The sequence below is a fragment of the Streptopelia decaocto genome (genome assembly GCF_964273445.1).
Source record: "Streptopelia decaocto genome assembly, chromosome: 6".
Taxonomy (NCBI): domain Eukaryota; kingdom Metazoa; phylum Chordata; class Aves; order Columbiformes; family Columbidae; genus Streptopelia; species Streptopelia decaocto.
The window spans coordinates 31,638,582-31,758,563 of NC_138660.1; the positions used below are offsets into that span (position 1 = coordinate 31,638,582).

At 45.8% G+C, this 119,982-nt stretch overlaps 1 protein-coding gene across 6 annotated transcripts; it reads right to left on the minus strand.

Moving 5' to 3' along the window:
• Nucleotides 1–10,066: 10,066 nt before the first annotated feature.
• On the minus strand, nt 10,067–68,766 carry KLF7 (KLF transcription factor 7). Of its 6 annotated transcripts, none has more exons than XR_014184285.1 (6): nt 68,368–68,766; nt 39,245–39,857; nt 23,826–23,949; nt 16,710–16,995; nt 15,874–15,958; nt 10,067–14,502 (listed from the first exon to the last, which is right to left on the minus strand). XR_014184285.1 is itself a non-coding variant. In XM_082055144.1 (4 exons), exons 1-4 carry the CDS (start codon nt 68,467–68,469, stop codon nt 16,944–16,946), a joined length of 891 nt encoding a protein of 296 aa, XP_081911270.1. In that variant the 5' UTR covers nt 68,470–68,766; the 3' UTR covers nt 10,067–16,943. The 6 variants fall into 6 exon arrangements, 2 of the variants coding, with proteins under 2 accessions (XP_081911270.1, XP_081911271.1); XR_014184287.1 differs by having other exon boundaries at nt 14,488–14,502; nt 16,718–16,995; XR_014184284.1 differs by having other exon boundaries at nt 10,067–15,958; nt 16,718–16,995.
• Between the last annotated feature and the right edge of the window lie 51,216 nt (nt 68,767–119,982).

Below are 119,982 nucleotides of genomic sequence, written 5' to 3' on the forward strand. Positions count from 1 at the left end.
TTCTCTGTGAGCCTGAGGTCTAAGCATATGTAAGACCAAACCTGTTTTTTTAATTGATGTTTGTCTTGTATAAATGAACTACTTAACTATGTTTTTGAAAACCATGAATGAGCACCAAGGAGCCTTGCAAAGAGCAAGTAAAACAGAACAGAAGAGGAAAAAAGAAAACTGTCATGCAAAACTTTATCCTTCCTAAGGCTCCAGGACATCTTTTGAATAGCACCCTGATTTTATGTGTTTGTGACCATGGCAAAAAACATTCCCACTTGTTGCAAACGTGGAAATACGTTGCCAAGACTTCAAAAATCATTTAATAAAGAGTTCTCATGCTTTAATCAGACATTTAGAGCCTGCGTGTGTTGCTTGTAAAGCCAATGCAATGATTCTGGTTTTCACGGAAATATGATCCAGCCCTAAGGTTGGCAGCAGTTCCGATTTTGGGAACAAAATTCTAGGAATGTGATTCCTGAACTGGAGGATCTCAGGCTGGGTGTATTTTGCTTGAAATACTTGCAAGGGGTCTGGTCACTTCCTTAAAGACAATCTCATGTGCTTTTAAGGGTTACTCACGAAGGTTCATTCTATCACAAGGTTTCCAGCTTGATAATCCATAGGATACATAAAACCTGAAGAATATTGCTTGATAGCCACACTCGTGACAGTAAAAACCACTCATCCATTTAAAACTCCCTGATTAAATAGACAGCCCCCTAGTACAAAGAAGTAAAAATCAGGAGGGGGGGTTAATTAATGATTTTTTTGGGTGCTATTACCATTATTTTTCTTCCTGATTCCTTTTTCTTTACTTCAAAGAAATATTCATCCTCCTAGAATCAACAGGACAAGGATTCACAACAGATTAGCCCAGAGGCGACTCTGATTCACTTTCACTGCTAAGACAAAACTTTCGCTGATCCCAGTGAATTTGACCCTGGCATACGCATTTGTAGTCGACTTGTCAGAGCTCAGCTTTGCTGCCCACTCAGTGCGATCCACACCAAGCACCTGTGTACTCAGGACCCAGCGTGAGAAGTGGGAGTTACAGAAAACCTCTTCTGAACTACTTCAGTTTAATTTGGATATTCGTGGGATTCACTAGGGAGCCGGCAAGACTAACCTAGCTGTGGAATAAAAATATTGGTTTGGTTGGTTGGTTTTGGTGTTATTTTGGTTTGGGCTTGTTTGTATTGTTATGGTTTTGGGGGGTTGGTTTGTTTGGGTTTTTTTTTCCACTTTTGCATGCGATTTAGAGGCTCAGTACAAAGACTTGTACACATGTTTGACCTAAACCTCTGTGGATTCATTGATTTCGGCATGTCTAAGGTAAAGCAGCTCACGGATGCTTCAAGGCACTCTGGTCTATCATCTGTACAATGGCGTGGGAGTCTTCTGCATATATCCAGAGCAGCAAGAGAACAGCTGGATTATTGCTATAACAGTTCAGTGGGAGGGAGATTTAAAGGGGAACAGCAGAAGGAATGATATCACGGCAAATATTTCACTGTAATATTAGGGTGTGAGGCAAGAGGGTAGGGAAGCAGGCATCAGATAATCGAGTCTTTAAAATGGACTCTATGTGATTTGTGATCACTGTGAGTTACTCAGCATAAAACTCCTTCCTCAGCCTAAGACTCCAAGTATCCTCACTCGCAGCTCTATGGCTTGTTCATTCGTTTCTCTGTTTGATTTTGTATTTTTAATAAGAAAATTCCTCCTTTCCAATTTTAATGCTGGCACGCTACTCTTCAGTATGCTTCTTACCCAGAGGAGGTTATGCTGTGGTCCCTTTTATTTACTCCTAATATATAGTTGCTCCTTGTCAACCATTAATAGATAAATATTTTACTATCTGGTTTTCTTCACCTACTAAAATCTTATCTATATAGATCCAATGTTGTCTTGCAGCTGCAGAGTTCCCTTCCTCCCCTCCTTCTGTGACCTGACCTGTCCTTGGTCTACAGATTATAGTACGTATTACAACAAGGCATTGATTTTTGACACTCCCTCATTCTTCAGAAATACCCATTACGTCAAGTTCTCCTTCCCCTGCCATACACTCTGCTTTCACCTGGTATTATTTTTAAGCTTTTTTTTAAAAGACATTGATAGCATCTTCTTTTTGGCCACCTACCTATATTCAAACAACCCCCCTGCCTCACTGCTTGTTTCAGGATATACCGCCATGATTTCAGGTTGATCCTGCCTGATCCTGCGTGGTGCAATGAGATCAGCGCTGTGTGCCTGGAAACCCCTTTCCATAATTTGATCAGGGCTACATTTTCCCTTGGAAATGCTCTCTCTTTATCATCAAGACATTTCAAAGCTCACTTCTCTTCTTTTGAAAGCAGTGGGACAGCTGATTTTTTTTCCTAGCAATTTTTTCCTGTCACAAAAATGATAATGAAAAACAATTTCTACTTGGAATTTTTTTTCAGCTGTTCCATTACTGATCTTTCCATCGGCTCACTGGAAACTGTGAGAGAGGGTTTGATTCTTTTCTGTGGAAAGAACATGGGAAAACCTTGTAAGGCTTTCTGTAGAAAAAGAACAATTTCTCTTTTATCCACCATTTTGCTCGCAATTCTGTATAACGTTTCTTTGAAAAATACGTGTCCCAGTATCCTTTTAAATTTCTTCATTCTATTCTGCTGCTGAAAAGGCTGCAGATGGAAGGGGGGGGAACTAGGAACTCCCAGTGTCAATCAGCTCTATTCATTCGATGGCTGTATTTATTAGTTTCATTAAAAACATATTGAACAGCGCCGGTTCCTCATCTCTGCACGCCTACGCGATCCCGAATGCCTCGCCGTCCCCCTGTCAGTTAGTGCTCTATCCTGAGGCCTCTCTCAGCTTGAAATTCCACATGAAACTCGAATCCAAGAGAATATCACATGGTTTTAGGTCTTGCTGGAAAGATTTCACACAGCGTGATGCGTGGGGAGGGGGCTGGGGGTTGGATGAGAAAAAAGCAGCGGTCGAGGTGGACTGATAATTAAAACAAAAAAAATTAAAAACAAAATAAACTGAAAGAAAAAGTCGATGTAAAGCTATTGTTACAGCCACTTGGTAATCTGTGACATGAACATATGTGTAACATCTGACCAGAGTATTAGTCATAAACTACGGGTTTGTAGGAAATATAGCACACTGGGCTGTCATCATGCAACAGCGCAGTTCTTAGAGGAGACTGTTAATTTGCCACATTATTAATGCTGAGCATGGACTAGTCCCCTGCAGAAAATGTTACGCTCTCTATATGCCTCCTCCTGCTCTTATTAAAATCAGAACTTTGCAGCAGAACAGAACCATGGCAGGAATCTGCTCCTTTTGGGGCCAAAAGAACGGGTGCAAACAGAAATATTATAATGAGGTTGGTTGTCTTTTAGCACCTTTTTTTTTTAAAAAATCTATTTTATTGTATGGCAAAATAAGTTTGGCATGAATCAAAAAATCTCCATACTCAGGACTGAGAATTAAGGTTGCAACCTAAACTCTATTTAAGTTGAAAACTTGCCTAGCAGCTTAAAAGGTCCTTACATCAGACACCAGGCTAGGGTTAGCTTTTCAGAAGAAGGAATTTATTCCTGTATTCAGCCTGGAAGACTGATCCATAAAAACCTGTCTGCTCAGACACACACTGGGACTTAACATCTTCCTCTCTTTGGAGATGACCTCTTTCCAAAAACAGAGTGACTAACTGCTACCTAATATTCTCGTTTCCTTTTTCCTCCTCTATATATCTGTGGACCATGAACCTTAACATCTGCAATCTCCAAGAAAGGAAGAGACTGGATTATGTACTGATGCTCTCAAGCGCTCTTAAAGATGTACAGCATACCTTTTCCACATCTATCTGCAAAAAAATCCTCTTGCTACCAAACAAATAATATTCGTAGCAGTTACATCCCTGCCTTGAAACGTTTGATCCCCACAGTCACTCTTGTCAAGGAATTCTTAGTTTCACCGCCAGTTTCTACATGAGAGTAAAGGTGCACTAGCATCACAAAGTATGTACAGTATCACATCAGTATGGCCTCAGCCCAGACTCAAATATATATGTTCCCTTACATTTACATGTCTTTGTGTGAAAAGAAACAAGGGGAGGAAACCTACGGTCACACAGCACTTTTCACGTACTGTATTTGAATATCATGGTGTTGCCACTGTCACTTCACGGTTTGGTAGCCAATGAAGGAGAAGTCGGTGTTTAATAGGGTATAACTTGATTGAAGGTGCTATGAACCAGGAACAACACGATGTTATAACAGATTTGCGGACAGGTGAGACCAGGGGAGTCTGCCCGGGGCCTCTGTCTCTTTGCAATCTGATGATCTCACTCCTGCGGGTACTCCTGCCTGGTAGAGGAATGCTATCATTCCTTGTTTAGGGAGTTGCTGGGAGGCTAAAGCCTCCCAATACCAATATTTAGGCATTGAATTCCAACTCTGAGTTTGGACCAAAGTGACAGGTTTACAGTATTACAGGAGTATCTTGTTTGGCAGACAAGGCATCTTAACACTATAGTACACTCAGAAGAGCTTTGTTCCTCTCCTCCTCTCACATCACCAGACAACAGGTAGAAGAATGTTCTTAAGGATTGTATTATAGTACCACCACGAAGCTTAGAAGGGAACATAAGAACCTGAACATCCCTAAACATATATGCATCTACACATATATAAATATATACGTATATGTGTGGGACAACACACAAAGCAGCAGTCACGCTGATGGCGATTATGTGTTCGCGATGACAGCTGCCAGCACACAAAATAGATGTCGGTCTGGTTCTTAATAGACGTGTATCCACCTCCACAGCTGGCGATGCCTGGCACAACTAATCACAGAATCCCAGAATCACAGAATGTTAGGGATTGGAAGGGACCCCGAAAGATCATCTAGTCCAATCCCCTTCTAACTAAAGGGAGTTAGAATCAATAAGCCTTGAATTTAAGCGGTGCAGAGACTGTTCTAGTCCTCCATTTCAAACAGCTCTTCAGGGTCAGAAATGAGTCACATGGCATGTGAAGGAAGAATCATAAACATCCTCGATTTATCTAGTATTTTCACCATCCATAGTTTTTCCCCAAACAAAGCAAAACCAAAACAATAATGAGCAGAAAGTAATTTTGGCATCAGATGCTTCTTGTTTTCAGTCCCATTGCACTGTAAGATAATTAGCACCATAATCAGACAAATGAATTATGGAGCTGTCTGAGGGTCATATCCTTCTCCTGGAATAATGGATTTTTCTGAAACTAATTATAAATTCTTTTCCGAAAAATCAACACACAGAATAATGAAGTCACTCTCTGTCTTAGAGAAAACTGATTGTTGCACTTACAACAAATGGCTACAGTTACATGGATTTGGTTTTGACACCTAATTTGGTGTCAAAGTAAACTCAAGTCCTCTGCAGACGAGGCTGTAAATTCCTACATCTGGATTTAGCACAGAATTCTGTAATAACAAATGATACTTCACACCATCCTCCTTGGGCTTGGCAAAAATCCTCTCCCCACTACTTATTGCTAATGTTTGAACCTCTGTTAAGTGGACCATCTCCACACTTCTCAGAGATGACGATCTGTATCTGAGGCTTTCCATTCCGTGCTACAGCTTGTGAAACGCATTTACGTTACACTCTGGCAGCTCTTGCTGATTCCCAGAGTGTTAGTGATTGTCCTGACTATGAGGGCTGTGCCCTCGTTCCTCTTCCAAATTACCTTCTTTGTAGCATCTCTTTCTGCATCATCAGCTAGCCACAGTACTTCAGAGTCACAGGAAAGAGGTGGAAAGAATCATATATTTTAGGGATCAAAATATTCACCTCAGAAGGCAAAGATTCTCATCACTTAAGTTTAGGAACATGTATTTATTCTGCAGCTTTCTGTCAAAAGGGTAACAAGCTTTTGTTGTAGAAAAGTTTGTATCTCTCTAAGATCCTTCCTAGATATCCCAAAATACTTTTAAAATGGTATCACTCAACCATACTTCTCTCTACTTACAGGGTTAAGTAAAGTTGGTTGGTACTGGTTGTACCGGTTAGAACTGGTAGTACTGGTCCCAGATTTGCTAATATCAACTAGACTGGATCCTGAGGGGCAAAGTGCCTTTTGATTACCTCAGTAAATTAGAAATATTAGATAGGAGCTGTGGACCAGAAAGCATTTGCCTGGATTAGGACTCTGTCTTCCAGTCCACACTCTATATCATTTGGGGAATTCAAGTTGAATTTCAGATACAATGATTCTGTTCCACCTGTTTGAGATGATTTTGGTAATTTTGCACCCCCAAAAATTCCAGGGGAAATCCAGTGGATAGAAGTAAATTTGACTGAGGTCAGAAAAGCCTCAAAAGCTCTGAAATTTTAAACTCGAGACCAGGTAGGTACAGCACAGCTTCATCTTGCTTGGTTTTAGTGCCTCTCCATCACTGAACATTAACCAGGCAAAGAGAGGCAAATAATCTGAAACCAAGCACAGGGGTACATAAGGAAGGGCCTCTAAAAATGGGATATGTTCTACAGTTTCAGACAAAAGGGCTGCAGAAAACTGAAGTCAATGGACAAGCCATATACACGGAAGGCCCCTAGAAGCAATAGTTCCAATAACCCTCATCAGCTCTCAGCACCACAGAGGAACACAATGAGGCCCACAAGCCGTCAGTCAGGAGATGTGGTTTGTGACTGGGCTTCTGGAAAGACTGCCAGCCAGGTGGTCAGAAACTGTTAATGAAAAACTGTTTATTTCATATAAAAAACTGACTGACATATTTTAAAAGAATAATTAAGCCCAGACTATTAAAAATATTTGTAAAAACAGGCAAACTTTGCTTGACTTTTCAGACATAGTTTGCACATGATGCGTTTGCATCAGATGAGCTCAATAGGATGGTCATGTGCAGTCTCACCCTAGAAGTGAAGAAATTCTTCTTTTCTTTCCTTAGAGAATTCCACCCCCTGGAAGTGCGAGTTGCCCAAGGTGCGTGGCTGTGTGCTACCTGAACAATTTCAGAGGGAAGGACTTCTTTCACAGTATCTTTTTCCCCTAGCCTCCTGCCCAGGGTAGTGTCTGACAGCTATTCCTGCAGACTAATAACCTAAGGGGAAGTGTATGACAGTAAAGCATCGTATTTTCTGAAAGTTCCTGGTTATGTGTTTATCTGTAATTGATAATCCTCCCTCCAATTCATACCAGCTGAATACAGGGCAAAGTTTCCTTCAAGAAGGATGTTCCAGAGGTCTCTGGAAGTCCCTCTCTCAGGTGGAGAGCAAAGGACTAAATTACACTAGGAGGGTCTTTGTCTAGACATACAGACATATAATTGTCAGAAAGCTCAAGGTCAGTGAGACGCTAAAAGCTTCAAGAGGTTTTCAAGGAAGAGAGAAAGTGAAGGAACCTGGACCTTGTATTTAGAAGATAAACACTATAAAGTAAAAATTCTATTGGCAGCTAGAATTCTGTGTCATACACAACTCCATTCATACCTACATCATACTTCAATCTACAACAAAGAGATCTTTTTTTTCTGCCTTGTAATTTCACGGTAGGATTGCAAAAACAGTATGACAACTGACTGCCCCACTCACGCTAAGAAAGACACCAAGATATCACTGCTACACTGAAGGAGCCAGAGCAATGTGCTTTTGATAATTTGGAACACAAGCCCAAAATTTTGACCAGTGCTGAGCCCTTTTCCAGTGCTCAAGAGCTATATATACCCAAACACTACTAATTATGCCCATCATCAAACACCTGGTACAACCTGGGTGACCAGAGCAGCCATGGGCATCACTGGGACTTTTTTCTTCCAACTCACCAGGTGGCTTTCCAGAAACGCTTGACATCACCTCAGATCCTTTTGCATCCAGCTCATCCCTGGAGTAAGTCCCTTCTGGATATGTCTCTCTTCATTAGCTACAGAGGGAGTATAAATGAGTAGGTTAGAATGGTCATCTGGCTTCTAGATGCAGATGTCAGGAGGGAAATCCTACCCTCTGTCTGATATAAACAATCCTAACAATCCCAACAAGGCGAGTGAGTCCTGTTGTCCCAGAAATACGAACAAGTTTGTGTCAGATGAGCCTCACAGGGTGTCCATGTGCAGTGCTCATTCATGTTGCTGCAGTGTGCGAGCACAAGGCAGCAAAAACCTAAAGGGATAAGGGCCTGACTTGAAAAACTAATTTCATTTTATGCCACGACACTGCAAAGTAATTGTGCTCAGAATGACTGTTTTTACTGCCTAAATGCATTTTTAGTACTTGAGCATCCAGGTGGATTCAATTGCACTCGCAATTTTGCAGACGTTAAAGGGAAGGAGAACAACAGCACAGTCCTGAGACAGGCTGCTCAGGAGCCTCCAAGTCTAGTCCTGTTTTGATCACTGACCGATAAATGTTTCCAAAGTAAAGCATGGAAAATGCAGTGCAAGTGTTCTCTGTCATCTTTTACAAAAATAACACCGGCTAAAATCTTCAACCAGTGTAATATGTCAGATAACAGAGGTCACTGGCTCCAACAGAAGCAGGATTACAAGCTAGATGGAAAGCTGGTCGGCTTTTAGGAATAAGAACTTCCTTCTTGAGCATCTTTCCCAAAAGCAATATGCGATAGGGTATGAATAGGAGCTACACTTAACTGCTATAAAATACATTACAACCAAATAAATTATTTAAATCAAAAATGTAATTCTGATAAGCTAAAGCGTACTTAGAAGTTTAGAGAACCACGGCCTTAACTGATATTCAAAAGCCATTTCACTGTTCACACAAGTTTTCATAAAGAAATGATATACAAGGCACGCTGAACACTCTCGGGCCAAACACATTCTACTGTTTATTACACATATTACATTCTTAAATAAAAATGCGTCACATAACATTTTTGCATAGATATCTTACAATATACCAATTTAAAAAAGAATTATGAAACAGACCAGTAACAAAAATAAATTTTTTCTTCATTAATAATTTTGTAACATTAACATACCACCATCATATAATACAAATAATATTTTTAAATCTTAAGACTTTTTGTACAGCAAAAAAACTGACAAAGTAATATATTTATATATATATATATAAAAAGCTTAAAAAAAATAAAATGTCAAAAAAAGGCAGAACTGAGGGCTACAAGATTGGGTACTTCTGTGATATATTAGAAATACCAGAGTAGGCCTGAGAGAACGTGACCGAGGGCATTTCCAAAATGCACTTATCAGACACATCTGGTAAAAGAAAAATTATAGTGCAAAATGAAAGTCCTTCAAGCAATGTTGTGTTGGTTTTTTTTTTTGTTGTTTTTTTGTTTTTAATAGGGAGCATTCATACTTTGTTGTTGTTGTTGTTGTTGTTGCTTAAAAAATCCCCCGAACAAAAATCGAATGTGTATTAGAGAACAAGAAAGGTTTCAAAGTACAAGAAAGAAAACAGGCCACTTTGCAAAGCAAACAAACCAAAAATAAATAAACCAGCCTGCATTGTTATTTTTTCAACTAGATGTGCAGACATGCTAAACTAAGGCCTTGTTTCTAATAGAAAAGCTGTCACAGTTGATATGCAGTGAATTCAAAATAGGTACTTGGATTGGTGCAAGAACCTTCCTGTAGAGGTATCTTAATTGGTTGAAGCATTTCTTAACACTCTAGCTGAACTGCATAGGATGCCAACGCAAACTCAGTCCAGGCAATCGAGTCATAGGTACGGCTGCAAAGTGATTTTGACTGATTATTTTAACATAGGGCAGCTTCCCTGGTAGAGACACGGCCTTGGTAACAAAGTAGTGTTTAAAGCAGTGTTTTGATGTACTTCCAGAATCCAACAGGCCTGGGGTTTAAAATACAGAGCAACGGGTAAAATGGATGTTGCAAAATATAAAGATCAGCCCTTCAGCCATCAGGCCTTCCAGGGACTGCGTGGTAGCTTTTCGTTTCCCCAACAGCCCAACAATAAAGGCTAAAATTGTCACCTTTCTGTCCATTCTAGCTCACTTTTAGTGTGTACATGCTAAGCCCTCCTCCCACTCCCTTCCCACCTCCCCTCCCCATCCCCAAATTTGCAGCCTACTCATTCACAGTACACAGCAACATGTATTTCCCAGCATCGTCGAAAACTTGCCTACAGAAGCTGACATGATTCCTAAAATGCGGTGGCAACAGCAAGTGCCCTCCCTAAATCAAAGCAATAGGCACGGTTGGCTACTACAAACTGTGAGTCAGTAGCTCAGTCTCCTCTTCTGTGTAGGTATATATGGTATATACTGGTGTCCAGCCACTCCCACACAGAGACAGCGTGGAGAACCTGTTTTCTGGCAGTATATAGACGTTAGGACCAAAGCACTTAAAAAAAAAATCATCAAAGCTTTCGTTTTGAAAACCGCAAAGAGTTCCAACTTTAATTATTACACCAAAAATGCCATTAACAAGCATCAAGGAAAACTATAAAAACCCTGTTTGAAAAATGACACCTGCATTTGGAAGTTTTCAGGTAGGGAAACGCATTCTTGAGGTGATAAAGGCAGCCTACCTCCTGTCTCCACATTATTAGGTATATAATTTATATATACAACTACATCATTATATATATAACTTATATAGTACATCTTGGACTTCTTCCTCTAAGAGAGGAGGAAAGTCTCGGCTTTACAAGACAGATCTTAGTACCTGGTAGGCCAGATCTTACTGTTTTTACAATGCTAAATCTTGTCACTGAAGTCAGTGTAGAGCTGTGGAGGGGAAAGACTGCAGTAGTCATCCCTAAACTATTGATAAAAAGAGACACAAATGTGACAAAAGGAAGAATATTCAAGCTTGATCTGGAAATGATCATTCAAGAAGGTGTAGATTTAATGCTAATGAAAGACAGGGCAGACTTGTCAATGATTAGTTGTAGTATCTTAGGAGAAAATACTTTTCATTTATTCAAGACAGAGTTAAATAGAGTTATTGTCATTGTTTTTGTTCTTGGCATGTAGGGATCTTTGCAAGTGCAATTATATCTGAAATCAGCAAAAAGTACTTTAAAAGAGCGTTGGGTTAGAGGCGTCACCCAGAATGTGAAAGCTTGAAAACAGTCTTACTGGATGGTATGATGGGATGTGCCAAGTCCTGAATGAAATCAAGAATAAAAGCCCTTGAGCCACTGGGTGCTGGCCTGGTAACATTACTTACAACATTTTCGTCTTTTTAATTTTTTTTAAAGATTTTGACACGCATTAAGGGAACAGGCAAAGAAAAGGAACACTTAAGCAAGTTGGATTTTCATCAGTTTTGTCAAAAGCACCGATTATGACATCTTTTGTACACAGATAAACTACGTTAAAAAGGAGCAACCTTTGTGTTAGAGACAGCTAAAAAGCCCAAATTGTCTAGGGCCAGGTAAAAATGAGGGAGAAAGCCTGATTCTGCAGATATCAGACAGATCACAGGTATGATATGCTCAATCACTGCAACTATCATATTGATCAGCTGCAACTTAGCCATACACCCTAGTGATTAGTTTTCTTTTTTCTCCTCAGGTTAAAACAGTTCAAAAAGCAAGGACCTGGGGGCTCCTCTTGCATTCAGGTTCTTCTTCCCCATCTGTGTTTGGTCAGTGCTTTCCATGTATTAAGCAAAAATGTGCTAGCCTAAAAAAAACAGTAAACCCAATTCCAAAAAGTCTTAGGAAAATAAGAACAAATGGAAAAAAAGAATCTTCACCTTTGTAGAAATATATGTTGGCTTGGATTTCAGGTCCTGGAAATCATAGTCTTCCAGACTAGCAAACTTCTCTCCATAATATTTGGTTGGTCCCTGTAGCTGTAACACATCTCCTGGTATGACATTGCTTCAAACTGGTTTGCTAAGGGTTTGGGTTTCGTTTTTAAGATTTCCTCCTCTCCAAGTCTCTCTCATGAAGAAGCCTTATAAAATTTAATAAGGATGAAACTATCAGAGTTTGAGAGAAACCCTACAGTCTGTTCCACCAGCACAAGACTGGAAAGAACTAGAACCAGTTCACATTTAATGAGTGAGAGCTCTGAAATGAATCATAGAAACACAGAAAAATTAATGTTGGAAGGTACCTCTAGAAGTCACCTAATTCAACCCCTGGTTAAAAACACAGTTTAGTTAGAATGGACTGCTCAAGGCCTTGTCCAAGACATCAAAAGAATTTGGGATTTCAGTCTGTCCTCTCTTTTCTTCATTTGCCAATTTATCCAGGTAACACAATTTTCTAGACTGAGTACTGGCTATTGAAAAAGCACAACTCTGGGATAATGAAAAACACTCTGGACTTTGGAATCCTCTCTTCTGTTAGACCGATCTTTATAAAATACATGTGGTATTTTAGGTTGCGCTTTATCTCCTGAGGGGAAAACCAAACAGAACAAAGATGCACTGAAGTGTTGTTTTGGACTACAAAGTGACTGAAATACAGCATCATGTGTCTTCGTACAGAATATAGTATGAGTGAAACAATATATTTTTTTAGTTTAAGGTAAACCAGCAATGATTATGTTGAGAAAACAGAATTTTGCTTGCCAGGTCTCAAGCCAGCCATATGGAAAGCATATTTCTATAAGCATATTTTTATACAGAGATTCAACAAACCTCATTAGAAAAATCTTGATACTGGCATTTCCTAAATGAACCTCACCATGGAGTATAGCTTGTCTCAATTAGATAATGGGAAAATCTAGAATAAACAAATTATATCAACAATGTAACGTGCAGAGTACCCCTTGATCTGGAATTTTGGTCTCCTGGTTACAAGAAAAGTATTGACACGTTGGAGTCAGCCTAGCAGAGAGTCACCATGGAAATCAGGTTCTGGAACACATGATGGATGAAGAGAGGCTGAGAGACAGGTTTCAGTCTTAGGAAGAGAAGGGCAAGGGTAGATCTTATTGCTATCTATAAATTTCTAAGAGGGTGCAGAGAAGAAGCCAGACTCTTCTTGGAGGTGTGTAGCGGAAGAGGCAACGAAAACAAGTTGGAACATGGAAAACTCCTACTTGTCACACGGATTTTAAACATTTTTATTTTTACTGTAAAGGTGGCCAAATATTGGACCAGCTTGCACAGAGAGGTTGTAGAATTTTCATCCCTGGGGATATTTAAAACTCAGCTGGATATGGCCCTGAGCAACCAACTCTAGATAGAGGTTGGCCAAACTGGCTCTGGAGGTGCCTTCCCACCTGCATGATTCTATGATTGAGTGCTCTGCTCCAAAATATTATTTAGCTATTCACAAAACCTCATATTTGCTTTAGATGCTTTCTCTACATACACTATTTTGTGAGACTTCTGTCTCAATTTGTTCTCATCCTATAGTTTTGTCATCTTGGAAACCACAATCTGACTTTTTTATAATGGCTCCTCTTTTGCAAATACGCATAAATCTGGCATGAAGGAAACACAGTTAAGCTTCTCCTTTCTACAGCTGCATCACTCAGTCCTCAACTTTTAGCAAATCATCTATTTATGGGTTCGCTTCCAAGAAGCTTTACGGAGAGGATTAGCCTTTCCTCATTGGCCTGTTTCTACTCATAGTTTACAAAGAGAAGACAACTGTACAACTTTAGCAAGGAGACACAGGCCCAAACAGCTATTACAGATTATACAAGTTTGAAGTGCACAGCTTAAAATATCTGTGAAGACACAAAACTGGGCATTGTAAACAACAATCCTGGAATGTGTCACTAATTATGCCTTTCCAAGACGGAGCTTTCTTCTACAAAACACCAGTGATGGTTCAAAATTTCAGCAATGACTAAGACACTTGCATATGAGCACCCTAAAATTGAAGTCCAGAGATTGAGTACACCATGTATATAGTTGAAAAATATCTCCATTTACAATAGAAGAGATAGTCGCAAAGCTCAAAATTTGGCTTTAGAGTTCAAGACCTGCTACAGAGAGAGCCTGAGAAATCTGAAATCTGGTTCAGTCTCTTATCCCCCTTTTCTTTTACGTTTTTTAGGCTGCTTGTATCCACAACTTAGTTGTAGGCCTGCCTCTAGAACAACATAATCAGACATCTCAGCACGTTTTTTTCCATGGGGACCTTGTTCCGCCATATTTAAATAAGATGTCAACAAGACCATAAATAACAACTGGAAGTAAATAAACAGTCTTGCTTGGGTTTTTTTCCTATTTTAAATAGAGTCCAATATTTAAACTGTCATTTAATAATTAAGGTTTGTAGACTGCTCATAGCACGTCTAAAGGCAGGTGTGTTCAGAGGTCAAAGGAGGATATTTATGCAGGTTCACAGCCAATGAATATGATAGTGGGGGGTTTGAGAGAACACACTTTAGGACACTACAGTAATGAAATTCTAGGACTCTCTTACCTTTTTTTTTTTTTTAATCTAATGCACTGACTGGATCCTCTACAGTTTCACACAGCTGAGGTTTCAGTTCCCATTAGACATCTGGCAGGATGCTCTATATATTCCAACACAAATTGGATTCTAGGGCCCTCAGTCCCAGTGGAACAGCTGGGTGGAATGGCCTTTACAAGTATGCAAATACAGAAGTAGAGAAATACGAGATTGTCAGCAAGCAGTGCTCCATAATTTTAAATGCATACATATATATATATAAGCATATATATATACACATATAGAGTAGGGTTAGTTTTAAATCTTTGGAATAAACTCAATATTCGTTCTCTCTCTCTTTCTCTCTGTCTTTCTTTCTTTCACTCTCCCTCTTGATCTCTCTCATGCTCTTATCACGAATGTTACATCATTGTCCCTAAAAGATGGTTAGATTTTGGTCCATATTTCATACCATATGGGCCAGACATCGTATTTCCCCCCTGTACCCAAAGTGTTCAGTTGACAGTCACAGTGTTTTGTGAAAACTGTGAGGAAAAACATCATCTTTTGAGTAAATTCAATCTCTCACTGGAACCAAAGGTTGCAAAAAGCTGAGAATTCAAGTGCCAAGGATCCCGGTGGCAGCTCTTAAACATCTATCGAGTTTCTTGTTTGTTACTTTTCCCCTAAGAGTACAGTTTTTCCCTCCCAAAATATAAATTAAGGGAAATATTTAACAGTCAATGAGTCAAAACAGTCAAAGAAGGGCAGTTGGCTAATACAGTATAAAAAAGCAGCAATCATTTGTGGACCACGCGCCATTTTGTTTCATTTCTAGACACATCTTGTAGGGATGGTCCCAGAATATACAAAATATACAACCTAATGACCACCTGCCTGCTTGTATAGGCCATTTTTATGGTCCTAAATGCAGTCTTTGGAGTCAGGGCCAGTGCCAAATAGTTTCAAATGCAAGTTATGGTAAGATAAATTTTTTTTGTTTGTTTTTCTTTTGTAATGAAGACTTTAATCCACTTTGAGCCAACGAAATCAAATTATCAATAGGACTGAAGGGTAAGCATGAGACCTCCACTTCTCCTGGATGGTTCATAGAGTGGGCCCAAATGGACCTCTAGGTTAGCAATACTTTAGACCAATCATTTGGAAAAGCCTCAATGCTGTATGGAAAATCCAACCCTTCCTTTACCGTTCATACTGTTACATTTTTTCATACAGGAGTGGGCTACAGCATCAACTTGATGAATGGAAAAGGAGGACTTTGATAATTTCTTTAAAAGGCTAAAGCTGAATGAAGCCATCGTACTTGGAAGAAGTTCTCGATTTCCCACTCAGAGACTGGAGTAGGATTTTTGGCTTTGTTTTCTTTTGTTTTGTTTTTGTGTGTAAGATGCTCAACAAACATTAGCTTTAAATTAAAACGTCTGCAGGTGCTCTTTACACAAACAAAAGTCTAATGTTTTAAATTGGTTAATAGAAGAACAGTAAGAAAAAGCAACATAATTCATCTCTAAGTCACTGTGGGTCGTGGCTAACGTGCTCACATGATGTGGAAGGAATCCTGTAGTCATGCCTGTGTGGCCAGTCCCAGACCGATATCCAGGTGAAGACAAGGAGTTCTGAAGATCACTTGTTCGTGGAGAAAAGAGAAAAAATGTTTGAGCTTCCAAATAAGCTTTTAAAGGTTTTTGTTCAACAAATAAACAAGAAGTCCTAGCTATGGCAATAAGGTGAGGCCTACAGAGATATTAGGTGCTGTTTCCCAGGGCTTTATCCCTTGGCCACTTGGCCATCATGGCAGCAGCTTCCAGAGTCCCTAGTGCATATGTTGTGCAATAGCCAAAACAAAAATTAAAATTAAAATGACCAACAAAAATATAGTCCTCTGTGAAGTCTACATAAACTCAGGCCAAAAAAAGGGTATTTGTGTCACAAGTGTCACTCCACAGTCTACTGCCATTAAGGCCACTGGTATTGACTTAAAAGGATCTCAATAGCTCAGTTCTAGGAAGAAGAACCAACATCAAGACAGGTCAAAGTGTCTGTGAGAAGTCTGATGCACTGAACATTAGGGATTCTCAGACAAAGGACAAATGAACCAAGAGGTTAATTTTGGCTACCAAACTGGGATTTGGTTTTCTAGGTCATTTTTTTCCCCCCATCTATTTAAAAATAAAGTTAGTGCTACAAATATGCAACTTCAAGACGATTTATTCTCCTATTGAGTTGCACTGAGAAGCGAGTTAAATAAGCCCCTCTTCCTGCCATCCACCTGCAGGGAAACCTCCTCCATTTTCTTTGATTTCCACTGGCAAAAACAGGAAACAAATCCGAGAGGGACGAAGTACTGTAAGCAATTGTTCCTTCTCATTTACTTCACCTCTATACCATTTCCTCGCCTGCATCTTCTCCCATCCAGCTGGGGCAAGGCATAAAGAACCGATGTACGTATTGAAGTATAATTAGGTGCCTGACGGTGTGAGCGTGTGGTCTCTGTACAGAGGATTACACGTGATCGAGTTCTCTTCTGCAAGGCAGCGCATTGTAACTTGAGTTCCACTTTCAACTCACAACACTGAGCTCAGGTGACATCCATGGCAAGGTGACTGATATTTTAGATGTGTCTCTTCATGTGGAGGGCAAGGTGATCAGACCTGGAGAAACACCTGCAAAATAAAGTAAGTAGGAAATGAAATAAGTACAGGATTTGGAAAAGCCAGTTTCCTGCTCCTTCCTCCTTATATACAGGAGGAAATATATATCCATGTTTAAAGACATTCCTTAGGTTATCCGTGGATCGCCACCAAACCCTGTGCAATTGACCTCTGTGACCACAGATGGCCAACTATCCTGGCTCCTGGGCAGCTAAATAGACCTCTCTTTTCTCTGTTCCTCTCCCTCCTTTTTCTTTCACTTCTTTCATCAGGGAAGAGTGCTCATCTATGCACCTATAGCATAAAATAATATATTTAGTATAAGTGTGTGTATGCATATAAAAAGAATAAATAAACCAAGTCAGTTTTGCTCAAGTACTCAGCAACACCTGCTGAAAAAACCTCCAGCTTTCCCAAGTGCCCAGACCTGCAACAAGCACTGAATTATGATGGCAGTTTTGAAAGCTGAATTCTCATTTCTAACTGCAGACTGGAAGGAAAGCTGGTTCAGAGTTTGGAGGTTGACAATCCATCAGGCTACATATCTCTCCCTTTCTCTCTGCTGGGAATTTGGGTGGTAATATGTGGCTGTTGATGAACGCTATCTCCCTGAAGGGTGTTGAGAGAAGATAAGGTATTCTGCCTATTTTGTAAGAGTGAAAATTGAGAGACAGAGAAGGCAAGGAAATTGTAAATCACACAAGAAGTGTAGTAAAACCAGAAAAAAATATGCCAGGACTTCAGCTTTCAACTTGTGTTCTTTATCCACAAAGGCATTTTAATCCATCTCATAAGAATATGCAATGTTTTGACATACTGAACATGTAGATTGATGCTGATGAGATGGACTTAGAGCGGCAGCCCTAGAGAACTAGTAGAGTTTTAAGGCTGGTCTAAACACGCAGTTAATTGAGAATAAGGTAGGGCAGGAATTTGAAATGAAGCATCTATTCTTGATTAACTTCCTCTCTAAAGGCTTATGAGTGACTTCTTCTGAAATAACTTAAGACATTTGGGAAGTGGGCTAAGATACTCAGAATAAAATACAGGAGAAGAGCAATGCCACAAAGAGTTAATCAGGAATCACTATTCTAGAACAGCTGCTTCGTGGTAGACGTGCTGCAGGGCGCCCACAGCAGCAGGAACAGTGCCAAATTCAGGCACTTCACACCACCAAGATATTGTCAGAGTGATCAGAGGAAAAAGTTCTCAGGAGGACAAGTGCTTTTCTTCCTTGTCATGCAATATAAGCCCCATTTTATCAAGACTGCCAGTAAGCAAGAATAGTTTTTTTGACTTTATACCCATTTGAAATGGGATTGAAACCATCAACTCATTTCACACCCACCATCACGGTGTCATTAAAGACACGTATGGCACCAGAGAGCAAACTGCACCCCAAAGCCCTGAAATGGAGTCAGAGCAGCAGGACTCAGACACTCTCAGAAATTAAACTTCTACTAGATATTTCAAGTTGAGCACTAAAAACCAGAAGGTTTCCAAGTCCTCTGCAAATCTTGGCTTGCCTTCTTTCCACCCCAGGCCATAAGACACTGGCTTATTTATTTTTACTAATAGCAAAAAACATACATTCTAAATATCATACAAAAACCCGCTTTTGAGTAAACTGGTTTATTGCCTCCCAGAGCACCATGTAAAGCTACTTCCAGAACTGACCTGCCTGGAATGTCTTTTCACTGCCCCACAGATTTAGAGTATAAAAGAGCCACCAATATGGGTCTCAAGAATATCCAAATGGCTTATTGTGAGAATCTGGATAGCTCATATGTGGTTACTGAATGTATTTCCTACAAAAAGCTGTAGTTGAGTATTTTGTATTTTTCAGAAAGAAGGTAAAAGAATGACTTGAACTACTCAGAAAAAAAAGCCAAAAAGCAAAGATAAAAAAAAGAACAATCTAAACATACAGAGGATAAATACTCTAAGCAGAGAAAGGCTGAGAACTATAAAAATTAAGAGGTTTTATATAGTTAGGGGATCTTTGCAGTATTCCCCTGCATAAGCAATCCAGCTGCATCTACATGCAGAGATGAGTGATTGAAAGGTGCATTTTTAAGACAAAGAAACTTCATAATAAGACAAGTTCTGCAAGAAGAGCTAGATACTCATCTTTTGTGGATGTACAGAGCTCTGCTCAAGTAAGCTCTTCTCTGCTGGTTTGTAGCAGTTTACAAGGGGGTTAATACCTTCAGAGCGGCAAAAATTAAGAAGATAAGACTGCAAAATAGGATGGAGGCTGCATTCCTCCAAGCTTCTATGTGAAGCACAGCAAGACAATGGACACTCGGCTTTCAACACCGCAGGCTCAGTGCAGCTCGAATTTTCTAGCCCTAGGGTGCCAAAATACCCCCTTGGACCAACATCTCTCTCGTCACTCTAAACTGAGAAAGCAGCATCAGCTGGCTACAAGGGCTGCCAAAACAAAACAACAGCTTGAGTGGCTGCCAAAAAGACACGCACCAGCTGGCACTTCTGCCTAGGATTAGTCTTAAGACCACCACCCAGGCTTTTTCTCTCTGATTGTCCCTATTATAGATACAACCCAGCAAGAAGTATGCTGAGTCACAGTACAGCAAGATCTGTTAAAAATATGGATTCAATACATTGTTTTACATCAATAACCACAGTATTAGCATCTAGTGTATTTTTCAGCCCTAGAATAGTTTTATAGCTAATAAAATGGTATCATATTCGCTAATTTGTAGCTAATAAAATGGTACAATACTAATTCCTCACATTTTCCTGCTGACTAATTTGGTTAGTTCTGTCTCTTGGTAAGGCTGGTGGACGTGGACATTTATTTTCAACACTAAAACAGTCCCCACAAAATTGTGCAGCTAAATCACAGTGTCAGGAAAAGCTATTGATCAGTGGACACTATTTTTTTCTTCCCCTCTGGAACTAGAGGCAGTGGTGGAAGAGGCTCCACAGGGTAAGTTGTCAAGGGAAACTCCTTTCTTGAGAAATTAATAAACAGCAGCTTGCTGGTCTCTAGTCCTGCCCATGAGACAAGACCTTGCTCCACACCTCTGGCTTTACACCTCTACCAGCTCTGCACATTGTACGTGGGCCCATCACAGTCTTCTCCATCACCCCTCCCCAAGCCCAGCTCTTCCTAGAAAGGACTGTTTATGCTACAATAGGATGCCCTAATTCTGAGAGTCAAACAGTGATGTGTGAAACACAAATTCCTTGCTCCCAAACATGATTCCTTCCTTTCTGTTTTTGCTCTGTCTCCTTAGCAACACAGTACTGCTCGGCACTGAAGCCTCTGCAAGAGGAAGAGGGAAGGTGACTATGATAAGAGAATATATTGCTCAGCCATCTTTCTTACCAGCTGTGGATTCTCCACTGTGGGATGTGTTTGTTCCAGCTAAGTGTGCTCTTAGCTTCACATCAAAAAGGAAACCTCGCGCACGCACACACACAAATATATACGCCAAGAGTGTGGCACTAAGCTGCTATCTCCTAACATATATTTAGGCAGAACAAGCGAGTATCACTACCCTGTCATCCTCTTCCCCTTGGAGTGCTGAGGGCTTGCACTGCCTGAGGAACATAACCCTACCCTGCGTTTCTGAAAAGTACAATTCCTGGGGAACCACAGAATACCAGCTTGGAAGGGACCACAAGGATCATCTGGTCCCACCTTTCTTGGCAAAAGCACTGCTAATAACCAGCATACCCCTGGTCTCTGAAAGGCAATGGGGACTTGGACGCTGCATTCTGCACCACTTCAGCTGATTCTCCTTTGTCCCCTGCTGCCACCAAACCACACAACATTTGCAGTACATATGGTGCTACTCAAACCAGCGGTAGTTTGCCAGCTATAACTAACAATGTGATCTGTGGGCTGCATGGTGTTGGGATATGGCTGGCACAGCAGGAGAAGAGAAATATGCCTTCTTATCTCTTTTGATTTAAAATTGACCTGTACACAGAGGACATTAATACCCCTTTGATGTCTGCCAGAAGGTCAGAAATACAAACGCATCTGAAAACAGTCTGGGAAGGGAATCGCAGGCAGACTGTGTGCACAACATTCCTCTTCTTTGTTATCTGAATGACCACTTCCATGCTGTGATTGCCAAGGTATGGCCTTCACCTCTGAACAACAACAGGCACATGCTTTGTGCTACAGTGGCATTGCTAAAAGACCTCCAAAAGGCTCCTTAAAGTTTAGCAAACCAGGATGTCTGAGAGGGTGACCACAGCTCCTGTCAATAATGGTGGGTGCAATCAAGGCTGGCAGTTCAAACAGAGAGAAGCTGTTCTGCAGCTGGGAACCCTGGCTCAGGAAGGGGCATCTTTAACATTATAAGCCTGCCTAAATAGATAAGGACAGATTTAGGCACATGTTTCAGTGCTTGCTTGAGGTGATATCTGCAATAGGTGGTAGGAGAGAGATTTGACAAAGAGAAAAGAAGGAAAAATAATGGTATGGCAGAGTGGCCCAAAAGAAGAACAGGCACTGTCACTCTACAGGCTTGCAACAATTGACTGGGAGAGTAAAGACAAATCTGTCTCCTACCACCACACACAGATGGTATGTGCATGGAATGTGACAGTGCACAATCCCCGGTACTCTTAACTTATTAATAAATATTTTTCCTTCATCTACAGATTCAAGTGAAGAGCAGAAAACACATTAGATGATTGCAGGAATCTTTCTCTTGACTGCAGTGACTGCGTTGGCTGCCAAAGAAAAAAACCTGGGTAGGAAGGGATAATATGTAGAGGGAGAAGAATGAATACTTAACAAAAGGCTGAAAGAGACCGAGAAGTTGAAAATACTGAGTGTATTTCCTTAGATCTCTGCTAAAAATATTGTCTGTCCTGACACAGAAACCCTGCGGCTTTCTGTGTATGTGTGGGGGGGTGTGTGTGTTTGTGGGAACAGGATGGTCAGTTTATTCTTCAGAGGAGAGAAAAGAGAAGGGCAATGCCTCATATTTAAAACGGAAAACATAACTGTTCTCCTTCACAGAGATGCTTATACAAAAGCACAACTCCAAGGTCCCTACTTGGCTTATCCTGTCCCTCATTCTGAGCAAACAAAAGATAATCCGGGGCTAAAACAAAAGACAATCCAAGAGGAAGCCCTCGGTGGGGGAAGGGGGATGGGAAGGAGGGAGACAAGGAGAGAGGAGCACTTAAGGAGATGAAGCTCTTGGAAAGGCAGGATGTGAAAATGATCTAATTTCCCTCCCATAAAAGGATGGGGTCCCTTGTTTATGTCCCACACATCCTCTCTCCACGCATGTTTGCTGCTGGTCTGCTGTACCCAGAGGCTTCCTAGAGCCTTTATTGTATTACAAAACGTCTCCTTATCAGAGCAGAGAACCTTAGTGCTGCATTAAAAAGATGGGTAATTTTCTTAAGCCTCTTTTAAAAATATATATAAATAGGATTAGCTGGATAACATGTTCAGATGCAAGCACATTATTTGATTACTCAATAGTGGATCCAGGTTTCACCCAGGGCACTGCCAATCTCAGCTGGGGGGGTGGCAAGGGGGAGAAGTGCTCATTGTTCCATCCTGTCAATGCTGTCAAGAGTCATTACAGGGCTTTTGCTCCACCTCGATTTCTTATCAATTGGGACTGGGGATGCGGGGCAGGGTTTTCTTCTCGTTTTTTTTTTTTCTAAATTCAACACAGCTTTCAAAAGCGCCCAGCACCAAGCAAGGATGACCAGATTTTTCAGACGAGCTCATCATTCATTTGAGCAGCTAAAGCAGTGAGGACTGCAAGAAGGAATCGGTGGTGAGCGGCAGCAGTGGTGGCTCTCGCTAGGAGCTGCTGGGTGCTCAGCTTGTTGTTTTTGCATTTTCTTATGATATAGTTCTATAGGTGGTTTGTTCCTTACAAGCTTACCAGGCAAAACCAGCCCCTCATTTCTGAGTGCCCAGAGAAGGCTCTGAGCACCTGTCAGGCTTTTAAATCTGGGTGCATACAGAATGATGATGCAGAGTATTTCCCACATTAAATAGATGTCAAGGGTGAGATTTAAAACTGTGGGACAAGAGTCACTAATTAGCAGCAATATGTAGAGATCACTGATCCTACACAAAACAGCCCCACAAACTTGAATTGTCAGATGTGCCCAAATCGCTCCTATGCTTTTGAAAATGAAGGCCTTTGCTTGTCTTTCACTGACTTTTGCATCTGGGGAAGCAGGGAGCCCTGGACTCAGTGGTAAGAGAAGACAATAATCATAGAGAAATTAAGTACTTTCCTCCTAGGAGTTTCCTATAGATTTGTGGCACAACAGCCACACACACTCTCCACCCCGGTGTTGTATACCCAGATATTTGCGAGGCCCATTGGTTTTGTGAGGCCACCCTGTCAAAATACGGGCAGTCAGTAGCAATGCTTGGGGTAGCCCTTGAAGTGGAGCAAATAGAGGCTGCTCTGCCTTTTTGAGAGCACTCACAGGACCAGGAGACAGAAAGCTGAGATGCTTTGTCGAGCGGTCCATCACTGAAGTGGTCCAGGGCCCTCTGGATGTCTTCTCTGCTTTAAGAGTGTTAACAAGAGCTGCCGTACAGACTGCATCCTGTGCCCACGACAGGCTTCAGTCAGACCTACACGTGATGCCACGTCTCTGTGTGCTATGGGATTAGAAGTATTGCAGCTCTGCCAGCCCAGAGGACAGGGGCAGAGCGCAGGGTCCCTCCTCGGTTCGGGGACGGAGGCAGTGGGACAGGAGACCAGAAGGGGCCTCTGCTGGGAGCCAGGGCTCTTGTCTGGGGGAGCTGGAGGCTCCCAGCTACTCACAACTGCATGTTGCTCGAACACGGTGTTAGGAGGCTGCATTACCTGTCACAATGGTTGCATTTAAAGGGCTTTGCACCCGTGTGCTTTCTGTAATGCCTCGTGAGCTCGTCACTCCGTGCAAAACGCCACTCGCACCCTTCCCACGAGCACTTGTAAGGCTTCTCACCTGCAGAGGGGAGGAGAGAACAGTCAGCGTGGCAGCACGATTACTGAGCACTCAACTTGCAAGCCCTGTGTCCTCCCACTTCACCTCTGTCCCGCTTGGGCAGGTTAGCCCGTCACACAATTCATGGCCAGAGTGGGATGAAAACAACTTAGGGCTTGTGACACATTGTACGGAGGATGGGTCCAGCCCAAACTTTACCGCTGCTAAAATTCCTGTACAACCTTATTTCCCATTTCTAACAGAGCCAGTCAACTACTCTTCAAAGAAGCCCTCAGAACATCCCCAGATGCTTGTTCTGTGGTGTGGCTGGACGTTGATTTTCAGTCAGCTTTTCAGTTCACTCTGCCCTTGCCAGATTAATTACTGTGGTACCTGTCAGTGGCTGTACTAACAACTGAACTCACTGCAGGTGTGCACCAGAGTGACCAGCACCTCTGCATTGCATGCCTTACCCCTGGTCATTCAGGCTTTTCGCACTACACCTTTATGAGCTGTTATTCTGTCCCAAAATATCGACCATACACTGAAGGGAGTGAAACGGTGTAGTGATAAAACAGGAGAGATTCTGGTCTGCTGTGTTCATGTCTACCTGTTTTCTCATGCAACCTGGGCTTTGTGGGTCAAACTCTTCCGTGGTGTAACATCCCTGGAGTCATTAACACCTTCTGATGAAGAATTCCAAGGTCTCATGCCTTCCCTTTTCTTATTCAGTGCACATATATTTGTGTCCATGCAAATTTATCATCTCCCTCCAGAACAAATGCTCTAGCGCATCTCCTCCTATAGAAACCCCATGTCACTTTTCCTCACACTGTCAGTACCGTATGGATGCATTAGAAGACAGGGGAGCTGAGATAAAACACAGACAAGAAATTACTTTTACTACCAAGCTTCTAAGCTGGCAATTATAAACAGAGAAGGGATTATTATTTATTTATTTGATCTTAAAACTGCTAAGAAGGTGATCTTAAAAAACCCAGCCCTGATGAAACTGAAGTTGCAGTCTGTACAACCTCTCTATGCCAATCACGTGAAACAATCACTTGGCCACACAGACAAATTTCTCAGCGCAGAGACACAGATTTCTATATTTAGCATGTCTACTCAGCAAGTAAAGGAGTGAGATCTGATTATGGAAGACCTTCGTATTTCAAGATGACAAACTGGAGAAGCCAGAAGAGCTAGAAAAGTGAAGAGGGCAAGAGAATTGCACCAAAATACATGGAAAAAAAGCTTCTCTTTAGTGAGTGAGTTTCTGCAGACTTCTTATGCACAGCCAGCTCTGTTCACAGTGGTCATCTGCCCTGCAGAGAAAAGCAGAGTAGGCTGAGACATAAACTGGAGCTGAGCCATTTTACTGCCCTCTGAGAAGTTTCTTTGGCTCGGTAGCTCAATTAAAGGATTCATTGGGGTGAAGCAATGAAGTGGGGGCAGCAGCTGGCAAGACTTCGCCAAAATATCCATTTGTTTCTCAGTTCCCAAATGCAGAAAAGCCAGTCTGGATGTCTCTGTTGTGTGCCACAGTCGACCATGAGAAAATGCCCAATAGGACAAAGGACTGAGCCAACAATAACACCACCCCACTTAGATTGTGCCCGTTGGTCATCTCTGCAGACTTGCCTTTTGTTCTTTTTTTTCTTTCAATAGGATTTCTTTGGGGCTGGCGGTGGGGAAGGCAAGAAATTTCTTGTTAGTGAGCCAAGTGCTGGTGTCTTGTTTCTGTGCTGGTTACTCATCTGTAATTCAAACACTGTCACCATTGCTGACCCCAGACACCAGAGCTCTCCCCCAGCAGCCCTTGACATCCTACCTGGCATTCTGCATCTGCTCCCCGCTTCTCAGAGAAAAGGGATTTCCCCCAGCCCTGCTCATGTCTATGATGGCACGCCGGTTCTGCCTGAACAGTCCCTGTATTATTTTTGAAAGCTGCCAGTAAACAAGCCTCGACGATAACTCAGCTTCCTCGGTTCTCTGACGCTCTCTAGTGCCTACCTTAGAGTAGACAAACCGCCTCGCAGAGTATGTTTGCTACACTCGCTGCCAAGCAGCTGCAGAAGACGACTGACTGCTCAGCGCAATCTGGCAGGTACAGCCAGTGTGAAGGATACAGTCACCTACAGAGCACAAGGGTGAAGGAGAAACTTCCTGGGCTTTCTTTGAAACAAGGGCTATTAGGGCTGAAGCTGAGTTTGGCTTGTTAACGTTTGCCAAGAGCTTTGAAAATGTACAGTGCTATATGCAGGTTACAAGAGACAGAAATGCCAAGCATGATTACTGGTAAAGCCATGGGATGCCACGTATCTCTGTTCCTTGCTGCAGGGGCTCCTCTTTCAAGCATTCCTGGTCTGGCTTTACACAGCCCTGAGCTGAATTTTGTTTTCAGATGCTTTTCCTCTGTAACCCAAACCCGTTTCACTAAATGTCAGACAGTACCTCTTTGTGCTCCAGGCAGCACACTGGCATACAGTGCTCCGCATGGCACGGTGACCTTTAAAGCCACGTCAGACAGCTCCTTGACCCAGAGACCTCAAAGAAGTTGGATTTCCTGCCCTCCTGCAGCTACACAAAAACAGGAGAGGGCAGGAGAGAGACCTCAGTACCTCTGCACATGAAGACTGAGAACAAACTGCTTCTTTAATGGCTGCTTTCACCTTACTCGAAGCCGAAAGCACATCTTGCCAAGGTGTGCATATGTAGAAACACAGGGATGGGGAAGAAATGGGAGGGTCCTCCCAGCTCACTCCTGGCAATGGCAGGGAGAAGAAATGGGAAGGATCCTTTCCACGTGCCACGCGGCTCTTCTGTTGTTGCAGGGGATTAGCAGGAATCAAAAGATAGATGGTGAAATGCTCCTCTGCTGAGAGCAATGACAAACCTCCCACTCACTTCTACAGGGCTAGGCTCTCTCTCTTTTTAACAAATTAATTATGAGCTTCAAAATCCAATTAAAAATGGGAACATCACGGAGCTGTGCCACACTGACTTTTTTTGAGGCTCTAATTCCTTAAAATTAATAACCGCACTTAAAACTTGTGCCTGGGAGCCCCTCCCAGGAAGGAGGCTCTGCTCCTTAAGTCACCTTAAGTCCAACACAAGGATCTGTACAGCACTTAAACAAATCCATAGATCCACATTTATACAAATGCACTCAATGGAGAAGCCAAGGTATATCCAAAAGGAAGATGATACCCAGATACGCAGCTGTTAAACACTCAGCTGTTTCAGTTCAGAACGTGCTCCACACCATGGGGCTGGTTCAGCTGTCACACATCCACAAATGCACCTGGGAAGGGCAGGCAGCCACCAATGCAGATTTTGGGCTTCCTCCCGAAAGCCAAAAATTTATCGTTTGAAAATACGTAAGAGTCAAGCACACAATCCCAACAACACTGCTGCAGTAAACACGCATTAGGCTCCCAGCAAAACACGATTGACAGAGCTGGGCTGGTTCTATGCTGGAGACACAGCACTGGTCCTGGGGGCTTCTCAAAATCTAGAGCCCCCCTGTCCTTGCCACCTACATCCCGCAGGCACTCTCGGGGTCCTGGGTCTTTTGTCTGAGGAGTAAGGCAGGTTTGCTTACAGACCTCACAGCGGCTGTTTCAACAGAGACACATCAGGTTAGATGATGCAGAGGTACGGAACCAAGATCAGCTGAGGACACTGGCAAGACCACAAAACTACGGTGCACAATGGACGCTGTGCCTATTATACATTAAGATGTATAATCTTAATAGATATATGCAGTATTTATTGCCAACCCCAAGGGTTGAAAAGTCGTAGTCCCACAGAAATAATGAGATTTTAAAGAAGAAAACAATAAAATTTAGAGATCATTTGCCTTCTGCTTTGCAGATAACCTAGAGCCACAATTTTAAACTTCACTTTGCAGCCCTGCAGGCTCGAAACATTTATTACAAAACACAGAGAAAGCAGTTTGCTCTCTATTCCATGGATTTCAAGAGCGGGGACTTTAAGGAGAAAACCCTCAAGATTTTGGGATGTGCATGAGAAGACCTCATGAGTTGACAACGCTGCGGTGTGAAATCCTGGCTCCATCAAAGTCATTGGAAAAATGCCCATTAAGGCTTGAGTTTCACCCTGTATCTTTACAGAATTAAAAGCAAACAAAGATATTATGATTATCCATCTGCATCTATCTCCTTATCCGTCCCCTGCACCCCATCTTAAACACCACAGCACAAACAGCTGTTGATTACAGTGCACTTAGTAAAACAATCAAGTAGTTTAAGCCCCTAGTCCCGCAATGAACTTCAGCAAGACAGACCAGCCCTAAAAAGGACGGTGTAGAATCGCAGTCAGAATCCTTGCTGGCATCTCTCCGTGCTAAAAAAGTGAGGAAAAAAACTGAAATCCTGCCTTTGTGTATATTTTGAAGGTCATTTAACTAAGACATTTGATGTACTATGTTTTAAGAGCTTCTTAATACCATATCATGTTAACTAGACAAAACTAGCATGCGAAAGAATCTTTAAGAAAACAACAGAGACACCCCCTGAAAAATCACCATGTGTTCTAATCCACCATGAATTATTTGCATGTAGTTTCAGGATTTAAAAAAAAAAAAAAAATAGGAAAGAAACACAAAACATTTCCTTCCTTTTTAAATCTGTGATTTAAAAACTATTCAAAACGAAACTAGTTCTAAAAGCCTCAGTGTCTAAAAATATGTATTGAAAGACAGCTTTAGCTCCGCTTGCTCCAAGACTGGTGTTCCTGGAGAACCAGACAAGCTGCAAATTACAACTGAAAAAGGTATTAAATCCAAGATTTCTCGCCTGGATTTCTCCCATAAAGCTCTGGGGGCCCAAGAAATGTGTGAAGAATCAAGTAGTCTCACTGGCTTTTTAAAGAGAGCATTTTAATAACTTTTCCTTGCCACCCTTTCTGAGAAATCCTTTTGGGACCTGCTGTTCCTGGTGACTAGGACTGGACCGTCACGGAGGTGTCACCATGGGACGACCCAAAGCATCATTGGGAGGCTGGTGCCTACGGGGATGTCGTCAGCGCAGCCACAAGTCGCTCAGAAATGCCAGAAGCTGGTGGGGTTTTTGATGAGAAGCAGCCCCCCCAGATCGCCTTGCAGAGAAACACCAGGCAGGCTTTCGTATTTGCTTTGCATTTTATGACGAAAGCCTGCCACAGCACAATGGGACGCTTAATGTGGAACATCACATTAACAATATTTTATATTTATGTAGCACTCTTCATCTCCAAGGGTCCCTGAGAGCTTTACAAGCTACATACATGGCATACCAATGAAGCCGAGCCATAATTCTTCTAATTAGCTGAACATCAGCACGTGGCGTAACAGAAAAACGTTACTGGTCACCCTCTTCCTATGGAAAGAGTTACGTGATATTTAATAGAAACATGTTGAAGGACATTCAGTTTTAAGGACTCCTGGAAAAATGACATCACCTAAGCAGACAGGTCTCCTTCCCACCTGTGCTGTCCTCCCTCATTACACACACACGCTCCATCAAACACGAGACGCAGAAGAGGAGCAGCCCAAGACCTGCTGCATGTTAAATATTCCCATTTTCACACCAGGTTCAGCACGTTACCATCACACGGCTCAGGCAGAAAAGCTCGTGGGCAGCTGCGGTTCAGCGCACAACATCACCCCCTTTTTAAGATTAATAAGTTCATTTCTTCAGCAGAAAAAGAAAAGCAAGCTATTCAATACACACATCCTCTGGAGATCAATGCTAACATCTAAGCATATGTGCCTGCAACCCATCAACCAGTAAAACTAATTACAAAAATCAATTTCAGATACTTTTCCGAGCCTTTCATTCCTCAATATACTCCTAATTGATTTTTGTTGGAGAATAGAAAGCCTAATTATTATTTTTATTATTACAAAGGCATGCAAGGGGGGGCAGTGGCCAGTATTTAAGTAGCTCACCAATGCTTTCTGTCCAAAAAAGAGAAGAAAGAAAAAAAAGGGCATTTTATTCACGGTTCTGCCACCTGCTGGAAAGATGGAAAAGCCTTTGAAAAGGTGACAAAGCGCAAGAGAAAAGCTGGCAGGAGACAGGATGGGGCAGAAGAGGAATGTGAGAGGATTGTGAAACACACAATGTGAGAAGGTTTTACCTATTTTTAGCTGGGCAGGGATGATCAAGTGTAAAAGCGCCACATTTCCATGAACAAGGTACAGCTCCTTTCATCCAAAAAGGTCAGCAGTGCCCTCATAGAGAGATGGCTCTGATCATGTATTTATTAGAGATGGGTGAAAAGAGGTTAAGGACCAGACCCGATGTGCAATCAGTCTTTCTACAAACTTCAAAGCTCTGGATTAATCCCTAAGGGCCTTGCCAAAGCTCGTCTACCAAGCCAGCAGCAGCGTTCAGCGTGTGGCCACCGAACGCGTGAAAAGAAACGATGTTTTGCAGCATTATGTCTTACACGTGCGCCTACCACACATCCACAAAGCCCACTTGCCCAGCTGAGAAGCAACATTCAAAGAAATGGAAATTCTCTGTTTTCTGCTCAACGGGACGCATTTAACGAATGCCTGTCGCCATAGAAGGTGAGCAGGAACGCCTTGCTTTATCTTAGCAGCTCCATGCATCATGAACGATAAAGCTTTTGAAACACTGCTCTGCTTTCAGACCCCTTTTCTCCAAAGGAAGCTCCTGGCTGGCGGGGACAAGGGCTGGGGGACAGACACCGGCGCCAGCCCGGGTGTGCAACCCGCGCTTCTGCTCCATTAATTGCCGGCGCATCCTCCTGCAGCCCCAGGCCCTGGGGACAGCAGCAGAGCGGCACCCGGCAGCAACACCGCCAGCAAAACTACCCAATTAAGCCTCCCGAATATACATTTCAGGGGAGGAAGATTTTAAAAAAAAGAAGGATGGGGTTGCTTGGCAACGGGAGGGCAGAAGCAGCTGTGCAGCAGGTCGGGCTGGTACCCGGGCTGGCCCATTAGCGCCCTGCATCGCCTGCATCTCGTGCCGGGGTCTCCTGGTAACAGCTCGCGCACGTTCCCCTCCTCTCCGCCTGTTTCTCCCCATCACGCCAAGCGTTGCTGTTTGCCCCAATTACACATTCTCCGCTGCTTCAAGCTGCCATTACTTCGGTCCCCAGAGGAGCAGCAAGAACTTTAACAAAAAAAAAAAAAATCTCCTCTAATAAGGGCTTTTAGTTTCAGATTCAGTGAGTGTCTGCAAAGATGCAAGGCAAGGTAGCAGCGGCAGAAGGAACAGATGAAAAAGGAGAAAAACGCAGTGGTTCGCTGGGTCAGATTTTTCCAGGACCCTGAAAAATATTTTTGCCTTTGTCTTCGGTGAATTATCCCAGAGGGTGTACAATGAAGACAGCCCTTTGTGGGACGTGGCGCGTATTTCCATAATCCGGAGTGGTGTATAGAAGATGTGCTCTTTGGACAGCCATGTTTTAGGCCATGAGTTTCTGAGAAATTCCAAGCAAAATATAAGACACATGTATCAGTGACTAGAACTGATAAAAAACAAAACAGCCCTAAGAGGAATACACACCCCTGTTTCCAAATGCTAACATTTGAAATTGTTTTGCTCCATATTTTTGCTAATGAATGTGGAGTTTTACTTATTCAAACTACTACAATGCTGTTGTTTTTCACCATTTACGTGTTACTTCATTTTCTCCCTTTTGTCACTCAAAAACTGGAGAAAGATGAAAAAAAAAACAACAAACAAACAAAAAACATATTGGCAAAGACAGCACAGGAATAAAACACAAGGGCAAAACAAAATACATCAGCTGTCCTTAGCTCTAAGGGACGGACAAGCACCAGTTGGAAACTGGGTAACGTGTAACTAAAGAAGGGCACAAAGGTACCATGCAACTCCATTGCTGGGTGACGCTGCATCTTCAGGGAGAACATTTTAAAAATCAAAGGGATTTTCTGCATGAAACACATTTCCTAACACACATTCAAAACCAAACAAAGCCGAGAAAAAGAATCACCTCTGGGATTCTATGGGTTTTGCAAGGAACTAATGATAAAATTGAATCACTTGTACCACGCTCATATGAAAGTCATTTTGCAACAGATTATAGCTTAGCCCATTCAAGTTAGTTTTTACCCAGATATTCACAGATAGAAGTCTTCTACTCAAAGACTGTTTTCCAGGACATAGGCCAGGATTTTAGCTAAACTTGTTGCACTGAGGACAGCTCTTTTCTCCCTGCCCCTCCACAACATACATGCCACATTCTCCTAAAAAATAAATATTTTTCCTCCTGCTTCTAAAATAACAAACAGCAACCACACTGGAAAAAGACCAAATGTAGAAAATCTCGCTCTGAAGAAGGAAAAGCTTTGCAAAGTTTCAAGTGACCAACGAGATGATGTCCAAATGGAAGTTTATGCAAAATTAACCATCATACAGTTCCGTGCAGTTACATATTGAACAAAAGTAGATGCAGATGTGCACGCCTGTATGTTTATGACATTCATTTCCAAGAACTAATACAAGCTTCTAGTGCACTAATGATCACTTATGGTCATCATAAAAAGCCAGAATGACATTGCAAAATTGTCCAACTAATCTATTAAGTTCTCTCTGTCGGTGGCAAGAGACCAGACGTACAGGAGGAAGGAATAAATCCCTGCTAAGCCTCTGAACATGCACTGCCATACAGTGAAGACACCTTTCTTATAGACCTCAGCCGGGGGGGATCAACTTTTATCTTGAAACACATGCTTGTCACGGTTAACTTCACTAGCACGCCTGCAAATGTTTTTTCAATTATCAGTTTTTGCAGCCCCAGCTTTCAGTCCCAGGTTTGGAAGGACAGACACCTTCAGAAACAAATCTGCCCAATGCCGTTTGGGTGGGCACTTGGGGACTGCTGGGAATGTGAAATGGCCTGCAACGTTTTAAAGGTTTTTAATTCTTACTAAGCCGCCTTATTATGTATAAAGCTGACCTATGGAAAGATTTTGGTTCTGCAGTGCCACGAAGGTTTTGGACACTCAGAGACCTGTGGATAAGACAGGTCCTGGGCAGTATTTTGTCCTGGCCTTTCCAAAATGGCTGCACTAGTCTTTAAACTGCCCTCACTTGACGTCCTTGTCTCTCATTCATTTCAATGCAGTGCTTTACCATTCACTGCTTGGCACGTGGTAACCAACTGGCTTTTGAGAGTGGTGTTAGACAGCTGTTTTCTGAAGGCACAAATACACATTTTCCTAAACTCCGGCAAAACAGAAAGAGGCAATTTTATTCATTAAATCCACCCTGTACTTTCTGCATTACATGTTTGCCCTTTAACTATCTTTAAGTACATTTATTTCAGCCATTATTCCTAGCGCTAATGCAGGCCTGGCTAGTCCCCATACCCGCGGCTGGGCTGTGCTGTATGGTGGGCACCACCTTCACCATGGTGTCCATGGTTTTATTTGGGACCACATTACCCTTGCCAGGAGCCTGGACATTATATTTAGGTCGGCTGTATTTAGGTCAGCTTCCAGAAAGCCTTGAAGTTCATCTGCTTCCTGTCTGCTGGTGCGCAGGTTTGCAGGACCGTGTCTGCTCTGGATTGGGAGATGTCCATCCAGGCTCCCGGCTGCTTGTCCAGATGTGACCCAGGCTCAAATGCCCAAACTGTGCTTAGGAAGAGCCTAACATGGCACCTGCTTTTGAGAGGAGAGGTAGCGCATTTGGCTTTTCCTGCCCAGAGGACTCCAGCCCTCCCTGCCTGCTCAGCCCCTTCTTGTCCAGACAGCCCACCTTAGCCTAAACCGGCATCACTGAGCGCCTATCTCTGATTCAGGCCTGGCGTGAGCTTAAATACTTCACAAGTGCGAGAGCTTTGGACAAACGCACAACACAATCACAGCTTCTCATTGTTAACATGCCATTTGTATCCAGTGTGGGACAGCGGCAACACAAAGGGAAATAGGCAGAAGACAAGTTGTGGATTTTTTCCTCGAGTGTTTCTCTGCAATCCCTGTCATTCAGCCCCTCACCGGGTGCCTCACAGGGGCTGGGGGTAGACTGGTATAAAGAAAACACTAGATGACAAACTAGAGATGGCTCCTGCCTGCCATGATGCTTGGAGGTGCCTGCAGTCTCCCTCTGCAGCTGCTGAACAGACAGAAACCACTTTCCAGGCCTCCCTTGTGCCAAAAATCATCTTGTATGGCAAATAATACCCATCTACATTTTCAAACCCAAGCAGTGAGACTGTCCTGTGCCATTGATCTGGCAAATGATGGAGCAGAAGCACGGGGCTGAGAATTCAGGTATAAGCAACTAAGCAATGGATGAACACCAATGTTTTAATGTTTTAAATGGTAAGGGCTGCTTTTGGCAGGGCCCGTCCTCCTGCCGCCTGGGAGGTTCACAAAGCTCGTTTCCTTAGTCTAAACTCTGGCTGTAATAACCAAGCAAAGCTCTGGCCCTCCACAGTGAAATCACAACACTCCCCTCCAAACTTGCCAAATGGCTAAAAGGCTTCAAAACCATAAAGTTTTAAAGAGCTCACGATCAGGCTGGGCTTATTTTAATCAGCTTAGATAAACGCTTTTTATGTTTTTACCCAAGAAATGTCAAAAACCACCAATCTCACAACAAAACATGTATTTCAAATTTGGCGATGCTACTGCACCCCAAACAAATCCAGCCCTCAATGAAGGTTTTCCTCGCACCCCCCTCCTTCCTCAGTTCCCTTGCTCTCATTTCCAGTGACAAATTTGCCTGTTGCTTCAGCTGCTGCCATAGGAGCTTCAGCACCCTCCATGTCCCTCCGTGTCCCCTCACCAGGATGCAGCCCTGAGAGAGCTGGGGACTCGCTATGAAGCTGCGCGTCTCTGTACAGCAAAACATCTTGGGCTTTGGCTTTCGTTTCTCCTGTGCTACCTACACTGTTCTCCCAAACGCATTTCCCTAAGTCATTATTCAAAATCTTGCATCCTGCAGAATTAGTGCTGTGCTTGGCTATTTGCTTTTTCTTTCTCTTCATTTGCTTTCCGTTCACGGGTGCTACCACACTAACACAACACAGCAATGCAGCTTGCCATTCATGTGGTATCACTGACACAGATCGTCTTACTTGCTCTTTTTTGCCTTTACTTTGTATTAATTGTCCTTATCTATCATCCAGCCTACTATCTCCATTTTGGTCTTTTACAATCATTTCCAAATTCTGTACCTTTCGTCTTCTATCTCCAACATTTTGGGAAAGCTCTTCTCTGTTGTTTTAAATCCCATCTCAAAAGCCTTCCTGTTCATTAATGCTCTTTCTAATACTCTTGTGTCTCTCGTCTTTTTCTTGCAAATGTAGTAATTTGTTTTCCTGCAGGGCGGATTTGTTTGTTTTTGTTGATCTCACCCAGCACTTTGGATCAAAGAACTATGTAATTTAAAATAAGATGTTCTGACAATGTGAAACAAACTCCACTTAAATAAGTGCTATCTTAAGATCACATGTAGATTCATAACATCTATTTACACGAGTATTTCCCACTTGTTTTAGGTTTCAGAAACCTAAATATAGATGCGAGGTGCCCAGCTGCTGTTTCTCAGACTTGAGCTTAGGTTATATCAGATCCTGGTTTTAGGTGGATTAAGAAAAAAGCCCAAAACCTTCTGATTCTTATAAAATGCAAACCCCAGCAGAATCCCCTAAGGGTCATTTTTTTATCACTATTCTAATCTTAAGGATTTCCTGGTCAGTTTATATGTGATGCTTTATCTCTGGCCAGAAAGCACCCAGGCCATCTCATACCTTCCTCTGTACATTAGGGAAAGGAAGGCTGATACTAATGGTTTTGTCAGGAGATAGAAATCTCCTCCAGAGGTCTTTGATCTGGGAGACACGGCAATGTCCCATGACTAATTTTTCTATAGGTCACAGGCCAGCTCAGCTCACCCTTAAAACTTATTCACATCCAGACACTCAGCAGCAATGTCCTGTTTTCTAATTTAGGGAGTACTGATGACTATACATGGTTTTTGGCTCACTTTAACTCCATTCCTTTCCACCCTCCATTACACTGGCAATTCATCTCCATGCATGTGTGAACGCTGGACAAAAATTTCTGTCTCTCAAAAGAGACAAAATGTCATTGTTTGCCCTGATGTCTGCTCCATGAATAAGTGTAGAGAGAATGCGCCAGGGCTGGATTACCGTGCTAGTCCTGGTAGCTCCTTCTTTAGTTGTTTTTACCTTACCCTCACGTTGGCAGCATGGTCTTTCCAAACCTACAGCTCACCTTTTCCTCCTGTTTACAGGTCCAGCCGATATTTATCCCAAGTGGCTTTTTTGCTGCCCTCTGGCAGTCAGTCCCACCACTGCTCTTAGCTCCTTTTCACACCCCTCACTTTAAGATGCCACAGCTTACTTTGAATTCAATCAAATATTTTCATTTCCCTTTCCATCCAGACAATGTTTTTCCCTTTCCCTTCCAGATTAAATTCTCTCCCACACAGATGATTGTTTTTCCCTCTCCAAAGGTCATCCAGAAGGTGGTTTCATAACCAGTTCAACCATTGATGGGCCTTACAGCACTGTCCTTATTGTCTTAGAGATTAAAATGTGGGAGAGTAACAAGAGAAGCTTGTACAGCACCAAGTGCCATGTAGGGTCTGACCGTCTCTGGCTCCCCAGAGAAGTAAAGCCCTAAGATAGGCTCCAGTTTAACAAGCTGCTATCAGTCTGTATTGCCTCCAGCCCAGCCTGGCTCATCGCGCAGCAGCGAGGAACGCCAGCCAGCATCTGTCTGGTCAGCCTTACATATGAACAAAAGGAATGCAGCCTCCTTCTGCCGCCTTCCACCCCTAAGCTCCCCAGCCCCTGGTTTTCTTGTTTTCACGCACTGCAGTAAATCTCTTTGATCCAGCGAGTGGACTTTGCACATGCAAGTTGGGTGACCAGCCCGCATCTGCCTCCCGGCCTGTGAACCCCACACTGAGAGCTCTTTGTCTGTCAGGGCACTCAACATCCTTTTACACAGAGCCCGCACTGGCAGATAGTTCTTGCATGACATACTAACAAGCCACCAGCCAAAGGAAAATATCTCACAATCATTTCAGACCCTCTGGCTCAGCCGCTGACTAAGCCAAGTGGCTACCAGCCATTGGCACTGCTGGGTGCATTCGCAACCCACAGCGCACTCAGCTCACGGTGTGAAAAAAACAAAGCACTAGTGGAGAAAAGGGCTCCCTGTCCCCAGCCCTGAAGGCGCACATGGAAAAGGAGGCAGCCCTGCCGTTTATAATTGAGTCCCAAATTTCCATAGCTATTCCTCTCTGTCCCTCTCTTTTAGCAGAGGCAGAAGCTCCCTGCAGGGAAACCCCACTGCAGAGGTCAGCATTAACAGATTTAATGTCTTGATTGTATCAGATCTGATTTAAGGCATCCAACAGTCAGTGATTTTTAAGGGAACAGAGCACTTAAGCAGGTTAAGGGGTCTGAATGACTCTGTTCTCTGGACTCAAATAACCTAGTTAGATAAGTCTATCACACCCCTTCCCTTGATTCACTCAGATTGCACCCAAGATGTACACGTTCAAAGGTACTTAGACAATCTGCTTTCCAGTGGCATCATGGACAGTCTAAGGCTGGTCAACAGAAGTATCACAGGGCCATCATGAAATGTTTCTTGTCAAAGATTAATTGTAAATCAAGTTTTCACACACTGATGTTAGCGAAGGGAAAGGTTTTGACCTCAGATACAAAATTCAACCAGGGTGAGTTTGAAACAACCTTGCAAAAGCTTGCAAGATTTTGACTCCAAAGTGTGGAGGTATCGGAAGAGTAGTACTTTTTGCAAGTGCTCTCTCAGGACTCCTTGTCCACATCCCCACCTACTGGGTGACAAAACCAGAAAAACGGCACAAGTTCACCCACCAATTCCAGCTCAAGTAGGATCACAGGGGTCACACCTGGACAGACAAGCCCACTGCGTCCACAACTCTCAAGTTCTGCACTGGTGACTTCAAGGGAGCCCCACTGCTGGCTGGAGGAGCCTCCTGACCACCTTGCTGCAGATTTTAAAACAACTGCACTACTTTCACTGGCTTTCAAATCACTGCATCACAAGTGAGGTCACTCCTGGCAAGGTGGCTATCCCCAGTAAAAGCACTAGAAAGCCCATATAAAAAGATCAAAACTAATGCCTTTTATGTCTTAATACGATTTACACTTCAGACCATGTAACTTTTACGGGGCTGCCTAGTATTTGATGGATGCAGCTCTCTTAACAACCCACACATTCATTTGATTTACTGCACTGGTCCAACATGTTATTTTCTACCTTGCAAGAACAACCTTGCTTCTAGGAATCTGCCTGCATGATAAGATCGTGAATTAAATGTGCAGTTATCGTAAGAGACCACACATTTTACAGTAAAATTGAGAAAACTGATTACAGCAATCCCTCTGGAAACAAGAATAATCACATGATAAGACAGTGCTAATGGCAATTTATCATCTCTCATCACATGTGAAGCTTAGAACAAAGCAGCAACGTAAGCAAACCACACAGCTATTACTGCCGATGAATATCAGCCGAAGAGCTACCGGGACTATGAACAACTGACAGGAGAGTGGGGATCCCAAACAGCCAAACCTAAGCCAATTCAGTAGGCTTCAAGCAGCTTACACAGTGGAGCTTATATGCAACATTAGTAAATATTACACAGAATATCAGCCTGACATCTTTCCATATATCCTATCCCCTCTCTACCAATGCTACTCCATTCAAGCTCCATGTCATTTTTTCATTTGTTCTCACTGTATTTTATCTCAAGGGTACGTGTAACTGTGTACCTACAAATCTGCATCTACACACATGCTCTCTCATGCACGCATTATTACTAAATCACATATCTCAGATCTGAAATACATTTCTCTCTTTCCCCCATACAAAAGGCAACAAAAACCTACCCATGCTATTTTCTATTTAAAGCAATTAACGCTTGACTAAAATTAACATTTTTAAAGTTGTCTTGGGGAAGTGAGTGCCAAAAACCCAAACTGGCATGCCCAGAATTTTAACATGAATGATACATTTACATCCCTTAGGCATCCTAAAATTACTCTGCATCAAGCCCCAGAAGACAAATGAAACCCCAACAAGTTAATGACAGTGAACTCCTCTGTTCTATTGAATAATGTGTACATTTGCTGGCCTACCATATTTTTCCACTGCCCTGTTTCATAGGAGCTTGGACTTTCAGAAGAGATTTTTTTGCTTTTCTAAATGAGAACAAAAGGAGATGGTTACGGTTAGGTGTCAGGAGGACAAGACGAGAGAAGCGTCCTACACAAGTACCTGTATGAGTCCTCTGGTGAGCCTTTAAGTGGGAGCTCTTTGTATAAACCTTGCGGCACCCATTAAATTGACAGCGATGAACTCTCTTCTTGTTTTCTGGGGATGCTTCTGCCCCTGTACCTCCTTGTTCACTGTCACTCTGCCCACTTTTTATCGTCCCCGCAGTCGCTGTTGCTACACCCACTTTCACGGAGCTGAGTGAAGTTTTCTTGGCCACCAGTTTCAACGTCACCGTGCCATCCACTGCTGAGAGAGTCTGTGAGGTTTTTACGAGGTGGCGGCTGAGCTCCGGAGAGGAAGGGGGTGTTAATGAGGTTACTGCATTGAGTTGGGCCTGGTTGACGGCTGTGTAGCCTTCAGTGGAAGAGCTGGTGGACTGCAAGCTGAGACACGTCTCAGACAGCAGCTTGTCCCGTGAGAGGATAATGTCCATATTGGCGCTTTTGTCACACGTACTCATCTCCACTGGTAAAAGGATGGGGTCCAGACGTCGGATACTGTCCTCCGCATCTGGGGCTGAGGAGGCATGAAGGAAGCAGTCCAAATCCTCTCCAAAAGTCTCTGAGATCTTCCGCGGTTCAGTCTGAAGGTATCGCTCCAACTCCAGGCATGTCTGCAGGAGGGGAAGGGAGAGAAACCAGTGTTAGAGGGAGATTACAGCGTTGCTCCCACCTAGGGCTGGACAACAACGTGGTCCAGTGCCATTCAGAGACACCATTCACGCACACCAGCACCTTTGCACGAGACTGTCACATTTTGGGAGACATGAGGATCTGGCACGTATTTGATGCTGCTATGAGACAGCGTGTGGGAATATCCACATAGAGTAGTGGATATTATGGTAGAAGTGAAGATACGACAACCAGAAAGCATCTGCTACGTTTTAATGAATGTCTGTACATTATCCATGGATACCAGGCTCTTCCCGGTTTTAAGTGTAATCTGCCCAACAGTCACCTCTGTATGAAACCACCCAATGGCCTCATCGCCTGGCCACATACCAACAAAAAGTCACCTCTCCAAAGAACCGCTTTCTCTTCCTTCACAAACATTAACTTTCACTTCAAATTTAACTCAGCATACTTGGCTGGGGCCCAATCTGTTCCCAAACCAGCACAGTTCCAAAGCACAGCGTTTTAAGACAGAAGGCAGGGAGAAACTTGCAGTGACACCACAGCTTGTTCGAAAGGCCTGACAAAACTGAAGATGTGATGGAAAAAAAAGAGACCTACCGTCAGTTTTAGAGGGTTTTTGACACATCTGGTCAAACAGGGCTTCCTGTGTCCAGATGCCAGACTTACACGCAAACACGCACATGCTCCTTATTTAAAAGTAGGTGCAGATGCAGTCAAAGAGGTTGCCACATCAAAACATGTTCCTGCATCACCACAGCAGTGATCACCAGTATGAGGATGAGGTGAGCTTCCTACTTCAATGTACCCTAGATGAGGTGCCCTGAGCTCCAGGCACCATCACATTGCCCAGTGTTCTCTGTAACCAACATTATAAACTTTTATTGTTTATAGAAAACCATTTGCTGTAGTTTCAGGAGCTTTTAACGGAGTTTATTAGTGCTATTTTTCATTTCTCACTGCCCGAAAGGCTAGCTGGTTTAATATCACCGCTGCAATTTCACAAGACTTGACGAAACAGACACTCTAACTAATACTTTTTAGAAACCTCTAAAAACTACTCCTCAGAGGACACTTCTAGAGATAGTAAGGAAGGGATTTTAGGCAAAAATTTTTAGTCTATGGGAGCTGGTGACCCAACTATGTCTCAACCTGAAGAGTCTAGCATCTGATCAAGAAACAAAAGATTTGTGTGACTAGAGGAGAAACAGAGACTCCTTCCTCCTGGGTACAAAGGTCCCATCACCAGGAGTGTAAAGAGGCCCCTCTCACAGCTCTCTAGGAGCTATCAGGTAACTCAAGATTATTACTTCCAATGTACCCAGGGAGCAGCACTGCTGGCTGCAGATACAATTTGCCGGGATGACTTTCAGAGTTCAGAATGGAATTTGTCAGACAGTTATCTGCTGTTGATGGACTTGGACAAAAAGCAATAAAATGGCAACAGAAACATCCTTTAGCGTGTAGGTTGTTTTCAGAGGCATGACACTGTATAGACGCTCTGCCTGCACACAGAGTGGGACATTTACCAGTTAGTACTTGTGCCTTAAGCAACCTTGCAGTTTTCTTTTTAAAGTGCAATTCTGGGACCACAAGGACCAGCTTCAGCTGGGGATCTCGTCTCTCCCCAGCTGAATCCTAACAGGTTTTAGGGGCTGCTTTCCAAACGTGCTCCACAAGCTTTCAGGAGTAATCCCCCTCACCAAGAGAGGCGATGCTTTTTAATTCCCCACATCATGTAATTTGGGCTTTCTGGCCCACTTAGTCTTCACCCAGTGGGGCAGAAACAGGTTTTGGGGGCTGAATAAATAAAAGGCTTCCAAGGGAAAGAGCAAGCATAATCACAAATTAGGGATGGAAACCGAGGCTGGGGCGGGGGGAAGAAAGAGACAGGGACTCAAGGCCATTAAATCTGATGACAGTGACATGAAATTTCAATTGCTGTGGGATCAGAAAGCTGTGTGCCGGCTCCAGGCTGCCCATGGAGGGGAGGCAAGCGGGAGGTGCTGCTCCTTTAAAGCATCACTACCCCATGACAACAATAGTGGGTCTGACAGTTTTTTCCAGCTTCACCATTAATTTTCCATAAAGAGCACTTTCTCGATGAGCCCTTTTCAGGCAAAGCCTGATGCTTCAGAAACCTGTAATTATTCCTGGCTCCCCCCTCCCGCAGCCATTGCACCTGTGCCATTTCAAGACACCAGCTGGTCATGTCTTGCCTTCTGCCTCTGAAATCCAAAACCAGTGGATCAAGCCCATCTCCCCATAGAGGGGGAAAGAAAAAAAACAACTCAAAGAAACAATATAATGCAGTCCCTGCCTCCCGCCCCCCCTCAGCATCTCCACCAAGTCAATAGGGGGGAAAAGCCTAGCAACGCTGAGCCAGAAAAGCCCTCCACCTAATCTGCATGGCAGACAAAGCCTGGCGAGGGGTGACGGCCACAGCGCCTCCTTCACCCCCTGCCACGGCCATACCTGCTGCTGCGTTTGCCAGAGCAGGCAGTCGCCGGTGCAAACAAAGCATCTTTCCCCATATGCACTTCCCCAGCTTCTGCCAAGTACCTCACGCGACCTTCCCTCTCCTGGCCCAAACCAGCCAGGGAGCAGCGAGGAAGGGTTTTGGAACCAGCCGGCTTTCCTCACTCCTGCCCCAGCAAGATGATGTTGAAACCAGTCAGGCTGAGACCACCAAGGTTCTCCACTGCAGCCCAATGGGCCATGAGGAGGGGCAGGAGTGTTCTTTGGTCTCCATTCCCACAAAGTCATTTGCCAGTCAGGACATCAAAAACCACTCATTTTTTGTGGGAGCAGTAGGCTATTGACCACTACCCACAGAGATATGAACCCAAACTGCTGGATTCAGATGATGGCGAACTTCTGTAGATTTCCTACTTCCACTACCAGGCTGGAAGGACAATGTTCCACGGATACATAAGACAGGAGAGAGCTCTTCTTGTCATAGTTCTGTTGGGTGTCCAGCTTCTCCTTGACCACTCATGCAAGAGACAGGGAGCTTCATTTAATGGATGTAATACATGTCATATGCAACACTAAGTATGACTATCCTTTGGTTGCTATGTTGCAGGCAACTTCGTGGGTATTAAACTTTGTTGCTGTAAATCCTACAGGCACTGGGTAAGAAAGGCTCCAAAAATTGCAATGGGAAGAGGAAGATGGTTCCCTTCAGGAACACAAGAAGATCCCTAAGATTGCTGTTTGCTGTCAAGCTGGTTTCGCAGGCTAGGGATAAAAAGTGACCCACGACTTCAACCCATCTGCCTTGATTAACAAGGGTCACTCTCCTTGCACCTCGCTCCTCAATATAGCCAGCTAAAAGAAATGATGATTCATGGCTGACAAATAATAGGATGTGACTTTGCAAGACCCCACGTACTGGCAGAAAGCCAGCTAGAAAAGGATGGCACAATCCTGACAAGGCCTCGGTCTGATTTTTCAGCTTCAGATACAGCTGCAAAAAGGCTCACTTTCCAAGCAAGAGCATGTTTCCATCATCTGCAAGAAACACTCTGTGTTTCCTGCCTACACACTGGCCACTCATAACATCTCTTCGCTCCCCACATTATAGTATCATCTCAGAGGACTGGGGCATGTATAGCAGGAGAATACATGTAAACCACACACCCCATGACACTTCCATAGGCAGCACCAGATCCTTCAGACAGTACAAGACAACCACTGTGACATTATCCTATGCCCCATAAGGACCTAGTTCTTGTAAGTCCTTTCAGACTTTGCAGTAGCATTGATGCAGGGGAATTCAGTGTTCTGTCAATTCAGAAAAGTATGAGCTGTAATCTACCTGTAGTCTTACCTTTGGAATTTATCTATAGTTCACCTACTGAAAGTAAAGATTATTTACCAAATACATCAAGTGTGCTCACCACTATGAAAAAGAGAAACCCGGTGTGTGCCTCTGATAGTAGAGATGTGACACACGTGTACCATTTTCAGCAGAGCTTGGCACTCACCTAATTGTGCAGCCAGCAGAAATTAAGACAGTTTTGGTACTAACTGCAACAAGAAAAACCTCAGACTTTCCAGTTCCTCACAGACTTGTAGATACTCTGTTTGGCTCAGTTTTAGGGTGCCTGCCAGCTGTCCAGGTTAAAGTGCAACCCAGAACATTCAAAATTCAGGTATAAAGGAGCCAGAGTCACCACTCCTGATGCTAATGTTTGACTTCATGACCTTCCCCCAGAGAGCAAACAGCAGGAAGGCTCCAGCTGGGACCACCACCATCATTGATGCATCAAGTCTTAGGGCAGTGGAGGTATTTGATGTCTCTGTCTCCTCTTTAGAGAATGGTGGGGGAAAGATGCACCCATAGGCCAGGGGCATCTGCAGGAACCTGAGTTTGGCATCTGGGTTCAGGTCCAGAGAGCTCTGGAAAATCTGATTCCAACTGATGACCCAAAAATGAACTCTCAGTTCCCAGGATATAAATCTAAACTTGTCTCAGTGAACTGCAAAGAACTGGTCTAAAAATCACAGGTCTCTTCAGAAGCACCTGCCCATGCTGTGAAGTCTTTACAGCACTCAAACTCCTGGGAGTTTCGTGCACTATAGACATGACAGTGTGGCAACAGTAAAGTCCTGTCAAGAGTAAAACAAACCCTAAACACTCACAATGATTTGAGGGCAGAAAGTCAGGGAACACACCTCATCATCAGATTCACTGGCTTCCTCTTTTATTGATGATGAAGTATTTTATAACGTCTTGGTTTTGAATTTTTCTAGCAGATCATGGGAAGTTCTTATCTGGAAGTGCTAGTGATTTCTAAGTGCCTTTTTACTGCAGATATAATTGGACATCAAGCACCAATCTTGGAAGTTATCCAAAACCTAATTAAGAAGTTGGATACTTAGATCAGCCTGTGACAGAGAATGAGTATGTTGAATGTGGTTGACAAGCAGGTCTGATCTACCAGCTCTATTTACAATACTTGAAAGGATTCTCTTTGCAGCACAATTTATACGAGCAAAGTGGAATTATACAGACAATAGTGAAGGTCAAATTCCAGCCTTCATCATGAACTCGTTGCTTTCCACTGGCATGTAAAAAGAAGCCTCATATCTAACTTTATGGAATTGTGAAATCTCAAGACTGCAAAGGAAGAGAAAGCATCCTCAACCAGAAGGCAACCCAAAGCAACGACGCTTAAGATCAGAGCAAACAGCGGCACCAGGCCCAGTGCTCAGTGTCAGTATCTCATCCTCCAGCAGAACAGCAAAAGCTTTGAGCTATGGTGGCACTTGCATTGCTGATGCCAGAGTTACACATTGAACCGGGTGTTGTGGGGCAGCCCTGAAGCTGAGAAGAGTAAAAGACTCAAAATTTGTCTGCCTTCCCTGAAATGCCATTCTATTTTTGTCCTTAACCCTGAAACAAGGTTTGAAAGATGCATCTTCTTCCCAGTGCTTAAAACCTTCATTACTTCCTGAACAACAACAACAAAACCCAGTGCTCTCGTCCATCTATTCCAAGATTGTCATCTGTTCCCACCCAGCTGCCAAAACCTCCAGCTTTTCCTCTTGGCAGCCTCTACTGGGCAGTTGCTGGTTGTCAAAAAGCTGCAGCACATCAGAAGCTTAACACTTGGAGCAGCATAAAATAAACAGAATTTTAGTATTAAAATAAGTAGTTTTGCAAAATACACTTGGGGAAATGGGAAAACTGCGGTCCGAAATGAATTAATAGTAAGAAAAAGTTTCAGGCAATAGCAAATTATTTCTGTTGCAAAGGATTTAAGACAAAACTCTTAGTCATGTGCCAGCATATCTCACCTACATGTTACATAGTTCATTGAAAAAAAAAAAAGGCAGCTAAAGCCACTTAGCAGGTACAACAATAAGACAATGACAACTAACTCGTGGTAAATATCTGCATGCGTGTTCTTAATCTCTTGTGTATATGAAGTAAATGAAGTTAACTGTACGCTCAACAAGCCGGCTTTTGCCAAGAGCAAAAAGCAGGCACACACATAGTCAGCAAAGACAATTTGATGTGCAAAGACTTGTTTTCCTGTGGTAACTTCACCGTACGCCCGAGCCACCAGGTTAGTCCTCTCTAAATGGGTCTCACCAGCCACCAGATTCTGCAGATTTAAAGGACAGACTCCCTGCCTTTTCATATAAACACCAGCCATTTTCCTGTTGCTCTGGGGCATGATGTAACTAGGGTTATCAAAGACTTTGATCAGCCGCTGGAGCTCAAATGATCAAAATAAATTTTGCCATAAATATGCAGTTTTCACCACCAGCAATAAGTGGTAAAACAAATGTCTCAAACAGGAAAGAAAGAAAAAAAAAGTCTGAACCTGCAACTCTAACCAAGAAGTCAAAATCAAGATTTGTTCCCAAACTTAGCGATACTGAACTATATCTTACCTAACATATTGTCTTAAATGGACAAGCCAAATTTGTTCACTAAAAATCTGTGGTATTTGGGCTCTAAGCATAGAGCATTTCAGTGCACTGGTTGTGAGATATTGAACAAAGGACTGCAGCTAAGCATGGCTGGATTTGATAGGCATCTAGATAAAAAAAGGATGAAAGAAATCTGCAAACACTGAACAAGGGCTTTGGAGGGCTTTTTTTTTTTAACTGTTTAATAAAGATAGAAAAAAATATCTGCAACCAGTCACAACAACATAAAATAGCACAAATGTCAGCAGAGGATTAAGGAGAGCCAAATCAAGAATTCGAAAGCGCAGGCAGCCCATTGTGTTAGTAAACCAGCACATGCCCCGCATGCTGCCGTGCAATCCAGACGGCAAGCAGCCATACAGTGACAATTTGAGAAATTATCTATATGTAAGGTGTGTTTCAAAATTTTTCTGAAGAGATCATTTATTTACATAACAACCTTAGATGGCTTTGAGTGAGCTGGCCAATGGCCCTCACTGCAAACTTTTCCCCAAACCTCTTCAAATTTGGATTTAACCTGTTGCTGTCTGGTTTGGAAGCAGCTTTAATTTAGCATTATAAATAGCAAAAAGGCACAATTAGCTCCTTGAATTGCCAGTCCTAGCTCCCACTGAAATCAAAGGATCAGGTTCAAAGCATGCCCCAGAGTGTGGTAAACTTCTCACAGGAAATGGAGATGCGAGAGCAAATGCCGACGGCTGTGGAACATACAAAGCAGAGCAATATTTTAGGTCTCGATCCTCAATTAAGATTCATCCTTACAAAGTATTGCAGTGGGGTTACACAGCAGAATTGGATTCCTTGTAATTACTCTGGATAGGATGATGAATGAAAAAAAATGTACTCTTTAGAGATGTTTCATTAACATCCACAGATATCCGAACATTTCCCCCGCAGCAGCTGACACACATGTACACACCAGTTGTGCTCTCACACTCTCAGACAACAGCATATTCGTGAGCACAATCCTTCACAATTAGCTTATTACATCAAACCTGGAGAAGAGATGTGATCAAGACACTCAATATATGCTACATTTCATAAGAGTCCTGCGTCGCGAGTTGTCTCTTCTGCTCTGACCTAAAAACATATTAAACAAGAGGATGCACAACACTGAATTCCTAACCCAAAAACATGCAATACCTCATCTAGACTTTGCGTGTTCGACATTTTTACACTGGGACGACTGGATCTACCCCATACACGATGCCCATTCATTATCACATCTCATGGCTCAAAAAACCTTTTGTGTGTTCCCTTTTGTATTATTTTTGGCTGTGGGGAGGAAGCGGTGGGGACCTGTCTGGGAAACAGGAAGCAGGAGGAAGGAGGGGAATGTGTTGTAGAATAAGGTCAGAACAAAAAAGAATAAAAGATCATTTATACCATTTCTAAATGATAATAAACATATAGGACCAAAGCCTGCCTCCAGCCATGCAGGGAGCAGTGGACTGTTTGGCTGAAGTTTAAATTTAACATGAGCACAGCAACTGTCCAAGCACATTTACAAAAAGCAATTTGCTGCTTTTTTCTTTGACTTTTTTTTTTTTAATCATTTGGGCAATTTGTTATCTTACAAGAGCAAGAAGATGCATGTGCTACTGTGATAAATATGCCAGTCTGGGCAAGGAAAAGAGGAGACAACAAACTTGAGTTTCACTGTTGCACTGAGAAAACAAAAAATCAGACTAGAAAAGAAACAAAGCGATGGGAAGCACAACCGGATTCTCAGCTGGGGTAAATCAGCACAGAGCAGCCTTGATTTCATGGTTCCTGTTTACATCAGCTGAGGACCTTGCCAGCACTAAAACTCCATGAAATTCTGCTCTTGATTAGCGCCATTTAACTCTGTGGCTTACGTGAAGCAGAATTTGACATGTTCTTTGACGGCTGGAGACGGTTATTTTGTATTACAAATCTTGTCTACTTTATTAGGAACAATGTGACCCAAATGGAAAAGTGGGAAGAATTTAAAAACAACATCAACTTCAGACATCCTGATACTTGGATGTGTTTCTTTTTTGTCCTCTTTTTTTAAATTTGGGCAGTCTATATGGAGGTATTCAGAAACTGGTTTCTGCCACTTCTAGGGCAGAGTTTTCATCATCTATGCACAGAAACAACAGCCCGCTGCAGGTAAACTTGCCTCTCATTCACTTGCCTGCCCTCCAAAGGATGCTCCTGTACAGTCAGGGGTGTTTTTCCACTGCTTTTTTTTTCTGCACTGCTCTGCCAAGGCGTTTTTCCAAAACTCGGGCCACCAGGGCCCGATCAGCCCAAGATCTCACAGGCAGTGCACTTGGGCTGCTCCCCACCCTGATAAAAGCAGCACGGTCTTCTTTAAAAAGCAATTTGCTGTAATACATTGGTAAAGCACCTGCCAGTATTGGCCCAACCACTCAGCAGCAACCCAGGCAGCCGCCCACGGGGATCTGAGGAGATCTGTATCCGCAAAATGCATCAGATCGAACAAAAAGGAGATCTGGCAGGGTCTTTTGTGGATGTCCCTAGCAACTCAAGGAACACTGTCAGAGACAGACGAGGCACTGCTGACTCCTCATCAAAGGGTCACAAAATCAGTCTCGTGTCAGCACGGTTTCCAGCGAGCTGGATGGTTACCGGCTGCAGCACAGCATGGGAAGCTGGGAGACCTTCCCATTCAGAGCCCTGCCATGTGTTGATTTGAGGAAGCTCGTCAGGTCAGACCATGAGCTGCTGGGAGTCGGCACACACCTCTGTGGGCCCGTTTACACAGCCAGGGCCCTTGCACAGCCTTGCTTTCTTCAGTTTGTTGACTGTGGACACCCACCCAGTTGTTATGGGTTTTAATACGCTGCAATATGAAAGTGCTATTTGAGGACAAAGTTATTAATAGCAAAGCAGCCAGAAAATAGCCTAGAAGGAATGCAATATCTTGGTATTCCTGGAAGATACAATGACTTCCCAGCATCCAAGCAGCCACCATGGTTAATTCAAGATGTTTCTGTCTTTTGTTAGAGGAGCTAACAATATGATAAGCCATTGTGACAGACCCTCATGGAAATGCCATTCATGGGTACCTGCAGATTCTCAAGTTTGCAAAGCAGAAAGTCTCAAGGGGTGGCATTTTGTTACTCTGATCAGGCTGGTGAAAAGCAGAGGCTGGATGCTGTGATGAAGCATCAGCAGAAACAGAGGCCAGGAGAAGCACTAGTGAAGGTGGAGGATGGGATGGGACCTCTCTGGGCCCTGCTCAGACACCCATCTGACTCCAAGACCTCCAAAAGGCTCTTCATTTCAGCCTCTCTTCCCTATGAGTACTCTCTGTTTCCCTTCTTTCTGCACACTGCAGGTCTTCAGCAACATTCTCTACTTGGGCAGGAGCCTCGCTGTTAAGGCAAGTCACTGTCCCTTTTCAATGCTCTCTCTTAAACCTTCTGTTTCTCCTGGCAAAATATCCCTGGAAATGTATTGGAGAATACTGTGCAAAACTGCCAGACCTTGCCTCAAGTTTATGTTGGCACCTTGCCCTCTAAAAAATAATTGGTGGGGGGTCCCAAATTAATTCCAGGTACATCACTGAACAGAACACTCTGCACCCCCTTGCAGAGATGACACCAGATGAAGGCACCTCTCTGCTGGCAAAGCTTTTAACATCCCGTGTGCCGGCACCCATGTTGCTGAGAGGCTCTCCATGAGGCCTTCGGCTTTCTGGCTCCATCCTTAAGTAACTTTTTGGAGCAAAAACTGAATTAAACTCGACACTGCATCTTTCCCCGAGAAGGAAAGGCCCAAACGATGATGCTGGGAATCAGAAGATGTCATGTTCACGGCACTGCGGCCTTACCAATTAAACCGCCATAGACAGTTCCAGCTCACCGCCAAACATGCACTGCAGGGAGCTGTGGTCCCTCACCGCTCTCCAGAAAGGAAACAAACAAAACCCAGTTGCCAACAAGGAAAAAAGGAAACATATTGTAGCCATTACAGTCCCAACAGTGGATATGTTATCTGGCGTATCTCCAACTCAGACATTTAAAAAAATGTAGTTAGTTTACCTCAGGTGTCCCGGTTTCCCCAATTTCCCTTTTCCACGTCTATTTAAGCCTATAAAGCATCTCCTGAGATAAGCCTGCCTTAGGGGTTGGCTGTATACCACTCCTTCCCTCTATTGTCTTTCTGAGATGGGATGAAGTCTCCAATGTCAGGGCTTGGAAGAGCATGGCCAGCCCCTCTTGGCTTGGTTTGTGGGAAGGGGAAGAGCAGGAACAGAGGCAGGAGAGCCTCTCCCACGGCAGGAGAGGCACAACCAATCCTCCCTGGCATTTTGTTTATCATTGATAGTGCTTAACTAAAGCTGTTTTTAGTAGCTCCCAAACTCTAGCGCCAGCTATCATCATCCCAAACACTTCCAGACCTCTGTCACTGTGCTTTGGTACAATCCCTGCAATAGCTAAACACAAACATTATGTTCTCCCGAGTACAAATTATAGCTTTCATGAGCCGCAATTTTATTTTGGTTATAAACATACAAAGGTAACCTTTATGCTGGGAGAGGAGGAGCCGTGTAAGAGACCACAGGCTGAGTCTGTGCTTTGCAGGGAACATTCCTGGGAGCACTTTGCCGCTTTGCCTCCAGCCGGCTCTGCTTCCCAAGTGGTTGCATGATACCAGAGCTGAAGCGAGAGCCAAAATGCCTTGTGGTGGCTAGAGCTGCTAGAGGGATCTGCTTCAGTCCCAGCAGTCCAGGAACTGGGACTCAGAAGGGAGAGAAACGCACTCAAATCTTGCTTCTTTAGCTATAGCCGGCACTATTGGCAGCCTACGCGTTCAAGACACAATTCTCCAGGCGCGACTCGTGACTTGTTTGCCACCCTCAGCCCCTGCAGAAGACACTGCAGGACTTCTGAACACGTGGGCTCAGTTCAGGGCACCCCAGAGGTGGCCCCACCATCGCCAGAGCAAGGTCCAGGGGTTTTCCTCCATTTCCAATGTCTCTAACCCTTCCCCACTCTGCAGACGTCCCATCGCTACCCAGCACCAAGCTCATGACACCTGTCACAAGAAGCATGATATCAAATTGTCCCTGCAAGCCCGCGAGTGCTCCGAGGCATTTCAGCCCTCCTGTCAAGACTGCTAATGCGTCCCTTCCCCACCACGAGTAATGGTGCACTCCTGGAAGCAAAAACTGCATTAAAACTCTTCTTTACATGCAAGCTAAGAGCTTTCTTTGCCTCATACCATTTTTACTCATAAATATAATATCAAGGTGATCGTGTTCTCCTCAGCCTACTCAGAGTGTTCTGTAAGTAAAACCTGCAATTGGCAATTTATCAGATGGAAAAATAAAAGCCACATTCGGTTTCTCCCTACACTTAAAAATGACCACGTGCAGTCTCTGAAGCAGACCGATCTTTTTAACAAGGTCATGAATATCAGCCTGGAGGTGGAGGAGGCAGGGAACAAAACCACGCTGCACGTTTTTCCTACTACGCTGCTTTCTTACTGATGTTTTGCTCACTTTCTAAGCAAAAAGGAAGCCTCTCCTGTTCCCGTCACCCTGTTTATCCACATTCCAGCAGCCAGCAGCTGCTCCTCCGGGCGCTCTCCAAGCGCAAACAACTGGACCTCGCTGCAACACATTTTTGAACTTGAGACAAGTCCAGCTCTGAGTGGGAGTGAGGTGGAAGCCCTGAGAGCAGAAACGATAGAGGCAGTGGATGGTGGGACACCATGAAATCTTTGGAAAGTGTCATTCCTGCAGGCAAAGACAAAAAGCACAACACACCCTTCACCTACTGAAGGGACTGGAAAACGCAGTATAGGAGGCACAGCCTTAGGAGTCAGAATAAATCCCCGCAGATGTCCCTGGTGGCAAAGCCAGCCCGATTCGATCAATACAGCAGCGTTATTAACACTGCGCTACCTTACATGAGGATAGTCATATGTTCTTGCCTCTGCTGAGCGTGGGGGAAGGGGTGCAAACTCCTACAGCAATTCACAGGGGAAACATCTCTCTCAAAGTCATTAAGATTGCACAAAGAATCTCTTACCTATTTCCATGCAATCTGCTTTTTTGGGAGAGCTCTGCTTCGCTAGTATTGATCAAGCTCAGGTGCAAACCCAGAAATAGCGTGTGCTTTCTGTTTTTCTCAAAAATAAATTTTGGTTTTAATGACTTTAGGATCCCTACCTTTAGGGTTTTTTCTGTAACCATGAATACCTTTCCATCTGGGGGCTGGGTACATACAGACACATAAATGTAAGCCTTTATGATTAGCAAATCTTGTAAAATAATGATGAGTATTAGGGGTTGCATTAAGTGCATTTGGATTCAAGCAGAATTAACAGTAGTAAAAGGGTACATATTGCTGCCCTTCCTGAGCCCAGCCAGAGTCACAGCCTTTCTGTGCTTGGCTCTTGACAAGCATGGTTATAGACAATCCTAGTGAGTAACTTGGGAATTGGCAAGAGAATGGAAGGGGAAGAAAAACAGTCCCTGCTTAACCACAGGCAGCAAATCTGAGGACTGGGTGAAAACCAGGTCCTGTGTGTGCCTTGTGACGAGTTTGAGGGCTAGAGAGGTACCAGCCCTAGGCCAGGTGTGGGAGAAAACACAGCAGAGAAGCTGAAGGCTGACAGCATGGGAGGAAGGACCAACTGTAATAATAAACATAAGACCAGCAAATGGCCTTAAAACCAGAAGAAAGACCTTCTTACCCACAAAGAAAGGTGTGTCATCCATTGCTGGAAAGAAAAACTACCACAGAAACGCTGCATCAGTACCAGCCATCATTCTCCAGCACTCAGCTGGGATAATACACCATCAAAAATAGGAACAGCGATACAGAATCACAGAATGTCAGGGATTGGAAGGGACCTCAAAAGCTCATCCAGTCCAGTCCCCCTGCCAGAGCAGGAACACCCAGATGAAGTTACACAGGAAGGTGTCCAGGCAGGTTTGAATGTCTCCAGAGGAAAAGACTACACAAGCCCCCTTGGGCAGCCTGGTCCAGGCTCTGGCACCCTCACTGAGAAGTTTCTTCTCATGTTTAAGTGGAACCTCCTGTGTTCCAATTTGAACCCATCACCCCTTGTCCTACCATTGGTTGTCACTGAGAAGAGCCTGGCTCCATCCTCCTGACACTCACCCTTTACATATTTGTTACATATTTATAAACATTAATGAAGTCACCCCTCAGTCTCCTCTTGTCCAGCTCCAGAGCCCCAGCTCCCTCAGCCTTTCCTCACGCGGGAGATGCTCCACTCCCTTCAGCATCTTTGTTGCCCTGCGCTGGACTCTCTCCAGCAGTTCCCTGTCCTGCTGGAACTGAGGGGCCACAACTGGACACAATATTCCAGATGTGGTCTCACCAGGGCAGAGTAGAGGGGCAGGAGAACCTCTCTGACCTACTGACCACCCCCTTCTAATCCACCCCAGGTACCATTGGCCTTCCTGGTCACACTTGTTCCCCCTCCACAGCAAAGAAACCACCACCCGTCCACCAAAAAAACCATCAACACTATTAAAGCCAAATCCTGCACAAGGAGGTGAAAAGCTGAGTTTGAGCACGCCAGGCCACCTCCACGCTGTGTCTAAGTGTTTCTCACCAGAGAAGTGTGGTGCTGCTCCAGAGCTGCTGGCACAAACTCCTCCCAGAAAAGGGTGCTGCAAAACTGTCTAGACAGACTAAAATTAAAAAGAACAAATTATACGACACTGCCCACTGTCTGAAAACCAGGGCCAGATTCTCAGAGGGAGGAGTAAATTGTTAGCACCATAATTGTAGCTAGTGGAGTCATCTTAATTTACACTAAGCAAGGATCTGGCCCAGAAAAATATTCCTGTCAAGTTTGCAGCCAAAAATTCCTCCGCTAGACCACATTCCACCAGTTAAACTGCCAGGGAAGACAACTGCAGAAAGAATTTAATTAAAATGGAGATCAAGGAGCTGGTATCCTTTGCAAACTCTGTTCTCAACTTCCTCCCTCCAACAACTTAGTGCTTGGGTGTCCCAATTTCCCAGCCCATAAAATGGGCACAGTCCAGCTTCCCTGCTTGGTAAGGGCAGTGGCTGTGAAGCATCCTATCTGTGCAGAGCCCAACCATCTAATCAGACATCTGAATGCTCTAAACCTGCGGGTCTTGGATGAAAGGATATGCATTTTTGTCTGCTGAAACAGCTCTGCCATTGCTCTTGGAAAATTTGAGGCTCAAAAAGGCAACCTGGAAGTTTTGCTTTCAAGACTGTAGGTGTCAAGTGCTCAGACTTATCAGGGTAACGCTGAGGGTTTTGCTGCTCCAGACTACACAAATTCAACCGCACAGTCCCTGTTACTGAAATACAGGTGGGCACAAAGAGTACTGCTTTCCCACAATTTTATCATCCATATTTTACCTCTGAACTTTGACTTCCATACTGATTGACATCTGGATGGATGGTGGATATTCTGCATACCCCTCTGTTTTCAACTCTTCCAGGAAGTCATTAGATAGAAGATACACCCAGGACGTGGACCAACGCACTCATGCTATCAAGTCATAAGGATGGCGCCATGTGGTGCCTCATCATAGCAGGTCCTTTATTTCTAGTCCTTAATTTCCATTAAAACATTTGGCTTTGCACCTGCTGCTCTGCAGGATCATCAGCAACAGCACATGGTTTAGGAGCTGTTTCTATCCCGTCTTCTTGTTCGACACAAACACCCCTCACGGACACCCACCGCTTGAGAGCTTGCTGAACAAAGAGGAGAAACATGACAGTTCCCGGGAAGGGTTTTCACAGAGGCAGAACCAAGCAAAAACCTTTACCCTTTAACCATTATCCGGGTTTATCACCCACCTCACACCAACAACTACAAAACCAGTGGTCTTCAACTAACTAACCAGCATATAGATACTGTTTCCCCTTCCAAGTCAAGTAATCAGCACCAATTTGACTTCATTCTCTTTAAAGTCTGATCTGTTTCATTAAACAAACAAATACAAATTTGGCATAAATGTTTTTTGTTTATTTACTTTGATGGATCCCAGTCCTTACTATAAAAAGGTGCTTAATAAAAACTAAACAGAAAATGAAGGAAACTGAATAAAAGCTTTCATTGTGAAGAAAAGCAGGGAAAAGGGCTTAAGGAGGAAATGCTAAAATTTTTTGTGATGCCAGCAGAGAGAGGCAGTATATAAAGAAACCCACAAAGGGGGAGGAAATAAATCCTTGAGACTAATTTGGAAAAAGACAAATTAATGCATTTATGGAAAAAACAGCAACACAACACGCACGCTCAATACAAAGCAGAGATCCAGTATGGCTGAGAAGAGACCTAGAACAGATAAAATACAGAGAAGAGCAATATAACTTTGAGGACACACTCTTACACAGAGATGGAAAGTATGACAAAATTGAAAGGGACATGCACATTTATTACTATCACGACTGTTCCACAGTCAGTGTTGTAATCTCCAGTCCATGAGCAGGGGTCTCATTTTACATTTAGATAAAAATCCCTGAAAGAGTTAATATAGATAAAGATGGGGAAAAGTGTCACAGGCTGTGCAGCTATGAACAGGGTGAACCCAGACAAAGCAACGGACTTGCTCATGGTGAAGAGAGAGAACATGGAGAGAAGGAGGAATTAGACTCAGGTAGGAGAGAGAACGGCTTGTTAGATATTCCTCCCTCAAATTAGGTTTCAGTACGTGCTTCCAAGGAAGCGATGTGGATTTCAAATGAGACTGCAAAGCACCACCGAGGCATACAATAAGAAATGGGACCCAGACAGAAGAATTTCATGATCTAACAGTGCTAATTTCCAATCTTATTTGTTTCTGGACCAGATCTGCTGATATGCACGGTTTATTGTTGCTGTATGAAGGCAGTAACCAAAAACACATTTTTTTAATGTTCACCCTGCTCTAGAATCTCATTTGCCTTCAAAATTAGCGAGAAAGACCCACTTGCTGAACACAAGGTCTTCCCTGACCCTTCTCTAACCTTAGAGTCCAAACTGCAGTCAGAATGTGGCTCCACACCCTCTCTGTGACATGACATGACATGACATGACATGACATGACATGACATGACATGACATGACATGGGCTCACTTTTGATTCTAGTCAGCACAGGAGGAAGCTCCCACCCCCAGAAATCTGGTCTCTCCTCTGAGACACGTTTCCAACCTGACACAACACGCGTGTGATGGATTCTCAAAGCGAAACGTGTCTGGCCGCCTGTATGTGCACACGCAGGGACCCTTCATGACTCACATTTAAACGACGGCATTTTGACGTCATTAAAACAGAGCGAAAAGATCTCAAAGAAGACTTACAGAAGTGGATTTTAAGGTCAAAAAGGGCCATTCTGATAATTTAATCTGTCCCCCGGATGACACAGCCCACTAAATTACACAAAGGGCTCCTTTAGATGCTCATTTACACCCACTTTCAGGTTGGTTTCCACTGCTGGATATGAAAGCCCAAGGGTAAATCAGAATGGGGTCCTTCCTTCCTCCTATGCACTGAGACTGTTCAGAAATGTCTCTCATCTGTCTCCATTTCACAGCTGGGTATGACTGTCCTGGGGGAAACAATGCCCACAACAGACATCATCCTACCTTGCAATGTTGGGGAAAGCACATTTAGCGCTTAGAAACATCTTCTCTTTCCCTCCCGCCCCCACGTTTTCTTCACTTGAAAAACCAAAGAAAACAAATCATGCTACATCCTTTGTTTTATAGAGGGCAGCTCAGGACCTCCCACTCTTTCATGGAAAGAAAATGTCTTTCCGGTACAGTTTCCATTATTTATTAGCTGAAGGTGGGGGGAGAAATGGTATTTATAGGATGCCTAAGGCCATGCTCACTATAAAACAGAAATAAGCCAATATAGCTAGAGCACAACTTAGTGGCCTATTGTGCAACATTTTAAAAAATGTACTCTGTCATTATGGCACTTGAGAATATCTCCTCCCCCCCCACACCAGTGGAAATACATTTATGAGAGCCATAGAGCTGCAATATTGTTTTAATCAAATCATTAAAATGGGTGTGTTGTTTTCTGCCCACATCCTGATATTTATTCCACATCCTGACAAGACTTGGGATTTGTATAGACCATTCTACTGCAAGGTGTCAAGTGACTATGTGGACACCGGGCCAGTGTAAATCCATGTATCGCCACTGCGACTTTGACAGATCTGCATCAGTTTGTATCAGCCCAGGATCTGACTCACTGATCTGGAATCCCCAGCGTGATGTGGGTACTATCCTACCCATTTACAAAGAGAAAAAGCATCCAGAACTGAATGTCAAAGGTTTCCTTGACCTTTTCCACTTAAACACAAAGAAGGAGAAAGAAGACAGAAATTCCCGTCTTATACCACAGTGCAACAACATCTGAGCAGAGATGCACCTTGCTCAAACAAAACTCTGACTGAATTACAAGGCCTTGCAGCTGATATAGGTCTCAGTGCACTATGATAATCCACGTGAGACAGGCCCAGTGAGGAGGATTCTTCAACCCAGGCCATCCACTCCATGTCCAGCTCACCAGGGGCTCAAGACTTTGGAGATGAGTATTCAGCATTTTCTAAAAGTCACACGCACTGGAGGTGTTTGGGAGTAAGAACCCACCTGGGCTTTGCTTCCCATGCTATTCTTCAAAGAAATGTGACATGAATGTCTACAGTGTTGGAAAACGAAATCCCATTGCAGCCTTTGTAGGGCTCTGTGCACCTACTGGTATCCTCAGCACAGGGAAACTATGCTGGGAAGTCACCTGTCTACCACGTCCTTCACACCAGAAAGTAACTCTGCACAAAACATGAGCTTTGCAGCCAACTCAGAAGCACCCCAGCTCCTGAGAGACCGATTCAAGCAAACATCTTCATCCAGGGAAGCACTGGACACAGAGATTTCAGCCTACGTCTGGAAGGTTTCATTCCGTAATCAATGGAAGAACCAGCAAAGCTCCTCCTGACCTTAACTGTACAATCGAACACCAACAGACTCATTCCCTCTAGAAAAAACCTCACAGATTAAACCAGGCCCTTCCATTTTCAAATGTTATATACAACAATCTTTCTTTTCACCTTAAAAAACACAGGAGACCTAAGGGATGTGCTGATAAGAGAATTCTATACTGCTTTCCTCCGGTAGACAGTAGGATACTGCCCCACTTACCCTAAAATTCTCAAACCTGCAAGAGAAACCCCTTATAAGCTCTTTCACTGGGTCACATCAGCACTTACAGCAGTCTGCCTCTTCTTCCAACGTACTGGAGACCTCCAAAACTATAAGTGCTTCCTTCTTCTGGTCGATCAGACAGAAACACCCCTTCCACTCATTAATTAGCTGCAACGCCCATGTTTCTTACAGCTTTCTCAAAGGCTTCTGGTTACATCAGAACCACCTTTCTCAGCACCAAAATCAAGCTTCTGGTTTCTTCGACTGGGCAGGAAAGCCTACAAAAGTGACTTCACACTACCCCAGAAACCCAAAACAAAGAGAAGGAACATGCACCTTACTAAGAACCTGATGTACAGCAACTTTCAGATGTTCACAACCACTCTGAGCTGCTGGCACAGCTTGTGAACACCAGAGTGAGCTGGGACAGCAGCATCAGATGGAGACAGAAAAGAGCTATTTTGCCCAAAACGGCTGTATTCTCAAATCTAATCAGTTCCTTCTCCCTTAATATTTTAAAATGCAGACTAATTTCAAAGTAAAAGCAAGAGACACCAAAGTCCCTCCCTAGCTGATCCAGTCACTAATGAGGGAGGTTTCTATTCACCAGCACAGATTTTCCATTCAGCAGCAAACAGCCTCTCCACTGTCCACGTGTCAGAAACAAAGCCACTTCTAGGCTGATGCTTTCCATATGAAACACCAGCTCCCATCTTTCTTCTCCCTTCCTCCTTTCCATACTGTATTACTCACATGGCAACGGTAGTAGCTTGCAGATGAGCGGAATATTTTCTTCAGAGCAGCATAAATTTTCTAGGATGACAAGGGCGACCAAAAGAAAGAAAAGAAAACACCAAACCCCAAAACAGGATTATTTACTACTTTTCACCAGCTTGAAGCAGGCAGCAAGCCCTGCAGGGCTGGCACCCTTGAAACCCAGGTTAGAGACCAGGGTTATCCAGACATTGCTTACAGCATCGCGTAGGGTTGTGGCTGCAGTTCTTGAAACATGCAAGAGAGCCACAGGACACAGAGAGTGTGGATACCTTTTACTGGCCAAATTGCTAATAGTTGGGAAAAAATGAAACGAGTTTTAGGGGCGCAAGCCCTGAAACAAAAGGCTAAATTGATAACAAAGCCAAAGATGTCAGCCAAACCAAGTCTCTCACCAAAAACAAGGCCAGGCACCCCGGAAAACTTCTAGAAAGTAGACCTGGTTGGAACATTTCTACCAAATGTTCTCAAAAACAAAACAAAAAATTTGGCCAATCTAAATTTTTTTATTGGAATATATTGGTTTTGGAGTTACAACGTCATCCACTGAAATTTCACACATCCAAGGTGTAATCTGGAAGGGCAGATCTGAACCAAGCAAAGCAGGGACTCAAATCTGGGTCTCTAACATCACACCCAAGTGCTATGAAGTGGCCAACATTCTTTCTGGGTGTAAAAAGCAATCATCTCTCACCCCTTCTACTCTTCCACGCACTGAACATGTTTTCATTGTGGCCTTCGCTCACTGGAACCTTTGTTTTCCATCCAGCCCCGGCAGAGAAAAAAGGCAGGAGATTAAAGGCAAACTCCCACTTCATTCCCACCAGCACAAAGCAATTCAGCCCAATGCTGATTCCCCTCCTGGGCTGGAGTGAAGACAAGTCAGCAGAAATTGCAAATGTTTACAAACCCAAGAACTTTCCCTATGCTTGAAAATGAACTTTGCCCACTTGAGAGTCAAGATTAAAACCAAATGCCTAACAGCATAGTAGCCTATTAGTAGTGAAAGCATTTTTAAAATCTAATTTACTTGTTATGCTGCATGCATTCTTCCTCACCGCATAATCCAAACAGTCATTTTCACTTTGATTTCCCGTCACTTCAGTTGCATGGGAAGGATGCTGCAGCACGAGAGCCGCAAAGGCAGCAGGTGGGCAAGACGATCCCATCCAAAAACACAAAGCCTGCTTCCAGGGCTTTTTTAATTATATAGATGGAGATTCTTTAATTGATTGCAGTTTCTGTCGAAACATGTTGGTTTACAAAGGTCCACCATGGTCAAATGTCAACCCTATGCCACTGTCCCTTTAAAACTGACCTTGGGAGGCTTCAGGTTTAAGGGTAGGATTTGTAAATTGGTACACTAATTGGAATGTCTCAGAAGAGCCTCTCACAAGCCAGCATTCCTCTCCTTTGCATCCCTCCCCATCAATCGCACTGTCTCCCAAGCTCACCCGTGTCACTGCCCACTTCTCTGCCCCTTGCAGAGCAGGAGCTATTGCCCCCCACGTATGATTTAAACCCCAGCTTTGCACTCAGGTCCACAATGCTGGGAAATAACCAAGAGGATTAGGACATGTGAGACATGGTCTGTAAGCACCATGTTCGAAACTGTTATGACACTTGAGAATGCCTGCCAGACCTTCAGCAAGCATTAATATGCAGTCTGTGTGTAAATGACTTGGCCTCTTTAGTGTATGTTGTAAAGTATATCACATGCACCTTAATAGTTCTCCAAACAATAACACATGTAATGGGTACACAGTTGCACTGAGCAGTAATGCTCTGGATTGGAAAGGATCCTTCATGTGTAAGAACAGGGAGAGGATGGGCACCTGCTTTAAAAGGATTAAGAGCATCAGAGCAGCTTAATATACCAGAGCTGATATATTAAACCTTTTAAACAAGAAAAATCCATGCCTTCCTGCCTCAGCTTCTTACACCCAATTCCGACACCTATTAAAAACCTAGAGAAGGGGGTCAAATTATTGCTCGGCACAGGTTGTCTCAAAGACAACACACACCTCTGGGAAGGGGGATTTTATTATAGCTTACCTTTTGGATACTTAATGTCATTTATTCAGAGAGGCAACGCTGCAGCCCACCCAGGGCTAGGCGTGCAGGAGGTGTCAGGTGCTTTCAGGGCCCGCCAGCAGGATTGGGGCAGCCCCAAATGTCCCAAGCGCCCCAAACCCATCGCATGAATCCTTGCCACAGCCCTCTTTGAATGGAAGAGCTGCCAACTCATCTCGTAACTGAAGGACTGAGAGGCAAAGGTTTGGTGTCCTGATGAAATCCAAGGTATCTATCTTTGAGCACAAAGGCTAAAATGATTTCTTCTAAGAAGGAAAATGAGACATGAACCCTGCTCTCACAAGAACGAGCACCATGAAGAGTCGGGCAGCCTTGCTCACCAGAGCAGGGACGGCAAAAATGGCCTGGTGAACACAGCGATACACAAGCTCTTTCTGACATACGCACCTATCTCTGCACTGCCAGCTCTCAAAATGCCACAACAGTGGCATTTTCTTAATGCTGCTGGAATCAAGTGACTCTTGGATATCACACCTTTCTTTTATTTCTGAGAAGACAATAAAGCAGATCTTGAGTGGCTCAGAAGCAAGGAATCAAATTCTTTTTTAAGTCTGTGACTTTAAAGACAATCTCAGTGTCTTGGGACCCAGGCACACAATTTTTCAACTCAAAGCGGCAATGCTGGGAAGAAGACACAGCCAAGAGAGCACCAAACTCAGACACTCAAAACACATGTAGTGCTAATCATGACTGAAGCTAACTGAAGAAAACTGGTAGGGACTCAAATATAACAGCATCAAGCTGGGGAATGTACATGTGTAACATCCAAATGTGTCCTCTGCTCAGGAAAATTTGGGAGGAGAGACTCGCTGGTAGGTTTGCTACAGAATCAGCTGAACCCTGTAGTTCAAGTGAATCCACATTAATTTGGACCAAGGCAGAAGCACCCAAAAAAGGAGGATCTGTGTGGAGAAGACATTCAACAATTCGGGTGGGTGATCCCTGCAACTTGAGCCTGAAAGACACCACAACAATGGCACTCCCAGCTCCTGAGTGTTCCTGGGAGTTTGGAAGCGGTGGGGCACTGCAGATCAATACATAAGGGAATGGGCAGGAGGCACCTGAGAGCCCATGGAAACAGAATATAAAGTAAGAGGGACTCAGCACCATTCTTGAAAATACCTTTATTAACTCTCCAGAATTCAGGTTTACCATCAAAAAAGAAAACTGCCACCCATTACAATACCTGTGAATAACTTTTTATGAGGTTTTGAGCATGGTAATCAAAAGCCTACTATTTTTCTCTCTCTCTGCAGATGGTGACAAATTTGATAGGAGCTGAGGTGTACTACTACCCCATTGCTTAATGTACTGAACACCAATGCTGTTCAGCCAGCAAGCAAAATCCTTTTGATTTATAAGGATAATTGCAATCAAGGTTGTTCATACGCAGCTAGAGTCAAACAGAAGCAGCTTCCTTCTCACCTCCCCATAACATGTTTCCCAATGCAGGATGGAGAAGCAATATGCAATATGTTTCTCAGCGGAGAGAAAATACAACGATACAACAATATCCAGAAGATACCATTTGCCTCCACCCTGGAGAGCTTAAGTGTGAAGCTACTGCGTGGAACTGAAGACCTTCTGCCATTTCTACATAGAAGTATCACATTGCAGACTAGCTATATGTCATGATTTTTATGTAGCCTACTCTAATCTATGCATTGCCTATTCAATACAACATACAGAAACCTGTGGACTTGGGGGAGCAGGGGTTAAAGCATCCCAGATAAATACGAGAAAATATTTTCTAGCTGAGTACCCACGTTATGATTGTGCATTGCTTAAAGGCATCTACTCCATTTCAAAATCACTTGACACGAGTCACACACATAATCAGCTACTTAAGACCTGTAACGTGGATTGCGGGGCTCTATACTTTCATAACGCCAAGACATAATCACTTATAACAACAGATTCTGTAATTAAGGAATCATGAAACAATAGAGACAGTGGTTTCAAGTTAATTTTTCCTCTCCTTCTCCATCTCTTTCTGTAAGGGGATAGGAGCATGCTTTCAGCACATGGAGCAAGCAGAGAGCCTGCAGGTACAAATGCACCGGCACACCGAGTCTGGAATACGCTGCATCACACATGTGGCTGTTCTTGGAAGTCAACCATTCCTGCAAGTTATTCTCAAGAGGCATGATGTGCTATAAGCACTTAAGAAATGTGTTACACTGTGACTGGAACCAAGATGAAATAGCAATATTAAAAGAGATGGTTTAGTTTATGTAGTGGCCAACTATGCCATTAAACTAGAACAATGGAGACGATGGGGAGGCAGGAATGTTCTCCAGCGTGATTTATTCCTTTCCAGTAGCAGTGGAAATTTTTCCTATAGGCCTGAAAATGACCCTGTCTGCCAAACAGAAGTCAGCATTAAGATGTAAGAGTTCTGCTAGATTAGTCACCTTGGGATACTCTGCTCTCACACAGCACAGGGATCTCAAAGCACTTTGCCAGGGCAGGTCAGAACTCAGCCACCCAGCCCCTCAAAGACCATTCCTTAGCTTCATTGTTATCAGTCTCTTCAGAAACGGGGAAACTGAGGCCTGAAGACCTGATTAAAAATATGCAAAGAAAGCTCTACGACAGAGTTAAGAGCAAAACAAAGGCTTCCTTGATCCTGTGCTTTACAGGAAACGTGCATTTCTCCTGGAAGGATCATTGTTTGCTGCAGCTGAGAGCAGCCGGGTCAGCCAAGGCAAGAGGAAATGTTATCGGGCAATGGTTATCAGACAAAAGATACAATGTTATTTCCACTTTAGCCAGCCAATTAGACCTGCTCTACCCGATGACACATGTGGGAAACACTGGCTTTTTTAGAATAAACCCTGGTTTGGCACCTAAGCCCATCTGATTTTGTACACCTGCATCAGCTACACACAGTGACCCTGTGCATCTGCGTGCTCTTTGTGCTCCGACGTGACGGGAATTGTCATGCGAGAGTCTGCCCTTTGACCCCCACAGAATACAAAATGAGCCCCAAAATGTCTCCTGATCAGTCCCCTTCTCCACACAAGGATGGTGAGTCCACAGTCCTCCAAGGGGCCTATGGAGAAGGATAACAGGGGTGGGAACAGGGTTTGAAATATTACCCCCAGGAGGTGACATATCTGACTACAAAAGATGCCTTCTGCACACCGATCTTTTAATGACCCCCCCCAATGACACTGTGAAGTCTCAGCAGGAAGAACAGGCTGAAGCCCCACATCCAGCCTTCCCCAATCCTCAGCCCTGCTTTCCCTGTCTTAACAGTGTGGCACACGGGGAGCAGGACCGCATGCAGCTGCACGGTCTGCACTCCTCGCAGACACCTCCCTCAAAAACAGCCTCCTACCCACTTCCTTCCTCTGTAGGGTAACGAGGCGCTCTTCAGCCTCATGCTGTCTCTCGCAGCAGTCTGGTTCCAATCTCGGGGATGCCACATCAGACGGCTACCCCTGAGCGATGGTGTGTGCGGCCAGAGGTCCTCCCGCTGCACCGCAGGTGCTGAAATCCGCCCCCCACCCCGTTCCTGAACTGCAGAGGCAGCTCACAGGGACAGACAGCAAGCAGGATGGGTCAGTCAGAGCCAGGATGAAAACACCAGGCAGAAACACATAGATGCTGAGATACCAGCCAGCTGACACACAGCAGACACCTTATTTTCCAATGCACAGAGCCCACCTCTTGCTTTCATCTCTTTCAGTGCTGTGGTGGCTCAACGCTGCTGGACAAGCTAAATAGAGACTAAATAAAGTTCCCTCTCTCCTGATGAAGTTGTGCTCTGGATGGCTTATTAGATCCTGACCTCCTCACTCCAAGAAAAAACCTTTCTGACCTCAAAAGTGTTTTGCCTGAAGGAATACACCCAAAGCTGATGTAGGGAAGCTAAGATTTTGCTGCCTAAAAACCTAGCCCTCCCTTCCCAACATGTTTTAAACTAACATGAAACACATCATGGATTCAATTCCAGCTTCCACTTCAGGTATTTCCACTTCTACAATGTAAACTATGTCCAGGGTGGAGTGTAGGGGGTTTTTTGTTTGTATTTTTTTCCTCCTGAAAAAAGAAACCTACACAAGAGATGACAATCTCTTCCTACGCAAAATCTGCTTGTGTTGTACATATTGCTGAGTCCCTCTCATTCAACTCCAATGCTAATTGTCAAAAGTATAGATACCAAACCTGCTCACATTTCTCTTGCAGTGGGAAGGAAAAAGGGGAGAGAAAATCAGCTGACTGCACGCAAGCATTTAGCAACCTGCCTGTGCTGTCAGTGCCTCCATGAGTGATGGGTGTTTCACAATCGGAAATATGAGCAACTGCTTCGTCTGTGTATCCTTCAGCCAGCAGCTACAAAAGTGTGGTCCAGACTCAGGAGAAAAGGAAGACAGGACTGTGTCAACACTTTCAGACCAAGGCAGGCTCTGATTTTCAGTGGGGCAAGCGCATCTTTTATGGTATCACAGCAGACACCATTTCTGCGAGCAGGAACTGGCACAGACTAACCTCTCCCCACCAAGCGCTAGGACCTGCTGATAACAAAACAAATGAAGCTCACAACGTGATAAGGAAACATGCTCTTGACCAACACAACTACTTCCCCCCTTTTAAGAGGCTGAAGCAATCTCCCAGGGCACTGCTTTGCTGCTGGGGGAAGCTCTGGAGCCTCTGTGGAGCTCGAGTATGGCACCAGAGCTCTTCATGAGAGCAGAACCAAGACCCATTCAAGTGTTCTAACCCAAAATTAAAGCTGCTGCTTCCCACAGGGATCAGTCACTGCCCTGTCAGCTCTCCTCCCTGGGGTCTCGACTGCAGCCTGACAGCTTTAAGGGATACCTTTAAAAACACACACCCACGCACAAACATCCTTTGTCCCAAAGCGCCTAAGGTTTGCCTAAAATAAATAAATGCCCAAGTCCTGGCTACATCTCCAAGTGATTCAGAAGAATGAAATTGGGGTCTCTGTGTCAGTGGGTCTGCCAAGCCTGCATGACTGTGTGCTCTGAACAGGCTGCTCCCACCACTGATACACCAGTTTTGCTCCCCGTTGTTTGCAAGGAGAGTCCAGAGAGCAACAGGGGAATAAAAACAAACTGTACATACAGGATGTTATTAAGAAACATCAGGCACTGGTTGGAGGAATTGAGGGGAAACAAGGGAGAATGTAATAAATTATTTTCAACTTCTCTTTTCAAACATATGTGGGGAATCAGTGGGGTTTAACCAGGCATGTGTGTGTTTAAATTTTGCAATAGTAACAGTGGGCTTGGGTAAGTACATTGTGCTGTGTAAAGCTGCTGCTCTTCCACGCATAAAAGAAGGCAGCAGGAGACGGAGTATCACACACAGTACTGCCTAAACCATGCTGGCTATGTCAACAGATTATCTCGCTTTGGACTGTCTGGACTGTTACTAATATGCAACTGAATATGCAACCAATCCAACAACACTGATGCTACGAAATTAATTCTTTTAATGCAATTATATTAACATCTTCAGTTTAATTAGCACGTTAAAAATATAAAAGCAAAGTAGATGTGACCATTGTGGATGTGCGAGCTGAATATTAATAACAAAAAGCATCCCCTCCCCCTCAGAAGATACAGCAAAGTTGGATCGGTCATTCTGCAAATTAAATCCTGAATGTGTTCGCACCATAGCTGTCAATAAACCTCTCCTGTGTGTGCAAATACACACATAAAGCTGAAGCCAAAACAATTTTATTAGGGTAAACCTTTAAAGATCCAGCCCCAGTCTAGCTGGATGACAATGCTCTACCATCCACATTTCTCCCCACACACACTTCTAAGGAAAAATTAAATGAACGTCCCAAACTGTCACTTACTGGAGACCTAACACATGCTACCCTTATGCCAGCCAAGACTAAGGTGAATACTGGCAAGATGAAACCCACTGGCTCGTTATTCTTACGCCGATAGTACCGCGGGTCCGTGCGCTGCATTAGCACCACATGTCAGCCCAGCCACACTCCACTATTCCTACCCACTAGCAGATTCTTTTTTTTTTCTTTTAAAGAGACACTAGTTTCCAGAATTTCGCCTGGCATATTGCCTCTGCCAGAAAAGCACATTAAGAAACAGGATTTTCTCACAATGTCCTGCCATAATGAGGAATCCTGTCTTTCCTTTTCCCTCAGTTATCCCAGCTGATAACTATTTATAGATCTACGCATTTGGGCTCATAGTTCATTTTATACAACTCTTTTCTCTGTAACCTACTCTTCTCCTTGGTCTTATTTATTCATGCCACCAGCCATCATTTTAATGCATTCGTGATACTTGATTTCCATCTTCAACATATCCTAATTGTGTCTGCATATTAACTCTATGGTGCCTCAAAATATGCTGGTTCACTGGAACAAGCCTAAGGCATCATTGTTTTAAGATACAGCAAGAAGTGTGTGTTTCTCCCCACCTTCTAAAAAAATGAAAAAAGTAAAAAAAAAAAAAAAAAAGAGTCACCTCCTTAGTTACAGAATTTAGCCTAAAACCTTTTGCTAGTGCTTCCACACACCTGCCCACCCCCCATCTCCAATTTAAGCTGCAATTTTTATTGACATATACTAATTACTTGAAAATAAGAATGATCTATTCTGTTTCCAGCAGCTGCCAGCTGTCAGCACTGGCTAGAAGTGATCAGCCTTGTTTAAAAGAATAACAACCAAAACCAAAAAAAAAAAGCTAAGCTCAAAAATAAAATAAAAATAGTAGTCATCATAAAAACAAAACCCCAAAGAATGCCATCGGATCTCAGGTGCTGCCGGGTGTGCTCAGAAAGGACTGAAGGCAGACATTTGAATGGACTGCTCAGTTTGTCATGGCAAAAAATAGAGAGATTTAAAGGTCTACCCACGCGGTGAAAAAAAAAAAAAATTAATACAACACCAAACCGAAACAAAACACAAAAAGCTCTGAATTAAATAACAAAAATAAAATCAGAAATGCAGCCCCAATGCATCGACTGTCTGTGCTTAAGAGATTTACAGGAGTAATTTAAATGATTCACCTGCTGCCAGTTTTCCTCCAAGGATGGCAAAGCTGAGAAGTAGCCGGTGTCGTGGACAAGCTGGAGTTCCTGGAATATACTATAACTAGCCAAGACATCCATGCTGCTGCTGAGCAAGACCCTTTCTTTCTGCTTTTGTGTGTGTTTGTTTGCTCGGGTGGGGGGTTGTTTTTGATCATAAAAAAAAAAAGGAGGAAAATCAACCAATGATAGATCCAGGGTCCCTTTGGCTTTGTTTTGTTTCAGTCACACTTTAAAAAAAAAAAAAAGAGAGAGAGAATGAGCGTGGAGGGACGGCGAGGGCCGGGGGCCGGGCCGAGGAGGACGAGCGGCGCCGGCGCGTACCGAGCAGCCCGCGCCCGCCGCACCGGGGCACGTCCCCGCCGCGCACCGCGCAGCCCCGCGGCCATGCGCGCTCGCGCTCCCCGCCCCCTCCCCTCTTTATTTTCGGGAGATCACATCCCCCCCACCCGCCCCGTCCCCTCCTCCCGTTTTCCTCTCACCCTCCCTCGGCAAACCCGGCCCGGCCCCCCCGCGGCCGCCGCCGCCTCACGGCCGCCTCACGGCAGCCCCGCCCCCCGCGCGCAGCCGCGCGGCCCACTCAGGCAGCGCGTGGCCATGTAGGGTAAACGGCGGGGCGGGAGGGGCGGGGCCGTGGCGCGCCTGAAGTCACTGTGGCCCAATGGCGGCGCCGCTCAGGGTGGAGGGGGCGGGGCCAGGCCGCCGATGGCGGCTCCGATTGGCCGGCCGCGCGGCTCCCGCACCCTCCCCGCGGCCCGCGAGGCGGTGCGCACCGAGCTATTTTTAGGGCGCTATATAATGGGGCGGCGGCGCGCGCGGCAGCGGCAGAGCGCGGCGCGCTGGGGGCCGTGAGGGCGGCGGCGCTCCGGCCCGGTTACCGGGGTCGGCGGGAAAACGCTGCTCTGGGGCGCTGAGCCCTCACCCCGAGGCGCGGGCAAGGGATGGGGAAAGTGAAGGAGCCGCGCACTTGGTGGCTGCCGAGCAGCCCGCGCTTCCCCTGCTGCGCACAGCCATCTGCGGCCATGTGCTGCTCTCCAGCCACTAGCTCGGGAGTCCCTGGGGGCTGAGGGTGGCCGGAGTGAGCAAAGTGCTTTTTTCTCTCAGTCACAGATGGCTGGGAAAGATGCACAGCTGAGAGTGTTGGGAAGAGAGAGAGTGGGAATATACCCCGAGCTGGAGTAGCCAGTGTAACCACCAGTGCTTGGTGCCTGTGCATGGGGTTGGCAGCAACCCAACTCAAGGGCAGGGGTAGTGCTGAGTGTTAACCTAGCCAGGCTACCTGCAGAAATGCTCCCATGCTTATTAAGGCATCTATTGTGGCATTGAACCAGGCTTAGCTGTGATCTGAGCCCTCTTTGAATACTAGTTTGGCTTGGCTAATGAGTTATTTGACCTTAAATGGTTAGTGTGGTGCAGAGCTTCCCCAAAATTGTTCTGGCTCTGTGCACAGTTGCATTTCTGCTTTCGGAAGAATTGCAGAAATGAGTGTGCTCATTTCAGGATAATGGGGGGAGTTCCAGTAATAGAAGAAATATGTTCTCTTTGTTGCCCTGAAATTTGGAGGGCCCTGTAGTCCCATCAGCTACATTGCTAGGGTTATATCTAGCCACTGAGCTGCTGGATGAATATCCCCCCAGTGCCCTTTTATGGTGGGTTGTCAGCTGTGTGAGTTGGATGGGGTATCAGGGCAGGCAGATGCTGCCAGGGATTGTTAAGCTATCTGGTTTTAGAGCAGTTGCATCACACTTTTTTTTTCCTCTAAGTGACTAAAATGTCTCTACTATTGTTTTCCTTCTGCAACCAGATGAGGGTGCCTGGGCCAGGCCTCAGCTGGTGTGAATTGGTGCAGTGCCACTAGTACACACATCTCATGCCAGGTGTCCCACTCGGAATGATGTGAAAGTATGAGGCAGCAAAACTCATCAGTGCTAATTAGTTCATGGTATGTTTTGTTCCTGGATGATGAAGACAAAATGCCTTTTCCAAGACTGGGTCCGTGATGACAATTTTGGAAGCCATGTTTGAAGAAAGCTTCTTAGAATAAACCTCTAAAGAAAGCTCAGCTAATGGCTGCACCAGGCCCAAATATTTGTATAATAGGTGCTGGCAAGCAACACTGCTGTAACTAGAATAAAGCAGAGTAAGCATCACACTCTTACTTGAGGAGTCAAAGTCTAGAGGATAGGGGGGAAATGAAGCTGTTGCTGAAGGAACTGCAGTAATTTGGAGGGACTGGACAGAGACAGTTTCCTCAAATAAGTAGTCTCACCTCTGCAAAAACTCCTTTTGTTTGGGTGTGCAGCAGGATCACTCGTGGGAGCTGCTGCTCAGGCTTTGACCCTGAGGCTGCAGGTCTGGGTGGTCCCGGGGAAGCCCACTTAAAGATGGTTTATCTCCTGTGAGCTGCTTGTGAAAACAGTGTATTTTCCAGCCTTCACCTAGGGAGCCATAGGTTGTCTCAAACACGACCCTCTCCGGCACTTTTAACTTTGCAAAAAATCTGTATGCGACGCTGGATGTGAATAATAAACTGCCCTTTGTCATAAATATAGCCATAAATGTGTAAATGTATGTGTCAGTGGGAAGAGGAGAGGGAAGGTTAGTGCAGTGAGCACTGCTGGAGAGGTCTCACAGACCGTCGTTACCGATTCCAAGCATGCGTCGATCTGGCAAAGCAACACCTTTCCTGGGCACCTTGGGAAGAGAAAACTTAAATACAGGAGAGGGGAGAGCTGGACTAAGGTGATAAGATCTGGAAAGAAGCAGCACTTGGGTATCATAACACAGCTCAGGTACCGAGAGGGCTATGCAAGAAATACATGTTTCAGAAAAAGCTTTCAATCAGCATTTATTCTTAAGAGCTTGTCAGAATGAGGCCATATGCAGAGGCTTTTCCTGACCTAGGCAAGGGAAGCAGCAAAGGTTTATGGTATGAGCTACTTAAACATACATTTTTGTCTTCAAATTGTGTCATCACAGTGGCTGAAAAACATTTTGGTGCTCTACTTCTAGCCTTGTTTAGCATAACTACCATTTTAATATGTAGAAAGTCTCGTGCTTTGATGTCCAAGCTCCCCTCTAACACTGACATGAGGCCTGTGCAAGCTGTGGGTTGCTCACACTTTGGTTCATTGGAAAGCCTGGTGTATACAGGCAGCCCAAGAGTTCCCTCTGCTGTGATGATCACCTCTGCTTACTGCTGAGTAGCTCTCATTTGGATAAATTTAAATCTTTCTACTTGTCTATCTTATCTTGAGCTTTCTGCTGAATGCACATCCCGCAGGATCAGCCACTTTTCCACCCTCAGGGTGAAGGTTTTTCTCAGATGCAGAGCTCAGCTGCTTTACACCAGCAAAGAACCAGCCTGTGCCCAGGTTGCAGTGTAAGTGATGGCCGGGGCCGGTGAGCAGATGCTGGTCCGCTGCTCTGGCTGGCTTCGGGAGGAATTGTGTCTGAGGGCAAGATTTTGGCTGTGAGCCTCGAGGTGAAGAGCTGGGCTACGGCTCTGGCCGCTTGCCTGAGTGGTTTCCAGGCAGACATTGCATTTTTATTGTCTTGGATATTCAGCTTTGGAGGTCAGTTGAGAAAGCAGAATGGGGTTGTCACTTGGCAGAAGTAGAAATTCTAGACAAAAAATGAATGTGGTAATACACTGGGTATAATGCTGTTGGTCCAGCACCTGAGGTAGCATCTACCTGTGCTAACCCAGAGGTAACAGAAGGCAATTTCTGCCAAGCTCTCTTTTGTTTCCCAGGCTGTACTGACCTTACTGTTGGCAGGTGGCCACTTTCCCTGCTCCGGCCCAATCACACCACCCATTGCGGAGAGCAACGCAATCAGACGTGAAGGAGCAATCCCTCCCCACTGCTACACAGCTGGGCTCAAGGGCACGGAGGACAACACAAAAATTCAGGCAAAGTGTTCAGGCTGGATCTGCAGGGAGTAAGGATGGGCATTTTAGCCATAGCACAGACTTGTCCCGTAATGGGTAAAGAGAATAGCCTGGATGGGGAGAGGATTTTTTAGGTCAGCCCCAAAAATTGTCATTCCCATGACTTGCTGAAATGTCAGGAACATTCAGTGAGGTGGTAAGTCTGGCTGTGCAATAGTGCCAATGGGTCTTGACACCTGGGAAAAGGGAAGAGGCTATATTTTTGGCATCAAGGGGCAATAGGAGTGGTTAATCCTAGTGAAAGAAAATATTCCCTGTTCCTTCTGCTCTTCTAGAGAAAGAGATGACTTCTCTGTTTTCTGGGAAGAGCTTGAATTTCTCATTGCCCATCCCAGGACCTCTGGTAACAAACTATTCTGCCCTTCCAAGTTGGGAATGCTGTGTCAACCTCTGTGCTTGACTTGGTCTCTGCAGGCCAGTGGTGTGCACAGAATCACAGTTTTAGTCACTCTAATTTCTTCCCTTATGGTATTTTCAGCCCTGCTGTCCCCAGGAGCAATGGCAAGGGGTGCATAGTGGGGACCTGAGAAGGAAGGCTGGTTTGCAGGGGATTTGGGGGTGTTGGGTTTGTGTTTCATTGCTTTGGTTTGTACAGTGACAAGATGCCATCAATTTATAGTTTAAACTTTTCACTGGATACACTCCCTTTGGTACCAATGAAACAACTGCACTGAGATCCCCTGTATGCAGCTCATGATGCCGTTTTAAAGCCCATAGTCTTCCCTGTACTCAACAGAAGTGCTAAAGCACTTTCTCCAGGTATCTAGGTTATCAGTTTCTTCTACCATCACATCTGCATTTTAGGCTGCCAGCTGCTCCTCTTCCTTTCCCCGTCTCAAACAGTGAGCTAACACAACTTTCATGTGCTGAAAACCTGTGACAAGGATGCTCAAAAGTGTTGTTTCTTCAGTCAGTGTCTCTCCTGGAGAGGAAGAGGTTGTGCCTGCAGGTTGGTAGAGTTGAAGTTGCTGCCTGGTTGTAAAGCCTTGCAAAGAGGAAAGGGGAAGAGAGCACTGAGAAGCTCGCTGGACCGTGCTTGGATTTGCAGCTGCACCCTCTTCAGGAGTGGATGCAGAAAGCTATTGCCAGGGGATTGGAGGACTCGTGGTGCTTCATGGCCAGGTGACATGGTTGGAAGAGGCTGCCAAAGGCACAGCAGGAAAGCTCAAAAGCCGCCCTACTGTTCAGAGTTGCCAATACCCAAATGTGTCCGAGCATCTGTATCCGTGTCCGTGTCTGTCAAGAACCAAAATCCCAACAAACATCAAGCATGGAGGGGACATGCTTTGAAGCAGTGTGGTCGCATCTCTGTGCTGAGCTTTGCGTGGGTGGAGGTGCCTCCTGGCTTCCAGTGAGCCACAAGCTACTCCCCAGATCTGCAGCGCTGGAAAGAGACGCCAGAGTGTGGCACAGCAGGTTCCCGTGCCTCCCCTCCTTCCTAAAAACAGGCACCATTTGGCCCCTCTTCCCTTTCAAATCAGTGCCTTGCGGACATTGCAATGGGTTTAATTGCAGGGCAGCTAATGAGCACCCTCCAGGATTAGAAATGAATGGGTTTAACCCATAATCATAGCTTAGGGCATCCAGAAGTCTCAGTGGACTTTGCAAGTTGATCACTGGCCAGATGCAGAAGATGTTTGGTGGGAAAGCAAGATGTCCCATCCTGAAGCAGAAACATTATCCAGCTGAGTTCTGTGGGCTGAAACAAAAACAAAGCTTCAGGGGAAGGTTAGAAATCATAGCTGAATGGGCCTGATACATATCTGGCCTGGAGGCTTTTGACACCCTGTCCTGAAAAGGCACCACGCGCACTCAGCATGTAACAGGATTGGGTTTTTGCTCTGGGGAAGGAGTCTTCATCTGCTGTGGTTTGCTTACGTGCTCTAAGGCTTTGGAATTTTGGTAACCATTTTTACCTTATGGCTGTGGCTGTTTGCATTAGCATCGGTCTTCTCTCTCTCCCAGAGCAGGATGGTGAAAACTTCCAGAGGCAGAGAGGTACAACGTCGGTGCTACTGGTGGAAATGTGATTTCCTTTGGGTCCCATCAAGAGCTCTAAACCCATCTGGATCCAACCACTCCCTCTGCTGTCTTTCAAGTCCTCCCTTCTGCCCAAAGTGATCTGTATATTTCTGAACCTCTTGGTAAGGACGGTTAACATTGCTATTCTGTTGGTGTTCAGCATCTGACAGAAACAGCCTCTGATCATATTAGTAGGCTCTCAGGTACTTCTACAGTACAAATAATAAATAATAATGAGCTGCAAAGAAGACCTTTGAGTCTTGGACTCAGGCTGGACTCTTAGGGCTTCCACACAGGGTGTCCGCTTTGCAGACCTTTCTGGGCGGCTGTTGCTAACAGTGCAGCAATGCTGCTGGACCCTGGGAACGGGGTCCCAGCACCCCAGGGCGATGATGTGCGGCTGTCAGCAGACACGAGAAATACACATTTGTGTGCTGCGTCTCTGGGTTGGTGGCCTTTTAATGACAGAGTTGGATCATACTTGGGTGTATTAGAAGGGGGGTGGTTAGTAGGTCGCGAGAGGTTCTCCTTCCCCTCTACTCTGCCCTGGGGAGACCACACCTGGAATATTGTGTCCAGTTGTGGCCCCGCAGTTCCAGCAGGACAGGGAACTGCTGGAGAGAGTCCAGCGCAGGGCAACAAAGATGCTGAAGGGAGTGGAGCATCTCCCGTGTGAGGAAAGGCTGAGGGAGCTGGGGCTCTGGAGCTGGAGAAGAGGAGACTGAGGGGTGACCTTATTAATGTTTATAAATATGTAAAGGGTGAGTGTCAGGAGGATGGAGCCAGGCTCTTCTCGGTGACAACCAATGATAGGACAAGGGGTTCAAACTGGAACATAGGAGGTTCCACTTAAATTTGAGAAGAAACTTCTTCATGGTGAGGGTGGCAGAGCCTGGCCCAGGCTGCCCAGGGAGGTTGTGGAGTCTCCTTCTCTGCAGACATTCAAACCCACCTGGACACCTTCCTGTGTAACCTCATCTGGGTGTTCCTGCTGCATGGGGGGATTGCACTGGATGAGCTTTTGAGGTCCCTTCCAATCCCTGACATTCTGTGATTCCGTGAATTTATAGGAAACCTTCCAATGAAACAGAAGAATGTTGGCATGGTTCAGCAGATGGTAACTGCGGACTGGCTTGTTTTATTACATACAATACCCTAGGCAAAGTGTTGGTTCACCTTGGCTTTAGCCAGCAAGAGCCATTTTAAGAAGAGCTGGCATGGCAGTACAGGTAGCACACACAGCAAGGGGGGGCTTGCTGTGCGCGGCTCTTCTGCAGCACAGCAACAAACACCTGCAGCACTTGGTGCCTGCGGGAAGGAGAGGTTAGAGCAATGTCGCTGGGTTTTTCTCCCGAGACTTTTTGCAGATGAAGGAAATGCAAAAAGCAAAGCCTGTCTTCAGCTGGAAGCTGCAAGACTCTTACTATGCTGTTTTCACATCCTCTTGAGGTTTCTCTCTTAGTTCTGTTCCTTACAAGAAGCTGCTGAAGATGTTGCTCTCACAGTCAAGAACAGATGTGTGAATTAATAAGGAAACGCTGGAGTGCAGGGAAGCAACCGAGGCTCTGAGCTCACCTGCCAGAGCAAGTCATGCTGGGCTACGGGGGTGTCCAGGCTGTGCTGCTCGCCTGCTGGCCAGCTTTTCATGTTCCCCAACAGAAGTGCATTAAGAATGAAATACCTGGCTTGGCACAAGCACGCACATACCCCACAGGAGTGATCAGGCTTCCTACAAAGAGACGGAGCCAAACAACTCCAGGCCAGAGTCCTTGCTCTGGTTTATCATTCAGGCTCTGCTGGCACGACACAGTGGCATTACCAGGATATTGCAGCATCCATATATATTTTATTAATCATTTTTATGAGCCCATTTGCTGAATTCTGAACTAATTTGGGTGTGTTTTTCATAAGGTGCCATGATGAAGGTTAGCAGAGCACTCCTGCAATAACTTTCACCCAGCACTTGCAGTGTTAAGCATGACTATGACTTTATAAGCCAGCAGGATTGCCCGTGCCCTGCCAGAACTCAGGGTGCACAGTCCTTCTTCTTAAGGAGAGCGACTGCTGCAGGGGCTCGTGCCGGGTCCCTTTGAAGTCAATGGTAAATTTCCCTTTGGCTTAAGTAGGAACATGTGTTTCAGCAGATGAATAATATGAAACTTGAAAAGCGAGGAGCAGTACGGTCAGGACATGGCCTGGTTTGACCTGGGGACTCAACTTGTGTTTTACTACCACGTCTGCCTCCGTCTCTCAGCCATGCACTAAGCCATTAAAGTTTGATTTGCGTTGAAGACAGCCACGTACTAGTATTAGTAACCTACACTAATAGCATTAATTGGATTAGGACTGATAAACCATGGAGGTTTCTTTGTATTCTACTGGTAATTTCCACTTTAAATTTGGCTTGGACAGAGCGTGTGTCAGGGTGCACAGCCCCTGTATTTGTCATGTGTGTTTTGTCCCTGCTTTGGACAAGCTGGTAGAAAAGTCCAGGCATGCAAAGTCAAGCGGTTTTTGGGAAGAAAACCTTAAATACAGGCTGGCTGAAGAAGCTGGTGTTTTCTCGTTCAGAGCAGAGTAGACAGTTAATAAAACTGATGTTATTGCGGTGGGTTTCCACATTCTGCAATCCCCACACCAGCTATGTTAAAGCCAACCTGTGAAGAAAAATGTTTTATTTTCTCTCTCCCCGCCCCCCCTTTTTTTTTTTTTAAAGAAAGTCTCTGGAGAGTTTTATGAAATATCACTGTTATTGGGCATTGCTCATTGTTTCTTAGTGGCAGCACCAAAGGGCAACCCTTGCTCTTTGTGGAGTGGGAAGACAAACTTGCTTATATTTTACCTTAGAAACAGAGGGACTATTAAGTCGAACCTCCAGTGAGCAGAGGGACTGCAGCTTTTTATTGAAATTGAGGCATTTCATGAGAAGGTACCAATCTGGACATGATTTTCAACGGGAAAGTCAAAGTGAATCATTTGGGCTTTTCTGTTTTGTTTTGGTAACGGTGAGGTGTCTCATTTTGACAGAGACAGAATTGTCATTTCTATGATACAAGAATGTTTTACTTCCACCTTCTCATTTTACTACATTTTCTGCCAGCTGTAAATACAGTGCTCATAACAGTTATTAATTATCATTATATTTTTCTAAATTATGTATAATACCGTATCTACTTTTTGGTATATGCTGCTGTGTTTTGACATCTAAGCCAAGTGTCTTTTTATTTTAGTCAAATGAAACAAGATTAAATTAAGATGCCAAGACAAAACAATTCACTGTTTATTGCAATCAAATATTTTCTTGGGTTTTAATTTTTTTTTCAGCTTTCTACTTCCTGATGGGGAATGGAACTGTATTCTAGGTGTGATGCTGTGGAAAGCAGCTGTTCCCAGTCAGTATGCTCTGGAGCACTCGAGATAAATCAGTGCTAGCAATTAAAAACCAAGCAAGCAAGTTAAAACAGTATGAGCAAAAATCATTTCCCTTTTCAGTTAATGAGATTTCAGGTGGAGGAAGAAAGAGAGGATGAAAGGCTCTGGTGTGACCTGTTGTGCAGCTCTTCTCAGCCGTTGTGCCTGGGAAATGACTGTATGATGTGGGTGCTCACGATCCCCATCTCATCCGCTCCCCGGCTGGAGTTTATGAAGTTGGACCTAGAAGCAATGGGGAACCTGGTTTGGCTTCCCAAGCTAGAGGACAATACCTCTCCCTCACGCAAAAATCTACCTTCGGGTGCTGGGTTTTCTGTTATCAGTGTTGCTAACTTGTTGTATGATGCTTTCACGTTAGGCTGTGATAATGGCACTTATACATCACACTTTGAAGTTGCTTTTTATTGACTTAATGTGAATATTATTGCCATCGTTTATTATGGGGAAGTATCTCATAGTAATTGAAATACAATATGGTGCCATTAATCACTCTGAATACAAAATGCTAACTTTAAACTGTTCATAGTATATTAAATGCTCCTCTAACCATAAAACGATTTGACTCGCAGTCAGATAGTTTACAAATGGCCGATGTTTAGGATTCGTGGTGATTGACATTTATGTGGCATTGTTCATGTGCTCATGTTCCCGAACAATGTATTTTCCTTGGGGTTTCTGTGGTGGTGTTGGGACTTGCAGCTCTCTGGTTTCCTGATTCAGGGGTGTAAAGAGATGCAAAGTGCAGGCGCGACCATCGTCTGTTTAACAGCATCTCCCCTGCAAACCCAACATACACATGGGATTCAGAATCGCCCAGTGGGCTGCGTACAGTAAACCACCCTCCTAAAATGTCACTGACCTTCTTTCCTGGAGATACCTGGCAAAGGAAAGCAGTGAAAAAGAAACAGAAACTCAAACAGTGACATTTTATGCAGGGACTGTTGAAATAAAGCCCATTTGCTTTCATGGGATGCTTTTCTAAATTCTCTCCCCTGTATTACTTAGAAAGGAGAAGGATTGCGGCTTTTTAAAATAATTTTCAATTAAAAATTAATCCGCCCACCTGGCTGGGAACGGGCTGGTTTGGACAAAATGCAGTGTTTTATAACAGAAAGCTCAAACATTTGCTGGTGGGGCGGCTGTGAGAAGTGCTGCTATTAAACCGCTTACCAGAGCCTCACTTTTTCCTGCCTGATTTAAAAGTGTACTTCAATGGCGTCCGCAGGAGGGGAGAAGATGTCTAAGGTCATTTCACAGGGCACATGTTTAAAGATTTTCTCAGAAGAGCAGAGCAAGGTCTTTCTTCTGGGGAGGGAGGGGCTTTTATTTTTTTTTTGCTTTTTTTAGCTCAAGCTTTTATTGTCAATATATATTTTTAATAAAAGGGAAGCGATAGAAGTGGTAGCAGGTGACGGAGCCCGCTGCTGCTCAGCTGCTGACATTTATAAGACAATGCCAACGTCTCTTCAAAACAGACGCTTGCTTGCCGCTACTGTATCGATGTACACATTTATTTTATAACCGACAGCAGCGAGATGAAAATGATAATGCATGAAGAAATCCCAGAGGCACGGCCCGGCGGTTTTGCAATGCAGCTTCTTTGCCTTTGGCTTCATCTGGAGGCAAAAGGCCCTGGATGAGTCAGTATGAAACAGCACGGGCTGCTCCCTCGTACATACCCTGCGCTCACTCCTTTTTCTCCATTTCTGGTGCCACCAGCTGTGTGTATCTTAATCATCTTGGTGCGTTTACATTTCTTTCTCAATTATCTACAAGCATACTGCAGCAATTACGTGGCAGGTGATGTCTAGAGAGCTCTGGTCAACTGAAAAATAAGTATACTACAGGCTGTAAAAGAGGAGACGTAACCTTCTGAATAGCATATTAGAGCAGAATAAATGAGGTGCGCGGGATCAATACAGACTGGGCTCAGATGAATGGTGGGTGCCGATGCACAGGCTTCAGCCCACCGTGTCACCGGGACCTGCACTGAAAGCCCCTTAGCTGGCACTTGGGTGCCTCCTGGGTGGAGGAGGAGGAGGAGGACGGGTTGCACTGGGTTAGAGCCCAGCCCTGCAAATCAGCTCTCCGTCAAGCGTTTTTGGTTGTGTAAGAACGGTCCCCGTGGCAGCGGGCTGACCTTCACTCCGGGAGGAAAGCTCATCGCTGGGGCACGGCTCGTAGGATGCTCCTTACCGCAAGGAAATCAATAAGGCAATATTATGATAATGTCACGCGTGAGCTTTTATTTCCAGATGAAAAATGAAAATAAAGAATACACCGTATCTGTTTGGTTCTTTGAATCTACATATTTGGGTATATATGTTTGATGTCTGCCTTCTTTGTGCAGCTGTTTGCCAAATGTGACAGGATTTGTTTTTTAAACCTGGGGGCGAGTTCTGCCCTGTGCATTTAAAATAAGATTTCTCTGAATTATTGAATATGTCAATAAATAAAGCAGAGGAAGCAGGCAGGGAAAAACCCAGGTCCTTGGTGAAAGGAAGTTGTAGACACTGGTAACAGGCTGTTAGAGCAGTAAAAAGAGGAAAAAAAAAGGGGCAACTTAAAAAAAAATGGAAGGGACAAAGAGTCAAATTGAGTATTTCTGCTTTGTTTTTTTCTGGGTTTGATGGTGATTACTAGTTTGGCCCTGGACTGCATTTGTTCTTTTTCTGTGAATTTAATTCCACCTCGTGGTGGAGGGTGAAGGATAAGAGAAACATTTAAATAAGTGCCGCAGCAAAGGGAGGAGAGACATCTGAGACGTGTGGGAGTCGCAGATATCCATGAGATGGAGACCGGCTCCGGGCTGGGGGAGCCCCAAAAGAGTTGCCAGCACCCGGGAACAGGGAGGGACGGTGCTGGGGACACCCAAGGGACCGGTGAGGAGGAGGAGGCACCTCAGCCCCACTGCCCCGGCAGCTCTTGGGGGAGCTGATGAATAAAACATCGCGTTTTACAGAACATGTGTCATCCCAGCCCCAAAATTATAAAGTCCCTTTCTATGCTCTCTAGAGATCTTGCATAAGCAACCATTTAAATGAGTGTTACATTATTTACAAGTTTCACTATTATTAAATTAATGTTACATTCATCGGGGCTTTTGTTTTGTTTTGTTTTCAAGTCAGAGCTGTAATTTGAGCAACATATTCATCGAGTCTGAAATGGTAGCTCCAATTATTTTAACATTCATTTGCCCATTCAGCTTCCTCTGCATCTGCTGGTTTCCTCCCCGCGACAGCACGTCGAAGCCGGGGATGCATTTGTGCTGCTCAGCAGCAAAACCGCTACAAGGGAGATGATGGGACACGTTCGATCCCAGCGCAACCAAGGCCAGCGGGGGCAATAAGATGCCGGTTGCAAAGACATCACGTCCCCGTGCGTGGATTTCCTTTCTCTGCTGGTGAGAATCCCTCCTGGCATCAGACCACGTGAAGACGGGGCTAGCGACTTCTTAAATTCAGGCAGGGTAATGAAAAAAGGCTCCATCGATTTGCTGGCATGGGAGGCTCAGTATGGCAGTTGTGTGCATGTGTTGTAGCAGCGCTTGTCCAGGTGAGCGTGGGCTAATAGGTTCAAATCTGAAAGGATGCTCTTGAGTGCTGGGTAAGCAACCATAACAAAGCATCAGCCGTTCAGCAAGTGCTGAAAATAAGCCAGAATAGCTTAAAAAAAAATAATAATAATAAAAAGAAAAGTGTTTCGTTATTTATTTTAAGGCTGGAAGTGTAAGCTTTCCTGACGTGATCGTAAAATCTTATCATTTATTAATGCTCCTCGCTTTGAGGCTGCATCCCGTACTATCCCCAGCCTTCTGCCATTCCTGCCATCCTCAGCCTGGTCCCACAGCTGTGCCCCAAGAGCTGACAGGTGCCCCGATCCCCCTCTGCCCAGCCATGGGCTCTCATAAGCTGGGGGTGGAGGGGGGAAGGGTTTTTAAATAAAAAAAATCAATGATCGTGGGCTCTTTTTCCTTTGTCTGCCTTCTCAGCCTGTGAGATTCACTTGAGCTTTTCCCTGCAACCACAAGAACTAACAACATGCCTTATTTATTTTTTTTCTTTCATGAATCAGACAGGAGGATCTTATTTGATCGTCTTTGTGCCACTGGGGTAGGCACAACCCAAACATCATGGGGATCCCCATAACACCCCGTGAGCATTCTTGTAGGACCACAGTGAACGTCCATGGCACAAGCTCCAGGAGCCGTTGGGGAGCCTGGTTTCGTGCCTTCCCCAGTGCACCCCCTGGGGTTTGTGGGGCCACATTTCTCAGGGACCTGCTGGAGCTCATGGATGGGGGGTTGGTGGGGGAAACAGGATGGCAGTGTTTAGAAAAATAATGAAATGTGGCCCCAGAAAGACCCTCAGCGACAGCTCCTTGTATGTGCCTGCGCTCTGTTCATTAATCTGTGATAATTAGACTTATTTGCAGAGGTTAACAGTGGTGGCACATAGTAATTAACCACTCGTTCCCTGCCGAATGACTCATAAAGCTTCTCATGTGCAGTGTGTCCGGCTGCAGATAGTTTTGGTGCTGGGAGCTCAGGGACTCCCTCCCAGGGGGGGACATCCCTTGAAACCCCCCATCTGTCGTGGACCTGCTGCAGGAGGGGGGCAGAAGAAATACAAATTAGTGCTGTTTGCTCCTCTCCTCCCTCCCTCCCTGCCTCGCCAGCCAGCCGGGAGCTGTAATTGCAGGGGCAATATTGCCCCAAAGTCCGCAGGGCTGCTGCTGAGGGCAGGTATTTTGGCAGGGCAGGTGGGAAGGGGCCAACTCGCCCCCCAGTTTTGCAGGGCATCGGATATAGCTTTACAGTGACCAAGCACCAGCTCTGCGTTGAGTCCTGCTGGCCAACGTCAGCAGGGCTGTGCTCATCTCAACCAGGCTGGGCTTAGGAAAGAAGGAGCAAAAGGGTGGATTTTGGACAACATCTCCCCCTCCCCTTTCATCCCCTCTTCCTCTCTCTCCACACCCCCCGCCCCCACAGCAAAACTGAGCTAATTAGTGGAATAGATGAGGATAGGCCAGGCAGGGAGAAGCCCCGTTGCGTGTCCTATATTAGTAACTCACGTGGGAGTAGCCAGATTGGAAGGAGATTGAAAGGGAAAATTGTAGGTGTACGTCGGAAGATAAGTGGGCTAAGCCTTTCCCCCCGGCCCCAGCGCCAAAATGATGTCATCCTTCTCCATGGCCGGCCAGCCGCCCCGCATCAGCCCCCCGCAGCGTGACGGCCAGCAGGATGCTGCTCGGGGGGTTTCAGCCCTGTGAATAAATGATGAGCCGCTGGTGGGAGGGAGGCAGGGCGGGTGCCTCGGGATGCATTAAAGCAATTAGCCAGGAGCGAGGAGGGAGCAGCACTGGTTTTAGCCCCCAAAAAGTTGCATGGGGGGAGCTGCGGGCAGGGGGGCAGCTGGGGACAGGAGTTTCAATAGGGACCAACCGCATCTATGTTTCTCGGACTGCCTGCCCCAGCTGCTATGGGGAACAGGGTCTTTGTCCTCCCCCTGCCTGCCCAGCCCCAGCGGCTGCCACCCCCACCTTGCCAAAATACAGCCATGGTCTCTGTGGGTTGAGTTGCTTTGGGGGTCACAAAGCCTAAATTTTCTCTCGCTTACATGCGGTTCATCACAGGTGACTTCCCAGAAAATTGCCACATGTCGACACCAGCCCTTCTGCCTGCAGACCCCAGGTGAAAATCCTCGGCAGTTAGAAATCCTCTCTGCTGCCCTGACCTGCAAAGTGTAGTCCCGTCCCGGAGCCCAGCGTTCTGGGCTCCACAAACACTCAGAGGACTTTTGGAGTGGGCATCACAGAAAGACACGTGTGGTGGCTCCGCAGCACATCCAGTAGAAAGGATCTTAAACAAAGGAGTACTCCTTCTGCTTCGGGAGGCAGCAGCGTGATGGGTGATTTTCCAGCACACTAACAGGGCAAAGTCGCGTATTTGGGGTCCCCATGCAGTGATTTCTGTTCCCCTGTCTGAGCACCACACCAGCTGGCAGAGCGCTGCCCTGTGCTCCCTGCAGAGGCAGCGGGCATTTGCAATTAGTGCTTTCACCCTGGGCTCGGGACTTTGCTTCAGTTATCAATCAGGTGAGTGGAGCAGGTTGCTGGGGAACCTGCAAGATCCCACGCATCCCCACAGAGATCTCCAGCCTTTGCCAGAGGTGGGTGCAGCAGCAGAGCGACATGCAGGCTTCAAAAGGGCAAGGGCTGTACCTTTACAAAGAAGTGTTTCCTTCCACCTAGGAAAAATCACATGGGGAAAACATCTTTACTGATGACTCCAGGGCTGGTTTTACTGGTGCATGGTCCCAAACCTCTCCCTCTTTTCTATTTTCCTCAGCTACTTTCAGCCACTTGCTCTCGCACTTCCCCGCTGCCCTCCCAGCCATCTCATGGCCGTAACCCAGCACCTTTGCTGCACCAGCTCCTGTTGAATCTCTTGGACATGTAGATGTTCACGCTGCCTTGCGTGTCTGCGGTTTGCATGTTCTGTTTGCTGTTTCAACGCTGGGGTATCAAAGGAGTTCCTCAACTTCTTCATCCCAAGTGAAAGGACACAAGAACCTCCATGGGTATAATGCACAGCTTTGCTAGTGCACAAGATATGTTGTCGTATCCAGAAATTAAAAGCAAAAAATCCTTCTGAATTAGACTGAAACACAAATACTAGCTAGATTTTCCCTCAACTGGAAGAATGTCACAAGTAAGTCTGGGAGGCTCCTCAAATCCTGGCCCTGGGCAGACCCACCAGGAGTCCAGGGATATCCTTGCAGATCTTTTTTTTTTGGTTCAGTGACAGTTCACTGAATGGGAGATGAAACATTTCAGGCTGGCATTTGTCAGTGAATTCCTGACTAGCTACACAAATGAATGCTCACATTTGAAGGAAAAACACAGATAGGCGCATCTGTGGTGACAGGAATAAGCATTTGGTCAGGAGGACCGTTCTCTCCCAGTTTCATGGCAGGGCTTGGGGTTCCTGCAGTCCAGGATCTCCTCTTACCACCTGTCTCAGCAAAAAAAGATGATGCACATCCCAGCACATGCAGCCCAAATGCAAGACCAAAGATTGTAGAAGCACTCTGGAAACGATGCTGAATTATAAAAGCAGTTTGAGGGTTAACTGGAGACCTTCCCCTGAGCCGTCCTTCACCCCTTCCTGGAGCCCATCTCTATGTCCACCCAGGTGTGCTCAGCATGCACAGAGGGCAATTGTGTTTCTGGAAATGTTACTGGTGACCTCTGTTTTCTGAAGTCTGAACACAGAACAGAATATTTGCATTTTTTTTTTCTTCCATCTCTTGCTCTCTATATTTTTTTCAGAAGCAAGTGGACCATGAGATCAATAGTAACTACACTGGGACAGCTAAGGAAACATTTAGCAGCATAAGTACTGACAATACAAACCCATCTTCTGAGCTACAGTCCTAAAGAGTGATTTTCTGCACAAAGACAGAAATAATGCCAAACAAAACCTGTTCCTTTGTGAGGCTTGCAGAATAAAAATGAGTCCAGTGTTTCAATTTTTATTTCATAAAAACAGTTTCCGCATTTTCCAACCGGCTATTGCAAAAAGATTTGCTATTAGTAACAGAAGAAGCTTCACATCTGGTCAGGGTTTCACCATCAGACAAAGAGGAGGACGTCAGCGAGGCATTAAATGTAGATAATGGATTATCAACAGGGAGAACAGACCTTCGGCCGGTGGATGTGGGGAGAGACAAGGGGATGGGGCATCAGGAGGCACAAAGGCGGCGAATTGAGACATCTGGGAGGGCTGCAAATAGCTCTAGGGGGGCTCCTGCTCCTTCCTTGGGCAGCTGTGGCTGATCCCCTGGTGTGTCCCAGACATGGCAGTCAGGGGAGAAATCAAATATTAACTGGTTCCTGCTCCCACCCTGCACGAGGAAGAAGTCGAGTGAAGCAGGAGGGAGAGTGATGGAGCCAGAAAAACAGTAGGAAGCCATGCAGAAGCCAAACACTAAATTATTAGTGAGCATGAGTAGCAAAGCTTTCAAGTGCAGCTTTGACAGAGACACTAGCAAAATCCCCAGGGTAGGGAAGAGCCTTTGTTAAAATTGGTGTAAGACCCAAGAAGCAGCTTTGGTGGATTCGGAGAGCAGCCTTGGGAGGTCAGAGGGTGAGCAGGAAGGAGCCAGGAGACAATGAAATGCCTGGAAGCAGTGGCAGGGAGAACTAGCGGAGCTGAACAGATCCAGGGAGGAGGAAGATTAGCAGTTAATTACACTGCTGTCCTGCCCGGGAACCTCCAGCCTGGAGCAGGACCTGGAGCATGTGCCAGTCCCGAAACCTGGCACACTGTGGCTGGTGTGTTCTCTGCCCAGGCAGCAGGGGACCAGGGTGCGCTGAGCACCAGCACCTCCAGAACTTGGGTGACAGGCAGTCCTGCTGCTGGGGGACAGCGGAAGTGAGCACCAAGCATATGGACACACACCTCCTTTGGGACACTGCCTTGCTGGGAGAGGAGCGCTCCCTTCCCATGGAAAACCAATGTTGGGCTCCCTGCTGTGGGACAGGGCCCTTCACAGATACCCACTGCCCCTCTGGCAGCCCTGGGGATGGGCTGGTGGCCCAGCAGCCCCAGGAGCCTCTGGGTGAGGGAGAGCCTAGAAAGGCCCCCATGCAAACCAAAAACAGGAGAGCAGGAGCAGGTCAGCCCTGGGGCATGGGGAGGACAAGCTGGGAAGGAGATGTGATGGCCAATGTAGGAATTTCTTTCTGTGCACAGACCTTCACCTTGTCTCTGACACTATAGTAAGGACTTCTCAGTGAGGATGACAGACACTGGACCAGGCTGCCCAGGGGGGTTGTGGAGTCTCCTTCTCTGCAGACATTCAAACCTGCCTGGACACCTTCCTGTGTAACCTCATCTGGGTGTTCCTGCTCCGGTGGGGGGATTGCACTGGATGAACTTTTGAGGTCCCTTCCAATTCCTGACATTCTGGAATTCTGTGACCCAGGCTGGGAGGGACACACTTAGATGCCCAACAGTAAGGGGAGACTCCTTGGGACAGCCTGAACTGCTGGTTATTTGGCATCTGCAGTATTGAGATGTCTTTGGGATCACAGGGTCTCGTGGTTGGTCTCACTGGTGTTTTCCACAGTGCAAATGCCAACTGGAGCTGGTCCTGTGACCTCTCAGTCACCCTGAGTCCCCAGGTGTCAGCAGATCCTGGTGGCAGGAACCTTGTCCCTTCAGAAAACTTTGCTGGAAAGGAAGATGTGGAGGGATGATGGGTGATGCCTAAGGAGCTGGGCAGAGGAAGCCCTATCTTCCCAAGCAACCGTTGAGGCTCTTGGACCAGGGAACATGCAGGGTCTGCTGCCCCATGCCAGGAGTCCTGGGGGCAACGTGGTGGTCGCAGCAGTTAATCACTGCTGGATGGGGCTGGTCAGCTAAAGCAAGGGGCTTCAGTCGAGCTCCATCCTTCGAGGACCTGACCAGGGATGCTGTAGACCTGCACCCTACTCACCGCCGTCAGCAGAAACAGCGTGGTTTAAAAGTAGCTTTGGCTTTGCCTCCTCTGAAAGATGGGCCCCAGTCCAAATCCTATTGACGTCAAGAGGAGCCTGGCCCAGGCAGAGCCTGCTCAAGATGATTTTGGTCTGGTGAGAGCTCATCACTCACACCAGAGCTCCAGAAACCCCAAACAAAGGGTGGCTCAGCATTAAGTATTTGTATGGCCCTGTTGCCATAGTGTTCATGAACCTCAGGCTTTAAACACAGCCATAGTCACAGCAGCCTGGAGGGAGATGGATATGCATTCGGGTCCCAGGCAAGGGCATGAAGACACGGGGACCATAAATCACTTGCCTGTGGTTGAAGAGAAGGGGAGATCGTGGGTTATGAGTTGCACGGGGCACAGGACAGGCCAGTCCCTTTGCCTCCCCTGTGCTTGCAAATGTCAACAAAAGGCCAGCATCTGGGTCTCTGGTGTTGCTGAAGGACACTTTAGCATCTGTCTGGTCCTTGCATGGACATAGTGTTGTCTGTGGCTGGGCAGTGCCGTGGGAGTGGGACAAATAGGCAGGAACCATCAGTACTTGCCAGAGGACAGGAGCGCAGGAGGAGGAAGAACAGGCTGTAAACAAGCTATGGCAGCAGCTTACCAGGCCTGGAGGATTTTTTTGGAGAAGACCCAAGGATATTTCTTTGAACATCAGGCACACAGCACACACCGAAGGGAGGCTGCCTGACCCAGGCGAGATGGGTTGTTGGAGGACACAGGGAAGGGAGCCATGGGCTGTAACAGGAGCTACTGCAAGGATCAGCCGGTCTTATTTTGCAGAGATCGGGCTCGCGATGCTAATGCTCTTGGTACCTTTCCAGAGGCGTAGGAAACAGAGGGATTTGCAGGAGCATCCAGCGGGTGTGAGTCAGCAGAGGCAGAGCCGCAGCAGCGTCCCCAGCCCTGCGCTGCTGCCCGCTCACACCTGCCAGCTGCCCAGGCCAGCACCGAGGGGCTGGCAGTAGCCATGGCCAAGCAGCAAGGGCTGGAAAAGGTGAGGGCATCACAAGGAAAACCTTGATGCATGGAAGAGGGAAAAATGCGTGGGCAGGGAAAAATTTAATGAAATATAACAAGTGTAGGGTATTGCATCTGGGTAGGAACAACCCCAGGTTCCAGTATAAGTTGGGGAATGACCTATTAGAGAGCAGCGTAGGGGAAAGGGACCTGGGGGTCCTGGTGGACAGCAGAATGACCATGAGCCAGCACTGGGCCCTTGTGGCCAGGAAGGCAAATGGTACCTGGGGTGGATTAGAAGGCGGGTGGTCAGTAGGTCAGAGAGGTTCTCCTGCCCCTCTACTCTGCCCTGGTGAGACCACACCTGGATTATTGTGTCCAGTTGTGGCCCCGCAGTTCCAGCAGGACAGGGAACTGCTGGAGAGTGTCCAGCGCAGGGCAACAAAGATGCTGAAGGGAATGGAGCATCTCCCGTGTGAGGAAAGGCTGAGGGAGCTGGGGCTCTGGAGCTTGGAGAAGAGGAGACTGAGGGGTGACCTCATTAATGTTTATAAATATGTAAAGGGTGAGTGTCAGGAGGATGGAGCCAGGCTCTTCTTGGTGACAACCAATGGTAGGACAAGGGGTAATGGGTACAAACTGGAACACAAAAGGTTCCACTTAAATTTGAGAAGAGGTCCCTTCCAATCCCTGACATTCTGTGATTCTGTGAAGAGTGGTGTCAGCCCCACTGGCAGTGGATTTCTGCAGCTTCTGGAAGAGCAGAGTGCCCTGTGCAACCAGGGCGGCTCTGGTGGCTCCTGAGGCCTGGGGCTGGGTTTTTCTTATTTGGGTTGCTGTCTCGTAGGTATCTTTTCTGTATGATGAAAGTCCTGGAGGGGAAAAGCTATTAAAGATTTTTCCTGTTTGCTCTTTTAGCTGATGGAAGTGATAGTCGATATGTTTTGCTGAAGCAGATAGAGGATGAGGCCATGGAAAGTGTACCAGGAGGTGAAGGCTGTGCAGGGGGAAGGATGCTGAGGCTTTAACAAGGGCCTTTTATCCAAACTGTCAGTTGGCCATTGAAATTAAGTGATGTTAATAACAAAAGCAAACAGAAACACCAAACAGCAAATAGCCTGTTCTGGTCACCTCTCAGCAGCTCAGCTCACATTGTTATCATTTTTGTAACCGAACTGTTTGTGAGTCCTTTTGTCTCCCCAGAGTCTTCAAGTAAAGCAGGGATCCACAATTCTAGTGCTAAAAAGTAGCTTTATAAAAATACCTACTTCCAGGTCTTTTTATTCAGCACAGGGAAGGGAACATTGGGCATGAGCCCAAATTGTACTTTCCTTTGTGGGTCACCTTTAAGAAGTGAACAAATGGAGGATCTCAACATTAAAATAGAATATGACTGGAAACTTCATCAGCGACTGAACTCCCCTTGGCATGCCTCCGACCGTCCCTGCCGGCTCTTCTCCCTGGGACACAGAAAACCTGGAGCTTCACGACACAGTATTGTCCGGGAATCTGCACCGGCTGCTGGGAGAGCGGTCCAGGCATCCGCTCGTTGTGCCGGATGCGTTGCGCTGCTGAGATATACCCTGACCTTTACAATGCCTTTGGGGGTTAGGAAAATCCTGGCTTGGCTGAGGGAAAATCCTTGCACAGAAATAAACTTTGCAAAGTTCCCCTCTCGCTGTGGGGCTCCTGCGCCGTCCGGTGCCCCCACAGCAGACACAGCCACCAGCAGAAAGCAGGGATGGGGAGAGGTTTCTGTGGAAGGAGTGCGCAGCCAGAGAACAGCCTTCCCACCCCTTTTCCTATCAGTGATGGGGGAAATCTGCTGATCACCCTCTGGGGCTGCTGTGTACCTGCTGGGCACTCTGCAGCAGACAGCAGGCAGCTCCCTCTGCGTGCTGTCGTCTCTCTGATAGCTGAATATCTGCTGAGGCAGCTCCTTGCCGGTGTCTCTCCATGTGCTGGAGGTTGTGCTCAGGCTGAGCAGCTGCTCAGAAGCCAGGGGGAACCCAAACCACCCCTGCTGTGCAGTTGGGACCAGAGGGGCTGCCTGGGCATCCTCCAGCTGGTGCCAGTGAATGCAGTCCCACCCTGGTGCCATGTCTCATTTCTTCATGTCAAGGACATAGCTTTTCCCCTGCAATATTTCAAGCCATACCACTGCAAAACAGAACAGCAGGGCTGTTTCTCACAGCAGGAGTTGGAGGGAGAGACACTTTGCCTGACAGTGGTAGGAAACAGTCCTTGGGCAATGGCTCTTTGGGCACCTGTAGGAAAGGACTCGGTGACTTGAGCCCACCTGTCAGCTTTTGCTGCCTTCTTCATCTTGTGCTGCAGTAGCAACCAGAGCCTCACCATAAATCCTAGCAGGCAGGACTATAGTGTCCTGCAGGTTGGATGAAGCTGGGCAGCAAGAGGGGAGAGACCTGCCTGGCACCCCGGCTTGCTGGGCATCAGCCCTGCTGCCACCCCTTGCTGCCATGCACCCCCACATTCCTTCGCAGCCTGTATAGTGAGGCCTTTCCTTGATTTCCTCTCTGACTTCTGCCCGTACCCCCAGGACTGGGCTCCTCTTCTTCTTGTGTTGCTGCCCCTCCCTGAATCCTGTCCCAGGGCTGTACAAACCACACACCTCCTCCTGTCGCTTGCAGCTGAGACTTCCCCCAGCAACTGCGGCGTGCTTACATCCAGAAAACACGTAAAATAAATCCTGGATGTCTCCAGATTTATAACTTAATTGGCTGGTTGTAAAATGTTATTTTCCTTTCCAGCCCTTGTGCAATAGGCTTGCCCCTCCTCTCCTCGTTTATCTGTTACTATGAATACTTGATGGCTGACTGTAACGAGGAGTTTAAATACCTAAATACCTAAATACCTCCAATACAGGCGTACTGCCTGCCCTGCTGCATGGCCCAGCCGTGATGCCAGGGAGCTGTGTGGTGGCCTGGGGGGCGCTGTACAGGGCTATGGGGGGCCAGGGTGCCCCCACATGCCAGCATGGGCTGTGAGGTGAGACCCTGCAAAGGGGCTGGGCTTTGGGAAGGCTTTGTGAGGACAAGGGGTGGCACTGCTCCCAGGGCCACCCCCGCTGCTGCCTCTGCACCTTGGTGGCTCTTCCTTTCCTTCCTCTGCTCTCCTGTGACCCCTCCATGTGTCCCCATCCCTGTGGGGAGCACGCTTCTCGCCTGTCACACTGCAGGGGAATGGGGGGCTCATGGCATCCTCCCCATACGGCAGGTCAGCCAGCAGAAAGGCAACACATCCTGACGGTGTTTGCACGGAGGACATCAGTCTGTAGGAGAAAAGGAAGAGTTGCCTTATTTCTCGCTCAGGCTGGCTGCCAGCTCTGCAAATAGATGGCCACTGCGGTCAGGGCGATGCTCTGGTGTGGGAGCTGGCTGGCTCTGAAACCCAACGTGAGCCACGAGAACAAAAGACCTGCAGCCCCTGCTCCTTGCTGCTTGGCGGCTTGTGCACCCAGCTTTGCATGGATGTTTTCTCTTGGCAGGTCCAGCCCGCTCAGGCGTTGCCCGTGTAACACATCTCTCAGCAGTGCCACCACGTTTTCTCCACCTCTTCACCAGGAGATAGGTTTTGCTGAGATCAAGGAGCATCCAGCTGACTCCATCCAGATTCATTATTGGAAAAAAATTCAGCATGTATTTTTTTCCCATTCCTGGTTCCCTGCCCACCCCAGCTCACACAAACCTGCCCTTGCTCTTGCACCCGTCAGTGAAGACTTAGTGGAGGGCATTAAAAATACAGCAGTGCTTCACTTCCATTCATCATGCTGTTATCGGGCAAACAGAGCTCATAGCCAAAATCACAGGAGCAAAATGCCCTGTGCAGCACTGCATCTTGCACACCCTGTACCACCCTGTGTTGCTGTGATTTGTCAGGGGACAGGAGGTCCTGCTTGTCCCCATGCACGGGGACTTGCAGCTTGTGTCACTGCCACCTGCCCCAAGCAGGGTGTGAAGGCTTCCAGGGCATAAATAATTCAAGAGCCGTGAAGAGGATTTCTCTCCCCCTTCCTCCTTTCCCTGGCTTATAACAAATGTTAATTTAATCAATCGGCAGTAAATCTGGCTGGTTGCTGACTCACGGCAGACAGTGCCCCTGAGGGCTGTAGCAGCAGCTTCCTTCCCTCCTTCGGAGATGAACAATGCAGGAGCCTGTTTCCTTGCTTTTCACCTTTTCCCTCTTTTCCTTCAGCTGGTACCGAATGGAGACAACTGGAAAACACATCCGAGGCTGGAGGCAGAGACACCGAGCTGGCAGTGGGAAGCTCTGGCTGCTGGGGGCTGGCTCACTCATGGAGCTGGCTGTACAGAATTTCGGGCTAAGGAGGCCACAAGGCACACAGGGCTAAAAGGTGTGGTGCTGGTATATCTACTGACACCAAGGGGCCATTGCAATACCCAAAAGCCTGGCGGGTGACATTATCCAAGCTCGCGTCACCCATGGTGGTGGTGCTGGTGCCTGCTCACCTGAGTACGGGTCTTACTCCATATGGTTGAAGAGGCTGTTTAGAAATGGGAAGAAGGAGAGGGACAAATCTCCCCATGATGGGCTTGGGACCAACATGCATCTACCTGAGGGCATTAGTCTCTTGGGCTGATGTAAAAAGAGTAAAGCAGCAAGACAAAACTGTCTGGAAACAATCAAAAATTCCAATTACTGCTAAAACAATCTCACATTTTTGCACTTTTATCAATCTCCAGTAATGTTTTGACCCATGTAACAGCGGGACAAGGAGGATGTGACAAGACCAAATCGGAAATTCTATGTTGAAATGTTTTCCTGGATGAAAATTGGTTTACAATGAAATGGATTTTTTTTTTTTTCCTACTTGAACATGTCCATTTTTGCTCACAAAAAAATCAATGACAGCTTAAAAAAATTAAAACATTTCTTCGAAAGTTTAATGGGAGAGAAAAAAAGAAAAGCCCTTCCCTGATGAATGGACCATTTTCATCAGATAAAACCTATTAATATTAGCTAGAAAGCTTTTACTTAGTGGGTTAAAAAAAATTACTCCAGTGACCTTTTTTTTTTACTGAGATCAAGAGATGTATGTTTAATATCTGTTACAGCCTCTGTCAGGAGACTACCTCCTGCCTTGGCAGGGGATACAGTCAATTATCTAATAGGTCCTTCCCATGGCAGAGTATCAGGCTGCCACGGTGCCATTGGGGCCACGGGGATGAAAACAAGGGTGCTGGTGGTGTCCCCATGGGCGCTGCAAAGTGGGGAATGTATGGGGGGCCCTGAGGGGCCCTGCTTGCCCCAGCACCTCCACCTGCTTCCCCTCAAGGAGGACCAAGACCTACTTTTGAAACACACAGCGGAAACCAACTGCAAACGGGAGCACCTAACATTGGGATTTCACAGAATCACAGAATGTCAGGGGTTGAAGGGACCTTGAAGGCTCATCCAGTGCAATCCCCCCGCCGGAGCAGGAACACCCAGATAAGGGTACACAGGAAGGTGTCCAGGCGGGTTGGAATGTCTGCAGAGAACGAGACTCCACAACCCCCCTGGGCAGCCTGGGCCAGGCTATGGCACCCTCAGCATGAAGAAGTTTCTTCTCAAATTTAAGTGGGACCTCTTGTGTTCCAGTTTGAACCCATTACGCCTTGTCCTACCACTGGTTGTCACTGAGAAGAGACTGGCTCCATCCTCCTGACACTCACCCTTTATATATTTATAAACATTAATGAGGTCACCCCTCAGTCTCCAAGCTCCAGAGCCCCAGCTCCCTCAGCCTTTCCTCACACGGGAGATGCTCCACTCCCTTCAACATATTTGTTGCCCTGCACTGGACTCTCTCCAGCAGTTCCCTGTCCTTCTGGAACTGAGGGGCCCAGAACTGGACACAATATTCCAGGTGTGGTCTCACCAGGGCAGAGTAGAAGGGCAGGAGAACCCTTCTCAACCTACTACTATTTTCTGCAAAACTAAGGGGCCTATCCCATGTTCCCACCGAGGGCTTTGGCTTCGCCTGGTTTTAGACTGAGATTCCAGATATGGCTTTTGGGTAAAGATCTTTATTCTCCATTCATTGTTCTGTGTTTCTTCTCCCCTTCATGCCAGGCACCCGCTCACCATTTTTCGCAGGCTTGTTCCGAAATGTATTCGTGGCTTCAGTCCGGGATTGGTGTCTTGCACAGATGATGCAGCAGAAACTTTTTCTCCTGGCCTTAGTTTTCACCCTGTGCATTGGTCCTCATCTCCCTGGGGAAGGGATGGTGTTTTTTCTGTCTCGAGTGCCATCCAGCCCAGGACCAGCAGTTAATTAGCAATGGCAAACAACGCCACGACATTTCTTTGGATGCCGCTTACCTTGAAATGCGGAGAAGAGGGGGTTGTGAATCAGCAGTGCTCGCTGTTGAGAGTGCTCTTTCAATACATTGATTTCATATCGCACAGCTCCCTCAATAGTCGGCAATTTTTGCTCACAAAGCTTTGATTTGGCTAATCAGCAGGATTATCTGCCGTGGCATGTCTTGGGGCTCTCAGAGATGAAAGGAACTATGAAATTGTATTAATATATTACAAGATATATTTGCCAGGAGCTCCTGCCCAATGCAAGCCCTGGCACCCACCACAGGGGACACTGGCACCAGTCCCAGTGCCTCCAGCATCTCCCTCCTTCCCCAAAGGGTCCACGTCACGCAGTGTTATAGTTACTCTGTGCTGGGCTGAGACTGTTGCTATAATCCCATTTATTATCATTCTAAGTGTTAGCTGCAGCGTTTCTCTTCCCAGCTATAGGAGGAATGAACGTCTCCTTGAAGAGCTCTGTGTCAGCACCACCAAACCAAATGGTAACCTTGGTAATGGAAAGGAACATCCCGACCTCCAGTTCTCTCTGTTTCTTTGATGCAACTTGATCTTCTGCAGCACCTCCATAAGGCACATCAGAACACCAGCATCCCAGCTTACACAACACTCGTTTTCCCTGTCCCTGTCCAGCTGCTAATTGTTAGCAGCCAAAGGTTTGTTTTAAGGAGGCTCAACTCTAATGCATTTTAAACTGCCCAGTGCTTGCAGAATCTCGTTTCCCTCTCCTCCAACACTACAGTTTCCAGGGCAAGTGTTACCCATTGAAGCAGCGTGGATTTTCTACCCCCATGTGTGACATTTGCGTTGTGGAGTAACTAATCCCTTCCTCTCTGATGCAAACCGCTCTGGAGGCAAAGAACACGTGTGCCATGGTTTCTGTGTGATTTTAAAAACCTGCTTGTAGAAACCTCGGATTTCCGCTTGACCATGATGCTCTGGAGGGGAGCTGCATGGCAATTAAAATGCTACGGTTGTTCTGTTTCAATTTGAGGTGTCCTTAATTGCCAGGTCTTCAAGGTTTTTAAACTACCCTCTGATGAAAGACTGCAGCAACATGCGGAGATAGCTTGTGTTCACATGTCATCTCACACGCCAGCAACCATCGCAACAGCTACTCCACTGCAACCACATCAGGCTGCCACGTCTTGCTTCTTGATTTCTTTTTGTCACTGTTGCTCATTACCGAAGAGCTCGGCTGCTGTTCAACAAAGCACTTAAGGCCCCGCTTCAATTGCAGTTAATTCAATTCCCTTTAGCGGTGCTGCAGCATGTCTACATTAAGGATTCGCATGGAAAGCACACCAGATCGCCGCTTCTGTCGCTCCTCCTCGTCTAGGCAAGCTGGAAGTGACGCTTTACATCCCAAAGCACTGCAGAGAGCAGGGCTGCTTTTAAAAAAGTGTGTGTATTTAACATGAGTTCTTCAAAACACGCCTATTTAATTGGATTTGTTCTAATTCAAAATTAGGATGAGCGCTTCCATACACATTATTTAACTGGCTAAGGAACAGTATGATACTGTTATCCCAAAACTTGGTTAACTGTTGACCTTCCTTTTTTTGGGGTTATTCTCGCTTTAAAAGGAAAGAGGTGCCACGTTTCCGCACCTGCGCATCCTCGGCACATCTGCTGCTGCTTTTTTGCAGGGTCCTGCCTGGGGAGAGCCAGGTGCCAGGGGCTAGCAGGTTTCTGCATTGCCAGAGGATGAATCTCCTGACAGATGGCAGCCCAGGGGAAACACCGTTCAGTGCAAAGCTGAATAGGAGGCAAAAGGGAGAAGAGCGGTGGATAAAATACAATGAGGTGCAGCAGTGACAGGCAGCACCACCAAAATCAAACACCTCTGCTAAAAAGAAATAACCTCTGATTTCTTCATCTTGATTGTGAAAGGAGATGGAGGAAAGCACCATCCTCTGGTGCTTTTGGTGGCCAGCACCCATCAGTACGTCATTTCTAAAGGGGCATGCGTCTCTGGGGGGGACATGCTTGGATGAGAAAAAGAGGTGGGCTGGTCTGGGTGACTGGAGGGAAATTACTGCCGTGTGCACAGAGGTTACTGCCTGCCTGGGAAGGGGATATGGAAAGGAATCAGTGCAGAGATCCTTGCAGCTTATGGCATGCAGAGAGAGCTGGTGCGCGAGGAAGAGGAAGGAAGTTTGCAGAGGTGAATTTGGGGAGGCTGATTTAAGGAAATCCCACAGAAGGGTTTTCTCACAGGAAATATTGGATCAAGAAGGCAATAAGCTAAGCAGATGATCCTTTCCGAGGCTTCTGTGCTCGGGAGGAGCAGGGCCCAAGGCAGCTGTGGTGATAACATGGACGACCTCAGTGATGATGTGCTGTGAGTGCAGCACCGAAGTTTTACACACTTCTCAGACGCCCTGTCATTCAGCCATTCTCCTTGCTACAAAAAAGGCCAACCGATGCAAACCACATTTTTTCCACCAGCGTGTGCCAAAGCAGCCAGCGTATTGTACACACACAAAACAACAACCATGCTTTCGCATGGCTTGAATTAGATGGATGACAAGAGCTACCAGGGGGACTCAATTAAACTCCAACCTTGGAGTCAAACTTGCAGATTTTATAACAGCGCCTAGTAAATAATGGGTACTTGCACATCTCCTTTCACTAAGAGGCACTAGCATATGCCTTTGAATATGTTCTCCTGGTAATTGCACAGGGAGCATACACATTGGGTCCTGTTCTCTACTATGAATAATGCATAGTGAGGAGGGGGGAAACAAAAGCGCCGAGCTGCTCATTTTTAGACGGACGTTTTTATCATTGTTATTTAGATGTCACAGACGTTCTGCTAAATAATTGTTTGTCTCCTTTGTCACCGCAAAAGTGCACTTATTCAGGAGGGGGGGAAACCAACAAACAAACAAAAGCCATGGACTAAAGCTAATCTGAGATTATCCACACAAACTGGCAGCTGACATTCAAATGTGAAAATCTACGCCTGATAAAAATGACTAAGAGGATTTCTGCTGATTTTAGTGTTTCTCCTGACTCACTAATCCGTGCCAGGGGAGAATCCTCCCATCCAGTTTTGTTTATGTTAAGTAACATTAATAATCTTAAACTGAGGGCGGCAGGTACCAGGATTCATTTTAAGCACATGCTGCTGCTGGCTGCCGATGCGCTGCTCACAAAGCGGAGGCTTCACTTCTCTGCTTGGTATTTCCCACATTCACCTTAAATCAAAATGGTTAGTCAGCACAGCCAGCTCCTTCGCTTTCAACCTGCTGGGGTTTTTTTTCTTAAAACTCCCACTCAAAAGGCAGAGTCAATAGAAAACCCAGGAAGCCTAAAGGCTAAGCAGGCTGCCCGAGAAAAATACAAAGAGCGTGTGTTTGCAGACTGTGATTTGAATATCTCGTAGGAGCCAGAGCTCCAGCTGTGCCTGGATTGTACCTTGGCAGTATTAATGTGGAACGGGAGCATCTTTTGGAGACATTGCGGTGCCCAGCGCCAGCAGCTGTGGCACTGGGGATGCAGTGATGCCGCCCAGCCACACGAGTAGTTCGAGTTGTTGTTTCCAAGGAAAATTTATTGCCAGTTTAAAATCCAGCTTGCTAATTAGCTATTTACTGTACACCAGTTTGCATTGTGCATAATACAATACCAGCATTACCTCCAGCAGCGATGTTTAAACTTGTGCAAATGCATTTAAAGCAGCTAAGGTAGATGTTGCACATGTCAATGCCTATGTGTCCAGTACACAGTCATTTGTCCCTTGTAACCACCTTTAACTGCCCCTTTATAGCACATGCAATACAGATTGCTCACTTTGGTTCTGTTAAGTTATAGTAGATTGTTACTTATTAATACAAAGACCTTTATTTTCCTGCGACAAGCCTGCTTGAAGCCCTTTGGGGATCCTGAACAGCATGTGATGAGGTGCAGCTCCCAGTGGGGTTTCGCTTGGGGCTTCGGATAAGTACACACCAGCAGCTGTGGCTCTTGAATTGTTGCTTAAGACAGCTCAGCACACAGGGGTGCTGGACCAAAACCACTAGTTCCCTCACTTGTAAAAGCACTGAGGATGCCATGCGGTTCTTGGTGTGGGAGGTGGACAGTCATATCAATATCCCTTATCATGGGACATGGTGGCAAGCAGTGGAGAGAGGGGTGGAGGGAGGGAAAGATGCTCACACCAGAGGCCACCCAAGCACCCCAGCAGGGTGGGTTTGTGGTGCTATAGGGCTGGAAGTGCTGCCCCAGTGTGGGGCCAGGAGTAAAAGCCTGAGCAGCGCCCCGGCATCACCACCAGACCCCATGGGACGCCCCCCCCAGCCACTCAGCACGGGGGCTGGAGAGCAGGGAAACAGCCACTTGTGGCTCTTCTTGTGTTTTTCAAGGGGGTTTTGGGGCTGCTTGCTTTTAATTTCATTAAAATCCCAGAGATTTGGCCGTGTTCCATGGCTGACTGAAAAATGAGGGGGCTGGAAAGGATTATGTGAAAAAGTTGTCAACATATTCCACTTCCCACACTCTGTTCTTTTCCCCCGAAGTGCCCTAAAAACTCCAAAAATGTCAATCAATAAAAATTAGCCCATCAGACACAAGCGAGAAAATTCAAGCCTGGGTGCTGCCATGCGTCCTGCCGGTGCGAGAACCGCTTCGGCACGCTGCGATGCCGGCGGGTGTTGCTGCCGCCATGGAGCCTCGCTGGGGACGGGGGAGGATTTGGACGTGTCCACAGCCTCGGCGCCAGCTCTGGGCACCGGCAGCCTTGGCAGCAGTGGCCATTTCTCCAGATGCTCATGTCCCGCAGGGATGCAGAGGCTGTAGGGTGGTGCAGATGTGGCCCCGGGGAGCCCAGCTCCCATGGGGGACACCCGCAAGGGTGGGCTTGTGGCCAGGCAGCTGGACGATGCGGGGAATGTGGTCCTGCTGTCAAAATTAGCATCCACTCAAAGCAACGGTCAGGAACTGTCTGGCTCAGACAACCTAGAAACGTCACATTTCACCTGCACCCATAAGCACAGTGGTTGATACCGCAGCATTTTTTAATCCCGCAAGACAGCTAGTTTTCAGGAAAAGCTTAGAAAGAGCTGCCAAGGTTTTTGCCAAAGACATTTGGGAGTGAAAGAGCATTTCTGCCCCCCTCCCCGTTGGCGAGCGCAGACCCCACCACTTGCTATTAATCACACACTGGTGGCGCCTGGCTCCAGTACAGAGGGGTTTTTCCTCTAAAGAAATTCCCCTGAACTAATGCTGTTTAGCTGGAGCATTTCAAAGGTCTGGGAAAGGGTCCTTGGGCAGAGAGGCTCAGCCCTGCCAGGGGCAGCGGGGGTGCTCTGGGTACAAAAGGCTGCTTGATGTGCTTTAACATTTAGATGCCCAGAAAAAGTCTGTGTTTCTGTAGGAAAACTGCAAATATATTGTCATCGCTAGATTCATGAACACGTAAAAAAGAACCCAGCTTACAGGTTCCACTTGTACAATGGTTACCTTCTACCTGGCAACAAACAGGTAAAATTCCTTTAGTCTTCCTGCACTGTGTTGGGTTTTCACTGGACTTTGGACCCTCACAGTGACTCTTGCTCTGGCGGGTGCATTTGCCCAACTGTGAGGGGACCCAAGGCTTCCAGTTTCTGGTGGCTGTAACTATTAGTAGCTAAAACCGCCCTGTTTTCCAAACAAAAGCTAGCAAGCATGTGCCCACATCCCTGCACGCACCCGCACCACAAATGATGCAACCGATGCTGGAAATGCATCAGGGTCCCCAGGGGAGCCACCAGCGACTGGTGTTCCCGGAGGCTGTTGTCTCCAGATCTCTGCAGCAGCAAGACACCGTGGTCGGATCTCTGTGCTTGAGGAACGTCACAAAATCGGGACCAGTGATGTAGCTAGTAGAGTCACTGATACCTTTCACTTTGAGGACTTAGAGAAGGCTTTAATGAGATTTTAATTATCCTGTGTTTTAATTATTGATCGATTGGTTCCCTCAGTGAAGCAAGATTGCCAAAAAGAGCGTTTCAGGACAGAGCAAAGCCCATCTGCATCTCTCTTGAAGTGAGTTGCTCGAGGCATATTTGTTAGGGCTGTTCCCTGTACACTAAAATACAGGCAATATGGAAAGGAGCTCGGTTCATTACTAAACACACTGCAGGCATCAGTCCATCAGGAGGGATGCCTTTAGCCCTCAGTGTATTTCCCATCTCCTAGGACCATTGGTCATCAATATTCAGAGGCAAAGATTGTTGCTTCTGACCCATGGCTGGCAGCAGAGCTCGGGCTACCTGAGCCCCAGTGCTGGCACAGACCTTCCTCACCTCTCTTCTCTTTTCCTGCCACCTCCCACCCCTCTCCTAGTTTTGCAGGGGGATCAGCCCAGGATGTATGCACTGTGGGGGAGAAAAGACACCCATCACCCTTTGAGGTGCCCTTGGCACCCGCCCTGCCGCGGAGCCCCATCCCCAGAGACATTGCTGTCCTGGGTCTGCTGGAGGGTTCAGGCACCATGTACCTGCACCCGTGACCCTGCCCAGGGCAGATAGGAGCAGTCACACATCTGCGCTGGGCATACAGTGCTCAGGACAGAGAGACAGACAGATGGACAGGTACAGCATCCCAAAACCTCCTTGTCCCACAGGCAGTAGAGGCAGGGGGAGGGCTCACGCTCTGGCAAGGGCAGAATGGCAAAATTGCCATCTAACAGCCCATTTCAGCCATCACATGCAAAGGTGGGAAAGAGGGGACAGGGTGAAGCGCTGGCTCGTTTATTCCATCTCTGTCCTCCCCTCCTCTGGGGCAGGTGCTGCCCAGCAGGGTCTGCACCGCTGGGTCACATCCTGCGCCCTGGGGGTGCTGGGCCACCAGCCCCCCTGCAAACAGGGAGGCACATATTTCGGTTTAGCCGCAGGAGAAGTCCCACCAGGGCTAATTATAACTCCTAGGATTTCATCAACAATTAGCTCAGCACGGATGGTCACATTTCTGCACAGCGCAAGCTGTTATTACAGGCTGGACTGGTGATAATGCTGCCTACTAATTTTCCCTGGTATTTGCCGTTTTAATACCTTGCTTTTGGTCACACACAGCATTGCTGAACTTTTCAGCTGTTTAGATAGAAATTCTCTATCCTAAGAATCTGCCTCCAAGGGAGTTTTTTGTGTCTGGAAAGATTTAATTCAGGCTAAGAGAAAGAAATTGCTTTGCTCATGGAAAGCGCACTCTGGTTGCAGGCAGCTCTGGGCTTTCCCTACTTTGGCTTTGGCAACTGGGTACCTTGCAAATGTGGTTTTTACCATACATAGCCCATATAACTCCCTGCTGAGCAACCTCAGGGGTCGGAGGGACTTTGTGTTTTGCTCTGACAGGACAGGAGGTTTTCACAGCACCTTGTCACTGTGGCTTCTGGCTCATTGCTCCAGAGCCACCAGCACTTGAGGTTTGCTGCCATTAGCTGCTATAATGCCCAGCTGCTTTTTTCCAGCATCCCTGGGGGGAATTGCCTCCCCTGAAAGTTGTCAGGGAGGAGGAGGAGGCTTTGGGCTGAGCAGAGGTGAAGGGCAGCGCATTTCTCAGCACCACATTGCTGCAAGCACCTCTGGGGAGAAAAGGGCTGAAGACGTGGAGAAAACCGGGAAAGAAAGGGGGAGAGCTTGAAGGAATAAAAGGACAAGGTAAGAGACATAGGGCTGGCAGGATGATTAACACCAGATGGCAGGTATCAATTATTTACCATTTATGTACAATAAAAAAATACACTTTAACGATGGGAAGAGCACAAAACAAGCTCAATAGCAATTCAAAAGCATATGGAAATAAAATGCAGCAATTTAAGGGGTTGTAATAAATGTGCATCGTTGGTTGTAATGCCCCTGCAAGAATTACAAATGTTAAGCCTTAGTGAATTACACTTAAAAATAAATGTAACATAAAAAAAGAAATTAGGTACACAAATAACTTTACATTCAGGCGTTTATAAAAGAAAATCTGTTTTCAGCAGCTAATTAGAAAAAGTGCTCTAATGAGCCTCACTTTTCTTTACCTTAGAGACAAGGCTGAAACGTTAAACGTGGATATAGGTATGGTGGGTGCCATTAAAAACTCAACTTCCCTAACTTTCCAGTGATTTCAGAAATGAGACATCTCTTTTCCAGAGATGGGAGCTGAAATTGCAGTGCCGTTAAAGCTCCGCTGTGTCTGGAGACGCCATCTGTACCTCTCTGCAGACACCGGGATGCTGGCACCGCCTTCCTTTAGCATTACCGCTATTAATCGCTGTATCGATAAATTAATGTTGACTGGTGGGAAAAGAGGTGACTACCTTAAACTCGAAACGTGCAACTCCCAGTGAAGATCCTGCATCGCTGTTACTGCGGGTTTTTCATTTACCGTAAGATGGGAACCGTTTAGGTTTGAAGAACGATCTTTGGGTAAAGCAGTATGTCCGGAAAAAAAAAACAACAAACCCTACCAATTTCCAGCAGATTAGAAACTTTACATCAAAATATCATACAACAAATCCCTTCCCACAGAGCATTTGCTTTTCCTAAAGAGCGCTTTCCAACGGCAACGCTGTAAAAGCGAAGGCAAGTCTTTGGTCAGCTCTTCCCACCTCGAATTGTTGGGAGTGACTTCGAAGTTCTCCACACTTGATGTTTCACTGGGCAGAGGCGTTTTCCCCACTCCTTTGCTAAGAAGTGCTGGCAGCAGCAGGACTGATGGCCAAAAAGGGGTTGGCCTCATGCCCTGCACTTTCTCCTGTGGAAAATCACATGGAGAAGCGGGAGATGCCCCACGGAGACTGATGGGCAGGGTGATGAGTGGAGCGATGGACGGGGTGGCTTCTCCAGCCAGGGGAAGCCTTGCAGGGGGGATGACAGTGGCAGGGCCATGGGACACCGGTGTGGACCATGACCAAGCCACACGTGGAAAGACGCCATAAGCGCCTGGCTTGCTGTAGGAGCGTACACTCCTCCCTTGGGATGGAGCGGGGAGATACCGCTTGCCCCAAAGTTCTTGCATTCACTGGCATCACTTCCATATTTTTAAATATTTAATCTTCGCAGCCTGGTTGCCATGGGAACCCTCACACAGAAATCTGGACTTTGGGTTAAACAGAAGAATCCTTCCCACAGCCGGGAATGCCATCACAATGCCATCACGGCGCCATCCCCCGCCAAGGGGGTCAGCTCTGCCCTGCTCATGCCGAGGGGTGTTTTAGTATCAGCTCCTTGACAGGCTGCCACAGAAGTCTTGGGAAATCCCCTCCCTAGCACTCATATAATTCCTACTGGAAATCGTGGGCTGCCTCGGATTACTTATTGTGGAAAAAAAGCTCATTTTTTTTCAGTCTAGCACACAGCTGTGACGCCCAGTCAGACGCCGGGGCTGGTCCAGGCTCCCCCCATAGACAACGCTGGGCCTTTAGCCATGAGCTGCATCTTGCCCATCAGGGAAAAGGGCTCCGAATTATCATTGCTGGTTGAAAACGATCATACCCTGCTTGTTTCAACACCCCTGCCAGCAGCAGAGAACTCAGGCTGGGAACACAGAACAAGCAGCACAGGGGTTATCAGCAGGACTCAGCCTCTCAGATTTGGCCAAAATCCGCCAACACGTATGAAAAGAACAGCCTACTTAGGAATTCCATAGTCCTTTAGCAGACCACCTTTCAGCTTTTCTCTTTATTGTCTGGTTTGTGGTGGAAAGCGCTCAGCATGCCATGGAGCACAGGCAGCCCCACCTCGTGCACACTGGCAATGAGATACCTCCCTGGATCTGAACCCCCTCCAGCAGACACCCACCCCCAAATGCATCCCCCAGCTGAGCTACTGGAAACCGCAGTCTGACCAAAGTGCAGACTTCTCATCCCGTACAGCTGTCCCAGTTACTCCCCAAAAGGTACATCAACCACTGAAGGTGCCTGAGAGTGTGAGATGCTGGCAGCAACACAGCAGTGGCCGTGGCCGTACTCCCGGTGGCACAGGGGGTCACGGAGCAGAAACCGGCGTTACACAGAGATTTACTGCTTGTAATGACTGGGACACATGTTAGCCAGATCGTTTTTGCAGCCTCTCCCCCAGGTTTTTGTCTGGCATGGAGGATTTTACATCACTAAACCATAACTGGAAGTAAATCGGTGGCTTTCATTCTGCTTTCCCGGCCACTTTCCCCTTGTGTCACCCAGGGAAGGTAAAGTGTGAGTGGTACCCCCCGCCAGCTCCCTTTGCACGGCCAGCACCATTTCTTCTCTCCCTTCTATTTTTAGGCTTCTCCTTCCACTCCTGTTTAAACATATTACCTAGATCCATAACATTTGCCAGCTGGGGGTAGTAATGCTGACTCCCAAGGTGCCTGCGGCATTTACACAAAATTAGGCAATGGAAGGAAACCGTCTCAGCAATTATGTGAGAGATGATGGTGAGCCAAAAAGAAAAAATGTATGCAAAAGGTGCGTTCTCCTGCCAACAAATTAGGGCTAAATTATGGAGTCCGGGAGTCTTCAAATAAGTTAAACGGTGTATTACAAATTTAGTTTCAATTAACAAATTAAATAGGAAACCAAGCGCACTGCCGAGCAGCTACTGTAGAAGGGGAGGCATTTTGCAGCAACGACGTTTTCTCCCGTTACCAAGTGACAGAGTTAAAAAAACAATTAGATTTCCTTGGTAGCCACAGTCACAGCCTTTCTCTGCTCCAAGCTGGCCCGGCTGCTGGGGCTGGCGACCATGGCTGGACACCACACGAGCCTCTCCCAGGTCCTCTCCAGCAAGTTGGGTGTCGTGGCCATGGGAAACACGTCCACCACACTGCGTCCCCCCTGACAGTGTTTCAGCAAACAACCCACTGCTGACTGCCCTTTTTTATTGCTTTACAGCACAGTTTTTCCTCAAATTTTATGGCATTTCATTAAAGCCGCCAGAAGGTGATACTGCCCCCTTTCCAGAAGTGAAATAAATTCAAGTTTTATCGCTTCTGGAAATGCTGGAACAGCTGTCAGGACATTTGATGGATTTTCTCAATTACAGGACTTGTGGAGCATTTTATACTTACATCCACACTGAAGCCTAATATACTGTACGAGATGTTTGTTCCCCCCCTTATCTCTTTTATCTCTTTGCATCTCCCTCCCTAATAACGGTCAACTTGTTATTTTTCTCTTAATTCCCTTTTTTACTGTAACCTTTTTTTCCTCCCCGATAATCATCTAGTGTTTTCTTTCTTTATTTCCCAATAAAGCTTAACTTTTCAATAGAAGCAGGCAGTGACCCCAGAGCTGGTGAGTGCCCCCATAGTGACTTAATCAAAAGAGCAACCTGCCTCATCCTGCCAGCTTTTGGACTGGGGAGCCTGGGGAGAGGGGCTGGATGAGGAGAATTGCGTCTCTGGGCTGACCTGTGCCTTCTAGACACAATTCCCTTGGAAATAAAACCTCTCTTTACCTTCTCCTTGAATTTGGAGCTTCTTGGTGCAGGCAGCATCCCAAACGCAGGGAGAGCCCCATCAGAGCTGGGTAGTGCAGCCATCTCCACCTTCTTCAAAGATGCCTCTGACAGATGAACACTCATTTCCCAGCACTCCCGAGACAGCCCTTCTCATCCGGGCTGCTCCGGGGACTGTTTTACAAGTGGGTTGTGTGAAATTGTTTCTCAGGCTCTTCTCCGCCCCACCGTGTACCTGACAGGCTGTATTGACTCATGCACCATCATGAACACAGAACCACAGCACCACAGCATGTCAGGGACTGGAAGGGACCTCAAAAGCTCATCCAGTCCAATCCCTCCGCCGGAGCAGGAACACCCAGATGAAGTTACACAGGAAGGTGTCCAGGTGGGTTTGAATGTCTGCAGAGGAGGAGACTCCACAACCCCCCTGGGCAGCCTGGGCCAGTGTTCTGAGATGAAGTTTCTTCTCAAATTTAAGTGGAACCTCCTGTGTTCCAGTTTGAACCCATTACCCCTTGTCCTATCATTGGTTGTCACCGAGAAGACCCTGGCTCCATCCTCCTGACACTCACCCTTTACACATTTATAACCATGAATGAGATCACCCCTCAGTCTCCTCTTCTCCAGCTCCAGAGCCCCAGCTCCCTCAGCCTTTCCTCACACGGGAGATGCTCCACTCCCTTCAGCATCTTTGTGGCTGCACTGGACTCTCTCCAGCAGTTCCCTGTCCTGCTGGAACTGAGGGGCCCAGAACTGGACACAATACTCCAGATGTGGTCTCACCAGGGCAGAATACAACCCTATACTGACGGCATTTCTCCACGTTGCATCTTTTGGCAAGGATGCCCCACTGAGGCCTGGGGACTGATGGAGGGACATATTTTACCAGACTGAAATTATCTCGGATCACCAATAAAATGCATGAGGATGCCAAATTGCCCCTTTCTCTTCTTTCTGGCTGTAATCCAATGTGGAGCAACAGCTCAGGGTCTGCAGTCCCCCGAGGCAGTGAGCAGCACAGGAGTTCGGATGGGAATGTCCCCTTATGGGCAGATGTGTCCTCCCCATAAAGTGAGGAGAGGGCTGAGGGTGACAGAATGAAGCAAAAGTTGCAATAGTAAACAAATAAACAAACAAAACACATGTGAATTCTGAGAGCCTCTGTTCAACCCAAAACTTCATCTCTTTGAGAAGAAGGGGCAGGCAGGGGAAGGAGGTGTCCACTCCCTGTATGAGCAGGGGTGAAATGGAGTTGGGATGAAGTGTAACCCATCCTAGAGGAGGTCCGTCCCTCGTTTCATCATGTCCCCACACCCCACTTTTGTGAGCTGATAAAGAGGTCTGGAGAAGCAGCTCCATGCTGAACATCACAGACCCTCAGCAAATTTCCACAAGCCAAGGTGTGATCCCAGGTTTATTGGAATTAGAACAATTAAGGCAATTAAAGACAAAGAAGTGCCTGGGGAAGGGGGGAAACTACCACCAAACAGAATTGCTATTGCAGTCTATCAAATTGGCACAAAAAGATTAAAAAGCTGATTTACATTAAAAAAAAAAAAAAAATCTAGCGTTCCCTGAAACAGATAACACATCCTGCTGAGAAAATCACTCCACACATAAAAGAAAAGCAAAGGTGATTATATATAACAAAACTAATCTTCTCTATTGCTTTAATCACCTCAGACCGTTTCACCTGCTTATTTGAAAGCTGTTAACCCGAAGAAAAAATTATTGTGAGAATGTCCTCATTTCCAGCTCTGTGCTCAAATGGGCTTGTTTTCCTAAACATCCATCCCCAAAGTCTTTAACAATGGCCATTGCTCTGCAAGATAAATGTTTGCTTAAGACTGTCCTATAGTTGATACATATATTCATGACTTGAGTGTGATGCAGAGAGGGAAGAGGGTGCTGGGAAAGCCATGAGAGACCTGCCAGGGCCATGGCAGGAGTCTGTCTGTCCTGCCACTGCTGATAGCCAGCAGTAAATTTTGCCCATATGTGCATGGTTATCTCAATATTAATCATATTTGATACTGAGATGCAGCACCTCTTTTGCTAAATCAGGCACAGTACATTAAGCGCCAATTCTTTCTTTGCCTGAGTAGTAGCTTGTGAGATTTTATAGACTGTTTATTTTTATATGTCACGGCTTTGATCTGAACCCCATTGAAACCCAGGGAAACCCACAGATGCGGGAAGTTTTGTGTCAGAGCTACGGCAAGCAAATAAACAAGCCAAGAGGATTTCAAGCAGCAGCAGAAGCCTGGGATGACACGGGCACCGCTGCTGTCACCGGCAGCTCCACGGTGCGGTGGTAAATTCTTGTGGGTGTCCATAACTCACCCCAAACGCCTCGCTCATTTTTCTTACAAATGCAGTTTCACCATGATCTCCAAATTCAGGGCTGGCATGAGCGATACTTGCTATCCTGGGCTGTCAGCAAGGACAGGTAAAAAAATGCCCCTTCCAGTTACTGGTGTACAAATTGGTTTAGGCAGGAGATACGTGCACTGCCCTTTCAGAGATGAATTACCTCCAAAACCCGGGGTATTCAGAAGAGGGGAAGACATAGAGCCCAGGCGCACAGAGGGAGCGGGAGGACGGTGAGCATCCTCCTCCCAGCCGTAAATCACAGAAATCGAATTAGATCATCTCAAATTGAGGGACAAAAAGCCAGTTATAGATCCATTTTGCAACGCCAGCCGACATAGCTTCCATTTGTGACTCGCTGAGTGACATTACTTATCCTGAGTGCTCCTCTGACAATGTAAGCACTTAATGTGAAGACATGTGTAAAATTACAGCAAAATGAATGAAACTCAGGAAATTATGTAAGGTTTATAGGGTCGCCTTTTTTTTTTTTTTTTTTTGCCTTTTTTCCTCCCTTTTTGAGGCTTCCTCTCAATTTTTGCCTTCTAAATGAAGATCTGGGCAATGCATTGGCTGACAGTGCCTTCCCAGAGCAACGAGCTCTTCTGCTCTTGATGCATCTGAGCAACTCGAAACTAATACCAGCGTGCACTGAACAGCAAATAGACCTTCATGTTGATGAGGCAAATCCTGCGGCTCTTAAAAGCAAACTATGCTGAAGTGTCCCATGTATCTCCGTCTTCAAAGTGCAACACACTTATGGAAATTGCAGATGCTACGGTGCTATTTGTCTGGCAGGAGACATTACGGATGACATATGAACCTGATTTCTCAAACAGATGAGGTCTGCGAGAGGATTAAGGAAACATCTATAAATTAAGATGCAGAAAAAAAGTTCTTGCTGTCTTCCTTGGCCTCTCTCTTGTTGGCTTGAGAGTCCAGCACTCAAGATTGCATACTTGGCAGAGCACCAGGCATCCCTGCCTTGCCTACTGCTTTAAAACCCGCAGACCTCATGCTGTAATCTCCCTTCGATAGAGCAGCAAAACCCCAGGGCTCTTGGCACCCACGGCCAGCCCCTCAGCAACCAGCCCCTGCAAGCAAGGCATCTGATGTGCAAAATGCATATTTATCTCGATTTCTTTTTTCTTTTGCTAGCTGTGCACTGCAAACTCATGTGGTGCCCATTCCTGAAAGCCAATCGGAGGTAGCATGGAGATGTCGCTCTGTCTGGACAGCCCGCAGTCCCCACACCAGATGGGGGATCCCTAGAAAAAGCAATCACCTCTGTTCAGGACCCACGTGGAGATTTCTGGGTTGCTTCAGTGCTCATTGTACATCAAATCAGTTTAAATGCAAGGGGAAGAAAAGCTGATCTTTCCCTGTGGTGACCCCAGGAGCAATGTAATTAAACCCATTATCACGGCCCCATTTGCACCCCACAGCAGTCCTGCTCGCAGCTGTGCTTCCCAAGGAGACAAAATGCACTCAGGGAAACCAAATTCCTGCTGCCATCTTCAGCTCTGCCCTGATAATGCAGCTGCACAGGGACAGCTGTGCTGGGGTAACCCCCACCCCCAAAGCAGCCGGTGGACACCACCCCAAAATCAGCACCCAAGGAATAAGTGTCTGAGGTCCCAAGATGTTTGCATGACTGTTATAGAGCATTCACAGCAACAGAGCGAATGGGAAAGCATCAAAATATTTTGATTTTTCTTCAAAACATTTTTTTTATTGTTGCATTTGATATAGATGGATTTTTTTTTTTTAGAAAGGGTAAAATAACTCCAAGCCACAAAGGTGTGTCCCAGCCAAACAATCTGGACCGATCTGAACTACATCTTTTTCCCTAACCTGGTCAGAAAATACACTGTTTGTGTGACTCCACGGACTGTGTAAGAGAAAACGAACAGTAAGAAATGACTCTTTTCTTCATGGGCACAAATCTAGGTGGATAAAGTCAAAGACAGGAAGCTAAATAAAGGGATAACCTGGCCTGACCGAGGTTACAGCAGGTGCCATTGCCGGTACCTGTGTTTGGCTGAAGCAGCCTGTCAGCTCCTGTCCCCTTGGGACTGTACTGCCCGCACAAGGTGTTAGGAAGGAGCAAGAGGTGATGGAGCAAAAGGTGAAGGAGCTCGGCTCTGTCTTTAGGGCCTCACCTTTCCTGGCTGCCGTGGAAGCCGGGCAGCAGCCGCCCAGCTGAGACCAACCCCGCCAGCAGCCGGGGGGCACTCAGGCTGGGCCAGCAGCACCAGTCACCCACCACACAGAAGGCAGCCGACAGCCATTTTCCTTTTTGTCAGCACACTCTGCTCCACAGGAACAAGGAAAATCTCCAAACCTGGAACATAAAAAAGACATCAAGCAAAGACACAAAAAGTATTTCCATTTGTTTCATTGCAGATAACGGGGCGGCAGCTGCCATTTCGAGATCAAGTCTTGCTCAGCTGAAGACCTCCAGCTGACACATCAACAGTCATTTACAATCTGCCATTAAACATATACAGTCATTATAGCTCTTTTCTCTGCTCGTTGCAGCCTCAGGACTTTTGGCTTAGGCTGCCTGTAAGTTCTTGTTTGGAAGATTTAAAAGGAGAAAGGAAAATAACAGTCTTGCTCTCCCAGAAGCTGCCTCGTGGGGCTGGGAAGGGAGTTTGTGCTGGTGCCTGGGCTCTGTTGCTCCTGCCCTCCCAAAAGCAAGGCCTGACCTGATACCCTCCATTGGACCTGCTGCTGCAGGAAAAGCAGACGGGGGAGTTTTGGGACCCCTGGTGTCCTGCAGGCCACTCGACAGCCCCACATTGCACGGCAGCGTGGAGAGGACCTGTTTTTTCCAACTGCATCCTTTGTTTAAACCAGAAATATCACCTCTCCCTATAAACCTTTCATCACTTGAGATACCTCTCCACAGGGATGACAGGAGAGGAATGATGGGGAAAGAAACGATCAAAGAGCACTATTATCAGGATTTTTGGCAGCTGAGCTATCGTTTCAAATGTAGGCATGGCAGGCGCTGCTCTCAAACACTGACGGGCTCACAGCTGCATAGCAGCCAGTGTGGGGTGAGATGTCCTTAGCAAGCAGGGAGCCAGCGCAAAGAAATCAGTGCTGGAAAAAGAGACTTACCCCCCAGGGTGTCTGACCTGGAGTAGTTCATGTGAGGGAGTCTAACAAAGCAGACATCATCATCTGAATTTCAACTTGGTTAAGTAACCGGCATCCAGCCCAGCACCCTCTGCAGATGAAGCTAACCCCGGGTTATCTGCATTTCACAGCTGTTTAACCCGAGGTTATTCCTGTTGGACTGGGGTTGGCGTGCTCTAATAGAGCTCTGGCGCTGTGCTTAGAGAAACAGCATGTTGCTGTTAAACAGGAGTTAGTGCTGTAGTATGCTGCTTTCTCTTGTATTTTTGGGTTTCCGTGGCCCTCACACTTCTGCCCTGCTGAGATGCTTGTGTCAGCCAACCCATGAAAATTTGGCACTGAAATGGTACCGCGTTGCATTTTTTTCTCACAGTATATAGCTCATGATCCCTCCTGTTCATCACACATTACAGTAATTGTAAGGGCTGCCAAGCCCCAAAGCCAAAAGCAGCTTTGGGATTATTTATCTCACCTTCTTGTTTGACATGTTGTAGTTGATGTTGTAGCCACAATGGGAGTGGTGGTGAAGGTAAGCCTAGAGAATGAGAGGAGGATGAAATTTGGTGCTCAGGAGCACAAAAACTGCTGTAACTCAGGGTGGGCCTCATGTCAACAATGAGAATTTGTGGTGGGAGACATCAAGAGGGAGGTCAGACCTGGTTATGGCTTTGCAAACTGTAAAGTTCCTACTGCATCTCCATTTTGCAGAAATCAAGATTCATCCAGATGCGATTCACCAGAAACTCCAAATTCAGCAAGAAACCTGGATAGACAGTGCCCAATTCATTCCTTCTCTGCTAAAGGCATCCATGAATGAAACCAAACTGTTGCCATGGATATTTACATCGGTTTTATTTGTCTGCTTATGTTCCCAGAAGAGCTACATGTATTTGGCAGATTGAGACAGGTGTGGTGAGCAGAGGGTTAGAGATCACCCGTGCCCCAGAGCTAAATAAAAATGAGGAAATATCCTCCGCTAAGCAACCTCAGGTCCCCACGTGCTGCTCTCCGGCAGCGTCCTTGCCACTGTCCTCCTTAATCTCTTCCTACAGATAAAAACAGTCAGTGGAGTTCCTCTCTCAGAATTACTTACTCTCCATCCAAGGCAGAGTCTTCGCAACATGATGCTATTCAAATTAAAAAACAAATCTTCTAGGGATAGCACTCTGCTGTCTTCCCAAAACTGTTCTTGTTTTCTTTTGCCATTTTGACACCATTAGCCTTCTGAAAGCGCTAGCACACACACAGAGATAATACTGTTAATTTGATCGTGCTGGAAAGGCACAGAACAGCCTCAGCTCAGCCAAGTGCTTGTCTTTGCCTTTTTCCCTGTTGTATAATATCCTTTCGTATATAGCTCTGTGTGGCAACTCATTTATATCAAAACCTACCAGATAAGGGAGGAGGGAAAGGGGAGACAATCAATAGTTATCTTGCCAAGGAGATTTGAAGCCAATAGGCTCCCATGACAGCATACGCTTCCACAGCTGTAAGAATGGGGGCTTTCCAAAAAATCAGTTGACGATGATTTTTTAAATGAGAAGATCCCTTCTCTACACACAGTTTTTATTCAAGCCTGGTGTAGGAAAAAAAATATCGATTTGTTTCTCTCAGTCCAATTCCTTTCTGTCTAATAGGTCTGTTGTAAACACCAATTTTACTGTCATTTACACTGTGCCCATCTGAGCTATTTTATCAATAGTTAAATAAGAATACTTTAAAGTAATGTGATTTTTTATTTGAATTCCAATTTATGCTCAGATGGTTTGACACAAATCTAGTAAGGAAGACTCACTATTTTCATAGAACAAATTAAATTGTATGCTATATAGCCACACAAGTAAATATGTTATATAATTGGATAAATAAATACTCATTATTAGATACAGTATCTCATTCTTACCTATACATAATAGCAAGGCTAGTGGAAGTATTGTACAAATCAACGTGCTTTAATAGTTAGCAGTCCATGAAAATCGACCTGAAAGACATTAGGCAAGAATAAGCACCAAAAAAAAGGTTAAGCCTAGTTATTTGAACCAAGGCTTCCTGCTTGCCTGTTTACATGCGATTCAAATCAGCTTAGAGTCATTTTCACTTAGGCCAGTGCATCCGGACAGAGGAGTCAAAGCGTAATTAGTTGTGCAGAAGATGGCAGTGGTGGGTAAAAAGTGATGACAGATGCTGCCGGTGGGACGGATGATGGGGTGAGGATGGATAATGGGGTGAGGATGGACAACGGGGACAGGGATGGACAACGGGGACAGGAATGGACAATGGGGATGTGCCACCAGTCACAGGGCACAGCCAAAGCCTGCAGAGCCAAAATCAGTACCTGGCCAACCAAATAGTTGAAATTGCCCATTTGCAGGGAGCTTGAGAGAGAGCATTGATCTCAGTTCTTCTTGTCAGACAACTCTTTCTTCCTGACAGTGGAAGAGAAAATCAGTTCTTTTTAAGCTGATAAACACAGCCCAGCTGGGACCCAATTTGTTGTTTGGATATTACAGGCTGAGAGACAGACCGGAGTCCTGGCATGTTTTAAAGAAATTGTGGCTCTCTCACGCAGCTAAATTAGCAAAAGATAGCACACGCCTGCGATGGAAACTGAAGAAGGCTAATGGTAACCATTCCTCTCTTCCACCCACCCTTTTTTGCTCTCATTTTGCTCCAGATTGACCTGCACTACTTTTTAAATGTCTCCACTGTTTCTTCTCTTCCAAACAACCTCCGCTTCCCTCCCACAGCTCCTGCAACCTGACTTTACGATAAATGGACATGCTAAAAGCTGGAGCTGTCGAACATACATAGACATTTCTTAAACCGAAACAGTGAGATAGTGATCCTGAAACCAAGCACCACACGCAGGCTTTCCTCTTTCTGCCACCACTGAAATTATACGCCAAATTAGCATTTGCTAGCTTTTCACATGGAGGAAAGGCAGCTAGGGAGGCATAAGATTTATTTTTTCAAAGTGTGAAAGTCAGTCTACATATCAGGAAATGATACAAAACCAGCAGGTTGTGACGACAGAAATGGGGTATTTACCAGCACAGCAATTTAGAATATACCACCCCCCAGCAGCTGCCTTTAAGCTAAAATGTGGGCACTCGTGGCCAAGCTGAGGGCATTTCCAAGAACTGTTCCCTAACAATTTCCCCTTCTCCTCCCCATTTCACTCTGTCAGCAGTTGCTGAGTTTGGTTTGGTTTTCATTTCAGCTTTGACTCCCACTGTGCTTCCAACAGCTCTTTCCTCCGTGTGCAGCAGATGAAATCCCATTCCCATTTGATAGGAAAAGTTCTCCAACTGGCCGGTTACTGGGAAGCCTGAACTCCTTCCTCAAGCATAGGGCTGACGTTGCTTCATCACAGCAGTTGCTTCATGTCATGCAGGATCCCGGCTGCTGACCTGTCCCCATCCCAAGCACCTGGTCCCTTGGTGGCAGGGTAGCTCCCTCACCTTGTGATCCATCACATCTCTGTGCAGCTCAGTTTTCCCCATTGTGTTAGCAGTATATGCACACCGGGACAGCAAACACACCTTTTCTTTGGTGCTGCCTTCCACATTTTTGTTTATCACCTTATTATTCTGCAGCAAGGGAGGATGGCAAATACAGAGCTTTGCCACCCTGCTGCTGTTGCCCAAAGCTTTTGCTGTGTGGCTGTTGGAAGAAGTCATTGCTCTTCTTCAGTGTGGGAGCATTCTCATGGCAATCAAAGCAGGGACTGTGGACATAGCTTCAAACAAGGGAAATAAACGTTAGCCCTGGACTGATGGATGCAAGATTTACTTTTTGAGGCGTGTATTGCAGTTTGTAATCGGACTTCTGCAGCTACAACTATGCTACTGCCTGGGTTAAAGCTGTCTGAAATGCTCCCTGCACCCACAGTGCCCATCTACACCAGGTTAGTGTCCCATTTGTATTACATTTGTCATGTCTGGTACTTTAATGAGTGCGCTTTTTTTTCATCCTTTTTTCTAGCTCTTAAAGCAACAGAATATTTTTTGAGTATGTGGCACCCACAAGCTGTGAAGTGTGTGATAAAAGGGCTTAAATAGGCAATAAAAAGGTCACCATTATTTGGAGCATAAACAGGTGTTTATAGCATGCCTAAGCCATGGTCAGCAATTAATTTTAGTTCTTCCTTCTGTGTGACAGTCTGTCAGGTGAAAACATAAGGTGCTCTTTAGAGCTTATGTGACCTTTAGAGGTTCAGCCCAAAGCAGTTTTGCTGACATCTGGCACATGAGAGACTTGCCATAAGATGGAAAACGAACAATAACTGAGTTTCTGCATCTGTTGCTCCCAAGGCAGGGACAGCAGCACAGAGGAGGAGAGAGACCAAAAGGCCATGCCTGAGCTTGCACCAGAGTGCCGAGGCAAAGTCACATCTTGCTAAGTCATGGAGGGGACCGAGATAGGGGCAAAGCAGGGACTCTGGCGGGAAGGGGGTTTAGCAGGAACACAATTCATCATTTAGCTTTGGGTAAAGAGTGGGGCCCCCAGAAGCCACTGGGACTATATGAGCCCGGATACCTCTGCAAGGAGAAGTAGCTGTGTGAAGAATCTGGTCTAAATTCACAGCATGTGGCGTAAATTCACAGTTAACTCAGAAGAAAGTAACCAAAACCAGAAATGGTTAAGCAGGGATTAATCAGGGGACAAGCAAAGTGAGAAGAAATTCAGCTTAATGAGGAAGACAAATAAAAGTGAGGCTATAGTGGCAAGAAAGCAACGACTTTCAAAAGGCGTTTTTAATGAAGTGAAGGAAAAGCATAGATCTCTCCCTAGTATGCTCAGACGGTGGGCTCAGCTGGGCTTGCTGCAGTGTGCTCAGGGAGCCAGAACATGTATTTTACTGGCTGTACTTAGAAAACACAGCACATCGTCAAAGCATCGAAAAGCTGCTCGCACTCCTCTGTTCCTGCCCTCCTGCCCTCGAAACTTCCCCTCTGCTTCTGAGGGGATGATATTTGAGCATTCAGAAATGAATCTATGTTATATATGCTGAATGAATTTAGCAGTGAATGTAACCAAAAGCATTTGGGGCTCAGAAATTAATTGTTACGCCGGCCGAAGAAGGCAAATCCTGCTGCGGCAGTGTGTGAGATGGAGAAAGCTCCTCTGCTTCACACACACGGCAGAGAACGGCTGTGTCCCCGGCTCAGGAGGGAGGATTTCCCCTCCCTGGCTGCTCCATCAGTGGAAGAAATGTGATCCTGCTCCGGCAGGATGGTGCGGTAGCGGGGCTCCATATTTCAAATGGCAGGGGTTAAGCAAAGTGGCCAATTTCCTTGGGCTAATTGAGCATGCAACCTGACTGCTTGTAAAGCCTGTATTTGGCTAGGAAGATTTATTACTTTTAGCAATGATGAATGTCCAAGAGCAGTGAGGGCAGACCTGAGCTGCAGTTCATTAGCTTTAAGTGGGATGATGTTGAAAAACCATCTCTATTTTCGGTTACTTTGTTCTGAGTTAACTGTGAATTTAGACCTTCTCTAATAAAGTGCTCAGGGAGTCCAGTGAATCTTGTTCTCTGTGGCAGATACTGAACCTGTAGGGTTTTGTCCCTATCCTGATGAGTAAGCAGTTTTAGCTGGTCCTGAGAGGCTGTGACATGATAGAAAACTGCTCTGTATGGGAGTTTGAAGTCAAGTCTCCATCCATCTCTGAAGCAGACACCGAAATGGAAGACTGACATGCCTTTGTCATTGGGTTTCACAATAACGCCTTTTTATTAGCTTCATCTTCTCCTCAGAAAGTCCTCATCAGTTTGGTGCTTTGTCTCCACTTTTCTCCCTTTCCTTGGGAAAATACCCATTAGTGAATGTAGCTGCGAAGCCCCAGAGCACACCCTGCTTTCTTTGCTCCCCAGCAATACTTGTTTAATGTCACACTTGTACAAAACACCCTGTCTCTGCCCCTGCACTGTAAGACCACACCGGTCCTCTAGAAATTGTCAGCAAGTATTTGATGCTGAAATATTATTTCGTTATAAATCATTCCCAGAGGTGGCTGTGGCCAGTAAAAAATACCTTTGTGTCACTCTCTTTACAGTGGTGTGTAGACTGAGTTCTGAAAATGCATGTGTATCTGTGTTCCCACAATAAATATTATCTCGCATGCTACCAGTGCCAGCAGTGTCGATGGCTCCAGATTGCAACGTATGCACGAAGTGCAAACCTTTCTTGATCTAAATGTCACCCGTTAGCCTCTATGAACCCTGTCAACAGGCAATCAACCTGCAATCCTGTATGCAAGGAGTTCACCGCCCAGGGTAACCAGCCTGGAAGCTGCAAAGCTAATGAATCAGCCTCTGAAACTTAATTGTAAGAAAAGTAATTAATCTTGCTGTGTTTCACTCATCATCAAGCAACCTTTCGCTGATGAAGTAAAAAACTGCTGAGCATTCCAGTTCACTCCCCAAGTCAACCTCTCCCTGTTGGACTTTCTGGGTAATTGGCACATCATTATTGTCCCATTTTCTACAGATTCCCCAAGAGGCAAGGGTGACAGGAACTCAGGCATAGATATTAGTAAGGGAAGGGGGTTTTGCAGCTCAGACTTTCACTCCCACTCCCAAGAAAGCTTCAGGTTTGCCTAGTGTTCCCGTTTTGCTCAGACCTGGTAAGAGGCAAAAAAAAAAACCCTAGAAAACCTGTAAGAGAAGGAGAAAAGTTTAAAACAGCCATCAGAAGGTTTCCCAGCAGTTGTGCATGAGATGTCAGAACTTTGATATCAGAACCACTCCTTGAAATGCAGGAGTTTTAGCAAACTTGAAAATAATTTCCAAAAATGATGCCAGCTGTACACTGCAGATAGGACCGGGCATGAGCCAAAGGCACAGGGGGATCGCTCTCTGTACCATCTCTTGTAATTTTTGACGGCACTAAATGAAACTCAGCCTAAGTAAAATCAGTTCAACTTTCTTGAGAAAACAAGACTTCATAAGAGCAAAACTAATTGGAACCACACACCGGTGTGATCTGACGTGGTGCCTGCAGCAGTTCTGGCCTCCCAGCGGTGTCTCACTGGGTGGCTGTACCAGGCTGGCTGCAAAAACGAACCAGATTTGGAGCTTCAAATCTTGTTATGTAGTGCCATCTTGAGGTTTTGCGAAATGAAAATGACGTTCTTCAAGGCTGTGTGTGGCTTTTATCTGGTTGTAGTTCGAGAAGTTCATTCTTCAGGGTGAACGCTCAGCTGCGTTCACTGTGTTTGAGAACCGTACAAGATGGGGCTGGACTCACCCAGCTGGAGCACTGCCCGCCCGTTCTCTGCTCCATGTTGATATCAACTCTTCACAAAACCTTACCTAGAAAAGGTTCACCTGTCCAGTATTTAAAACCCCCAGCGACAGACGCCACACTGCCGCTGCAGATGAGGTTGAGGGCCACAGAACGTGGCTGCTCCTCTTCTCCAATGAGACAAAACCCATATCCCATTGAAACAGAGAAATAAACTTAACAGCAGAGTCAATTATACTGTTAAGCGGCATTCTTTATTCTATCAGCGCTGGGGAACACTGGGGATCATCCTCCATAAGCGCTCCAAAGTCTGGATGCTCTTGCGTTGCTTATATTCACATAATTATTACATATGCATACAATTTTTGAAAATCTTGATCAATACTAAGAAATATTTGATATTATAGTTGGTTAGTTTCTTACATCTATTAATTATTAGTTAAATATAAACTAAGCACTCTGCTTCTAAACAATGTATTATTTAGTCTTCTGTCAGAAAGCATTTATCCTGTCATTTGGTTAATGATGGGTACGTCTTTTGTAACTTTATCACAGTATACATTAATTTAGCAGCTTCTCTTCAATTGCCCTGCCCTGTCACGATGTCTCTCCATCCTGAGCTGAAGCACAGGAGTGGTGCCATGGGTGCAAACTGCTGCCTTGGCCACCGCTGCTCTGAAAATCACGAATTTACAGCTCAGGGCTGGGGGATTTCACGGGGATATTCGTGTCAGGATGGAGCAGCAGTCACTGGTGCCTGTTTTTGGGGCTCCATGGCTGACTGGTCACAGGGAATGGGATGGGAGTCACAGCCCGGAGTGAAAAACAAGCGGTAGAGAAAGGTTTAGAGCAGCGACCTGGCAGACACAAGTGCTCACCATGCAATAAAGGGATGGTGGGGACTCCAGGCAGCCGGGGAGGCATCAAGGAGCGCCAGCATGGCTGCACTGTGGTCGTGCTAGTGAAGACAAGGGGCTGTTGGGTCATGAAGTGACAACCGGGTGCCTGAGGAAAGGAGTCAGCGGGGCACCCCGGGGCGGGCGGTGGTTCCTGCGGGGCCGGGGTCAGCAGCTTCCCCGGGGTGCCGGTGTGTACGTGGGGACGTGCTTGGTGAACTCGGAGGACGCGGCGCCCTCAGCGGACCCGGCGCTCGGGGGCGGCTCGGC

Excerpts from the sequence above, each read along its gene's own strand:
- KLF7 (XM_082055144.1), bottom strand. The coding sequence starts at position 68,469 with ATGGATGTCTTGGCTAGTTATAGTATATTCCAGGAACTCCAGCTTGTC. Across the intron at positions 39,858-68,367 it reads TGGAGGAAAACTGGCAGCAG|ACATGCCTGGAGTTGGAGCG; the intron begins GTGAATCATTTA and ends CCCCTCCTGCAG. Across the intron at positions 23,950-39,244 it reads TCACCAGAGGACTCATACAG|GTGAGAAGCCTTACAAGTGC; the intron begins GTACTTGTGTAG and ends TCCCCTCTGCAG.